Source organism: Phascolarctos cinereus, unplaced genomic scaffold (assembly GCF_003287225.1).
Source record: "Phascolarctos cinereus isolate Bilbo 61053 unplaced genomic scaffold, phaCin_HiC Scaffold_726;HRSCAF=1367, whole genome shotgun sequence".
Taxonomy (NCBI): domain Eukaryota; kingdom Metazoa; phylum Chordata; class Mammalia; order Diprotodontia; family Phascolarctidae; genus Phascolarctos; species Phascolarctos cinereus.
This window is the reverse complement of record NW_027556098.1, coordinates 64,818,130-64,931,132: the sequence shown is the minus strand read 5'-3', so window position 1 is coordinate 64,931,132 and position 113,003 is coordinate 64,818,130. Positions and strand designations below refer to the sequence as shown.

The following is a 113,003-nucleotide window of genomic DNA, read 5'->3' as shown; positions in this document are numbered from 1 at the left end:
ACATAACATGTACTACACAGGTAAGTAAATAGAAAGTATATAGAAAATAACACAAGTCACTTTGAGAGGAAAAGAACATAAGCATTCCAGGGGGAATCAGGAAAGACCTTCTGTAAGACATCGCATCTGAACCATGCCCTGAAGAAAGCTAGGGTTTCCAAAATGCAGAGGTGAAGAGGTAAGGGCATTTCAAACAGGGGAGATCATCTAGGCAAGGTCTCAGAGGTGAGAGAGAGAAGGTTGGGATACAGGGAATAGGTAGCAGAGCAATCTTAAGGGAATAGCGAGTGCATGAAGGTGAGTAATATGAAATGAGACTGGAAAAGGAGGTAGTAGGACCTTATTTTAGAAGTCCTTACATGCTACGCGGAGGATTTTGTATGTTATTGTGTAAGCACTTGGGAGCTGTTGAGGACGTTTTAGCAGCATCAGTTTGGCAGTTCTAAGTGTGATGTAGATTCCGCATTGATAATATCTTGCCTACCTTGCTGCATAGTTTGGTGATTTGCTAGTCTTCATAGAAACATATTAGTAAACTAGTAAACAGCAGGGCCTCATACCTGAGCTCTTGACTCTACCGAACTCCAGAACTTCATAGACCTATTGGGTCAGCCCACATGTGGCCTAAGAAAAATAAATTTAATTATCTCCTTTGTGCCCCCTTTATTGGTTCCCAATAAAACTCTCATCTTATATCTGTTTTGGATCATTTAGAAAAAAAAAGAAAATGACCAGAATTCTTAAGCTGATCTTGTAATCAAGAAAGGGGGCTCTTGAAATAAAAGGATAAATCTTTACTGGTTACACAAAGGGAATCATTCTTCAGGCTGGCACACAGGAACAATTATCAGGATGGTTATGCTCTTGTGAGAATGGCATTTCCTTATGGCTCTTTAAATGTTATTGCCCTTCATACTGTGACTATTAGTCATTGTGAGCTGATATGGCTAGAACCTATAGACTTTCTTGTGAGGCTGCTATGCATTAGCTGATTGATTCAGATCACTCAAAGAAATGTTATAAGATAAAACCGCTGTGTTTGAAAGGGGAAATGAGATGGCTGTAGTGTAAAGGAAATCATGAGACACTCTTGAAAATGAAAACATTTCCATCCTTGTGGTTGGTTGCTTGGTAACTAACATTCTAGCCATGTGTAAAATGTTGTTGCAATTAGATTTCATTAAGCCCAGAGGCTCTGGGATGACAGTCAATTACATTGCATTTGCCAGAAAACATTTCTTAAGGGACAAGGTAAACAGAGGTTAAATGACTTGCCTGGAATCATACAGCTAATAGGTATCTGAGGCAAGATTTGAACTTGGGTCTTTCTGACAGAAAGTCCAGTTGTCCACTATGCCACCTGACTGCCCTTTATACAAACAAAAATAAGTACCACCTAGTAATGAACACAAAAACCAAATCTACAAATTGGCCATATATAAAAATGTATATTTCGGATTCAATGCCTCTGGTATGTCATTTCTCCTGCTTCAAGATGAGAAGTATGGTCCATTATCAGACTTCCAGAGTTCTAATTGGTCATTATGTTTATCATAGTTCTTAAACTTTCACAGTTGCTTTTCTTTATGATGTTAGAGTCATTGTATAATCATCCTCCTAGTTCTGCTCTCTTCATTTTGCATCATTTTATACAAATCCTCCAAGGTTTCTCTGAGCTGGTCCCTGTTGTCATTTCTTTTGGTATAATAATATTCCATTACATTTGTATACCATAATTGTTCAACAGTTCCCCAAATGATAGGCACTCACTTTGCCTCAATTTCTTTACCATAACAAGTGATGCTATACATATCTTTTGTGCATATGATTCTTTCCCTCTGTCTTTGATTTCTTTGCAATATGTGCATAGTAGTGTCACTGAATAAAGGCGTATTCAGTTTTAGTGACATTTTAGGTATAATTCCATATTGACCTCAGGATGGTTATATGACTTCACAATTGCACCAACAGTACATTAATGTGTCTCTACTCACACTAATATTATTAATGGAACTAGGAACTGGTCCAACCATTCTGGAAAGCCATTTGGAACTACACTAAGAAAATGACTGAAATGTCCATACCCTTGATCTTAATATGTCATGCTAGGCATATACCTCAAGTAGACCAAAGAAAGAAAACAAAGTTTTGTGTACACCAAAATATAGCAGCATTTTTTGTAGTATCAAATAAGTGGATGCTCATTAAAAAGGGAACGACTGGACAAATTGTAGTAAGTTAATGAAATAAAATATTACTATTCTATAAGAGATGATGAATACAAAGAGTACAAAGAAATATGGAAAGACTTATGTGAACTGAGACAGAGCTAAGTAAGCAGAACCAGGAAAATTGACAACGACTTCAACAATATAAATGGAAAGAATGACCATAAGATGGAAACTGAATACTTTGTAATTATGAAGAACAAACATGACTGTGAAAAAGAGTTGGGAGAATGTACCTTTCTTCCTTCTTTGCAGAGATGGGAGACTATGGAAGTAGTCCACTGTACATAATGTCAGAATTGGTTGATACGTTGGTGAGTTTTGCTGAACTGTTTTTCCTCCTCTTCTCTTTTTCTTTGTTTTCCCTGGTTTGGGGAGAGGGAAAAGATATATTGAGAAATGAAACTGGAATAAAAACAAAGGACCAATAACATTTTAAAAAATAATTCAGTAGACAAAAAGGGAAAGGAGACACTGAAAATGAATTGATCAGACACCAATTTAAGAAAACTTAGAAGGCTGGGAAGAAGATGGAATGGGGAAGAAGAGTAGTCCATTTTATAGATGGAGAGTAATTTAAGACTAGAAAGGTAGGTTATTGCTAAATTGCGGGCAGCCTTGAATATCAGGCAGAGGAGTTTTAGTATTACTCTGTGGACAACATGAAGACACTGGAGAGTTGACATTGTGGAAACAAGCAAAAGTGTTAATGGGTCATCAGTACCCGTGGAACATAATTGAAGGACTCTCCAAACAGTTGCCAGCAACTAGTGGGGTGAGGGACGACAGATAAATGCCCTCGAATAGCCACAAATATCTTCAAAGTAGTAGAACCTAGACACACAGCCTTAAGCACTAGCACCCTCTTCAATCCCACCTCCTCTTCTGGCTTCTTTCTTAATTACCTTGACTTCTCCCTGAAATTGATGTTGTGGGGAAGCTTTTCAAATCATACTTTGAGGTTGCTCTGGTTGACCTGGCAAAGGCCTCATGGATGGGCAGTTCCTGGTCTATGTACCAGCAAAAAGAGATGGATCTGATGGTTGCCCAGGGCAACCAGTAACACCTCCTTGAGAAAGTTCTTCTTGCCCTGTTCCTTCTTCCTTCTTGGTGTCACTCTGGATGGCTGTCTGTACAAAGGAACTGTCTACTAGGGAAAGTCTTTACTAGAAATGCCAGGTGCCAATCTGGGAGCTGAAAGATTCCCATGGTCCCACTTTCTCTTATTGGCATACACCAGTGGGTAAGCTCTGCTCTGTATGGGAGAGGGCCCCAGTCAGTAGGTGGGAGATTGCTCCTTCCAACCTCTTCTTTGCAGAGGCTGAACAGGGAACTAGAGTCTCCATAAATATCATCTTCATCTTCCACTATGGGGCTGGTCTCAGGTCCAAGACCTTCAGCCTCCAGACCTCCTAGTTCTCCCCAGGGGCCCAGCTGAACATCCCACTTGATACCCCAGTACACAAAGAGTGCAATCACCTTTGACTGGTGATGCAAAGGGGGTTTGTGAAGAGCCTGGCAATGGTTCTTGCCCCAGTAGGAATTACTTTTCAGATGGAATATAGTCACATGACCCTCAGCACTCAAGATGACCACATAAGGATCATTGATGGCACATTGCACCTTGGGAGAGCCTAGGTCCACAGGAATTAATTTCAGCTAGTTCAGCTAGCAAATGAATGCTGAGGGGTGACACCTTGACAACATAGTGATTGCCACGAATGTTACCAGCACAGACAATGGGCAAAGCCACTTGTATCCAACTCCATGATCTCCTAACTTGTCTATAGGATCATGGTAGAGTCCTCCCAACTGAGAATGAGAAAGCCATGTTTCTTCCCATATTCTGTTTCTGGGAGCTCCTCCTTGGTAGTCTCATCCTCTTCCTTGCACAAGGGTGTGATGACTGTCCATGTGCCATAACAGCTGTGCAGCTCAAGGATTGTCACCACCTAGGGCCAAACGCTCTTTTGAAGCACAGACAATGCTCCATTCCAAACAAGATGAGGAGAATGGGCTTAACAGTACTCGTGAACATAGAACTGCAGATCAGTGATGCTCAGGAGCTTCTCACTCAAGGTCTGAACATCAATAATGTAGCTTGGCAGGGAACTTGACTTCTGCCCTTCCCCTACAGCCCCTCATGCTCCTCTGCCAGGCTCCCCCAGGCAGCACTGCAAGCCATATTCCATAGATCAGCACGACTGACAGCACCCATCAGGGTCTATTTACACCTAAGGTGTGTGTGCAGTCTGGCCGATGCCATCCCACAGCTCAGGCTCCTCAAAGTAATGTAGTGAGAGTGTCTTTAGGTCCTGGGTCCTGGGGTCATACACTATCACTGACAGCTTGGCATCTTTGAAACTGAGAAACAGTGCATCTCTTTTGGTTCAGGAAAGGTACATATTGGCCATTAAAAAAAAAAAGGGAAGCCATCAGTTTCAGCTTTTCTTTGTGTAACTTTCCTTCTGAGTTCCATCGCTCTTGGCTGAAGTCTCAGCATCATGGCTGAGCCGTTCATTATACTATACCTGAGAGGTCACAGCCACCATAAGCTTGCGTTCAACATTGCTGAAGAAATTGCAATACGTTGAAAACTCCAGCCCCCTCGGGGGTAGGGGTGGGGGAGGGTCAGCCTGCTTTTACACAGCAAACATGGTGGTGCCAGGCGGAGGGAGCCTCACAGCCTGTGCCGCGCACCGCCTGCGCTGCCTGCTCACAGGGCCTCCCTCCCCGAGGGCTTCAATAAGGAACTCTAGGACCCAGGGGATGAACTGTTGTATTTATTTGACCAGCGCTGGCATGACTATTTAAGGACTCTCAGAGCAGGCTGGTCAGAGGCTGTGGAGGGAAATAAAGTTCACAATCCCCGTGCTTCCTCTTGGTCCAGCTAAATCCTGGAAGGGTTTCTGATGCCTAGAGTTGGAGGTGAGCCCAGAGGTGCGAATGTGAACCTTTAAAAAAAAAAAAAAAGAAGCATGGGGAACACCACCAGGAGGGGGACACCTGAATCCCCGCCCCCTGCATTCCCTCACCCCCCTTCCTCTCAAGGCTGCCACCTGTCAGCAGCTCTCAGATCTTCCTCAGCAGCGCTAGGTCAGGCTCACAACAAACCAACTAACACTTTCTTGGAAATGAGCCCAAGCAGGTCTGAGTAGGGGCCAAGGCCGGCGCGCCGCAGCTGCCCTCTCTCCCCGCCCACTTCTTCCACCCGAGGGACTGGGCAGCCAAGCTGCGGCAAACAGGCCGGGTGGCCAAGGCCGGGGTGTCTGCCTCCACCAGGCAGGCGGCAGCTGTTCTCACCCCGGGCAGCCTTTTCTCTCGGGCTCCGCTGCAGGGGTGGGATCGGCGTCGCGGCGGCCGGGGCTGGCAGGGAGCAGGAGCCCGCAGAGGGGGAGCAGCACGGAAGGAGCGATGGCCCTATCGGGCATTTGTCATCCGCCTCTCCCGCCCGCGGCTGGCGCACACAGATAACCAGCGCAGGCTGGCGGGCGGGCCCGGGGGTGGCAGCCGTGGTGGCCCGGAGATGAAATTCCCCGGCTCCGTCCTGGTGTCCGTGTTCCTCTTCGTGGCCGAGACCGTGACCGCTCTGTACCTGAGCAGCACCTACAACTCGGCCGGGGACCGCATCTGGCTGTCCCTGACCCTGCTCTTCTCGCTGCTGCCCTGCGCGCTCGTGCAGTTCACGCTCATCTTCATCCACCGAGACCTGAAAAGGGACCGGCCGCTGGTGCTGCTGCTGCACATGCTGCAGCTGGGCCCCCTGATCAGGTGGGTGGTAGCCTGGGGCACGGGGCGCGGGCGGGCAGGGGGCCAGTCTCGGCCTTGGTTTACTCTCCTCTGCCCAAACTCGGAGCACTTTCGTTTTTTTTTTTCATCCTCTCCTCCTGGCGCTCTTCCCTTCCAGCCATATCTATTGCTTCAAGCCGACACAGGGGAGGTGGCCCCCCCGCGGCCTACTGGAGATGGAGGCCGCCCTCCATGGGGGTGGGAAAGAGAGGGACGGAGCTCCCGATGTATTGATATTGGATCTAGATGCATGGACTACAATGTAAGGTTATTGGCGGTGGAAAAGATCCCCATCTGCCTGTCACTCTCTATTCCCATCTTGCTGTTGTCGCCAAGAATGTAGACAGATTGTAGGATTTGAGCTACCAAATAAGTAGACTCGATTTTATTCTACAGTAATATCATTCGTTGTCAGGATTTTAATTGTGCCATGTATGCAAACTCTTGGAAAAGAAGGCATGCCACACCCTTCCCAAGTCTGTGTAAATAGAAAACTAAATATATACATCATTCTTACAGGTTGTGTTTTTTCCCCCAATATTTTGCATCTTGAGTTCCCATGCAAAGGACTGTATTTGTAAGTAGTGTGTTGTTGGAATGACTTTCCTGTCTTTCTTGGACTTGTGGGCATGTACAATTAAAGCTCCTGTACCAATAACAAAACAAAAGCACCTGCTATTCGGTATTCTTTTGGAGCATTTGTTCAGATTGTTATCAAAACCGTCCCTTGTTTATCTATCACTGTCAAACCCAAACACTTAATATTCTATAAATGAGGGGAAATTTCACTTTATTTTTACTTGAAAGGCTTGGAGAAGAATAATGTTTATGGATAGCGAAACAAAAAGTGCCCACCTGTGTCATAACCATGGAAAGTATAAAACAAAACTCAGAATGTTAACAGACCAAGAGTTCTTAGCATTGGATCTGTAAACTTTTAAAAAATTGTTAACTTATTTTCCTTTATGATCCTATTAATTGTATTTTATGCATTTAAAACATTATTTTAGTAAGGAATCTATAGGCTTCACCAGGCTTCCAAAGGGGTCCATGACAAAAAAAAAAGCACATGAACCCTTGTAATAGACAAATAATTTTAAAAAGAAAAGAAAGAGGGGGAAACTCCAGGCCAGAAGTGGGGAATCTGAGGCTTGGAGGCCACATGTGGCCCTCTAGGCTCTCAACTTCAGCTGTTTGAATCCAAACTTCACAAAATAAATCCCCTTAATAAAAGCATTTGTTCTGTAAAACTTGGACTAGATCAAAAGGCTGCACCCAAGAACCTAGAAGGCCACATGTGGCCTCGAGGCCACTGATTCCCCACCCCTGCTCTAAGCAAATGTCTCATCAATCCATATTCAGCCAGAATCAGCCATCTCCATGGCTTTGTAGAAAGAGTCTGGGACCAGAATCTGATGACCTGCTCCTCTATTATACTGCCTGTGAGGCTCTGACACAGTTTGTGCCATAGTTTTTTTATGTAGAAAATGAAGGGGTTCAACTTGGTCTTTATCTCTAAGGTCCTACACTAATCCCGAACCGGCAGCAGTTTTACTCATCTAACATGAAGTTGAGGAGCTGGAAGAAAGCAAAAAACAAAACAAAACAAAACAACACCCCAAAACAAAACAAAAATAAACAAACCTCTTGGCAACTAAAATAGAATACAGGAGCATAGATTTAGACACAGAAGAGAAGTTGGAGTTCATTGAGTCCGAATCTCTCACTTTACAGATGAAGAAATTGAGTCCCAGAGAGGTTAAGTGAATTGACATGGTCCCACAGGTAGCAAGTGACAGGACTGGAATCCAGAACCTACGACTCTAAATCTATTGGTCTATTCCTTGGATCACAGTCTTTCTCAGCTTCTCAGCCATTGTATTTTACTGAAAGGGGAGTGCAACTTGGTACATGCTTCAAGCCTTTTGCTTTCACTCTACAGATAATTATAACAAATTTGAATTCCAAGCTCACAACATATTAGAAAAACCAAATAAGAAGTGGGAAGAGGAGCTAGTGTGAGTGAGGACTGCTGCCACAACTAATAAACAACTTCCTGAGAATGGAGTGGAAGACAAACAAACAGCAAACATTAAACATAGACAAGCAGTAGTAAAACCAAAAAGCAACCAGAGGGCTGTAGCCATGTAGTAGTGAGATATACACTCCTGCATACCTCAAAAGCAAGTACAATAAACAGCATTCGTGTATATATGCCACTAGGCATCAAGGAAAGTTTAGATTATTTTCAGTATCCTTTGTTTCAGAAGACAGGGAAGTGTAGTGTTGACTGGAGTGGTCAGTGACTTGAGGCAGGGATGCTAGTATAATCGTTCTGAAACTTTTTGAGGTAGTGGGGGAAGTTTGAAAATGTCTAATTAATAATATTCTACTACTGGCTGGTACACAAACACACACAAAACACACAATATACAGGTACAAATACACACGTACATTTAGATTTCGCATGTACAGAGTGTCCCTAAAACTTTGCCGAGACTTTTGGATACCCTGTATTGTGCTTTAAACTTTAAAAATAATGCAGGTGATTAAAAAAAAATTATGTCAGTTTTAACTCAAATCTAACAATATTATAAATAGGTTACTTAGAAAAAAGAGTGTATATTTATCATCAGTAAGGGCTTTTTAGTAACAATATTAGACACTGCAGCTCACTTTGTAAAGAGCTTCAAAGTTATGTTCCTTCTGTCCTTTATGTGAGCCAGTATTTTGAGGAATTTTTTCAGTTAATGATATTTTTGTTTGAAAATTCTAAAATTGTTTTAAAGCTTTCTCTTCTATTTCTTTTTATTGGCTGATTCATTTGTTTATAACATTCTTTCAAAAAATTGAGTTCTGACTTTTGTTTTTCCTTCCTACTCCTCTACCACCCATTGCAAAGGCAAGGTATGTGATATCAATTATATATGTGAAATCATGCAAAACATATTTCCATATTAGCCATGTAGCAAGAAAGCAGGAAAAATAAAGAAAGTTTAAAAAATTATGTTTCAATTTGCATTCATGCTCCATCAGTTCTTTCTCTGGAAGAGGATAGCATTTTTGATCATATCATACAGAATTGTCTTGCATCATTGTATTGCTCAGAATAGCTAAGTCATTCATAGTTGATTCAGTATTGCTGTTACTGTGTACAATGTTCTCCTGGTTTTGCTCACTTCACTTTGTATCAGTTCTTATAAGTGATCCCAGGTATTTCTGAGACCATCCTGTTTGTCATTTTTTGTAGCACAATAGTGTTCCATCACAGGGGCAGCTAGATGGTACAGTGGATAGAGTTCAGGGCCTGAAGTCAGGAAGACCTATCTTCCTGGCCCTATACAAGTCCCTTAACTGGGTTTGCCCAGGTCCTCATCTATAAAATGAGCTGGAGAAGGAAATGACAAACCACTCCAGTATCTTTGTCAAGAAAACTCCAAATGGGGTCACAAAGAGTCAGATACGACTGAAATGACTGAACAACAACAAAAATTCCATCACAATCATATACCACAATTTGCTCATCCATTCTCCAACTGATGGGCATCCCCTCAATTTCCAATTCTTTGCCACCACAAAAAGTGCTGCTATAAATATTTTTATGCATATAGGTCCTTTTCCTTTTTCTTTGATCTCTGTGGGATACAGACCTAGCAGTGGTATTGCTGAATCAAGGGGTATGCATGGTTTTATAGTTCTTTGGGTATAGTTCCAAATATGCTCCAGGATGATTGTACCATTTATATCACCAACAGTGCATTAGTGTCCCAATTTTTCCACCTCTCCTCCAACATTTGCTATTTTCCTTTTCTGTTATATTGGTCAATCTGATAGATGTGACCCCAGAGTCATTTTAATTTGCATTTCTCTAATCAATAGTGATTTAGAGCATTTTTATATGTGTATAGATAGATTTGAATCCTTCATCTGAAAACTGCCTGTTCATATACTTTGGTCATTTATCAGTTGTAGAATGACTCATATTCTTATAAATTTGACTCACTTCTTTATATATTTGAGCAATGAGGCCTTTATCAGACAAACTTGCTATAAAATCCCCCCCCTTTTCTATTTTTCTTCTAATCTTAGCTGCATTGGTTTTGTTTGTGCAAAAGCTTTTTCAATTTGATGTAATAAAAATTATCCCTTTTACATCCTGTAATGCCCTCTATTTCTTGTTTGGTCATAAATTCTTCCCTTATCCATAGAAACTATCCTATGCTCCCCTACTTAGCTTATGCTGTCACTCTTTATGGCTAAATCATGTACCTATTTTGATCATATTTTGGTATGTGGTGTGAGTGTTGGTCTATACCTAGTTTCTGCCAGACTGCTTTCCAGAGGGCAGCTAGGTGGCACACTGGCTAGAGCACCAGCCCTGGATTCAGGAGGACCTGAGTTCAAATGCGACCTCAGACACAGAACACTGACTGGCAGTGTGACCCTGGGCAAGTCACTTAACCCCCATTTCCCAACCAAAAAACAAAACAAAAAAAACAAACTGCTTTCCAGTTACCCCAGAAATATTTATCAAATAGTGATTCTTGTATCAAAAGCTTGGATTTTGAGGTTTATCAAATACTAGATTACTGTAGTCATATACTACTGTATATTATATACCTAATCTGTTCCACTGATCTACCATTCTGTTTCTTAGCTAGTGCCAGACTGTTTTGATGATTATTGCTTTGAAATACAGTTTGAGATCTGGTACTCCTAGGCCACTTTCCTTCACATTTTGTTTTCATTGATTCACTTGATATTTTTAACTTTTTGTTATTCCAGATGAATTTTGTTATTATTTTCCTAGCTCTATAAAATTATTTTTTTGGTAGTTTGATTGATATGGAACTGAATAAGTAAATTAATTCGGGTAGAATTGTCATTTTAATTGTATTGGCTCAATCTACCCATGAGCAATTAATATTTCTTTAATTGTTTAGATCTGACTTTATTTGTGTGAAAAGTGTTTTGTAATTATGTCATATAGTCCTTAGGTTTGCCTTGGCAAGTAGACTCACAAGATTTTTATAATGTCTGTAGTTATTTTAAATATAATTTCTCTTTCTATCTCTTCCTACTCGACTTTGTTGGTTATATATAGAAATACTGATAATTTGTGTGGGTTTATTTTATATCCTGAAGCTTTGTTGAAGTTATTGTTTCAACTAGTTTTTTAGTTGATTCTCTAAGATTCTCTAAGTATAACATTATACTGTCCACAAAAAGTGATAGTTTTGTTTTCTCATTGCCTATTCTAATTCCTTCAATTTCTTTTTCTTCTTTTGTTTTTATACTTAGCATTTCTGGTACCATATTGAATAATAGTGGTAATAATAATGATCATCTTTACTTCACTGCTGATCTTACTGGGAAGGCTTCTAGCTTAGCCTCATTACAGATAATGCTTGATGATGGTTTTGAGTAGATGGTACTTGTCATTTAAAGGAAAGCTCCATTTATTCCTATGCTTTCTAGTATTTTTTTTATAGGAATTATATTTTGTCAAAAACTTTTTCTGATCTATTGACATAATCATATGGGGTTTTTTTTTGTTGTTTTTGTTGCTGATGTTGTCAGTTAGTTTTAAAGCTTGCTACTCCCTGTTTAAGGTTGAATGGTGTAATGGCTACAGTGCTGGACTTGGAGTCAGGAAGAACTATGTTCCATTCATGCTTCTTGACATTTACAAGCCTCCTAAGTTTTCCCAGCCCTAAATTGGAGTAATAATACCTGTCATACTACACATGTTTGTGAGATTCAAGTATGATAAACAAATGTAAAGCACTTTGCCAACTTTTAAATTCCATATAAATACCAATTATGGTAAATGCTTTTGGAATGTTGCTGGAATCATAGGACTGTTTGAAAAAATGTGTAACATAGTATCTATAGACCATCATCATCACTAGAAATAAACCTCAATTATAATTGTCCACCATCATATTTATTTCTTCTGTATTTGGGATTTGGTACTAGCACTAGTTCATGGATCATCAGTCATGGTTTGGAAATCAATGGTTTCAATTGTAAATATGTTAGGAATTATAAATAAAGCTGGTTTAGTTAAGTCAGCACTTTCAAGTGAAAGAGAAATTGGGACTGCTAGTCTTAGCCCATTGTCTTACTTATTTACAAGCTGGTTCTGTTTTTGTTTTTTTACAAACTGACATTTTTCAATTTAATTCAACAGACAATTTATTAAACATCTACTGAGCAGGATTAGGAAGTCGAGAATGAAAACAACTCAGTTTCTGTCTTTAAAGAGCTTAGAGTCTAATAGAGGAATATAACATACATTAGTACATTGTGTGATACAAGATGGAATTTGATAGAGGCAAAGCAGAGACCAGGACAAAATGCCTTCAGAAAATTTGAAAGAAGAGAGATGACTGTTAACTGGAGGAACAAGAAAGTCATCATGGAATAGATGGCTCATGAAATGGACTTTGAAGGAAGACACAGATTTCAATAGATGAGAGATAAGGAGGCATCAAATTCCAAACATGAGGGAAGATCTTTGTGAATGCACGGGTGTAGGAGGGTATAAAATGAGCCTGATGGACTACTGATGGTGTAAGCTGACTAGAATGTAGCATGAGTAAAGGACAGTAGCATGAAATATAACTGAAACGGTAAATTGAAACCATATGGTGGAGAACAAAGACTAGAGAGTTTGTATTTTGTCTTCCAGGGATTCACTGTAGGTATTTGAGCAGAGGAGTGATGGGGTGAGACCTGTGCATTAATTAGGGAAAGGGAAGAAATCAGTATTTATACAGTGCCTAGTATGGGCCAGGCACTGTGCTAAGTGCTCTTTTACAAATATTATTTCATTTGGTCCTCACAATAATCATGGGAGGTACGTGCTATTACTACCCCTATTTTACAGTTGAGGAAACTGAGACAAACAAAATTTAAATGACTTGCCCAGTGGGGTCATGCAATTAGTAAGTGTCTGAGGCCAGACTTAAACTTAGATCTTCTGATTCCAGTCCTTATCCATTGAGACACTAGCTAGCTGCCTTGTTAGGAAGATTCTTTTGGTAATTCTGTGAAGAGTGGAATAAGGGGAGACTGGAAAAGCATTTGAAGAGGGTATTACAATGGTTCAGGCAAGATGAGAGCTGGATCTTGGGTAGTGACAGGGCAAATTCAATGGGAGAAGGGTCATTGTCACTGCAGAATTGACAAGGCATTTTTGCATTCTTGTCTCTTGAGACTTTTCAATTTTATAATTATTCTTCATGATATTTTAAAAAAAATTTAAAAGGCTGCTATGCTGTATCTTTGCCCCTGCAAAGTTTCCTCTTCATGAACCTGTTGCTCCCGCTTCATGGGAATCTTAGGGCTCTGCAGAACAGAGTTTGGAAAGTGTTGCTTTAATGAAATGACTAAGTGACATTAGTTTTAGCTGCTTAAAGTCCTTTTATGTTTACTCTCACCAGTTCTCTATTGTATTCCAGATAGGTGAGATGGGTACTTGGACTTTTTTTCTTTATATTTCCAGTGTTGTTTTCTTATACATGAAAGTTTAGAAAGATTTCTTTGCAAAATATAAAGACCCAGAAAAGCAGTATAGATAGCCAAGATCTCATTGTCATGAATAGTTTATCCTTCTGAATAAATGAGAATCTTATATGATTGATGCACCTGGAAAAAGTAAGGTATTATTCATAGACATGTGCCTCACAGATATACTATTAATATATAATACTATACCCATAATACACAAGTATATAAATTATTTCATTCTTCCTGCTGACTTTTTTAACTCTACTCATCTGCCCAAACAGGTCAAAATTATTTCTTCTGAATGAAATAAGGAATGTTGCACCATGATATATTTAGTGATTTTGATATTTTAAGATTATTTTGGAGTTTTGCCTTTTTTTCAAGTGGAAGAAAGCCAATTTACTGTGGACACAAAACCTGTCAGTTATTTGGACCTGGACTATATTTCCCATAGGAGCAATCCTATAAAAAAAATCCTTTAAAAGTGCTTTAGACCAGTCCACAGCTGCTTCCTATTTTGTTCACAACATATCTGAAGGAGAGCGTGGTTCCAGTACTGCTAGAAAATCTAACCATACTGATTAATATAGTTTTCCCAGGAAAACGTATATGGAGTTCTTGGGATACTAGAAATACATTTTTCCTAATCCCAGTAGAACCAAGAGGACCTTCTTCTCCTTTTTGCAGGAGATAGGGTAAGGAGTAGGAGAAGGGGTGGGGGAGAGACATTGGGTAGGTAGGTGGGGTCTTCTGCCAGTGGAAATCCAACAAAAAAGCTTCTTCAACCTTGTCTGGTTCCCAATTGTCACTTTCTTTTTCTTATCTAGGTTCATAGCTTTCCTTTTTCTTTTTCTTTCTTTTTTTTTTTAACACACATTGAATCACATATTTGCACATCCTCTTTGTTCTCTTTGGTTTCATAAGAAAAATCCACATAGGAGCTCTATGTATAGTACATATGTATACACACACACACACACACACACACACACACACGAAGTACAGGAAGTGGGGATTCAGAGACAGAACAGGGCTTCTGAGGCATTTTGGTGTAGGAAATAAGGAAATAGTTTAGGATTTGGGGCTACTTTGGCAGGATCACAGGACTTGGAGCTGTTGTTGTTCAATCAATGGTTTCAGTCATGTCCAACTCTTCATGACCCTATTTGGAGTCTTCTTGGCAAAGACACTACAGTGGTTTGTGCTTTCCTTCTCCAGTTCATTTTGCAGATGAGAAAACTGAGGCAAACAGGTTTAAGTGACTTGCCCAGGGTCACACAGCTAGTGTCCAAGGCTGAATTTGAACTCAGGAATATGAATCTCCCTGATATTAGGACCATCACTGTGCCACCAGAGATTATCTAGTCCAAATCCTTCATTCTACAAGTGAGGGTCAGAGAGAGAACATCACTAGTCCAAAACCGTACATATAGTAACTAGCAGATCTGGACATTCAAGAACTCTGATTCCAAACCCAGTGCTCTTATAAATCAGGACAGAAGTAGCACTGAGCCTAGAAAAACAACAATGGACAAGAAGAGGAAAAGAAAGAGGAAGGAAACAATATTAGTGTTTACCATCCCACTTTCCTCATGACTACAAGTTGTGCCTCTTGGATTATCCCACTGTGGACAATCCCACTCCAGTTTGTCCCGTGGTTGAGGTGATAGTGGGTTTGAGGGGCAATCTCAAGCAACGACTTGGCAGAGATTCTGAGGAAGAAAGGACAGAAGGAAGGGAAGAGAGAGAGAATCCTAAATTGTGCCATAGGGAAAGGAAAGGGAGCTTCCGTGGCCACCATCTGGTGGTCATTCATATGTAAGATTTATGCAGAGCTGAGTGGGTTGAAGTTGGCAACTGCTTGTATATTCCTTTAAGTAAAATTTCCCTTTTGAAATAATTCTGAAAAATTACCCAGTTAAAAAAAAGCTCTGTCTAATGTTGTCTAGATGGGTATGTGAAAACCACATCACTGATCACTTTTTTCCCATTGTATCTACTTACTAGCTGAATAATCATGAGCAAGTCAATCTCTCATTGCCCCAGCTGACTCATCTTTAAGATGGACAAAATAATTCTGAGACTACTTACTTCATAAGAATCTTACTTTGTAAACCTTAGAGTACAGGTCATTAATATCGTGTAAGGAAATGTATAGTTATATCAAGGGTGTTTGTAGGTATGCTGGGTGTCATTTCTTCTGAAAATTGCTATAATGAAATAACACTGAATTTAGAATCAGAAGACCTGGGTGTGAATTCATGCTCTGCTAGTTACTAGGTGCATGATGACTATGACCTATTCACTTAAACTCTTAGTTTCCATTTTTTAAAACTATAAAATGGAGAGAGTAATATGTGCATTACGTGCTTTACAGCATTGTTGTGAAGAAAGTGCTTTGTGAATCTTAAAATCATATACCAATGTGAATTATTAAATTTCTTTAGATGTCTCTGCTCTTTATTCTCCATGAATTAGTCAGTGAAAAAGCATTTATTAGGTGCTCACTCTGCTCACTCTGTGTAAAGCATTGTACTAAGGATATGAATAGAAAAGCAAGACAGTCCCTGTTCCCAACGAACTCACATTCTAATGGGGAGTCATCATATACTAGGTTTCAGCAGCAAGTCAAATGAAAAGGCTCCATGGTGGCTTTGGTTACAGCAGCAAAACATATGACAATGTATCATCTTTAATGTCATTTTCACTGGCTCATAATACCACGTTCATTTCTGTCATTGAACCATTTAATGGTGCCAAGGAGTTCTGCTAGGATGCTGTTTGCATAGAAGCTGTTGTGATGATATGGAATAAACATCTTAGACTCATCTTCATGATGCCACAACTGAATGAAAAGTAAACAATTCAACTAATCGTTTCTTCTGTGTGGTTCCAAACAACTGACCTTAGTAATCATTATGATTAGTTAGGAGTTAGGCACAAGGAGCAAAATCTAGGGACCAAAGAAGGGACCTTAGTGGTAGGTCATCCTTCCTTTTATACATAAGAATTTGTTTATCAGATTGGGAAAATGATTTGCTAAGGTTCAAATCCTGATCCCCTGATTTGAAGTCTGCTGGTCTTTCTACTCCCCCACAGCTGTTCAGCAAAAGATCTGGTGCTTGGTCTTGAGGTATCCATATAGTTTAGCACAATACAGTAGTAACTCAAGATATCCACTGCTTGTTTGAAAGATGTCACTGCTGAGCCATCTTAAAAAAAAATACTATAACATGGCATAAATGAGAAACCAAAAAAAAGAGACTATAACATGACATGAATGGGAAGCCAAATGATTTTGTGATTTAAAAAAAAATTTTTTTGGATAGGCAATGGGGTTAAGTGACTTGCCCAGGGCCACATAGCTAGTAAGTGTTATGGGTCTGAGGCTGGATTTGAACTTAGGTCCTCCTGAATCCAGGGCCGGTGCTCTATCTACTGTGCCACCTACCTGCCCCCCAAATTTTTCTCTTTTGAGATAGCTGGTGGCACAGTGGATAGAGCAGTGGACCTGGAGTCAAGAAGATCTGAGTTCAAATCCAGATTCTGTCACTTACTAGCTGTGTGACCTTGGGCAAGCCACTTAGCATACTGCCTGGCACATAGCAGGTGCTCAATAAGTGTTTATTGATCAGTTGGTTTAACTTCTGTTGGTCTCAGTTTCTGAAAAATGGAGGTAATAATAGCACCTATCTCTGAGGGTTGTTGTGAAGATGAGTAAATATTTGTAAATCACTTCACAAAATTTGACGAGCAGTAAAAATATGTTATTGTCATTATTGTTGTTGTTATTCTTATATACCATCTCGAGCTGCAAAATACTAACCATTCAGTAGCCTTTACCAATTAGTAAGTCCTGAACAGTTCAGGTCAGTTTAGCAAATATATAGTAGGTAACTGTTTGTTTAATTCACGGCACGAGGCATTAGGAATAGGGGCTAGAGCTTTGATTTCCTTACCACAAGGAACTATCTATGTTGTATTACATTTTTATTCATTTTGTTGAATGTTTCCCAATTCAATTTTAATCTTGTATGGCAGCAGGGAGTTTTGTGGGCTGTGAGTTTGACACTTCTGGGCTTAAGCATTGAGAGATTAAGTGACCTAACTAGGGTCACACAGATAGAATGGATCAGAGACGGGACTTTTGAACCCAGATATTCCTGGTTCTGAGGCTAGCTCTCTATTCACTATACCACACTGCTGGTATTGGGGATAAAAAGATGAAAAATAACACAATCTTGCCTTTAAACAACTTAAACACAATAGGGAGGAGATGACATAGATGAATATATATGATACAAGGTAAAATTCAATAACACTGAAGAAGAGATCCAGGAAAACACCGCAGGGAATTTTAAGGAGAGAAAGACTTATACTCTGAATTATTTCTTTAGGCATAGGAATGGTTTTGTATTTAATTAATATCCTTTCCTCAAGTTTCTAGTTAATTCTATAGAATACTCTCTGATTAATTTTCCCTAAACCCCTTAACTTGAACTTTTGACCACGTGTACAGGGATAATGAATTTAAATCTAGCCTCACACATTACAAAAAGTCAAAAACCTCTATTTGACTCAGTTTCCTCACCTCTAAAATGGGGATAATAGTGGTGCCTACCTCCTATGGTTGTTGGGAGGATGAAATGAGGTTATATTTGCAAAGTGCTTAGCTCAGTGCCTGGCACATAGGAGACACCATATAAATGCTAGTTATTATCATTATTATTTTATTATTATCTCCCCAGTCCTAAAATCTCTGCATATATTTTGCATATGCCTACATGTGTACATAACCAATTCCCACTAGAATGTAAGTTCCTTGTTGCTAGGACTGTTCAGTTTTGTCTTTGTATCTTCACTAGCACAGTGTCTGACCATGTGATGCTGTTGAGTTGTTTCTGTAGTGTCTGACTCTGTTCCCACTTGGGGTTTTCTTGGCAGAGATACTGGAGTGGTTTGCCGTTTCCTTCTGCAGCTCATTTTACAGGTGAGGAAATTGGGGCAAACAGAGTTAAGTGCCTTGACAAGGTTCACACAGTAAGTGTATGAGGACAAATTTGAACTCAGGTCTTCTTGACTCCTGGCCCAAAGCTCTATCCACTGAAATGACAGGAAGTGAGAGTGACAGTCATTTGGGGATCAGTGCATTCTTTTCCCACTAACAAACATAGTCAGTAGATCAACTAGCATTTATTAAGTTCCTATGTGCCAGGCTCTATATTAAGCACTGGGGTAACAAAGAAAGGAAAAAGACCATTCCTGCTCTTGAGGAGTTCACAGTCTAATGAGGGGGAACAGTGTGGAAACAACAATGTACAAACAAGATATGAGAGGATAAATTGGAGATGATCACACTAAGGAAGGCACTAGTATTATCCAGGTTCATGTGATACCTCCAAACCTAAATTTCCTTAGAACTGAGGCCTGGCTGGATCTGCTAGGATAAGTCTGAAACCTTGGCTCCATTCCAGGGCACTCACTTTCGAGGTTTTTAACACAATATTCAGCAGCTCAGATGTAAATTTATTGACATCTTGTTTTACTTCAGGTGGTAAGGCTTTGCCGTATGGTATTCTCAGTATTTAATATGATTGCTTGAAGAAGCAGGGACACCAAACTATTGTCATAACTCATTGCCCAATTCATAGGAATGAAAAATTTCTGATCCTGGGCAGTGCCACATGTCCCCTTACTCCAAACTATATCAAAACAGAAACACTTGTCTTGCAAAACTATGTTAGGGAAAAAAAAATCAATCCAGAGATTTCAGTGCTGTGTAAGGTAGACCCCACCCTCTTCCTTGTTATTTCCGGTGCACTACTTAAAATGGTGCTAGAATTCAAAGGATAACAGCAATGGCTTCCAAACCCTAAGGTGGCCTGAGAACCATAGTTTATAAAGCTACTTCAATATGTGTACAATTTATCAGTCACTTAAGGTAAAAAGTAAACTTCTAGGAATCATGCTGAGGTATTTCTATAGAAATGTCTCATACAAAGTTTTAAAATTTTTCCTTCAAACAATCGTGTGAAGGAATCTTCATAAACTCTTCTTCCATATGTTCACTTGCTCACTAATGCATTATGAATCAGGCCAGAGCCATACTTTTCTGGCAGAGCATTGCATTTATTTCCTACTAAGACATCCTCCTATCATTGCATTAAGGAACTATTTAATAATAATGAAGCAGTGATTCTGCTTCCCAAAGTAATAGTTTGGTACTTAGGAAGTAATATGGTATGTAAATGAAAACATGCATTAATTATACCTGGAAAGTTGTAGTTCACATCTACCTCTCTTTGGGACCAAACAAAACAAGTTTGAGCTCTCTTCCACATGAAACCCCACAAAATATTTGACAACACCTACCACGTCTTCCTGAAATCTTCTGAATTAGATTACAAAATTATTTTAATTAAGAATTTTTAATGTAAAATGAGACTAATTTTGAGTGGGATTAGAATAAAGGTATATAGTCTATGAGGGGGCAATTAGGTGGGTCAATGGATAGAGTACCATGCCTGGAGACCGTAAGATCTGAGTTCAAATTCAGCCTCAGAGACTTAGTAGCTGAGTGACCCCGGGCAATTCACTTAACCCCTTTTTACCTCAGTTCCTCATGTGTAAAATGGGGACACACTGGAGAAGAAAATGGCAAATGACTTCAGTATCTTTGCCAAGAAAACCCCTTGGAAAAAAGCTATTTAAATGTGAATCATCATTAGCATAGAAAATGTATCAATGTCCTTCATGTGCCTTTGTTCTAGGTATCAAATGAACATTGGTGACCTTTATTTCTTGTTTGTCTTAGAATGCTGTGTATGGGGCACACTGGAGGCCTAGCCCAAATCAAGGCCCATTTCTCTTAGGTTTTAAGTCAAATCATTTTGTAATCTCTTTGGAGTGACTTACCGTTAAGATGAAAAGTTGCCAAGGAGCACAGTTCTCTACGATGATCTAAAAATAACACTAGATTGTATGATGACCAAGAAATCCAAAGAGAAACATCAGCAAAGTCCCTCAATCTGGTATAAAAAGATAACCAGAGCTGTGGACCTGGAAGAGGGGTCTTCCTAGAGAGACCAGCATGAGAACACACAAATAGGCTTGAAGCCCTCAACAGCAAGCTGGGGAAACCTCAAGGAAATGGAAGACCTCAACAGGGCCCCAAATGGGTAAGATCCAGAGAGGATGAAAAAGAATAACATCATTCTTCCTGGGGAAAGCCCCAAATGGAATGGAAGGCACTGATAGCACCCAGGCCCAGGCATCTCTGGGGTATATATGCATATAGTGTGTATATATGTATATGTGTATGTATGAACACGCATATATAGAGTGTATGTGTATATATGTGCAGTACACACATGTATATATTTACACACACGTATAATATGTGTATGTGTGTTCATATATGAATATATATTATATATATATATATATATATGCACACATGTAGAACACTATTGTGGCAAATGAAGAGAATCAAGCTGCTTGTCTTGGTGTTCCAATAATTTTGTTAAATAGTAAATATTTGGGATTTTAGGGCTTTTTGAACATTATGCTATATGTTTAATTATTTCTAGATCAACTTTTCTATTTTAAAAACAGTATAATATAGTCTTTGATGATTATTGCTTTGCAGTATAGTTGAAATCTGATAGTGATAAGCCCCTTTCCCTTTTTTTCTCACTTTTCTTTTGAGATTCTTGAATTTTTAATTTTTTTTCTAACTCTACAAGGCAATCCTTGGGAAGTTGATTGGTATGGTACTGACTAAATTTATATCTGTCTATCTATTTATCTATCTATCTATCAAATGCTTGAGAGCATAAGGAAGATGCATTTCCACTATTATGCGTAATAGTGAGTGAATGAGTGAAAAACATTTATTAAGTGTACTATGTGCCAGGCATTGTGCTATGTGGTCAGGATACAGATACAAAAATGAAACAGTTCTTGCCCTCAAGGATCTTACATTCTAATAGGTGGAGACTACACATGTAGGGGAGTGGTGGCTAGGGAAGTGTGTTTTGGTTTGAGAAAGCACTGGGCCAAAGCTGGTTAGTAGCCTGACAGAAATGAAGTTTGGAAAAACATCTAATAGCATATACTACATTAAATACCAAATAGATATATAACATAGAAATATAAGTTCACATCATAAATAAATTAGAAGAGTAAGGAAGAAGATATCTTTTGTAATTATGGATAAAAGAAGAGTTCATGACCTGGAGATAAAATAGATAATTTTGACTACAGATATTCGAAAAGATTTTGCATAAGCAAAATCAATGCAGCTAACACTAGGCGAGAAATAATTAACTGGAGAAAATCTTTGCAGCAAATTTCTTTTATAAAAGTCTAATATCTAAGATAGGGAGCTGATTTAAAAATAAGAGAACAAGAGTAACTCTCTAACACATAAATGGTCAAAGGATAGGAACAGATAGTCTTTAAAAGCAGAAAAACAAACTACCAATAACCAAATTTTAAAATGTTCCAAATGACTAACCCTTTTAATCCAGCAAGCGAAGTGCAAATTAAAACAATTCTGAGGTTCTGAAGTGTGTTTTTTAGTCATTGGAGGAAATATAGAGATAGGTGTTTTGAAACTCTACCCCCAAAGTCTTTAAACTGTGCATATCCTTTGATCCAGAGTTGCTAGTATGAGGAATACATGCCAAAGAGATTTAAAAAAAAAAAGAGGGAAAGGATCGATATGTACAAAAATATTAAAGCGAGCACTTTTTGTTATACTGGATAATAAGGGAACAGGGGTGCCAATCAGTTGGAAAATAGCTGAACAGTATATCAATGTAATTGACTATTGCCTCATAAGAGATGATGGATGAATTCAGACAAACTTGGAGAGACTTGTATTAATGGCCACAGAATAAAGTGAGCAGAACAAAGAAAACAATTTGTATAATGACTACAACATTGTAAAGAACTTTGAAAGACTTAAGCATTCTAATCAATGACCAACAGTGACTCCAGAGCATGGATAAAACATGCTTCTTACTTTTTATATTAGAGATGCAGAATAAAACACACATTTTTGGACATGGGCAACATGTAGATTTACTTTGTTTCACCCTGCTTATTTGTTGTAAGGGAGGGTTTAAAAGTTATTTTGGAAGAAGAAAAGGGACAAAAGATATCTATGCAAAGGAAACAAAAGTATAGAAAAAGTTAGAAAAGTGAAGGAAGTATTATTTTTAATGCACAGAAGAGAACAAAAGGGTATTCAGAGGCAAACAAAGTAAAACAAGACAGCTTTGGGATTAATGATTTGAACTGATACTTAAACCCTTAAAAGTACACAGAAAAAATTTGTAGTTTCATATACAATCTCTTTTCCTATTCTTTGCATATGGAAATGCTCATTTGTTGGAATTTGTCAAACTTAGAATAATTTTTTAAAAATCTATGTGGTATAAGTATTTCAATACCACATAGTGTGATGGTCTATGGACCATTCTCATATATATATATATATTGTGTGTGTTTGTTGTATGTTATATATTTATTATATTTATATATGTTTATATACTATATATGTAATATAAATGTGTAGAAAATATAAAGAATGACTATAGGTTAATCAATATTTTAAAACTTTGAGAAAACTATACAATGAAGAACTATAAAAGAAAAATAAAAAGAGAAGCCTTCTTATACACAAAGATCAATTATTTACAATTATGGAATAAATATGTTAGAGGTGAGAGGTAGCATGGGAATGAGAAACAGTATAAACTCAAATAGAAATTCTAAGAGTGAATAATAAATACTAGCTGGAAATGACAGAGATTTGGGATGGAGTTATATATGGATGACTCTTACAACTTCTACTCCACTGTGATCAGGGAGTTACAAGGGTGCTGACTTAAGGGAGATAGCTGACCAGCTTGTGGCTGTCAGCAGGGATAAACTGATATTTGATATTAGAATTTCTGCATGAAAAATCTAGGAGAGAAAGCTCATATGACTTAACCCTTCACCTAGCAAATATATGTCAAAGACCACAAAGTTACAGATTCCTAGGTTTAGAAATAGAAGGGACTGCAGAGGTCATGTAGTCTTAACCGTTTAATTTATAGATGAAAAAATGGAGGCCCAGAGGGGTTAGGTGACACAGGTAATACAGAGAATATGTGATAGAAGCAGGATATCGACACAGGATCTCTGACTTAAAAACAGCATTCTTTCCATAGGCTTCATCATTTACAACTTTTTATGATGAAAACCTGTTCTTAGGAAAGTGGTTATTTTGTTTGTTGCCTGCATCTGTTCCATCTTAGAGCCTGATACCATCCGTCAATCAATTAGTCAACTAAGTATTTAATTGCTATTGTATGTCTTGGATCTCTTCTTAAAAATATTTTTGATGTATTTTATGTCAGTCACTTCTTAATTTAATGCCCCCATGCCCCTCACTCCATATGAAACCCATATTTGTAACAAATAAAAATAATTAAGCCGAAATAACCAATACGGTGACAGCCTTTGACAGCACTTGTAACATTCTACACTCATAGTCCTGTACCTCTCTAAGGAAAGATGAAAGTTGTGGTTCATTATCTGTCCTTCAGGAGCAAGACTGGTCCTCAAAATATATTATTCAGAATGCTCTTTTCTTTTAGTGTCCTTTTTGTTTACATCTTTGTAGTTTTGTTCTTTTTGTGTACATCTTGTTATTATGTAGTCTTTTTTTCCTGGTTCTGCTTACCTCACTTTGCATATACTCATAAAACTTTCCTATGCTTCTTTGAATTCTTCGTATTTGTTATTTCTTACAGAACCAAAAAATTTCATTGCTATAGTTTATTCAGCCATTCCTCAGTTGAGCACTCACTTTATTTCTAGTTCTTGAAATAGTTTGACATATATAGAACATTTCTTTCTGTCATTGGCCTCTTTGAAATATGTGTCTAATAATGAGATCACTGGATCAAATAGTGTAAATAGTTTAGTGACTTTTTCTTTAAAAAAATTGTTTTCCAGTTACATGTAAAATTTTTAATATTTGTTTTTTAAAATTCTGAGCTCCAAATTCTCTTCCTCACCTCCACCGTCATTGAGAAGGCAAGTAATTTGTTATAGATTATACATGTGTAGTCATGCAAAACATATTTCCGTATTTATCTTGTTGTTAAAGAAAACACAGTCCAAAAAAAAAACTCCAAGAAAAATAAAGTTTTAAAAAATGTGCTTCAATCTGCATTCAGACTCCATCAGTTATTTTTTTCTATAGAGATGGATAGAATTTTTCATCATGAGCCCTTCAGAATTATCTTAGATCATTGTATTGCTCAGAATAGCTAAGTCATTCACAATTGATCATGATATAATATTGCTGTTACTGTGTGTACAATGTTCTCCTGGATCTGCTCACTTCTCTTTGCATCAGATCAGGTAGGTTTTTCCAGGTTTTTCTGAAAGCATCTTGCTTGTTATTTCTCATATCGCAATAGTATCCCATCACAATCACAACTTGATCGGCCATTCCCACTCTGATAGACATCCCCATAATTTCCAATTCTTTGCCACTGCAAAAAGAGCTGCTATACATGTTTTTGTACATATAGGTCCTTTTTCCCTTTTAAAAAAACATCTCTTTGGGATACAGACTTACTGGTGATATTGCTTCATCAAAGGGTATACACAGTTTTGTAGACCTTTGGGCATAGTTCCAAATTGGTCTGTAGAATGATTGGATCAGTTCACAACTCTATGAACAGTGCATTAGTATGCCAGTTTTCCCACCTCCCCTCCAACATTTGTCATTTTCCTTTTCTGTCATATTAGGGCAATCCAATAGGTGAGGAGTGGTACCTCAGAGTTGTTTTAATTTGTACTTCACCAAGCAATAGTGAGATAGAGCATTTTTTCATGTGACTGTAGATAGCTTTGATTTCTTCATTGGAAAACTGCCTGTTCATATCCTTTGACCATTTATCATTTGGGGAATGACTTGTGTTCTTATAAATTTGACTCAGTTCTCTACATGTTTGAGAAATGAGGCCTTTATCAGAGAATCTTACTGTAAAATTTTACCCAAGTTTTCTGCTCCCCTAATTTGTTTATGGTATCACCCTTTATGTCTAAATCATGTATCCATGTTGACCATATCTCAGTTTATGATGTGAGATACTGGTCTATATCTAATTTCTGTCAAACTGCTATCCAGTTTTCCCAGCAGTTTTTGTCAGATAGTGAGTTCTTATCCCAAAAGCTTGAGATCTTTGCATTTTTACTACACTAGATTACTATGGTTATTTACTACTGTATATTGTGTACTTAATCTGTTCCACTGATCCACTACTCTATTTCTTAGTCAGTACCAGATTGTTTTGATGATTACTGCTTTGCAATACAATTTGAGATATGGGACAGGTAGGCCACCTTCCTTCACTTTTTTTTTTCATTAATCCCTTGATAGTCTTGACCTTGACTTTTCTTATCTCAATATAAATTGTATTTCTGGAGGAAAATGCTTCACTAAAATATTTTTGGGCTCTTGTCTTCCCACTTTTTTCTAGCTTTGACCATTTTCATTTTTTAAATTATCTTTGCCAATTTGATGGCTACAAAGTTAAATTTCAGCATTTTTAAAATTTGCATTTCTGTTATTATTAAATTTTGATCAATTTTGAACAATATTGTTGTTGATTATTGTAATTAATTATAAAATGGTTCATATCCTTTAACTACTTATCTATTGGGGAATGGTTCTTGGTTTCCTCAGAGTTATTTGATGAAAGGTTTTATTTCTCTATTTAACAATTGCTCTTACTTTAGAATGAATTAATTTTGTTTGTGCAAATGATTTTTTTATTTTATGTAATCAAAATAATCTATTATCCTTTGTGTTTGACTTTATTCCTTATTTGTTTAGGAATTACTCCTAGTCCTAATTGTGAAAAGTACTCCTCTGTTCTCCACTATTTTGGGGTGTGTGTGTGTGTGTGTGTGTGTGTGTGTGTGTGTGTGTGTGTGTGTGTTTAATCATGTGACCTTTTCTGTTTAAGGCATATTTATGTTATACTTCTTGTGGTAGGTGATATAAGATGTGGATCTAAATCTACTTTATTCCAAATTGTTTTCCATTTTTCCTAGAAGTTCTTGTCAAATAGAGGGTCCTTCTCCTTAAAGTTTGGATTCTTCAATTTGTTGAACACTGGGCTTTATTGTTTCTGGGACCTGTTTTTCTTCTCTGTTTCATTTGTCTATTTTTCAAATTTTTTACCAGCACAAAAAAGTTTTGATGATCATAATTTTATATTATAGTTTGCAGTCTGGCAATGATAACGCTTCTTTCATTCTTCCTTTTTTCATGATTTCCCAGAATTTTTTTCTTTTCCAAAACTTATTATTATTAATTTGTCTAATTCTATAATGTAACTTTTCCATGGTTTGATTGACATGGCATTGAATCTGTATTCTAATTTGGGTAACGTTGTCATTTTTATTGTATAGCACAGGTCAACCACAAGCAGCAAGTATCTTTTTAATTACTCAAGTATTCCCTTATTTCTGCAAAGGCAGATAGGTGGCACAGTGAATGGAGCACTGGACCTGGAGTCAAGAAGACCTGATTTTAAATCCAGCCTCATATATCTACTAACTTTGTGATCCTGGGCAAATCATTTAACCCCTATCTGCCTGTTTCCTTGTCTGTAAAATTGGGGATAATAGCAGCTACCTCCCAGGGTTTGAGGATCAAATGAGTAAATATTTGTAAAGCATTTTGCAAACAATAAAGTAGTAGTAGTAAAGTAGTAGTAGTAGTAGTAGTAGTAGTAGTAGTAGTAGTAGTAGTAGTAGTAGCAGCAGCAGCAATAGTAGGAGTAGGAGTAGGAATAGTAGTTGTAGTAGTGGTGATGGTGGTAGTGATGGTATCAATCCTGAATGTGACTTAACAGATTACCTTCTATGGCTTTTTTGTTTGAGCTTTTCATATTCTCTTTGCAGTGTGGTAGACATGGAAAGAGGAGACCAGGATTCAAATCATGCCTCTGACATTTACCAACTCTGTGACCATAAACAGGTCACTAAAGCTCTCTGAGCCTGAATTTCCTCATCTGTATAATGAAAATAATAGTACTTGTACCACCCACTCACAGGACTGTTATGAAGAAAGTGGCCACAGTTAAAGCACTGAGTTTTTATTATCTTCCTTACTAGATTTTAAGTTCCTTAAAGTTAAGCATCATGTCTTAACAGGGTCTTGCATGTGATTAATAAATATTTACTAAATTTAAAATGTCAGATTATACATGGCCAGCGAAGAATTATAAGTCCCTGCCCTCAGGGAGTTTATAGTCTAGCTGGGAAGAAACATGCATGCATTTCCTCATCTAATCTGCTCTTCCCTTCCTTTATCCCTCTCTCCTTTCCCCATTTCCTGGCCTCCTTTGAGCCATGCATTTTGCCCATTTTCCTTACCTTGCTCCAGCTTCAGGAGACCCTGGACACATCAGGACCCAAACCACAAGGCTGGAGCCAGGACCAATCAGATGTTTTCATTGATAATCTTGCTTTTCCTTGCTTTACCCTCCTTACATTTTTCCTTCCTTTTCCTTTTAGTTTCTCCTCCTCATCTCCTTTTGTTTTTCAGTTCTGAGTGCTCTGCCTGGCCTTAGGGAGATTAGATGACATCAAAGTAAAAGGTAAAGTTGGGTATATGGACTGGGCTCTAGAAGGGGTGTAAGCTCTCTGAAAAAAAGTGTACATATGACATACTTTAAGTTTAATTTGCATTATTAACGTTTCCTCCATTACTTTCTTAGGGCTAAATAATCAGCAAAATAATAAATCAAGTCTTAATTTGTAGCATTTGCTAATATCCAAAATGTAAATGCTCACACTGAGAATTTAACAATCAGCTTTCACTAGCCTGTTGAAGCTGGACCCAGCATACTCTTGAACTAATGATGGATACGAGGTATCATTTCTCACATTTGCTTCACATGTTCATATTCGTTCTCATCTGATCCTCACAACAACCCTGTATTATGGAGAGTGCAAGTATTATTATCCCCATATTACAGGTGGTGAAACTAAGACCCAGAAAGGTTAAGGCACAAAATGGTGGAAGTAGGACTGAAATACAGGTCTTATCTAGTCCTTGTACTGTGACACATTGGTAAATCTGGGAATACTAGATACAAGTGAAATGTGGGTAGAATGTCTAAAAAACAAAAAAACCTGGGAATTTCTAGTCATCTAACAAAAATCTTGACTCCATTTCCAGGTGTGTGGAAGTCTTTTGCATATATTTTCAAGCCAGCAGAGTTGAAGAGCCTTATGTCAGTATTACCAAGAAGAGGCAGATCCCTAAAAATGGACTCACGGAAGAAATTGAGAAAGAAGTGGGCAGGGCAGAAGGCAAGTTGTTCACGCACAGGTCGGCGTTCAGCAGGGCATCGGTGATACAGGCTTTCTTGGGCTCAGCACCTCAGCTGACCCTCCAGCTGTACATCAGCGTCTTGCAACAGGAAATCACCATAGGGAGAAGTATGTATATCCTAAATTTTGGCCTTGGTCTTCTGGGGAAAAGTGGGGGTCATGCCAAAGAGCTGCATTTACCATTGAAGGAACTTATTCATTCATACTTCACAAGGTTAACTGGTCGCATCTCTTGTTTGTTAGGTCACATTGCATCAAAACCAGCCTAGATAGGTGATTTTCTAATCCTGTCTTGGTGGTAAATTTTATTTTGTGGGACACTTAAATAAATGTCTATTACATACCAGGTACTTAGTCAACCCAGAAGGCAGTTTCTTTATTAAGAACTGCCTTTAAAATGAGTAATCAGTTACTAGCTTCTAAGTCATATTTTCTGACCCAGTTAGGACAGAGTAAATCTCTTGATTATTGTAATATCAGTAGATTTACCAAGAGCAGCTTCTACTTGGTTGTTTAATTTCAGAAAACCCATATTCATGTGAGACATGGAGAGAGAAAAGGAGGTGAAGAGGGAGAAGATATTTGAAATTACTAGATAAGTGAATAAATACCAATACTCAATCAGCTTATAGATTTTATTCAAAAGTTAGTGAACATGCTTGTAGAAACAAGCAAATAAAATTACTCCTATTAAATTTGCCCTCTGAATTTTCTTGTCCTTTCAAGTAGTGTGCAATAGGAAAATTGATGATGAGAAAGCATTATTCACATTGCTAACTAGCTTCATGTCCAGAGCAAGACCCCCATATTCCAGTTTCTGCTTGGGGAAGAGTGGGTGCAGGCTCCAGCCGTAAGCCACATGGGCAACATCAGAATCCTCCCTCCCAGGGCCATAGTGTTACAATGACTAGGTTCTCCTGCTTCACCTTTCTGTACCATGAACCAACTGGCTGCTACGAGGGATGCTGGTGGAAAGAGGACTTTTCTTGAGAAAATGCCCATTCAGTCATTACATTCAACAACAAACATTTTCAAATTCTTCACAAGATCCAGTCCTCTGATTCCTTTCAAAACTCCTCTAAGCTTTAGTAGATGAATTCATTTTTAATTCATGAGAGTTTTAAGAGCTTCTATGACCCTCCAGCTCTACATAATTACCCTGCAACAAGAATTCACCCTAGAGAGGAGAATGTATGGCTTCCATTTTAGCTTTACTCTGCTGAGAGCAAAGTGGGAGTCATATCAGAGAGTAGCATTTGTCACTGCAGGAGTTCATTGAAACACAGAATCTTGGAGGCAAACATTCTGTTGTTTGATAGCCAGCTTTCTGGTAAGGAGCGTCACCCCCTCAATTCAGATAAGTTAATCCTTTAAAATCAATCTTATAGCCCATTTCCAAGTCCATACTGGAAGTCTTTCCAAGTTGGGAGAGCTTTCACTCTAACCTTTGAGAATCTGGGTTGCTTTAGTGTTCTGATGAGTCATTAGGATGGGATATGCGAACCATAATTGCCAAGGCAATGTATTAGATGTCAGAAGGGATACTAGGATAAGTACCACATATTCACTGCTTTCAAAAAACTAAGTCTAAAATATCAGTCTCATGTGCAGCTGTAGTTCAATAGTTATTTTAGAAAGTAGCTAAAATTCCTTTGTGATTCCAACGTGTTTTTTTTTTAACACCTCTCAATAGAACCTTGTGTTTAGATACTCATCTGGGATATCCTCAGCTGCTTGGGGAATGTCATACTGTGATCAGGACCAGAGCAAAGCACATAAGTACCCTACCCAGATTTTAAAAATCACATTTCTCAGGTGTTAATTTGACCCTCATTGGAACATGTGTGATTTGACATTTTTTGCAACAATTCCTACCTTTACAATTTTCTTAAACTACACTCCACCACATACTGTGCAATCCAGTGACACTGACCTCCTTACTGTTCTTTGAATAAGATACCCTATCTCCATCTGGACTTTTTCACTAGCATCACTGTGCATAGAATACTCTTCCTTCCTCCCCACCTCCTCCCAGTTTTCCTGGCTTCCTTTCAATCCCAGGTAAAAATCCCATCTTCTATAGGAAGATTTTCCTCATCCCTTTTAGGTCTAATGTCTTTCCTCTGTTGATTATTTACAACTTATTTTGTATATAACTTGCTTATATATAGTTATTTGCATATTGTCTCCCCCATTGGATTGTGGACCCCTTCAGGATAGGAACTGCCGTTTATCTTTCTTTGCATTCCCAGAACTTAGCATAGTACTTACCATAAGCACTACATAGTTAGGTGCTTAATAAATATTTTAGTGAATGACTGACTGACTGACTGGGTAAATGATTTTCTATCTTTACTAGAAAATGACACTATCACAACATTAAATCATGGTTGTAAAGTGTGTAGTGGATATAACCAATTCTCACGTTAACAATTGGTCAGGTAGTATATATGCTAGTCTTCCAAGGGAGAATTTTCATTTTAATTTCAGAAATAATAATACTTTATACTGACTTTGAGTTTCAAAAGGATTTAAAGGTTCAATTTGATCCTATGAATTCAAAGAGGTTTTTTTTTAATTTAATACCAACCATATACCTAATAATTTAATTCAATTGAATTCAACAAGCATTTATTAAGCCCCTATGTGCCAGGTACTGCGCTGGACAATGGGCACACAAAGACAAAAATTAAACTCTTCTTGCCCTCAAGGAGCTTACATATCAATATTGTTTTTAAACTACAGAGAGAGAGAAAGTGTATAACAAGTAATGCCCTAAAGAAGTGGGATGTTTTAGGGTTGTTGTTTGCTTGTTTGTTTTTGTCAGGGAGACAAAATGTAGGCTACAAGATGTAGGATTATTCAAGAAGTGCAAAATTGACTCACATTTTGGTTATGCTCACAATGTTCCTCTGATGTCATTAGGAGACAGTGTTAAACTGTTCCTTTTAGAAATGGAAAACTTCAGATACTAAGTCACATAGCCAGTGTTAGGAAGATCCGACCTTTAGTTCTGTGATTTAAGCAGGAAGTAACTGTACAGTTGGGAAGTAGGACAAAGCAGATTAAAAAAAAGAATGCTTCCTTTGCAGGCATTTTTACATGTGTATTTCACTAACATGGTTAGTGTACACATTTTTATATTTGCTGAAATGTAGGAAGCTTATTGCTTTGTTGTTTGAAACATATCAAATAATGAGTATGAAAGAAAGAGGTTAGAAGCAAGCCTGTATTCATTACACCTTTTCCCCCCTCTTTTTTCCTGTCCCTTCATTACCCATTGCCTCAGCTGGGGAATCTGAAATTTGGCCCTGTAACCTATAAACTGTCCTCTACTCTGATAATAAAAATGAAGAGAGTCAGAAAATAAGCTTGGGACTTTTCACGTTGGCCTGGCTTCATGGTATTAGAAGGTATTTATTATTACTGGAGTAGACCATAACATTTTGATCTGTTCTGTAGACACCAGTAAAATAAATAGAATGATTATACCCAACTTGTTCTGACTACCTATTCCTATAATCACATGCAACAGAGGAAGATTGGCCCAGAAGGAATGAAATTACTGGGTCAGGATTATGAAAATTGGGTTCATGTCTAGGAGCAGATTAGTGAGCATGTGTTGCCTGCAACCAGATTATACACCAAACAGAGAGGCGTGAAATAAACTTGAGACATGGGCCAGGTGGAGCAGCAGAACTGACTCAGTTTATTCATCTGAGGGTACAGGATATATAGAGAAAATTTAGCCTAACTTCAAAGAGTCCTGCCTGTGAGATACTCCCCAGAACATCTGCTGAGGACATGACAACATAAATTTCCTCGTTATCAGGGTTCCTAGATTGGGTGGTAAATTCCAAGGTTTTCCCAGGTACCTTGGTGCCACCTGCATAGAGGAGTGAATGTGTAAATCTAAGGTTCAAAGAGTGAGAAGGAATGTCTCAGGAACCTCCTAATCAGGAAGGGATTGGAGAGCCATACCTCTTAATCATTGAGCCCTTTCAGGTAAAAGCCTGGGCAGAGGCCTGCCTTGGATCTTAAACCCTTATCAGACTCTTAAGATCGGCCCTCAACAAGCATGAGAAAACCAGTTCATAGGATCATAAACCTAGAGGCCATCTAGGGCAACCCCTTCATTTTACTGATGGGGAAATTGAGTCTAGGGAAGCTAAAGTGAGGTACTCATGGCTCTCCAGATAGCATCAAAGGTAGGATTTGAACTTCCATGAGTCTATAGCCAGTCCTCCTTGCAATATACTGCAGTTACTCATTTGCTTGTTACCTCTGCTTCTTCCCTTCATTCATCAAAGGAGAACTAGCATACGTGGTCCTCTTGCTTCACTGAACTACCATAAGACTAAACAGCATTTTTTCTGTTTATAGAAAAATAAGAAAACATCATATTCACAAGGTCATCTTCATTTATCACAGTGCATTTGCTGGCCCCATGAACTTAGGATTCATTAAAATTTTGTTTTTGGTGTTTTTTGGTAACTAAACCTGGTCTTTCTCTGCTGTTCATTATTATTGGCAAGTGGCACTTTCCTCATTACTTAGCAAATGGAATTCAGAATAGGCTTGACAACATGGCAGTTTTGTCTTTCTTCTTCCTTCTCCTTCCCGGTCTCTGTAGCCATTTGTCCAAAGAGCTTTTTGTTGTTTTTTTGTTGTTTTGTTTTGTTTTTTCTATCACAAGGTTCTTTTGCCTTCACTGAAATCTTCCAGATAAATAATGATGCTGGGAATTATCATCATATCAGTATCTCAATAAATCAGTTAAATGACTATAAGAATCTCTTTTTTAAAGGCCCTCACAAAGGCATTTTATTTAGTCTCAGTCTCTTGTTGGAAGCAATTTCTCTTTGTACCCAACAGCTTCAATGAATTCACTGGTGGCAGTGGTAGAGGACCTCCATATAGTTCACTTAGCCTGTAGTGCTAACATTGATAATATTGGTTATAAAAGTTCAGGATAACTTAAAAATATAGAGTTTTCCATTTTTTGTGTAAATGCTGCTGCCTATGGATTAGAAAGAATTACTGGACCAGAGGTTCAGGGACCCAAGTTCCAGACTGGGCTTTATCTCTAATTTTCTATATTTTTGACCCTAAATTTCCTCATTTACATAATGAGATGATGGACTAGCTGATCTTCAAGATTCCTTCAACTTCTCATAATTCAATTCAAGCATTTATTAACTTCCTACTATGTGATTCTGGACAAGTCTTTTCATCTCTGTTTGCCTCAGTTTCCTCATCTGTAAAATGGGGATAATAATAGCACCTACCTTCCAGAGTTGTTGTGAGAATCAAATGAAATAGTAATTATAAAGTGCTTAGCCCAGTACCTGGTACATGGCAAACAATGCATCAATATTGGCCATTATTATTGTTATTATTAGTATTATTCTTCTTACAAGCATACCTTGTTTTATTGCACTTTGCAGATATTGCATTTTTTACAAATTGAAGGTTTGTGGCAACCCTGCATTGAGCAAGTCTATCTATCAGCACCATTTTTCCAACAGCATGTGTTCACATTGTGTCTCTGTGTCATGTTTGGGTAATTCTCACAATATTTCAAACTTTTTCATTGTTATTATATCTGTTATGGTGATCTGTGATCAGTGATCTTTGACGTCACTATTGTAATCATTTGAGGTCCCATGAACTGCCCGCATAAGATGGCAAACTTAAAAATGTCTGTGTTCTGACTGCTCCATTTACTGACCAGCCATTCAGTCTCTCTCCCTGTCCTCAGGCTTCCCTATTCTCTGAGACACAATATTGAAATCAGGCCAGTTAATAACCCTACAATAGCTTCTAAATGTTCAATGAAAAGCAGAGTCAATTTATGTCGCAGACTTCATTGTCTTATTTTAAGAAATGACCACAGCCACCCCATCCTCAGCAACCACCACCCTGATCAGTCAGCAGCTATCAATATCAGGGCAAGATGCTCCACCAGCAAAAAGATTATTATTCACTGAAGGTTCAGATGATGGTTAGCATTTTTTTTTAGCAATAAAGTATTTTTAGTTAAGGTACATAAAATTTTTTTCAGACATAATACTATTGCTCACTTAATAGACTACAGTATAATATAAACATAACTTTTATATGTACAAGGGAACCAAAAAATTCATGTGACTTGCTTTTTGCAATATTCTCTTTACTGTGGTGGTCTGGAACCAAACCATAATATCTCCAACGTATGCCTGTGTTACTATGTTCCAGGCACTATGCTAAGTGCTTAACAAATAATATCTCATTTGATCTTCACCACCATCCTTCAAGGTAGGTATTATTTTCGAGCCCATTTTACACTTGAGAGAGGCAGAAATTAAGTGATTTTTCCAGGGTCAGACAATGGATAAGTGTCTGAGGTCACATTTGAAGTCAGGTTCAAGAATGAAAAGTCTCCTGCCCTCAAAAAGTTTACATTCTGAGAAGACACCTTTTTATACTTCAGCCACGAGGAAGTTACATCAATAGTTTGGCCTTAGTCCCCTGAACTGAATAAGTCTTAACAATTTAATACCTTTTAAAAATTTATTTTTAATTGATGGAATAAAACAAGCATTTCTATAACATAGTACAATACAAAAAGGTGATTGTACATGAAACTGCAAGTCTACTATGTACAACTTGTTATTACATTCAAATATACAATAAAGTTATCATGTAAATTCTTTTTTTTCTTCCCACCCCCTGATGGCTACCATTAGTCACAATAAGTATGTGTGTCACACATGCACACACACACATATAAAATTATTCTATTGCATACTTTTATTTGTCAGTTCTTTCTCTGGATGTAGATAGTGTCTTTCTTTATATATCCTTTATAGTTTTGTTTTTCCATAACATAGTATAATAAAAGATGATTGCACATGAAACTGCAAATCTACTATGCCCAACTTGCTATTCCTTTCAAATATACAACAAAATTATCCTGTAAATTTCTCCCTCCTGCCCCCACCCTGGGAGGGGGCACCATTAGACACAAGTGTATACACACACACACACACACACACACACACACACACACACACGTAAAATTATTCTATACATACTTCTATTTATCAGTTCTTTCTCTGGATATAGATAGTGTCTTTCTTCATATGTCCTTTATAGTTAATTTGAGTATTTATAATAGTCACTTATTTGTCCAAAATCATTCTTCAAACAATATTGCTGTTACTATATGCAATATTCTCTTGATTCTGCTCATTTTATTCTTCATTATTTCATGTAAATTTTTCCATGTTTTTCTAAAATCATTGAGCTCATCATTTCTTATAGCCCAATAGTATTCCATCAGTCATATACCACAGCTTGTTCAGCCATTCCCCAATTGATGGACATCCTTTCAATTTCCAGTTCTTTGCCACCATAAAGAGAGCTGCTATAAATATTTTAGAACATATAGGTCTTTTTCCTTTTTCCCTAATCATCTTTGGAAATAAATATAGTAGTGGCATTGTTGGACCAAAGAATATAGACATTTTAATAACTCTTTGGGTGTAATTCCAGGTTGCTCTCCAAATGATTGAATCAGTTCCCAATTCCACCTACAATGAATTAGTGTCCCAATTTTTCCACATTCCCTCCAACATTTGTCACTTTACCCTTCTATCATTTTAGCTAATCTGGTAGATGCAAAATGATATCTCAAGATTGTTTTAAGTTATATTTCTCTAATCAATAATGATTTAGAGTATTTTTTCATATTACTATAAATTGTTTTGATTTCTTCATTGGAAAACTGCCTGTTCATATCCTTTGACCATTTATCAATTGGGGAATGACTCATATTCTTATACATTTATCAAAGTTCTTTATATATTTTAGATGTGAGACCTTTATCTGATAAACTGCCTATAAACCCCCCCCCCAATTTTCTGCTTTCCTTCTGATTTTGGCTACATTTGTTTTATTTGTACAAAACCTTTTTAATTTACTGTAATCAAAAGGATCCATTTTACATCTAACTTTACTCTTTATCCCTTGTTTATTCTTAAATTATTTGACTATCCATAAACTTGATAAGTAATATGTTCTGTGTTCTTCTAATTGTAAAATCTCCCTTTATATCTAGGTCATGTATCTATTTTGACTTATCTTGCTAATGGTGTAAGATATTGGTTTATGCCTAGTTTCTGCCACACTACATTCCAGTTTACTACTACATGCTACATACATACAGTTCAGTTTTCCCAACAATTTTTTTTTACCAAATAATGAATTCTTATTGTTTTTCCAAATGAATTTTGTTATTATTTTTTCTAATTCAGTAAAGAAAACTGTTTTGGTAATTTAATTGGGATGGCATTGAATATATAAATCAGTTTGGGTAAAATTGTCATTTTTATAATATTGGCCTTGCTTACCCATGAACAATTAATATTTCTCCAGTTATTTAAACTGATTTCATTTGTGTGTGTATATATATATAAATTTTTTTTTATAATTTTGCTTATACAGTTCCTGGGTTTGTTTTGGCAGGTGTATTCCCAGGTACTCTATACTGTCTAGAGTTATTTTAAATGAGATGTTTTTTACTATCTCTTCTTGCAGAGTTTTGTTTGTGACATATAGGAATACTGATGATTTGTGTGGATTTCCTTTATATCCTGCTACTTTGCTAAAATTATTAATGATTTCAACTAACTTTTTAGTTGAGTTTTTGGGATTTTCTAAGTATATCATAATATTATCTGCAAAAAGAGATAGCTTTATTACCTCATTCCCTATTCTGATTCCTTCTATTTCTTTTTCTTCTCTTATTACTGTTGTTAGAGTTTCCAATACAATATTGAATAATATTGGTGATGGTGGGCATAATACCTTTTAAGGAAAAACTAGCCCAGCTTACATGGCAAATATTGCTTTTATCATACAGTCCATCCCAATTCTGACATTTATATAGTTTTTTTCCTAACACTGAGCTGAAATCTCCTTCCCTACAATTTCCACAAGATAATAAATATTCTATCCATTTGAATAAAAGAGCATATCTACTCTCTTCCATGTGACAACTTTGAAAATATTTGAAGACAACCATTATGGTTCCCTGAAGCCTTCTTTTTTTGAGAAGTTCTTTCAAATTCTCCCCTTAGGATAAAGTTTCTGGATCCCTCATCATTCTGGTTCATCTCCCATTTCCTATTCCCTCCACCACGTTCCCTGTGCCTTAATTGCATTCCCTCCTCACCTCCACCTCATAGAATCCCTGTCTTCTGGAAGATATAGCTTAAGTGATATATTTTCCATCCTCTCAACTGCTAGTGCCTCCCTCTCAAATTACATTTACAGTAATTATGCTGTTTCAAATGGTTTCAGCCCAGTTATAGCTTATTAGTATAATTTTGAACCCTGATTCTATCATCTTGCATATACTTATACATGTACTTGTGTTTCTCCCATCCCCTCCCCAAAGGATGACCTTTGAAGGAAACTGAGGATTCTAAGGGACATAGGTGAGGAAGGAGGGCATTCTGGCCATCAGGGATACTACCAGTGCAAAACTGTGGGTATGGTAGATGGAGTGTCATGTGTGAGAAATAGCAAGAAGACCATTTTGGCTGGACCACGGAATGCTAGATTGAGAGTAATGTGTTATTAGGCTGACAAAGTAGGTTAAATACAGATTATAAAGGGCTTTAAATCCCTAAGAGAAGAATTTATATTTGATCCTAGAGGAAATAGGTAACGAGCGGAGTTTATTAACCAAGGGAATGAAATGTTAGATGTGAACTTTAGGAATATTAATTTAGCCACTTAGTGGAAGAAGGCTATAACACAACTGAACACAGTATTCTTTTTAAAATAGATAATATTTTATTTTTTCACTAAGTACATGTAACAGCAATTTTTACATGCATTTAAAAATAAAATTCTGAGTTCCAAATTCTCTCTCTCCCTGAGACAGTAAGTTATACATGTAAAATCATGTAAAACATTTCCATATTAGTCATTGTGTGGAAGAAAGCTCAAAAGAAAGAAAAGAAGGAAGGAAGGAAGGAAGAAAGGAAGGAAGGAAGGAAGGAAGAAGGAAGGAAGGAAGGAAGGAAGGAAGGAAGGATGCTTTGGTCTGTATTCAGAACCATCAGTTCTTTCTCTGGAGGCAGATAACATTTTTCATCATAAGTCCTTTGGGATTGTCTTGGATCATTGTATTACTGAGAACAGTTAAGTCTTCTGAAGTATTCTAATATTTTCTGACCAGGGAAGTCAGAACAGACTAATACCACAGAAAATTCTTTCTTCAACAAAACCCTTTTCTGATAGCTCATTTTTGTGTGGAGATGCTGCTGGGTTCTCAAAGGCAATGTCTGTGACAAAAGCTGTGACAAGTCCTAACAACCTGGAAAGGGTTTGATTATATATGTAGTGATGGGCTGTGTCTGTTGTCTGGGGACCGACCTGAGTCCACAGAGACTTGTTAATAGGTTGGTCACAAGATAATGCATTTTTCATTCTCGGCAATTCCTGAAGACCATCTACCAAATAACAGGAGACTTGTGACCTGCATTGGTGAGAAATAGTATACAGTGTTGAAGTATAGTCATGTTTCTTTTGTTAGCTGCCTGATATCACTGATATCTCCCATTAATAGAGATGTCAACTTAAATTTCTGGACCATCTTCACATAAACTTCCAGGTCTCCCCCAAACTGTATTTATACAATTGATTTTTTAAAAAATCTTAATTTGAGTCTTTACATTTACAGTAATTATGCTGTTTCAAATGGTTTCAGCCCAGTTATAGCTTATTAGTATAATTTTGAACCCTGATTCTATCATCTTGTTTTCTTTTAAGTATCAGGATATTATAATATTATTATAATATATTATATTATATATATTTTAATTTTAACTTAATTTAGTTTTAGTTTTCAACAATCACTTCCATAAGCTTTTTAGTTTTAAATTTTCTCCCCCTCCTTCTTCACCTCCCTCCCTAAGACAGCGTGCAGTCTGTCTATCATCTGTTATATTAGCTCTCATCCCATTCATGACTTCTATAAATTTGCCATCCATGTCTTCAAGTCATTGTTAAAAGTTTTGAAAGGGCTAGCCAAAGATAGAGCCCTTTGGCACTTCATGCAAAAGGTCTCTCAGGCTGATAATCCATTGATCAAAAGCAGGGATGGAGTGGGAAAAAGGAAGAAAAGGGAGTAAACATTATAAGTAACCTGCTGACAGAAATGTTATAGACTCAAGGTGCAGAAAGTCAGACATTTTTGGACGTGACCACTGTGTGGATTCTTTTTACTTGACTATGCTTATTTGTTCCAAACTTTTTTTTTCCTCTAAATTTTTTGTTGATGGGGCTTTGGAGGGAAGGGAGGGATTAGCAACAGAGATGCCTGAAAAAGAGAGACATCAAAACATTTTTTAACGTGCAGAAAAGAAGAAAATTCGTTAGGAAGCAAAACAAGCGGGACAGTTTTGAAAGTAATATATGGAAATTATTAAATACTTTTTAAAAAGGTAGTATGAAATATTCACAGTTCTCTATGTGATCCCCTTTTTGCATTCTGATATCGTGGTCCCCTTTGAGAATGGACAAACCACAACCTGTAAGCAGTCCGAGCTGCCTGAATGGGGACCAGCTGGCCAGTTCCAGTTGGGCATCTCAGCCTCTCCACCTCCCCTCCCCTTCCCTTCCCTTCTCTCCTCTCTTCTCTTCTTCTCTCCTCTTCTCTTACCTGAGGGTGTTCTGCCCAAGGAAGGTAAATTTTGATGGCCAAAAGCTACCTATTAAACTGGGGTTTACTGGCTAGATTTATTTCTCAAAGACCATGCCTTAAACCCAATTCTCTCTGTATCTTATTGACGGGACAATAGGTTCCTGCCCAAGCACACTTAATGGTTATTTTTGGGTGCTCCTGGCTCAGAGTGAATGTAAATAGTACCTGTTTCTCTTTTCACCAGCAACCCTGAGGGTCTTCCCCTCCCAGTTTGATTTTTTTTTTTTAATTAAAGGGGCCATCCCTTGACTCACTTCTTAAAGAGGCCTATTCAGTGAATGGGTGTTACCTCACTCAAAGTGAGAACCTGAAAAGACCTTAACATAAAAGGCCAGGGTCTCCCATTGCATCCTGGGCCATCTTCAGTCATCCTGCCCAATATATTAGACCACTGGACCCAGATGGCTCTGGAGAAGAAAGTGAGTTTAGTGACTTTGCACAGCCCTCCCTCATTCAAATCAAAGTCAATTGCAAGTCATGTCATCATCTCCCTGATGTTATGGTCCTCTTCAAGAATGAAGGACAAACCATAACCATAATCTGCTGTGTATGTAAAAACACTCCCTTTTTTGATATTTAATTTCAGAATACAACATTAAATAAAATAAAATAAAAACTTTTTGGGAAGGGTTATCTAGTCAGCTGAATAATGTACCGGATCTAATCTAAATCATAATGTAGTGGGCTATAAATTATGTCAGGTAAATACGACTAGTGGACTCTCATCTCACCCATACGTACTTGCCTTGTCCACAAGAATATCATGAAAGATTCTGTCAAAACAGTTTACTGAAACCATGATTCATTTTGTCTATGACAATTTTCTGACCTATGAACCATGAAACCCTATATTTCCCTGTTGGTAAAAGAAAAAGAAAAAGAAAGTGAAATTCTCTCAACTTACCTCCACAAACTGCAGGAAAGAATGTAATTAGTGAAATAGATGATGTGCTTGAAATGCTAGAGAATATGTATTCAAAGATGACAGATGGACCAACTCTTTAAAAACTCCTCTGCTGACATCAGGCTATATCCATGTTTCTTGTTTGTCCACCTGCGTGTTACTACTACCTGACTAGGTATAATTTACTCATCTGATGTGATTCTTAATGAATTAGGACTGAGGACTAGCCAAACCTGGAAAAAAAATCTCCTGCTGTTCCTACTCATTTTGGCTTGTTAAATGCCTCTGAAAAGATCCTCTCTGATCATGGAACAGTGCCTTCTACCAGCAAACCTTGGAACACAAAGCACTGATCCTGCAGGGCTGATGCTGTGATACATGGTTGGAGTTCTCTGAGTAGCTACAGTGCTGCAACATGGGTCAGACCTTTGGAGAGTCTCATCGAGGAATCTCATTACCCAAGCTTCAAAGGGTCAGGACTGGAGATGAGCCCAGGTGAGGTCAATACAGAAGGAAGCACATTAAAGAAAGTTTCTGTAGGAGATGTCCCTGGATGATTTGGTCCTCCAAAGGTGGGTCATTTTTTGCCTTAGCAGTACAGGGAGAGATCAAGGCTGGACGAGAAAGGCTCCAGAATTATTTGGCTGAGCTGACTGTTTCCTCTCTATTACATTCTCCAGTGAGCCAATTGGTGTCTAAGACCAAATTAAACAATTCTAGGGCCAAGAAGGTTTCAGGAATTTTAGAACTCCTTGTTATCTGCAGTGGATAATGAATACCCATGTGCAATCATAAATTAATGCAATGTTGTATAGAATTTAATCTAAATTATAATAGATTGTAAATTATGTCAGGTCTGTGAAAGATCCATCTTTTCTTGAACCCCAAGTCCTGTATTTCTTGATTAATAATGTCCCCCACCCCCACCCCCACACACATTTGTGAGGTAAGATTTGTTTAGGGGTTAGGAGACTTTGATTCTAGTCCTAACTTTGGAGCTAAATTATTCTGTAACCACAGGCAAATTATTAAAATCGCTGTGTGCTTTGGTTTTCTAATTTATATAAAGGGGATTGTTTTAATTGCTTATAATTCCTTACAGAGTTTTGTGGAAAATAAAATGAGATCATTCATTAGGGTCTAAGTGTATGTTGCATTGAATTTCTAGTTAAATGAAAATTAGAGATCATTGAGAACTCCAGAATGCCCAGTGGTCATGGATGACTGAATTTGTGCCTGAGTCATAAAGTATAAATCTTGATTGATATCCAGTCCCAAATAAACTATTATTTCAATGAGCATATGGCAGACTAATCTTCTAATTGCCTTTGCTGTCACTACAGATTAATTGATCAAATCATCAATAATATTTAGAGAACTCTCTTTTAAGAATCATTATGGGCAGATAAGTGGCACAATGGAGAAAGCACCTGTCCTGGAGTCAAGGAGACCTAACCTCAGACATTTACTAGCTGTGTGACTTTGGGCAAGTCGTTTAAACTTTGTTTGCCCCAGTTTCCCCATCTGTAAAATTTGCTGGAGAAGGAAATGGCAAACCACCTGTCCTGGAGTCAAAGAGACCTAACCTCAGACATTTACTAGCTGTGTGACTTTGGGCAACTCGTTTAAACTTTGTTTGCCCCAGTTTCCCCATCTGTAAAATTTGCTGGAGAAGGAAATGGCAAACCATTCCATTATCTCTGCCAAGAAAACCTCAAGGGGGTCACAAAGAGTCAGACATGACTGAACAATAAGAGATTCTGTCCTAGGCACTGAAGTGTGTAAGAAAAATTTATCTGTTTGGAATTTCCACAATTTTTGAGTTAAAAAGCTCTGAACATTAGGACCAATAACTTGTCCATGCCCACAAAACACAGATTCTTGTTCTACTTCATAACCATGACTACATCAGACAAGTTTCCTGGGAACTTTCAGTTCCTAGTCATAACATCCTTAATTTGTCTATCCTCACCTGGCACAGGTATTCCATGATGCCAGGAGACAACTGGAGATATATAAATGAGCATATATGGAGGATGAGTCTGGAGGAAAAGCTGCTGCCATTTCTATATTAACGTAGCATTTGTTTGTTGATTTTTCCCTTCCTTTTTTTGTCCAGGATGATCAGGCAGATTTTCTGCACATAGAAATATCAGAGAGAAAGTTTAGAGAATGGAATTGGCTTATCCAGAGAAAAGCTTATTCTTATTATTTTAGAATACTTATTTTAAAATTGGAAGTTATTTATAGCATTTCTAGTTATGCCACAAGAGACCTATTGCTTATTTGGAGGCAGTGGGCAGGGTGAGATTGAATACGCTCCAAGGAAAATGTTAAAAGCAAATTCAAAGCATTTTTAAAGGGTGAGTTTGGCCCTTGTGCTGCTGGGAAAAGGGAAATTGGAAATTTTTTCATGTACACTCTTAGCCTCCTGGGTTTCAGGTCATTGAATTTCAGCCTACTTTCACTTTGGGCCTGCAGATATCTTCATCACTTTAACTGTACACCAGTGTGACTGTTACACTATCTAGGGCTTGAATATCAAAGTTAAAGAAGGAAAATATTGACTTGTGATCAGGAAGAGAATGGGAAAGGAACTATTTCCTCATACTTAAAAGTTTTTTTAAGTGATTTTAAATTTTTAAAAAGTGGAATTATGATTATTCTAGTTGGTAGTTATTGTTGGGCTTGGGAGTAAGCCTTAAATCTTAAACTACTCTGTTTAGAGAACTTTGTTCAGGTCTCAGTGATACTACTTAGTGAAATGATTTTTTTCTTACTGAGTGGTTCTTTGGAGCACCAAAAAACCACTGTGAGAAATTAGGTCAAATGTATACAAACTTCAATGTAGGTCATACAAGGGTTTTGTTTGTTTGAATGACTATCTCTTATTAGACTGTTTTCTCATTCACATCTTTTTTTTAGAAGAAAACTCCACTTTTCTGGAACAGGGCTACTGGATGGTTTCTGGCTATTTGGGTTCAGATTAATCAAAGTATTACTCTAGCTTCATTCTTGTTTTCATCTTTAACCATCACAGACATTTTTATTCCTTGGGAGAATTTTGTTTTGTTATTTTTCAATCATTCAGTGATATCTGACTCTTTATAACCCATGGACCACAATGCACCAGGCCTTTCTGTCTTCTATGGTTTCTCAAAGTCTGTCCAAGTTCATGTTTACTTTTTTAATGACACTATCTATTCCTCTCATCCTCTGCTGTCCCCCTTTCCTTTTGCTTTCAATCTTTCTCAACAAGAGGGTCTTTTCCAATGAGTCTCATCTTCTCATTATATGACCAAAGTATTTATGCTTTAGCTTCAGTATTTGTCCTTCCAGTTAATAGCCTGAATTGATATCTTTAAGTATTGACTGATTTGACCTCCTTGCTGTCCAAGGGACTCCCAAAAGTCTTCTCCAGCACCGCAATCTGAAAGTGTCGATTCTGTGGCAGCTTTCCTTATAGTCCAACTCTCACAGCCATGCATTGCTACTGGAAGAACCATGGCTTTGATTATAGAGATCTTTGTAGGCAAGGTGATATTTCTGCCTTTTTTTGTCTCTGATTTTTAGTGTACTGTCCAGATTTGCCATAGCTTTCCTTCCAAGGAGTAAGCATCTTTTAATTTCATGGTTATACAGTCACTGTCTGAAGTGATCTTTGAGCTCAAGAATATAAAATTTGACATTGCTACCATTTCTTCCCCCTTTTTGCCAGGAAATGATGGAACTGCCGAGATCTTAGGTTTTTGATGTCAAGCTATTACACTCTTCTCTTTCATCCTCATCAAAAGGCTTTCTTAAACCAGTTGGTTGCCGTTCGATTCTAACTGTTGCTTCTAGACCTACATACAGATTCCTCAAGAGACAAGAAAGATGATCTGGTACTCCCCTCTCTTTGACGACTTGCCACATTGTGTTGTAATCCATTCAGTCAAAGGCTTGAGTGTAGTCAATGAGGCAGAAGCAGATATTTTTTCTGGAATTCCTTGCTTTCTGTATAATCCAAAGAATGTTGGTAAATTGGTCTCTAGCTCCTCTGACGCTTTGAAAACCAACCTGCTCTTCTGGCAATTCTCCATTCAAGTAGCACTGAAACCTAGCTTGCCGAATCTTAAGTATAACCTTGCTGGCATGTGAAATGGGCACAATGGTTTGGTAATTTGAACATTCCTTGGCATTGCCCTTCTTTAGAACTAGGAAATAAGCAGTTCTTTTCCAATTCAGTGGCCACTATTGAGCTTTCCAAATTTCCTGGCCTATTGAGTGCAGCACTTTTACAGCATCATCTTTTAGATTTTTAAGCACCTCAGCTGGAATTCCATCACCTCCACTAGGAGTGGTTTCCCATTTCCTTCTCTAGCTTATTTTACAGATGAGGAAACTGAGGCAAACAGGGTTAAGTGACTTGCCCAGGGTCACACAACTAGTGTCTGAGGCCAAATTTGAACTTACAAAGATGAGTCCACCTGACTCCAGGCCCAGTGTTCTTTCCACTGTGCCACCTAGTCAAGAATTTTGTTATCCTAACCCTAATTAGAGGCTGCTAGGTGGCATAGTTAGGAAAACTTGAATTTGAATTCTGCCTCAGCTTACTAGTGAGATGAAAGAAAAGTCCACAAGAGAGAGAGAATTTCTGGGTGATTAGTAATCGGTTTATTAATTAGGCTAGCAAATAATCAATAAATTGAGGTTAGTGGTTCTCTTGGTAACCAAAGAACCCACATGGAGGTTTCTCAATGTTTAAAAGCCTTTGGAAAAGGGGTTGTCCTTGAGGGTGAAAATTAACTTTGATTGGTTAGCAATTAATAAGAGAATGAATATTATAATAAGAGATGACCTTTTTCTAATGAAGGGCTGGGGTATGTGACTTTGATTATGTTAGCCCTCTCCCAGATCATTCCACCTTTAGAAATCTATACAAAAGAATCTATTACCCATCTAGTCCTGAGTTGAACAATGGTGGGGTTACAGTAAAAATTCCACCTAGATAAGATGGTCTGGGTGGGGTGAATTTTGGGGTAAGATCAGAAATGTCCTTGAGAGACTGGGCTTTGAATGAGAAAGTAAGAAGAAAGGAACTTTGGATTGTATATGTCTGTGTGTATAAATTGGTTATTAATATAACGAGAAAATAATTTTTCTCTTTAGCTGTGTGACTCTGAGCAAGTCAGCCTACATTTTCTCAGCTGTAAAGTGGGAGTATTATTTCACAAGGTTGGTTGCAAGGATCAAATAAGAAAACATTTGTGAAGCAAATCTTAAAGCACTAGCTATTCCTGAATACCAGTCGATTGGCTTTCTATGAAATAAGGAATGTGTCTGGTACTGTTTGGAACGGAAGGATTCAGAGGACTCTTTCCATGTCATTGATATGAATCTCCTAGGGAGTGTAACCTTGGACTAGTCACTTAACCATTATGAGCCTCAGGTTTCTCATTTATAAAATGAAGTCATTGTAGCTCTAAGATTCCTTCCAGCTAAAAAGCCAGTTATTGTATTTCCAGATTGTCTCTAAGGTTTCTCCTGACCTTAAAATTTTACTTGTGATTCATACTCTATTAGCTAACATCCAGCATAAAAGACTATAGACAAAGGCATTTTCAGTGTTAACTCTAACAGTATCATGGACTAATTTAGCATCTTTTATGGCAAGAATTCAATGCATGTTGATGTATATTCTCCTCAGAAAAACTTACCATTTTTTCACCCTACACACCCTGTAGGAACATTCTTTAATCCCTTCCACTATCACCCCAGTCCCAGACATTTCTCTCTATTGATCCATCCCTATTTTCTCATGATTGCCCCCAACTTGTTGAGAGAGTTAATAAATTATTCTTTCTTCTTTGCTTATATCCATACTGGGTAAAGGTGCATCCCCATCTTCCTTCTATCTCTTGCACTGCTTTTTCCTCAGTGTCTCTTCACTATCCCCCTCCCTCCAACCATGAAAAGGATTGATGTATAGAGGAGTGTGGGACTCATTCAGTGAAACATTAATCCAGCTCTTTCTACTTCCTTTCACAATGATTTTTTGTTTGTTTGTTTTGGGGGAGGCATTTGGGGTTAAGTGACTTGCCCAGGGTCACACAGTTCGTAAGTGTCAAGTGTCTGGTCTGAGGACAGTTTTGAACTCAGGTCCTCCTGACTCCAGTCCCAGTACTCTATCCACTTGCGCCACCTAGCTGCTCCACCTTTGCAATCTTTTAAGATCCCTTAAAATGTTTACCACCTTAGATACTTTTTAAATCCCTCTTTGCTCTTTCTTTGTTCTTTCTTGTTTTTTCTTTCACCCTTTGATACAATTTTTTAAAAAATAGTCTAGAATTTGGAAAGAATTAATTTAATTACTTAGTCTTGATAATTGCACTTATCATTCTTGTATTTCTGGTTTGAGGTATTCGTAAGTTGAATGCTGAGCTTGCTTTTTTTTGCGTTTTTTGCGGCTGGACATAGGAATGTTTCAGATTTTATGACAGGTCTGTCTTCTTCCTCCCCACCCTTGGTGATTAGGGTTAACTTTTCAAGCTTGATTTGGCATTGCATCTTGAACTTCTTGGTTTTTTAGAATAGAATATTCCATTTTTTTCTATGATTTTTTTTTTTAGTCTATGGAGTGACTCTGGGTTACTAAAATTGGTGTTCTTTCATAGCAAAAGGTCACTGCTTGCAAAAATTTATTGTTTTATATTGAAATTCTGAAATGTAGCACTATTTACTTTGGAGTTCCAAGTGTGGGGTTTTGATTTTTCCTTTTGTCTTTTAATCTCATTGTTGGTATTTTTGGTTATAGACTGAGACCCAGCCTTTCTCTCTTGAACTTCCCAGTAGCTTGTCTCTGGTTTCTCTCTACACCAGGTGTTCTTAACCTTTTTCATGCCATGGATCCCTTTGACAGTCTGATGAAGACTGTCTGCCATTTCTCAGAATTATTTTTAAATGCATAAAATAAAATATAAAGGATTGCAAATGAAATAAATTATATTGAAATTTTATATTGAAATTGAAATTTTGTACTGAAATTGCCAAAATATTTTTTAAAAAACAAGTTCATGGACCAATGTAAAGAATCAGCTTTATAGTTTTTCACTCAGTTTTCTTCCCCTGCTAATAATAATAATAATAATAATAATATCAACAATAATAGCTGGCATTTGAATTTCACTAAGCACTTTACAAATATTATCTCATTTTATCTTCATTTTATCATTATCACCTACCCTGGGATGCAGGTGATATCTACCTTCTTATTTTACAAATGAGTGAATTGAATTAGACACTAGTTAAGTGACTTGAATATTTAGAGACCAGATATGAACTCATGTCTTCCTGACTCTAGGTCCAACACTTTTATCTACTCTGCCACTTAAATACCTTTATTTTCCACCTGACACTTGAGACTACTTGAGCTGAGAAGTGTCATGGCTGGGTCTGGCTGAGTTCCTTCTCACGAGGAGTAGACTGACTCTGCCTAGTCTTTTTTTTATCATGTTTCCCTAAGGCATGGAAGCCTCTTTCCTTACAGCCATCTCCACGTTGCATAATCTCTATCCAACTTCTGTATACCTTCTTACACTGCCTTTATTTCATGTGGATGGAAAGAATAATTTTTTCCCCCAACACCTATAGGGTTTGGCAGTATTCGGACTGAGTCACTGACTTGAGTAAACCGGGCAGGGGCCACCTCAGGTGGACTCTGAAGTACAAGCTTATGAGGCTGCTTACAACTGGCCTAAGGAGGACTAGGGGTAGGGAGGATGGTTGGAGCATTGCATATTCAAGTTTTCCAGTATTATTTCATGAGGTTTTAACCTTGTGCAATGAGTCCCTGTCTTCTTATTTTGTGAAATCATCTTTAACTACTATAAATTTCCTTCCTTTGCTGTATATTTTCTTCATCTGGAATTTTTAGATAAGAAAGTTAGGTGGAAAACGACTACTCTGCTGTCTTGCCAGTCGTGAACGTCTGTTATACCAAGTAGATGTCTTGATGTAGCTTGAGTGAGGTTTGGGATTCCAGGGAATGTGTGGCAATGGAAGAATATGGAAGGTATGGAAATACTCTCTCAGGTACCACTTATATTTCAGGGGGTGGCAGAGGGGTGAGAATCACTCCAAGGCAGAACACAACAGGAGGCAAGAACTTACAGAGACAAATTAAAATAGCCAAATTTTATTGAGGGGAAATAGTCACAATACCAGTAGCAGTCAGGGAGAATAGGTACAGGTCAGGTTCTTTGGCACCCAAACCAGTAAAGTCAGTTTTTTAAAAAATAGAATTCTTCTCTAGATCAAGCAGGGTCAAGCATTAAGTAAAGGAAGTCAGGATCCAGGAGCCTGTACCTGCAGTGCGGACCATGATTTGGGAACTGGTGCTGACTTACGGTGGGGAGAATGCATGGGAAATTGGCAACTGGTTCATAATCAAACTCCCCACTGATGGAAAAGGGGACATTCAGACATTAGAGCACGTTCCTGACTTAAGATAGTGGGCATCCCAGGCTTCTTTTGATTCATGAGGTGAGAATACTATATAAGTCCTCACAGTGGGATTGGCAGGTACTTTATTGTAGAAGCCAATCTAGTATGTACAGTTGCCTTTCTTCACCAACATCGCTCCTATCTGAAAACATATACAAAACAATACTCTCTCTGCATTGTCTGGCCTTTTCATTCAGCATGGATTTTTACTACAGCACCATACTTTTCATTACATTGAGTTCATGACCAGTGGTACAATCCCTAAGTGTATTCACAATCCATTTACAAAACCATCTAACTATATGTACTCCCACTCTGCCGCACCTCCAAAGAGGGCTCTGGAGCTAATACCTGGGTCTGAGTTTTCCCTTGCATAGTAGTACTTTGGTATAACTAAGTTTAATAGAGCTCTGGACCTAACATCAAGGAGACCTGAGTTCAGATTTGACTTCAGATAGTAGTTTGGGACCCCAGGCAAGTAACTTAATCACCATCTGCCTCAGTGTCCTCATCTCTAAAATGGAGGTGATAATGGCACCTGCCTTCTAAGGCTATTGTGAGAATAAAATGAAATATTTATGAAGTACATTGTAAACCTTAAGGTGCAATGTAAATGTCAGCAGCTTCTCCTCCTCCTCCTCCTCCTCCTGCTCCTCCTCCTCCTCTTCAGATTTACTCCTGACTCATCATTGAACAATCTGGCATACACTCCCATCTTTCTTTGCCAAGATTCTTCAGAATCAGTAGGACCAGGTGAAACATTTTATAATTACAGAAACCAAGCGGTTAAGTCCAGTAGTGGAGCCAGAAAGACCCTTCCTAGGTTAGGACTAGGAGTTCTTGAGCCTGTGTTAAGACTATATTATTATTATTTAATCCTACACCTGAGTCATCCTGCCACTCCTTACTACTTCTCTCTTCCTTTATGCTGATATAGCCTTCAGAGCTAGACCCTAGTAGTATTGTCTTACAGTTTGGTTTTTTTAAATTAGAGCCTCTCACCTCATTACTAAGATTTCTAGTCTGAAAGTCCTTCACCATTGTACAACTCCCCAGGGAATCTGTGATGAAGTCTTCCTTTAACAAGAGAGTTGTCTAGTATTTAACACAGAAAACAGTTTGCTTCTAACTGATTGCCATTTAAACATCGGAAAGGTGTCCCAAAAGTCTTAGTGAAGTTCTAAGTTATTGAGTACATATATACATAGTATGTTGTGTATTATTTATACATATAGACAAAAATGTATATACTATTCATTGGCTTCATTCTTCATTTGTCTAATATACTAAATTAGTTAAACAAGAATAGGTTTTAAGGAAACGTATTTTTATTGATTATTTTAAGTATGTGTTTGTATGTGTGGTGTGGGTGAAAGGGTGTTGCTTTAGGTAGCCAAGGCATTTCTGTGATCAAGCATTGATGCCTGTTTGCTTCATCAGCTTATCTTTCCTGAGTGGTTCATTGCATCTGATCTTTTATCAGCATCACCCTCCCCAGGCACTGCATGGCTCAGAGCAGGGATTCTTAACCTGGAGTCTACAGAGGGGCTTTTGGATAGATTACAGGAGACTATGAACTTGGAGGGTAAAAAAAAAAATACGTCTTTATTTTTATTAACTTCTAAATGAAATTTATCATTTCCTACAATTGTAAATGTTATCAACAAATATTCTGATAAGGGGTCCATGGGTTTTCCCAGCCTTCCAAAGGCATCCATTGCACAAAAAAGGTAAAGAACCTTGGGGTAGAGGGATGAATCTAGGGGGCCCAAACCTGAGTTTGGGTGCTAAATTCCCCAGTAGCTCTCTGTGAGTTATTGATTCCTTTGAGGGAAATCTGATAACATTGGATGGAATTTTCGGTTCCTGCTAGCCCCCCTTTCTGGTTTATCAAGTTTATTAGTCACATCTTCTGTACTTCAGCACTCTGGAGTCCCTCAGAGCAGTCTGCCTGCCACCTTCCTTATGGTAAGGATGGAGAGGATTAACCTGTTAGGGTAAATGGAGGGAGGAGGGTGTCAACTCATCCTGGTGATTACCTTTCTTCGTTTTAACTACTCTTAACTCCCCAAAGCCAAATAGACACTGAGAATCCTGAAAGGTCAGTCATAGGTACCAAAGGTGGCCAGATGATTACAATGTATTTTCTTTTTAAATGAGCCACATAAGAAATCACAATTTAAAAAAAAAGTGAACCCCAAGATAGTTCATTGGAACTGGGAGCAAGGTAGGGTTGGTACTTGGCACTTGGCAATTTCCTGATTATTTCTCACATCTACTATGTAAAGGGCAAAAAATGAAGGTACTTCACAGTATAGGATCCGGGGCCAAACTGCTGCATAGTCTTGCCTCTGTAAAACATGGGACTAATTGTTATTTTGTCATGAAATTGTAAAGATATAGGCTCAAGGAATTTTTGAGTTGAAAAAACAGCCTTAGAAATGATTCTTCCTACAGTAAAACAGAACATATCTGGTACAGGAGAAGATGCCTTTAGAGAGCAGAGTGCCTTGGTGCCTAATAACCATTAAGTCGATGCAATGACAATGATAGCTTGAGGTAGGCACTGTGGTGCCTGGCAAAGGGCACTGGGTTTTAGCAGAACATCTGGGTTTAAATCCTGTCTCTGTCACTCAACCACTGGTATAACCCTGGGCATGCAAGATCATACACTCCCAGAACCCCAGTTATTTCACTTGTAAAATGAGCAGTGTTATGGGCCAGGATTGTAGTGGAACTGGGGAGGCTTGAGTTAGCTCCTCACAATCCCACAGCACAGCCAGGATTGTTGTTAAGGACCAGACCTGGAGCAGATTGAATGAGTTTTTCTCCCAGGTAGATTGATGGGGATCTGGCACAAGTCCCTTTGGGCAATCTTAAATCTGCAGCAGACAGCTCTTGAGGCCCCAGAGAACTTCTTGCTCATTGCTTTTAATTTCCTTACCTTTGGCTTTTACCTGCTTTTAATCTTCTTGTGAAATGTTTTTTCATTTCCTTAGAGAGTTGCTTTCTGTTTTTAACCTGGGGGCATTTGAATTTTTTTTTTATTAAATGGATTTTCATATTGAACCCTTGGGAAATCCATCTCACCAAATATTGACCCAGTACTTGGACAAGGGGTTGGACTGGGTGGTCTTTAAGTTTCCTTTCAGCACTAAATTTTGGATCCTCTGTTAAGCACAGAGCCATAGTATCTGAGTCAGGGGCCAGCTAGGTGGTGCAGTGGATAGATGGTTAGGCCTAGAGTCAGGAAGATCTGGATTCAATTTTGGCCTCAGACACTTATCAGCTGTGTGACCCCTGGGCAAGTCACTTAATCTTATTTGCCTCAGTTTCCTTATCTGTAAAATGAGCTGGAGAAGGAAATGGCAAACCACTCCATTTTCTTTGCCAAGAACACCCCAAATTGGCTCACAAAGAGTTGGACATTATCGACCGATAACAGCAAATTAGTTCATCTAGACCAGTGGTTCTAAAATTTTTTGAACTTATGACCTCTTTACACTCTTAAAAACTATTGAGAACCCTGAAGATATTTTGTTTATGTGTATCTATGTGTGCAATTTTACCACATTAGAAACTGAAACATCTTAGCATTATTATGAAAATAATTGACTTCATGGACCTCCTGAAAGGATCAGGCATCCTTGGACCATACTTTGATAACTACTAACCTATAACAAACCCTTCTTTGGCAGATGAGGAAACTTGGGCCCAGAGAAATAGAGCTTCCTAAGTTCACACTTTAAAAGCCAGACTTAGGATTTGAATCCAGCTCTTTGACTTCAGATCCAGCACTTTTCCCCACTATACCACACTGCATCCTGGGGAAAGGGAGGAGGAAAGGAAGTGAGGATGAGAAGGAGATATTTACTGCAGTGCTATAAATTCTTTGATAGGCTTCCTGACGTTTAAAATGGTTTTCTGCAATTAGAAGATTTCTGTTATTCAGACTTTGAAAAATAACATATTATTGAATAATTGGATATGATCTTGGTGTAAATATTTCTTCCTGACTACCTTTATGGAAAATTAATTTTAGCTGAGATTTCCAGAAGCACTGAGCTCTTGCTATATTAAATTATTATTTGGCATTTGGTCAATATGGGGCAATAAAAGTGTTTCCAAAACAAATTCAATTATATGGGTGAAAGGACATAACTTTTTTGCCTTCCTGTGATGAGATTTGATTAGTTCATTTCTCAAGGGAAACTCAGGAAGCAAGTGTGGGGAGATATAATCATGTGGTGTTAGTTTAGTATTCTTTCATAACAAATTCTATTCATTCAGCAAACATTGATTGAGCTCCTCTTGTATAGAAGGCACTCTTCTAGGCACTGAGGGGAATACAAAGCAAAGGAGAAGATCAAGAGAGGAGGCTTAGTCAAGGCAGTGTCATGTCAGGTAGCAAAAAAGAGGAAGAACCCAAGTCAATGCAATGACAATGATAGCTTCTATGAAAGTTCTATGAACTTTAAGCTTCATACCTTATGCTATTGTTATTCTTTCCCTTAATTCTTCAATAAAGTTTCTTAACCCTGATTTTGTCCCAGTTGAACTAATGGTCAGTCAGTCAACAAGTATTTATTAAGCACCTACTATATTCCTAGCACTAAGACAAGGTCAGCGGATAGGGGCCCTAGGCAGGATACTAGAAATAGTGAGAGAAGAAAGGAGAAATCTTTGTCATTCAAAGACTTCTACAATCTTTAATTACCTTCCTCTTCTGCTTTATCTCACACTATTCCACTAGGTGGTACTTTGGATAGAGTGCTAGGTGGGCAGTCAGGAAAACCTGAGTTCAAATCCAACTTTAGACACTTACTGGCCATGTAAGCTGGGGAAGTCACTTAACCTCCATTTTCTCAACTGTAAAATGAGGATAATAATTGCACCTACCTCTCAGGATTGTTGTGAGGATAAATGATATGACAATTATAATACACTTAGCATAACTGCCTGATATGTATATAGTAGGTGCTTAATAAATGCTCATTCTGTGTATGCTGTGCTCCAGGCAAAGTGAATTATTCATTGACCCTCATACATTCCCATATCGCTTCACATCTATATCATTGTTCGCAATGTTCTCTAAGCCTGGAATGCCATCTCTGTTTTCCATCTGCATGGCAAATAATCATGGTTTACTTTTTATTAACAGTAGAAAAAAACACACTAAAAATACTTCATCGAAAAGCATAGTAGATTACCTGCAGACAAATATAAAATAATTTTGCTAATGCTGTAGCATATGAAATAGCTACCCCAGTCTAATTCACAGAGAAAAATGTTGATAATTTTAAATTTACAGTTTGAGAGAGCTATTTATTTAAAGTAAGGCTCCTATTGTGATTGTGTTTAAAACTTCTGAATATTATGACCATTCCTCCCCTTTTATATAATAACTCACTTAATAGCACTTTACAAAGCACTTTTCTTATAAATAATATAAAATAGGCAGTATGAGTTTTATTCTCCCAATTTTATGGATGAGGACACTGTGGCTCAAAGAAGTTGACTTGACATGATCACACAGCTAGTTTCAAAGCAAGATTTTGAACTGAGACCTCCTGATTGTGAGACCTTTCTACTATGCCATATTGTCTCTTTTTCTACTGCTAAATGCTGTTTACATTGAAATAATTTTAAAAAAATGTTAGCAGTAGTTGCTGCTTGTACCTAATAAAACATAAAATTTAGATTTTCACTTTTTTTCAGTAACTAAAATTGTTGGAGTTTTGTGTCCCTATAATGAAGATTCTGTGTCAGGGAAGGGAGTTTTCCAAGCAGGAGTTACCTACATCGATCTAATCACAAGTTTTGAAACCTGTTCCCCATACCCCCAAATGAAGATTCTCTTATAACTTCTGAATGTATAAAAGCAACTATAGCTTCACGTGTGTTCTAAAATGATGGCAAGTTGGATGGCTGTATCATATGGCTTTTAAAATGTGACAAGAACAGGTGTTAAAAATCAGCATTTTTATAGATGATGAAATTACAGGCTAAAAGCCAGGCACTGTGGCTAAGGGCAGGGGATTCAAATACAAAAAAGAAAGGCAGTCCCTGCCCTCAAGGAGCTTACGATCTAATGGGGGGAAGAAAAGAAAGGGGGAGGGAGGGGAGCTCGCAATGTTGTTATTGTTCAATGTATCTGACTCTTTGTGACCCATTTGGCTTGTGGGGTTTTTTGTTTGTTTGTTTGGCAAAGATACTGGAGTAGTTTGCTATTTCCTTCTCCTGCTCATTTTACAGATAAGGAAAGTGACAGGGTTAAGTGACTTGCCCAGGTGCTTGAGGCCAGATTTGAACTCTGGAAGATGAACTTCTGACTCTAGGACAGACACTCTATCCACTGTGCCACCAAGTTGCTGTTAAGGAATGCAGCTGGGTGGAAAATGAGATGCCTGGGCTGGGCACCCTCCTTAAATGGAGGTTCTGGGAAGAGCTCTCCACTCCGCCTTCCAATCAGGAGGGTCCCAGGGGCAGAAGGTACTTTTGGGGTGTAAGTACCAAGGCTGATGTGATCTTGCTGGATGTTGAGCCAGCTTCCTGGGGCCATAATGGTGAGGTCAAAAGGACCAAAGTCAAACGAATGAGTTAGTGGTACAACCGAATTCTAGGTTCCTGTCTTGATTTGTAGCTAAAAGTTCTTTCTTCCCCCAAATTCTGTTTTCTGCTTCCACATCAAGTGTGCTATTAGCATTTGAGGCAAAACCCATAACTGAAGAACATTTAATTGCACTGACTGTTTTACTCTGGTAGTAAATACCTCTATGACTCTCATTGATTAGGGAGCTAACAGAAATAAGAGTCAAGTGAAGGAGGCAAGCCATGGGTATTTCAAACGGTTATACTACATAACAATGCTAGGCAGCGTCCAAGTGTTATGAAAGAGACAATGAGTGTGCTAGGAAGGAGTTCATAGAAGAGGTATAATGTTTCACAAGGTCAATGATGACTGCCTGTGGTCAATACCATCTACTTCATTTGAGGGAGGGATTGGAGTAAATTCTCTCTCTCTCTCTCTCTCTCTCTCTCTCTCTCTCTCTCTCTCTCTCTCTTTTTCTGTCTCCCACCCTCCATCCCTTTCTCTTTCTCTCTCCCTTTCTCTGTCTTTCTCCTTCTCTCTTCTTCTCTCCCCACCTCTCCCATCCCTCCCTTCCCCCTCTCCTTCCCTTCCCTGTCTCTCTCTCTCTCTCTCTCTCTCTCTCTCTCTCTCTCTCTCTCTCTCTCTCTGTCTCCCACCCTCCATCCCTTTCTCTTTCTCTCTCCCTTTCTCTCTATTTCTCCTTCTCTCTTCTTCTCTCCCCACCTCTCCCATCCCTCCCTTCCCCCTCTCCTTCCCTTCCCTGTCTTTCTCTGTCTTCTCTCTCTCTCTCTCTCCCTCTCTCTCTCTCTCTCTCTCTCTCTCTCTCTCTCTCTCTCTTTCTCTCCTCCCCCTCTTTTCTCATCACCGCTACCCATCTCTCTTTGTTGCAGCTTGTGTGTTGGGAGGATGCCACTGCAGCCATTGCTGCCACATCCAAACCTAGAGGGGAAAAAGAACCCATCTTCCTTAGACCCTGGTCTTCCTTAGCTTAGTGCTCACAACAAACAGTCTCCTTCCCTTCCAGGCAGGACTTTTCAGTCTCAACTAGAGTGGAGGAAAAAATAATCTGTCCCTTTAAGACTCTATTCATGGAACATAACAAAGGAGGCTGAGCTGACCTGGCAGATTCTTCCAATTTCTCCTTGGCAAGGGACAAGGACACCGTTCCATCTCCTGTCCACATGCCTTTGTACAAACTGTCTTTCATGCCTGGGATGCACTCACTTCTACAACTCTTCCTCTTAGAATTGCTACCTCCCTTCAAAACTCTACTCAACTGCCATCTCCTATATGAGACTGATCCACTCTGCCCCTCAACTGCCAGTGCCTCCCCAAAATACTTTATGACTTATTGTATGGGTATGTGCTATCCCCCCCAAAAGAGTATAAGCCCCCGAAGGCAGGGACTGTTTCGTTTCTGTTTCCGTGTCTGTAGGGCCTAGCCTAACACCTGACAGCAGCAGGTACTTAGTTAATACTTGTGGGTTGATTGATCAGTCTTCTAAAAATCCTTTGATCCCATCCTCCTCATGTAGGCTCCTTTGTGCATGAGCTTGAGACCACTTCACCTTTTCTCTTACAGGTATCTTCATGACACTGTCCCTTCTGTCCATCGTGTACGGGGCCTTGCGTTGCAACATCCTGGCCATCAAGATCAAGTATGACGAGTATGAGGTCAACGTGAGGCCTGCAGCCTATCTCTGCATCTTCCTCTGGCGGAGCTTTGAGATCGCCACACGGGTCGTGGTCTTGGTCCTTTTCAGCTCCGTCCTCCAGATCTGGGTCCTCCCGGTGGTGCTCCTCAATTTCTTTGGCTTTTTTTTTTACCCTTGGATTCTCTTCTGGAGGAGCGGCTCCCCCTTTCCAGAGAATATCAAGGCCATGAGCAGAATGGGCACCACCATAGTGCTGTGCTTCCTTACCTTCCTGTATGCAGGCATCAACATGTTCTGTTGGTCGGCCGTACAGCTGAAGATCAGCAGTCCCGACTTGATTAATAAGTCTCAGAACTGGTACAGGTTGACGGTCTATTACATGCTGAGATTCATTGAGAATGCCTTCCTCCTCCTCATGTGGTACGTCTATAAGACAGACATTTACATGTATGTGTGTGCCCCCTTGCTCATCCTGAAGCTGCTGATTGCATATTGCACAGCCATCCTCTTCATGCTACTGTTTTACCAGTTTTTCCACCCTTGCAAAAAGCTCTTCTCATTTAGTCTTACTCAAGGCCTATTGTCATGCTTCAGGTATCTTTGCTTTCCATGTAAAAGGCAGAGACGCAGTGACCCAGCAGAAAGGGTAGACTTGAAATCATCGGATGACTCTGAAAGCCCCAGCCAGCAGCAAAAAAGTGATCCACAGAACAGAAACCCAAACCTGAATGTCCCTTCCAGTTCTTAATGGGACCAGTAGTTTGATGGTGTTTCTCCCAATAGCCATTGCTTATGTCTACAAGTCCTCTGGTCTTGTTTTCTGGGTCTGGTTGATGCTTGTTCAGACCACCTGCAACAACACCACACATGTCTTTGAATGGACAGAAAGTTATCCCTACAAATGCATGCCCTTCTCCCTGCAAGCTAGCTTGCTCTATGTGCCATTAGAGTATGGAATATGTGTGTGAAAGTGTATGTTTGTGCAGAGACTGGCAAGGAGAGCAGCAGGTTATCAGTCCAGTGTGGTCCCATGCATGACACCCTGTTCGACAAAGGTTGTGCGTGTGAATATGAATAATTGTGTTCTCCCAGTTGGCATTGTCCTCTTTAGTTTAAAAACTACAACAGCAACTACAAACGAGACAAGATGCTTTTGTCACATTGCAGGTCAGAACTTCGTGGAATTTTGTCTCAGCTTTTGGAAGTAGGGAAACCTGAAATTGGGTTGGTTAGGTAGAATGAGGAAAAGGTCCCTTTTTTTCTTGGGTTTCCTGAGTATCCTGTTCAGACACCCAGATTGTTCACCAGTCCTAAGGATGGTCCTCGTGTAAGAGTTGGCTCAGTGATTGGGAGTTACTGCTTTGCTCATACCATGAGACCATGCCTTCACTCTCTGCATTTCTTAAGAGGGGAGCTATTAAAGTCCAACCCTGAACACTGGCTTTTCTGCTTGTGCTTAGCCTAAAAGGCTTCTGCTTAAATGCAGAAAGAATCTGGTCTTTTCTCCAGACTGGCTGGTGGAACGAATTGCCTGTGCATGCTGAAAACAGACAGAAGGTAAAGCCTATGAGCTTGATTTTCAAATCCTTGAATGTGCTGTTTTCACACTTTGATGATCTCTCAACTTTCCCAACTCAACCCCTCAGATCATATGTATTTAAGTATTTGGATCTGGAGACTTTAGGTTCCAGGTGCCCCTAAGAACAAACGTGCATTTAATTCTAGAAGCTCTGGAATTTTGGAAAGCATTAATAGGCATTTGATATATGGGAGAATTAAAATGACTAACTGAGGGAGTTATGGAGTCTTCTTCTCTGAGAGCCTCTACAAACAGGATACCATTCTTTTTGGGATGATTAGATTTGGGTCACCTTGAAGGCGGTCTTCTATCCTTTCAAAGTCCTCTCTCGCCTCAGGATTCTGTGAAGTCACAGAAAACCCTGAGATTTATTCAAAAAAATTTAGAAAATATCATTTCTCCCAAAAAACTCAGCCAAGACCAATATAAATTTTATAAGAAAATTATTTGGAAATTCCAGGCCAGTGTTATCCAGGTAAGATATTTTGGTTTTCGTTACTTAAAGAAAAAACTCATTTTTCAGAAAAACAGACTAATCACGATGTGAATCTTAGTGCTACCACCCTTCTCCACTGCCCCAAAGAAATGAAGTAACCAAGAATCCAATGACTATTTAGAATCCCTCTCTTTTTTTTTTATGCATTCTGAGTGTGTAGTGATGATGACAAACTGAAGAAGGTTTCTGATTCAACCATTCCTCCCTTATTCACCTCTTCAGTTTGGTACTCTGTGTGTGGGTATGTGTAGATGTGTGTTGACATGAGGCTGGTAACATTTATTCGATTGTCTAGGGAAAACTATGATCCAATACCTTTATTTTTAACATGAAAAAAATTTCCCCCGTAACACCTGGAACCAGGTTGAAACAAAGACACCATCTAACATCATTAAAAATGAAACAATGGGATTTTGGAATATAAGATAAGTTTAGACCAAGAACATTAAACGAACCATATCGTGTCAGGGATTTAATCTTTTTGCTAGGCTATCCTGTCTAGTAAGATGTATTTGTTAAAGTTCTCATTTTTATTTGTAATTCACATTGGTTTCAATTTCATATAGAAAACATAAAATGTACATACACACAGACATACAACTTGATGTGCTCTTTTTGTTATATCCAGGGAAAATGAGACAATATAATGTTTTTCACCCCTAAAGGGCATTCTCATGTGATGTACTATTTTTAGTTAAAAATTGTTTGCATGTAAAGTCAGCAAATGCTCTTTTTCATTCAAGTAAGAGCAAAATATCTTGTGTTATGCACCATCTTGCTGCCTCTTAGCCCACATCAACCATCCTTGCTACTGTTTTTTAGGCCTAGAGCAAATCATTATGTGTGTGTATGTGTGTTTGTGTGTGTGTGTGTGTGTGTGTGTGTGTACCTGCATACATGTGTACATGCTGATACATCCTTGTGTATATACATACAGAAGTACATACTGTGCATCTAGACAGATAAGTATATTTAAATGTACATAGACATTAAGTATATTTAAATGTACATAGACATTAAGTATATTTAAATGTACATAGACATGTACATATGACCATATAAAATATTTTTTCAAAAATAAAAGATTAGAAATAAAATAAGACTAAGATTTAAAACCACTCCTTTTCTGTAGTTACTTAGTAGAGAAAAAGTTTCTATTAGGATTGTGTCTCTATGCATGGCAGCAAAATCATTCCTGGCTCCCAGTTTTGCCCCTGTTATGCATCTTTAAGCAGTTTGGTCACCTCTCTGTCCCTCCATCCTCTCATCTAACAAATGTAGTAATAGCTGACCTGCCTACCACACAGGGGTGCTGTCAGCATCAAAGTAGATAATGATCATCACAGTGTTTGCAGAAAGTACTATGCAACTATAAAGTGGCATTAGTTTCTCTCACCAAGCTCATAAGGGAAATCTGTTGCAATAAGAAAGGCTGTTTCGAACTGGTACCAGTTTTCCAGCTTACATCCAGCTTCTGAATGAATCCTTGGTTGTTTGACCTTGTGGAAACAGGTTTCATTGAATAACATCTACTTTGGAAAGGGGAGGTGGGGAGGTACAAAACACCTGGTCCAGCTGATGCTACTGTTCTTACTGCCTGTGTTCATAAAAACTTACATTTGTGGATATGGGACTGGGTGGGGAATAAAAATAACCACAAACTACTCCCCCCCTTCTTTCAGAGGGTCCTAAATATGTATCTGCTACTGGGAAATCTGTCTTTTTTTGCCTCATGCTTCCACAAAATGCACAGGAGGCTCTTTCAGTAGTCACATTGACAACTTGGAGGTCTGATACTACCAGGTTTGAATTTAACATGTTTGGAAAACATCTTTTTGTCTTAAAGCCAATTCTCAAACATAGGACATTTCCTTGGAAATCACCTTTATCGTCAAAAAGTTGTCATGGCTCTGTATATGTATATATGAGTATTATACTTCTTGTGAACAGATTATGAGTTTTATATTCTGAATCATGCCCATCCCAATAACTGTACTAAATATATCATGGACATGTGATTTTATTGGCTGCCTCTCTGCAGTCATTGCCTCTAATAAATAGTGTTTATGCTTCTTTTGATGGTACATCATTCTCTGTGTGTATTCCTGTTCATTGCTTTTAGGATCCAAAGACCACTCTTCAAATAGGAGTTTTTAAAAAGTTATGCCACTGGGATTGATGATGGATTTAGAACCTCAGTTGGAGAATACCAGATATTACCAGTAACAGAGAGTTGGGTGGGATTATGTTTAGTCACTAAGCCACGAATGCCTACAACCTCTCTTTTATCCAGTGAGTTATTTCATTGTGTGTATTGTTGTTCAATTGTTTTTCAGTTTTGTCCAACTCTTTGAACCCATTTGGGGTTTTCTTGAAAGAGATACTGGGGTAGTTTGTCATTTCCTTTTCCAGCTTATTTTACAATTGAAGAAACTGAGGCAAACAGGATTAAGTAACTTGCCCAAGATAGTAAGTATTTGAGGCCAGATTTGCACTCAGGAAGTTGAGTCTTCCTGACTTCATGCCCAGCACACTATCCACTTTGCAACTTAATTATCCCCTCCCCACACTGCATGCACATGTATAATCAAATACTATCACCGTGGCTCAGTAAGTAGCAGATTGGGGCCGATAGACTGGACAGTCTTTCTAGAGAAAGGCAGACAAGTACAGGATAGGTCTTACCAGGAAATCCAAGGAAGAGCTAAGTATAAGGAGCAGGACAGCAGGCAATAGACAGCAGTCCAAGCAGGGTTGAGCACATTGTTAGGGAAATCTCATCAGCAGCTAGTGGAAACCCAATCATGGAGACTTAGATTCAGATCTAGGACTCTAGTATCTGGGAGGACTTGAATACTGGACAGTGATAAATTGCAAGATAGTTGATGCGATATGGTTATTAAGACAAATGAAATAATCAGATACAAATGACTCAATATTTCAGTTCAGATGTTGACTGTCAAAATGAATGAGGAAAACCATGAACTAGTCATCCATCTGGACCATTTTGGTAAAGGAAATGTGGCGTGTATTGGTGATGCTTCCTCTTCTAAAGGTCACACTGTATTTTTTTAAAGAGTTTATTGAATTCTGGATTTGATGTCAGAAGACCTGGATATAAATCTAAGCTCAACCACTTACTGTGTGTGATCTTGTACAAATTACTTAACTTTTTTGGGTCTTGGTTTCCTGATTTGTAAAATAGACTGTTAGAATAGTTTGCCCTTTATATAGCACTTTCAGATTTGAAAAAACTTTATAAATAGTACTTCATTTTAATTTCACTGCAACCCTAGGAGACATTATTATTTCCATTATATAGATGAGGAAACTAAGAGGTTCAGCTTAAGGGACTTGTCCATGGTCCCAGATCAAGTGAGTATATGAGACTGGATTTGAACTCAGGTCTCCTGGGTTCCAGAACCAGTGCTCTATCTCCTGTGACGCTAAATTACCTTATAACTACATGACTACCATTGTCCTTTATGGTTCTAAAAAATCTGATGTTTTTGTTTTTATTTTACATGACAGATATTTTCCAACATAATTCCCCATTGAACCTTGCTGAGTATCAAAGAAAAAGTTAAGCAACTTGACCCATAAAACCAATGCATCTGATAATGTCTACAGTATTCCATCCTCCTGGGTTCTTGCCTCTCTACTGAGAGGAGTAAAGTATTTCATTGTCTGTTCTCCAAAACCAGAATCTCCAGAAGATTTTTCATTACAAATAATAACATTTCAATGTAATTTCATTACAAGTAAAGTCTCTGCCTTTGTGTGTTCTTTTCATTTATGCATGTTATTGTCACCTTTGCAAATATAGTTCTCCTGATTCTGCTTTCTTCATTTTGTGTTCGTACAAGGACACATACAAGACCCCTCTCTTAAACATTCATGCTGTTCATCCCATGTTTCTCTGAATTCCTCATTTCTTATAGTACATTAATATGGCAAAATTTTTTCATTTGTTCAGCCCCTCTCCAATCAGTAAGCTCCCATTTTGCTTCCAGTTTTTTGCCACCACAAGAAAAGGTGTCATACCACAATGGGCAGTGACCTTGAGTTTGAAAAGTCAGCATTAGAAAGTCTCTTAGAATGAGCTCACTTGATGTTAAATCGTCCCCTTGAGAGAACTGGTTGTCAACAACTGCAGTGTGCGAAGAGGCCCTTCTGGGACTACTTCATTTGACAGTCTGGATCTATCCGGCTCTTGGCTACTGGCTCAGACAGAGTACCAGGGATTTTGTCTTTTGATGGAGATAGGAGTTGACAGAATAACCTTGACTTTGTACAAACTCAAGAAAAACTGCTACAAATTCTGAACAAAAATTATTTGAGGAACACACACATGTGCAACATTTGCTGATAAGATTGATTCTAGTTTCCTATCTTCCTAGAATAAAATCTTGTTTTATAAATGTTAAGAATTTATAGTTAAATTTGTATTTGCTTAAATGAGCATATTATAGCTCTTTCCCCTCCCTAGTGGAATCAAAACTCCTTAAGGACAAGAACTATTTTGTTTTTGTTAACTCCAGCTCCCAGGATAGTCCTTTATTTTGTGATTTTTTAGTCTGGACTGTGATTTTGTCAGGCTGTGAACTCCCTACCCCGATGCAGACCAGCAACTCCTCTATAACTTGGAGTCATAGAAAGCTCTCTGGGGCACTAAAAAATAACTTGCACATGGCAGCTACTATTTATCAGGAGTAAAACTTGTAACCCAGTCTTCCTGACTTCCTGATTTCTCAGGTTTTTTTTAGCTGCTACACCATGTTCTCTCTCTCTCTCTCTCTCTCTCTCTCTCTCTCTCTCTCTCTCTCTCTCTCTCTCTCTCTCTCTGTCTCTGTCTCTGCTTCTCTCTGCCTCTCATTGATATAGTGAACTCCCTGTTAGGAAACTCCCTCTACCAATGAAGAGTGGCAACGTATCTGCAAGTTGTTGTCTTACTGAGTAGTCCTCGGCATTGAGTTAGGTGTTGCCTGGCATCACAGCCATTGTGTGTCAGAGGCAGGACTCAGACCCAGGTCTTGTGACTCTATTCACTATACCTAACTTCCTTTCTCTTTATACACAGTAGGTGCTTAATAAAAGTTTGTTGAATTAAAAGTCCATGTAACCTAGGGACTCATAAAATGAAGGGCATGGATTTACTTTTGGCAGTTTCTCATTTCTCCAGCTTCTACCACTTGACCTCAGCTTACCTGGTGACAATGATTCACTTTGGAAGCAAAGCAGTTCGCAAAAATAAAAAAGGTAAGTTTTATGAAAACCTGGAAGAAAAACAAAAAGAAACCCCAAACAGAACCCTTAGCAAATGTTTGCTTTATCCTAATGGAAATCCCCTCCATGGATGCATGGATTCTCAGTTACTTATACTCCTGATAGACAAGTCCCTCTGCCTGCTGTCCCCAGCAGGTGGAGCTGGCCAGCTCTCTAGAAGTTCCTCTGTCTCGCTTTCTGGCATGGCTCAGCCTGAATTTCTTGATGTCTCCTCTTCCAGCTAGCTCCACGTAGCTCCCAGAAATCATGCCACACATCACTGTCAGGCAAATCCCAAACCCTCTGGGTGGGAACATCTTTATTAATGGATTGAATCATTGTTGGGGGCAGTCTTTGTCATCACAAAGAAAAGAGATCGCCAACCACAAGAGCCTCTGCCGTTGATTCCAGATTCAAATATGGGAACTACAGAATTTGATGTGCTTTCCCATCTGATAACTAGGAAATCTGTCAGAGGGAAACTAACATTTGGCTCCTCAGTTCGGCTTTTAAAGCCGTTAATAACCTGGCCCTTTTCTGTCTTTCTAGTCTTCTTAGACTTCATTTCAATTTACATATTTTCCAAACCAGTGACAACAAGTCTCCTTGCGGACTATGCTTTTCCCATAATACATTGCACTTCCCAGTTCCAAGCATTTTCACTGACTGTTCCTCATGCCTGGAACTCTCTCTCTCCTCATCCTGGTCTCCTGTCTTCCCCGGTTTTCTTCAAGTCTCAGCTAAAATCCCACCTTCTTCATGAAGCCTTTCCTTGTCTTCTCAATCATAGTTCTTCCTTCTGAGACTTTCTCCAAGATGTATAAACATATATACACATATATGCACATATATATGTATATGCACACATATAAGTATATATACATAAACACGCACTCATATGTATACACACATATAGGTGCTAGGTGGCACAATGAATAGAGCTCCAAGTCTGGAGTCAGAAAGATTTATCTTTCTTTGTTCAAATCCAGCCTCAGATACTAGCTGTGTGACCCTGGGCAAGTCACTTTACACTGTTTGCCTCATCTATAAAAGGAGCTGGAGAAGGAAATGGCAAAACATTCCAGTCTCTTTGCCAAGAAAACCCCAAATGGGGTGACAGAGTCAGACATGACTGAACTAGAGAAAAGGAGAGCAACGCATAAAGAGAAAAGGGATGAAGGTTAGAGAGGGAAGGTACATGGCAGGAACATGACGAAGTCCTATATCCAGGTATGAAATGATGAAGTGTTTGCCACGGACCCCCTTTTTAAAGAGAGAATTAGGGAGGAGCTCTCTGATGTCCATTCTCCATCCTCTCCAAATCAGAGAAAGTGATAGGTCCACCATTCAGGAGGTACTGAAGAGGTGTGATTTTCAGAGCTGATTTGTTGTTCGTCCTTCATTTGGAAGAGGACCAATGACATCATGAACGATGTCTTGACTGGAGCATGAATTAGGTCTAAGTGAAACAGCCTCACTCTCCCTTCCAGAGTTGTTGAAGTCCAGTGGCAAGATAAAAGTCAAGATTATTGGCCATTCAGAGCTGATATCAGTTTGAAGAAGGATGAGTTTCTAGAGACTGACAAAATCCAAGCTAGCAGCTGGATGGGAAATACAGGCACTGTATTGTCAGGTTGTACATATTTGAGGAAAGGAGTTGTCAGACTTTTCCATATCCATCCACTAACACTGGGTAAGAGCCACCTTCTCAGCCTGTGAGTTGGCTGGCCTGTAATTTAAGAATGTCAAGTCGAATGTCAGCATTTATTAAGTGACTTCTCTGTGCCAGACACTATGCTAAGTGCTGAGGATGACAAAGAAAGCCTAAAACAGACCCTGCTCGTAAGGAGCTTACAGTCTAATGGGGGAGATGACATGCATTTAATATCTACAGACAAGATACAGACAGAAAAAGTGACTTGCCCAGGGTCACACAGCTAGTAAGTAATCTCAGAGGGAGGCTAGCCATAAGAAGAACAGGAAAAAGCTTCTTACAAAAGGTAGAATTTTGATTGGTTGCTGTCCTTCATCGTCAAAGAAAGCCAAAATGATATATCGCTCTGCTAGAGTCAAGTTTTAGTGTGGCCACATGATCAGAGCCATTCAAGCTCAGAATATTCGGCCACAGGTCAGGCACAAATTGTCCATGTGATCATTTGGAGTGGATTCTCCGAATTTGCACATCTTGTGCATAGAGCATAGCTCCCTCTCTGAGGTGGGCACGCCATGCTGGGTGGTCCTGTGCCAGTGTCTCCCATGTCACACAATCTCTTACTGATTATGTGACGTGGGAGACACTGACACAGCACCACTCAGCACGGCGTCTCCTCATCAGAGAAAGTGGAATTTTAGCTGAGGCTTGTAGGAAGTCAGAGAAGCCAGGAGGAAGAGATGGGAGGGACGGCCACCTAGGCCAACTGCTAACTCCAATAATGGAGTTAGGAAAAGGAATGTCTTATGCAGCATCATCTCTGAGGGATGGTATAGATGAAGTCTGGCCAGTAAGTAGATGTTTCCTCTGCCAGTACAGCTTGTGGTCTGCCCAGGATCACAAAGGTAGTGTGTGTCAGAGGTGAGCCTTGGACCTATGTTCCTAGGCCAGCTTTCTATTTCCTCTGCTATGTTTTCAGTGTATATTTTTTCTCTTTTTGGGGGGAAGGCAGGCGATTGGGGTTAACTGACTTGCTTTGGGTCATACAATTAGTAATTTTTGAGGTCAAATTTGAACGCAGGTCCTCCTGACTCCCAGGCTGGTGCTCTATTCATTGTACTACCTAGCTGCCCCTGTCTCCATATAATTCACAATAAATAAATAATTTAAATACATTGGTGGTATGTGATAAAAAAAAAAATTAACTGAGAGGAATTAATAATCTAATCTAGTCCAACTTCCATATTTTACACAAAGGGAAATTGATGCCCAAGGTCATATAGTAAGCAGCAGGATTGGGATTTAAAACCAGGCCCTCTTAACTTCAAATCCAGAATTCTTTCCACTGGACTAGGCCACATATTGCTAAGTCAACCTTACTTTAAATGATTGCAGGATCCATGACTTCTTTTAGAAAAAGAACAGTCATCAGTCCCTCCATATGATTTGGTTTAGAAAATTGTGCCATTGCAGTGTCTTCAAGTCTATGTCTTGGTGTGGTAGGGACAAGGGAGGTCTGTGATGGGTCTGGATTGAGCTTTCTCTTGTCCTTTTACTATACCATCCCTCCCAACTGTTTTCTTCTAACTAAATCAATTATTACTCTATCTGAATTAGAATATACTGATTGAAAACTTATTCACCTATTTCCTGATGTCTAGAAACTACTATCTCACTTAGACATCTGTATTATGTATTCCTTATCAGTATTCCTCCAATGTAAAGAACTGAGGTCCCACAATTAGATTCCCTGCTTTCTCCAGTGCTGAGAAAGAGGAGGAGGGAAGGAGGAGGAGGCAGACAGAGGAGGAGGAAAAGGGAGATGGGGAGGGAGTGGAGGAAAGGATAAGGAACAATAGGCTGGATCTGGGGTCCCTGCTACCAAACACAATTGTCTCTGCAGCACTACTGGGAAAGAAATTCACTTTTTTTTCCCTCTCATGATGGTTATTATATACTTCTTATAGGGTTTCTCATTTAACAATGAGTATGATTTACATTCCAAAGCACTTGGCTCTTTTCATTTTCATTTAGATTCATGAGGCTGACTGGATAACATTTGAGAGCTCTCCTTAGGTTTTTTTTTTAATTTATTTTATTTCTAATTCATGAAATAACACAAGCCTTTCTATAACACCATATAATAAAAAAATGATTGCACATGCCACAATTTATTATGTGTACTACAACTTGCTATTCTTTTTAAATGTATAATAAAGTTATCATGTAGATTTTTCTTCTTTTTTCCTTTTTTTCTTCCCTCTCCCCTTCTCCCTGCCCTAGAGATGGCTACCATTAGACACAAATATGTATATATGTAAAATTATTCTGTACATACTTCTATTTATCAGTTCTTTCTCTAAATGCAGGTAGTATCTTTCTTTGTATGTCTTTTCTAGTTAATTTGGGTATTTATAATAGTCAAAATGACATACCACTACTAGGTCTATTTCCAAAGATGATTAGAAAAAAAGGAAAAGAACTTATATGTTCTAAAATGTTTATGGTAGCTCTCTTTATGGTGACAAAGAACTGGAAATTGCACCTGTTGTGGTACATGATTATGATGGAGTACTACTGTGCTGTAAGAAGTGATGAGCTCAATGACCTTAGATCTCTTTAGCTTTGAAAGAATTCTATGAACCCCACCCTTATCATCCCCCTGCACCCCAATACTGCAACTAAAAAGGTAAAATGAAAAGGTTTTTTAATCATACAAATAAAAGTTTTTGTCATGGCTCCAAACCTGATGATAATGTGAAAATCATTTAAACTCACTGAGTTATCAGCATCATTATCATCATGTAGAATAATAATATGCTTGTAAGTGCCTGAGGTAGGATTTGAACTCAGGTCTTCCTAACTCCAGGCCCAGAATTCCATCCGCAGTACCACCATCTGCTTCTGGCCTGACTTAGGCTATAATGTTATTGACTGATGAGCAGGTAGGTGGTACAGTGAATAGAGCACTGGGCCTGGAGTCAGGAAAATTTGTGTTTGAATCCTGCCTATGCTAGCTATGTGACCCTGGGCAAGTTATTTAACCCTGTTGGCCTTAGTTTCCTTATTTGTAAAAGGAGCTGGAGAAGGAAATGGTAAATCACTTCATTATCTTTGCCAAGAAAACCCTAAATGGGGTCACAAAGAGTCAGGCACAATTGAACAAATATAAATGCTAGTAATTATGACTAATTATTATTGCTTCGTCAGGATCCCAAAACAGCTTGACATGACAGATCAGGATGTTTCTAATGAGATGAATTTCCTCTAATTTCGTGAAATTTAATAGAGATAAGTACAATTGCTGAATAATGAATTATTGGGCTCCCAAATTTAATGTTACAAGTACAAGATAAAGGAGACATGGCTAAAAAGAAGTTAATCTGAAAGAGATCTGGGGTTTTAGTGGGGGTTTAGTGGGGCTTTAGTGGACTACAGGTTCAATGAATGAACATCTAATGTTTGTTTAGGTTTGTCCAAAGAGACAATGTTGGGACTCCAAAGACAATAGTACTTCTGAACTCAGGACCACAACTGCAGTATTGTGTTGGGTTTGGGGAGGGCCTTGATAAACTGAGTGACAGCAAAAGGAGGCTAATGAGGACAGTGAAGAGCCTTGAATTCATGACATATAAAGATTGGTTGAAAAAAGAGATGCTCTTCAGCTTGGAGAAGACAGAAGAAAAAAGAAAAAGAGTATCTGATAGCTACTAAATTAATAAACATTTATTAAGTGCCTGCTATGTGCCAGGCAACGTGCTGCGCTGGTTCTCTGGTACTTGAAAGATGGCTGTCATGTTGATGGTACTTGCTGTGCGTGGCCTTAGAGGGAAAAACTGAGAACAAGAGGAAGAATTTGCAGAGACAGATTTAGGCCTAACGTTAAGGGCAAAAACTTCTAAATCATCAGAGATATCCAAAAGTGGAACAGTGGTTTCCTTCTCTCTAGAAGTCTTCAGACATCAGCTGGATGTTGTAGAGAGGACTGTTGTTCAGTTGCAGGTGAGCGTTCATGACTTCTGAGGTCCCTTTGAATCAAGGGTATGCAGGGAAATGGTTAATAACAGGTTCCCCAGAAGAAGAAGAAAAGCACACAGGACACACTTTCAAGTTTAATCTGAATTGACATTTATTTTTATTGTCTAGACAGTCAACGAACAATAAATCAAGCCCCAATTTATTTGCCAATTTCTGACATGTAAATGCTTACGCTGAAAATTTACAGGTACAAGCTGGCTACAGCTTTGAACTTGCTTTGAACTCTAATATTGTATGATTTAGATTTTCCATATTCTTTCCTTCCTTTTCTTTCTTTTTTCTCTCTTTTTTCTCCCTTCTTTCTTTCTCTCTCTTCCTTCCTTCCTTCCTTTTTTTCTCTCTCTCTTCCTTCCTTCCTTTTTTTCTCTCTCTCTTCCTTCCTTTCTTTCTTCCTTCCTTCCTTCCTTCCTTCCTTCCTTCCTTCTTCTTCCTTCCTTCCTTCCTTCCTTCCTTCCTTCCTTCCTTCCTTCCTCCCTTTCTTTCTTTCTTTCTCTTCAGGTGGAAGATTGGACTAGATGATCTTTGAGGTACCTCCTAACTCCAATATTCTGTTCCTATGAGACGTTCTCCTTCTTCAGTCTCCTCTTATGTTATAGGGAAAACTAATCATGATTCACCTCAGCCAGTGTTGACTTCATTCTCTGGGTCTCATAAATCTTTCAGATTGATTTGAATTCCATTTTCTACTTCTCTGCTCCCCTCAGGAGCGCCAGTGCTGAAGGAGAGAGATAAGCTACAGTTTCACTACCCAACACAACATTATTCAGATGAAGCAGGAGTATTTTCAGATTTGGCAATGGTGACTGGCAGGAAATAGGAGAAATGAAGGTGCTGCATGCTCAGAACACTACTGTTTTCATGCCCTCCCTAGGGAAAATAAATGTTGTGACTTAGATAACCCTCTGATTCTCTGAGTAAGACTAATCAATGTTTGTACTGGCTTGAGAGATAACTTGGTAGAGCTTAATGTCCCATTGACAGTCCTAATTGAACCATGAAAATATTAAATCAGTCAGCCAGATAAGAGCACTTCTGCTACCTAGGATGACATTTTCCAATTGACTAGGACCAAGCCCAGTTTTAGAGTAAGACCAGTGAAAAGGCATGGAGCTAGCTAGCCACAGAAATGTGAGAACTGTCATTACTGATTGGGATACTACAATGCCCCAATCAGAAGATTCTGCCTGGATGTCTGTGACATTGCACAATTCCACTTTGATAGGAAATATATATATTATATCTAAGTGTGGTAAGGAAGTGAGTCTTACATCCAATACACATGCTTCCTGTATACAAATATCTATCTATTGCTTTACTATCTGGGAACTTTGATGAGAATAGAGATGCAGAACTGAAAAAAAAAATCATATATTTTTGGTATGTCAGTTTTATATAGGAGTATAAAGGAGTAAGGAATTGCTCATTTTTTTCCTTTATTAATTTTGAGTCATTGAAACTCAGTTTGTTGAATTAGATTCAGTATTAGTCCTTTGCCTAAAATCCTTTGAAGCCTTGGAAACTTATCAGCCTACAGTTGGATTTAAAATAAAATGCCCTCCCCCATTATCCCTTAGCTTTCTCCTTCATAATACTTCACATTAACTGCTAACAGTCCACATCAATGGACCACACTTCATATTGGCCCTGAAGTCAGGAGGACCTGAGTTCAAATCTGGCCTCAGACCAAACACCCTGGGCAAGTCAATTAACCCCAATTGCCGAAAAAAAAGCTTATTTTGAGTGATTTCACATGTGTAGTTAATATATTGCTTGACTCCTCAGTGGATGTGGATGTGCTAGGTGGTGGGAAAGAAAAGGAGAATTTAGAACTCAAAGTTTAAAAAGAAAAGATGTTAAAAATAAATAGGAAATTCAAATGTTAAAAAAAATTACCAGTGAGTAGGTCCTGTCTTGTCCTTTATATCCAAAGCCTGCTATATACCACCCCACATTATCTAGCAAAGGGCTAAATGTGCAGCAAAGCCCAATAAATGCTCGAATGGTTGATCCAAATGGGAGAAGATTATTGTTTTCGGTTAGCTTCTTTTGTGCCCCTCAACCTACCAACATTTGTAATGGGAACATTCAGAAGAGATTCAGGAGCCTCTACTAACAGCTGCTTCATCAAATTCTCTGGTCTCTTTGGTCCCACAACTACAAAGAATGTGTTCTTCTGTCTACTTAAAAGCTCACTTTTATTCATTTCAAGTTGTGGGAACTCCTAGTACTGGTGTCCAGGTAGATGAAAGGTAGTAATTTCCACTAGCCTTGTACCCTCCCACATTTTTCAAAGAAACTTGCATAGAAAACACTCCCTACCTCATTGTGCTTTTTAAATGAATTCCAATCATGCAACATAGTCTCACTTGTCATGGCCATCAGGTGGCAGTGTTTATCCAGGGCACAGTCCACAGAATTGATCATCATTCAGGCATCCCCTATATTTATGATCATATTTATGGCTTCATTCTCTTTATCCTTTCCTTCATCTCTCCATTTTTAACCGTTGCTCCTTCTCTTTCTGTCTCTGTGTGTCTTTCTTTCTGTCTCCTTTGTTTGTCTTTCTCATTACTTCTCCCTTTTTGTTGTTTCTTTTTCTCTCTTGTCTCTCTATTTTGTTTCTATCTGTCTCTAGCTCTGTCTTTCTGTCTCTGCCTTTCTGCTTTACTTCCTTATCTCTGTTTTTTGTTTGTTTGTTTGTTTTTTGCCTTTTTGTATTTCCGTCATTCTCTCTCTAGGTCTCTAACTGGATCTCCATCTCTCCGTCCCTCTCTGTGTCTCTGTTCTCTGTCTCCGTTCTCTTTCTTTTTCAGTCTGTTTCTCTCATTAGTAACTGTAGCATAATGCAGAGGGATCTGATAATAGGAGTAAAGTGGAAGCAATATAAGAATGTGGTGGCCTTATCAAAATGATCAGTGAAAATTTAAGGCTTAAGCCATATCTGGGAAACACTGTTTAGAAATAGCAGAGAGTAATCTTGAGATGCCTCCAGACCTGAAAGATTAAAGATAAAATCATTAACAACAAAAACTCCAAGGATTTATTAAGTGCTTGCTGTGCACCAAGCGCTGTGCTAACCACTGGAGATATGAGAAAAGGAAAAAACAGTGCAAATCACCAAATATCTAGAGTTTTAGGGTGGATCACTGCCATTCCCTTCTACTTTCCAGAACTGGCACTTAGTCATTATCCAATTTAAACTTATTCTTTGCTCAAAAATGTGCAGTGTCATCATCTCTCCTTGAGGGCAGGGACTGTTTCATTTTTGTCTTTGTATCCCCTGTGTCTGTGACAGTGCCTTGTACCTGCTAAGCACCTACCAGGTGTTTGTGGAATTAAAATGAAGTAGGTTGGCATTTTGACATGCTGTTTGTGAAAGCCTGCTTAGCACTAGGAAATTCCGTATCATGTGAAGGATATATTTTATAGCACTCAGAAAATCAGTAATATAGTTTAGTTCATTAGTAGTAAAGAGCAAGAAGGGCAGGTAGGTGGCACATTAAATAGAGCACTGGGCTTTGTCAACAGGCAATCACAATGACACAGAAACTTATGGGAAAACCAGGTTTATTACAAGAGAAATGAATGTGCACGTGGAACCCCAAAGGTTCCCAGTCTTTACAGAAGTTTACATTTTTTATAACAGCGGGAGAAAGGCATACTGGAAAAAGAGTGACATGGGAGGGGGAACAGTGCAGCAAAGGTGGGAAAAGACAGGATCGCCCCTACAGGGAGGAGCTAGGTGATGTCAAAAGCCTCATTCTTTTTCCTTGGGAACTGCTAGACTATAAAGATAGGAGGATTCGCTTATCTGCAAAGGAACCCAGCTGCACAAGCATTATCCCAGCCAGGCACAGACTCCCAAGGACACATCGGGAGTCCAGCTTGGGGTGCAACAACAAATTATGTCAGCTCAGGGGGAGCTTCATCCTTGACATGTTCAGAGTCCAGTGTTTCTGGAAGATACAGCAACTCAAAAAGACAAGTCCTGAGGACCCCATAACAACCGATAACGGCCTGGAGTCAGGACGACCTGAGTTCAAATCTGATCCCAGAAACTTTCTAGCTGTGTGACTCTGGGCAAGTCACTTTATCCTGTTTGCCTCAGTTTCCTCATCTGTAAAAATGAACTGGAGAAGGAATTGGCAAACCACTTTATTATCTTTGCAAAAGTATACCCCAAATAGAGTCCCAGAGTCAGACACATCTGAAAAACCACTGAACAGATGCAAAGTGAAGAGCAGAACATAGGGGAGGTGAAAAAGCAGGAACTTTGTTTAAATCCACTATTTAATTAATGCAGCAGTTTCCTTTGCCAGTAGAGATCTTAATAAAGGATCTCCCCAATGTGCCGGAGACTTCTTTTGTTCTCTTTTTAATCCATGTGCAAGTCCTGGCATGACTTTGCCTGATGCCGCAGTCCTCTTTGAGAACGAAGGACAAACAATAATGCCTTAGCAGACCTAGTGAAGTACTCAGACTGAAATAATCATCCGTGATTTCATTCTTATTGCATGACCAGTTCACTTGTCCTTCCGATTAAATATGCCCGAATGATGTCTTTTACACCCATTCTCTCATCATTAATTATTGATAAAGTACCAGGGGCAGCTAGGTAGCATAGTGGATGGAGTGCTGGACTCGGAGTCAGGAAGACCCAAGTTCAAAACTGATCTCCGTCATTTACTGTATGACCCTAGGTAGGTCACTGTCTGCCTCAGTTTCTTCATCTGTAAAAGGAGGACAATAATAGCACCTACCTCCTAAGGTCTTATGAGGGTTAAATAAGATAATATTTGTAAAGTGTTTTGTAAACCTTAAAGAGCTATGTAAATGCTGGGTGTTGTTACTACTGCTGCTGCTGCTGCTATTATAACTGGCAAATACATTTGTCACGCATCTTTGCACTGCCCTTTTGGGTTAGTTATAATTTAGATTCTCTAGTTCATAGAATCCCTCACTTCCATCAAAATTTACCTCAAGATCCACCTCCTACACAAGACCTATGCTGATCATCCTAGTTATTAATACCCTTCCCTTGATATTACTTTGTATTTACTTTACCCTGTTACCATTGTCCTCCCTCCATCCCCCACCTCCACCAAGAGAATGTAATTTTCTGGAGCAGGAACTATATATATATATATATATATATATATATATATATATATGTATTTTTTTTTCTCCAGCACACAGTGCAGTATCTGTGTACTATTAAGCACATAGTAGATGCTTAATAAATACTTGTTAGAGGAACAAGTGGATGATACTAATAATTTTATTCTTTATGGTCTAGGCCTGTAATTTTACTTGGTATGGGGAAGTCCCACTGTGAAAAACTCCCTCTACCAACATAGGTCAGCAACTGGTCTGTAATAGAATCCTGGACCCGTTGCCTGAGAGTGTATGTAGCTGGTTTGTGGTCACACAGCTGGTACATGTCATAGAATGGAATTAAAACCAGTCCTCTTGACTTCAAGACTGTCTCTCTAGTGTGTCATGCTGTCTCTGAAAACCAATGACAAGCAGAGCCAGTGTCTTCACTTTTGTCCATTGCTAGGTTTTCAGAACCATCTATTAAAGCAGGTCTGGTTGGAGTTGTTATAATCATATGCAATGTCTGTTTCTCATTTTTATTCTTTCTTTTCACTGATTTTTTTTAATTTGTTTTTTTCTGTACTCACTCAATGATTTGACTGCATACAACAGGTTGACAGTTCTAGAATCAGTAAATCTGTAGCTTCCTGTCTACTACAGTAGTTGTAGTGGGCAGAGAAGATGACTATTCCTCTCACTGAGATGAGGAAGGATCATGATATTATTCCATGCTTGCCACAACTTTTCCTGAAGAAAGTATTTATGATACAAAAGTGTGAGGATCCCCAGTAGACCACTAGTCTTTGGATTCTTTCTTTTTTTTTTTTTAATACCAAACTCTATTTTTCAATATTTTTAGCTGCCTACTCCCATGCCCATGTTTACAAGATCACTGGCTCAAGATACACGTAGGCAATTTGGAAGACCATGTAAAATATTCCAAAGAAATCCTCTGTGGCTCCATCTTCTGCAATAAATATCTATCAAGATGCCCAAACTATGTGTATCTTGTTGTTCTGTTTTCTTGTGCTCTTTATGAGCACTACCAAGTATCCCATAAAATTACATTTCTTGTGGTTGGGAGCCCAACTAAAACAAAACATTACTAACTCCTTTATTTACACTTTAAAAGAGAACCTGTGAGGGGCAGTTAGGTGGCACAGTGGATAGAGCTCTGGCCTTGGAGTCAGAAGGACCTGAGTTCAAATCCAGTCCCAGACACATAACACTTACTAGCTGTGTGACCCTGGACAAATCACTTAACCCCAATTGCCTCACAAAAAAGCAAAAAAAAAAAAAAAAAGAGAGAGAGAGAGAGAAAACCTGTGAGCCATACTTTGAAGCATTTAGTTACAGTGGCTGGATTCATTTGTAGTAAGAATGTCAATGTTAATGGGTTTTTTTTTCCTGACCTATCAAGAATCTCAATTTATTGATCACTGGACTAAAGATTACACATTAAGGGTATCCTTTGATACTTTCGTGAATTTGTGATCTCAGAAATATTGTTATTCCCTCCAACAGTGAGGATCCCCACTTTCTCATCCTATGTGATTCTTCTCTCAGTCTTCCTGTGATTCTTCACAGGATGTTCACCCTAAATGTAGGAGACCTCCCACTAGACCTTTTGAAATGGTGTGAATACCAAAGAAGCACATGGGTCATCTATCTACCCATTATCCTGAGCTCTTGCTAATGACCAACTCACTTCCTTTCCTGGTCAGATATTTCTCTGATGATAGCCTTTCTTGGGGAAATCTTTGTGGATAGTAGGTTGCAACCTATTCAGGCCTACCATGTTCCTCTTCATTACCCTTTGTAAATGTCAAGATTGAAATGATTCAGTTCCTCCTGTCCACTTGTTAGTCACTGGACAAGGATCTTACTTTAGATACTTAGATCCAACAACTTAATGTTTATAAATCATCTGAAAAGGGTACTTTCCATCTTTCTCTTTTTTATCTAATTTCTTTTTTTTCTTTTTTTTTAATCTCATTTATTGAAGAAGCAGAAAGAAGCCATATAGGGCTGAGGGCTGTTTGTGGGGGGTTTTGTCCCCTCTGTTTCATCATGTCCTGGGAAGGAATTCATTCTGATCTGGTGGGAATGGAATACTCATGGGGCCATAGTATTCATATTAGGGGTTGCTTTTACTTCAGATATCTTGAGGTTTACAGGCTAGACCTCTTTCTTAAGGACCATGCTTTAAACCCAATTCACTCTGGCTCTCATCTATTGGCCAACAATAGGTCCCAGCCCAAGCCTCACTTAGTGGTCATTATTTGGAGTCTGATGGCTCAGAGTCAATGTAAACAGCATTCTTTCTGTTTTGGCCAGAAACCCTGAGGGTCTTCCCTTCTCAGATTGATTTTTTTTTTTGACTAAGTAAAAGAGACCATTCTCTGCCTCATTTCTTACCTAGCCTTAATCACTGAATGGGTGTTGCCTCCATCAGACTGAGAACTGTTAAAGACCTTAGCTTATAAAGGTCAAGGTCTCCCACTGCATCCAGGGTCTTCTCAAGTTGTCCTGATCTACCTTGCCACTGGACCCCAATGGCTCCGGAGGAGAAAGTGAGGCTGGTGACTTTGCGTAGTCTTCCCTCACTTAAATCCAATTCACTTGCATGTTATGACATCATCTCTCTGATGTTCTCCTCAAAAATGAAGGACAAACAACAACCTTTGTGAGTAGTAGTAGGAGCTGCCCTACTGGGGACCCAGCTGGAACTGCCCAATTGGTCAACATAGCTCCATCTTTCTTTCTTTCTTTCTTTCTTTCTTTCTTTCTTTCTTTCTTTCTTTCTTTCTTTCTTTCTTTCTTTCTTTCTTTCTTTCTTTCTTTCTTCCTTCCTTCCTTCCTTCCTTCCTTCCTTCCTTCCTTCCTTCCTTCTTCCTTCCTTCCTTCCTTCCTTCTTTCTTCTTCTTTCTTTCTTTCTTTTTTTCTTTCTTTTTTCTTTCTTTTTTCTTTCTTTCTTTCTTTCTTTCTTTCTTTCTTTCTTTCTTTCTTTCTTTCTTTCTTTCTTTCTTTCTTTCCTTCTTCCTTTCTCTGTCTGTCTGTCTGTCTGTCTCTCTCCCTTCCCTTTCCTCTGTCCACATAGGGCAGCCCAGTATCATTTTAAGAGAGGCTGCTCTTTTCCAGCTTTCTGTCCATCTAAAGGGCCCATATTTGTACCCCCTCACCCACTTGGAGCAGCTTTATATCAACTGAGCCAGCTGTGCTAGGCTGCCTATTCAACTATGCCTATGGTCCAGTTCCACTCCTGGCCTACCACACATGGGATGCCAAAGACAAAGAATTTATCACCAAATGACTAGTTTAGTGGAGACTGACATTTTCAAGTATGTTAGTTCTTGGAAAGTAGAGGTAGACAGTCACCAGAACTATCCTTAAAGTCTTTCCAGCAAAGTTGAGCCTTCTAAAGCTTACCCTCCATTGATACCATTTTGAAGAACTCAAGGTCATCTCCATATCAAGATGAGAAATCAGAAAATCATTTTTGTGAGCAATGAAGACATGAAGTTCTTAATAGTGGTGAGGTATTTGGGTAGAGCTATGATTCTTCGACAATGACTTGAGGGGTATATGTATGTGTGTATGTGTGTATGCATATGAATACATGTGCATATGTGTATACATACAAATACATACATGCATACATACATACATACATACATACATACATATGTATATATTACATGTCAGTGAAAACAATTCAGTTTGCCTAGGCTACCAGGAATTTTCTCAAATCTTGTAGTTGCATGTAAGTATTTATTTCACCTATCAACAGGTCGGGAATCTCATAAATCTTACTGTTGGAGTGTAGTCTCATCTGAGCTTACTCTTCCCCATTCTGCAATTTTATTTACAAAAAAAATTTCACTTTTGGTGGGTAAGTCACTTTAGTGCTCTGGACTTCTGTTTTCTTGTTTGTAGAATGAAGGAGTTGCACTGAATAATAATAGATAATAACATTTATATAATCTTTTAGGGTTTACAATGCACTTTATAAACATTATTGCACTTTATCCTACACTGTGAAGTAGGTGCTATTATTATCACCATTTTACAGATGAAAAAAATTGAGGCAGGTAGAGGCTAAGTGACTTACATAGGATCACAACTAGTAGGTATCTGAAAGTAGATTTGAACTCAGGTTTTCCTAACTCAAGGCCCAGTGATTTATCTACTATAGCACTAAAGCAGCCTTAATATCTACATCTTTATAGTTGACTATAACTGTAATGTTCTATTTATTAATAACCTGTAAAACTAAGCCCTAAATATGATGGTACTTCTTAGATTTTGACTGATTTCTTTGAAGTTAAATTCCCAACCAAGTCATGGCTAATCTCTGATTGAAAATTCTGACTCTACTTTCCCATTATCCCTCTTTTGTAAACAGGCTGTGCTGAAATAAGTAGAAAGAAAAGCAGAGATGTTTGAGTTTTTGACTTGTTGAATTGGTTTTTTTTTTGGCATTAAGGAAAGTGTAACCATAGAAACCACAGACCATCAGGACTAGAAGAGACCATAGAGATTTTATAGTCTAAAACCCTTGTGATTCCCAACAATGCTAATGAAGCATCTCTCAGGAGAAATAGGGCAGGAATAAAAGAATATCATAAGCTTCCCCACTCCCTTGGAGATGTGGGCCAGCCTAAACCATCTCTACAAACACATGACATGAGTCATAGTGGAACTGAAACTTTCAGAAAAATAGAAGAGTATAAAAAAATGACTAATGAACGCACATTTTAAATAAACACAATTACTAAAAGTAAAAACAACCCCAAACTCTATAATCAAAATATATGCAATTTTTTTTTTCATTTTCCAACTTTTCTCTGTTTCTGCTACGTGCTGCTAAATTACCCAGACCACTACTAGGCCTATTCCCCCAAAGAAATCAAAGAGAGAAGAAAAGGACCCGTGAAAGTGCAAAAGGATTCAAACGGAATGAGGGGAAAGAAGCCTAGGCTTCCTTCATGCTACATGGTTAAAGGACTAATCCATGCTGGGGTGAGGTAGCTTGGCTGAGCTACCTAAAACCGTTCTGTTCTGTGACCTGAACCCAGCCATCCAGGCAACTTTTTATTTATTTTTTGAGAAAGTGTGTTACTAGTCACAGAGGATTGGGCACAGATTGGATTGGGGTGAATCCTGTCACAAAGATTACAAGAGCATCTCCAGTCACGTGGCTTACTGATGTGGGTCAATTGCAGCATCTCTGTATGGGTCAGTAAGACTTCTGTAGCTACAGCTCCAAAAGAAAGCTGAGGTTCTCCTAAAGAAGACACACTGTACCAAACAGCTCCCTAGCCGCAAACGCAGACATGTTCATTCGACCTTTGTCGTGTCTCTTTCATAAGAGTTGCTTCTTAGAATCCAGAAGTTCAAATGTTTTTTGTCTCTAGAAGCCAGGGCCTTATTTTTCCAGTAAACAGATAAATTTTCATTGCTAAAAGAATACACTACTCTTCATTATGTTTTATTGGAATTGAGTTTATTCTGCCTTGTGTTTTTGTTTCTTTCTTGATAATGTCTAGTGTGCGCTAAAACAAGATAAGATTGCTGGTGTGTGAAGAAATGGAGTTGCCCTAACTCAATGGAGTTATTATTCCCTGTACGTACCTAGTCATTCTGGAAAAATTGAGTCAGCTCAATCTTTTTATCTGAATCTGGCCAGGCTAGACAATTTTGGCTCCTAACTGTCAATGCCCAACTTAAACACAAACTTCACCAAGCTAGGGATCAGGCTTTATTATTTTTTAATGATATGTGAAAGCTCTTTACAAACAAAAAACCATTATACAATGTGGTAACTGTTTATATGATAAAGATCTGGTGGTTCTAGTAGAACACAAGCTTGACTCAAGCCAAGAGTTAATGTGGATGTGGGGGTGGGGACGGAGGGAAGGAAACTAACAGAGTCCTAGACTGTATTAAGTAAAAATATGAGGACATTTACTACAATCTCACATAGTTTAACTACATCTAAATGTGTTCAATTTGAAGCTCAACATAATCTGTTCAAAATGTTGTTGAGTCATTTCAGTTGTGTACAGCTTAAAGGGCTCAGAATCGTATAATATTAGAAATGTTTAAAGGAATTGTGAATGTTTGGCCTGGGGAAGAAGACAAGCCTTGGGGCCATCTATAAGCTTCTTTTAAAAGTGTAATTAGGTTTGCTCTGCATGGTCCCATAAGGGCGAAAATAAGACAAATAATTGTTTGATCTGGATCAGTGATTTCTTTGGTGTAGGGACTCCCATTGACTGAACTCCCTCTACTAGTACAATTTAGCAACTGCTGGGCAACCTTCAGTCTTGGGGAGCTCTGGGGTACTGAGAGGTTAAATGATTTTCAGAGTCTCCTCTGGCCATGCTGGGCATCTGCGCAAGGCTGATCTTGAACCCTGTCTTCCTGAGTCTAAGGACAGCCCTGGATCTACTATGCCATTTTTACCTTTTAGGTAAAGGTTGCTGAAAGAACTTTTTAACTATTATATGAGTGACTGATAATCAGCTTATTTCTTGACCACGGTTTTCTAATGAGAGGAAGGAGAGAAAACTAGCACTCCCTTCTGTGACAATTAAGGACACGAAAATTAGGTATCAAGTGTTTTGAAAACAAACCTCACCTGTCAGAATTTTCCTGAGGTATTCAATAAATGCTTGGCCATGAAGACTGTGGAGTTCTTTCAGACTGTTTATAATGTCTCCAAAGGGTGATCCCCCCTGCCATCCCCATGCCGTTTCCTATCCCAGTGGATCAGACTTTTTTATTTCTTCTTGTGATTTCTCCTTCACTTTACTTCTTGCCAGAGGGGTGTTGGTAAATGTTTTAACAACCAGCTCTCTAAGGAAAAAATGTAGACAAGGTATACTTTTAAGTTTAATCTACATTATCTGATCCTTTTCTCCATCATTTTCTTAAGCAGACAATCAAAAAATGATAAATTGCAGTTTATATCATTTGAAAATTTCCAAGGTGTAACTGCTCTCATTGAAAATTAAACAAATGGTGGATAAAGCACCAGCCCTGAACTCAGGAGGACCTGAGTTCAAATCCAGCCTCAGGCCAAACACTTGACACTTACTAGCTGTGTGATCCTGGACAAGTCACTTAACCCCAATTGCTTTAAAAAAAAAGAAAAAAGAAAGTTAAACAATCGGTTCTCAAGAGATAGTTTGAGCTAGCCCTAACATACTCCTGCCTACCACAAAATTTCTTTTTTGGGGGGTCCCTGGTCAGAACTTGGCTGGCCAAGATTTGGGTACCACTGCTGTCTTCAATCATCCTTTTCCCCTTGTTTCCTAAGCCCTTTAACAGGTTTGCTGTCGTCGTTGTCTTCTTCTTCTTCTTCTTCTTCTTCTTCTTCTTCTTCTTCTTCTTCTTCTTCTTCCTCTTCCTCTTCTTCTTCTTCTTCTTCTTCTTCTTCTTCTTCTCCTCCTCCTCCTCCTCCTCCTCTTCTTCTTCTTCTTCTTCTTCTTCTTCTTCTTCTTCTTCTTCTTCTTCTTCTTCTTCTCTTCTCTTCTCCTTCTTCTTCTCCTTCTCCTCCTCCTCCTTTTTCTAAAATTAAACTTATATTAGAATGAAAGTATTTCCACACTTCAAGACTTCTCCACCAATTGTTTTATTTTTGAGATTTGCTTTTGAGCATCACTTCCATCTTTATTCTCCTTAAATTCTTTTGAAGATTGCCTGTTATTTCATGTTCTCTATTTGTCAGTGTACCTCCTATGGGGCAGCTATTGCTGATATTTGTCCATCCATCTGAGTCCCATGGGTGTAAAGAAAGACAAATGCTTTATTTCTGTGGGATGCAAACAAACCCAAAAGTCATTGGACAGGAAGGATTATAATACCTTCCCAACATTTACCGAAAATGTGCCTTGGGGTCAGCATGGTGATCTCCCTAGGGGCCCTTCATTTGTCTCACTACACTTATGCTTGACTGCCACAAAAAGGCCTCAGATTTTACATAGCTACATCTATGCCTACATGTCTCTATCTCTATATTTATCTATATGATACATATTTCATGAATCTATGAAATTGGAGGCCTGTTTCTGGAGAGCAGATGTGAGGGTAAAGAGGCAGGTGAAGGCCACTCTACTGTTGACAGTGAAGACTGAAACCTATACTTCTGGAAGATGCCAGAAGGGTGTGTCACATACATATATATGCATAGGTATATAAATTATATAAATAATTTTGCAGTTTTGAAGGAATCTCGCCTTTAGGATAAGGTGGGCTATTGTTTTTCTTTTCTTTCTTTTTTTTTATGCTATTGGGGTTAAGTGACTTGCCCAGGGTCACACAGCTAGTGTCAAGTGTTTGGTCTGTGTCCAGATTTGAACTCAGGTCTTTCTGACTTCAGGGCTGGTACTCTATCCACTATGCCACCTAGCTACCCCTAGGCAGGCTATTCTTCCAAACCCCAGAGGTGGGATAGGGTGCCATGAACCTAGAATAAAAAATAATTAACGAGAGGACAACTGTATATTTTTAGGAAAAAAGGAAAAATGTCTTTTGAAACTTGAACTTAACCATTCGGCATCAGTTATAGCTCAAACACTGCCCCAATGTTCTTTCTTTCTCAAGAAGAAAGACTAGTTTTATTGTTGTTTCATCTATTTTTTTGTTGTTCAGAATGAATGTTTGCTATCCACAGTGAACACATTCTATGGGGAGAATCAGTTCTTCCAGCTGTTTGTTTTATGATTAGAGAAAGTTAGACTTTTTAAATCTAAAGTTTCTAAGTTTTCAAAGGCTACCTTCTCTCTCCATTCTAACTGGTACTCCTGGAATGAAGAGCGAGGCAGAAAAGGGAGAGAATTTTTTCATCTCCAAAGATTTAAGGCACAGGAAACTACAAGGAGACTAAATTCATGTCTCAGGTATACTTTTATTTTTTGAGTGTGGATGTCCAAATTACGACAGGGGTGTTTAGATATTTTGTGGAAAATGTATACACAAACACTCAAACTCCTCCCTCAGTGTTCTTCTCAGAGAGATGAATGCTTACTATTTTGTTGTGTTAGGGGAGAGGGATAATTTAAAATTGGGAAGATTGTTTCTGAGCCCAGAGCGTCCAATTCCACTGAAATAACTCTTCTCCCCATATCCTGACCCATAACACTGCTGGGGTAGTGGTGCTTATAGGTATAATATGTATACCACATTACTTTAAAGAGTTAGCTTAGTTTCAGCAAACCAGCAGCGTAGGACACCTTGCATGTTTATAAGACAGGTCTGTGAAAGTATGCCATTTTTTGAGCTTTCTGAAAAAAACAAAAACTCAACCATCAACTTCTACAGGAATGCCTATATGGGGAAAATAAGCTTTTATAATTAAAAAATACATTGTTATTGATATCTTTTGTTTTATATCACCTATGTTTCCCATTGAATCCCTTCCTCACCCCTCCCAGAGAACTATCTTTGTAATAGAGAACAGGAAAAAGAGGACAAAAGAAGACAAAGAAATCCACAAAATTAAACAATATTTCAAAAAAAGTTTGATGTAATATGCAGCATTTCACACCCACAGTATCCCATCTCTGGAAAGAAACAGAAAAGGGGTGGCTTCACATATGCCTTCTTTGAGGCCAACCTGGGTCATTATAATTTTTCAGCATTCAGTTTCTATTATTTTGCTATTATTGTTATTTGCATTGTTATAGTCACTGTGTATATCGTTTTCCTCATTCCACTTACTTTACTGTCATTAGTTCATATAAGTCTTTCTCTGTTTCTGTGTATTGATCACATTCAGTATTTCTTTTTTTGTATTTATTAATTTATTTATTTTTAGTTTTTAACATTCATATCTACAAGATTTTGAGTTCCAAATTTTCTCCCCATCTCATCCCTCTTCCCACTCCAAGATGGCGTGCACTCTGAATACCCCTTCCCCTAATCTGCTGTCACTTCTGTCTCCCTTCCCCTTCTTTTATCCCCTTCCCCTTCTATTTTCTTGTAGGGCAGGATAGATTTCTATACCCCATTGCCTGTATATCTTATTTCCCAGTTGCATGTGAAAACAATTTTCAACATTCATTTTTAAAACTTTGGGTTCCAAATTTTCTCCCTTCCTCCCTCCCCACCCACCCTCATTGAGAAGGCAAAGCAATTCCATACAGGTTATACATGTGTAGTCATGCAAAACACTTCTTTTGACCCTGTCCCTTTTCAGAAGTGTTTGCTTCTGATCACCCCCTCCCCAATCTGCCCTCCTCTTTACCATCCCCTCTGTTCTCTTATCCTCTTTCCCCCTAATTTCTTGTAGGGTAAGATAGATTTTCATACCCTCCTTAAGCCAAATCCGATAAGAGTAAGATTGACTCATTCCCTTTCACCTTCCCTGACTTCCCCTCCACTATAAGAGCCTTTTCTTGTCTGTTTTATGTGAGATAATTTACCCCATTCCACCTCTCCCTTTCTTCTTCTCCCAGTATAATTCTCTCTCACCCCTTAATTTTATTCTACAGATATCACTCCTTCATCTTCAACTCACCTTGTGTCATCTATCTGTCTATCTATCTATCTATCTATCTATCTATCTATCTATCTATCTATCTATCTATCTATCTATCCATATAGTTTTCCCTTCAACTACCCTAATACACATTCAATATTTCTTATAGCACAATAATATTCCATTATGTTAATGTGTCTCTATTTTGTCTAGATATTTCCCAATCCATGGCCATCTATTTTGCTTCCAGTTCTTTGCTCCCAAGAAAATGGATGCTATAAATAATTTGGTGAATATGCCACCTTTTATTTTATCATCAACATCCTTGGGGTGAATGCCAAGTAATGTAATCTCTGGGTAAGAGGGTATGGATACTTTACTTTATTTGCAGAACTATAAAGTACTTTTCGTGATGATTGTACCAAATTCATAGCTGGGAGCTAGAAAGGCATTTGGGAGGGGAAAGGGTAACATGGACATAGAGATGAGATGAAATTTGAAGAATGATCATGGGGAGGGCAGAGGGTAGAATCAGACCAAATTATTTGGGACATAGAGTAATTTCTACCATCAGACATGGCTTTTATGCACATTAAATCCTTCATGACATGATATACCTCTAAGAGCAAAACACAAGAGAATAAGAGACAGGATCTATAAAGGAAATAACATAAACATAGGTTGGGGAGAAAGTTTAGCCTTGGTACCTCAAAAGCTTTTACTCCATGTTGAAAACAAGGTGATTAAGGAAGGAATAAATATGGATATAGACAATGAATCAGAGAATGAAAGTTCAGAATTCATGGGAAAGGAAGAAAATTAGTAAATGGAAAAAAGCAAATAATTTTTTTTCTAGAAGGAGGTGCAGAAAAACTAACAAAGGAGGGGAGCTTTCAACTAACTAATTAACTGAGAGGGGGAAAAGAAAGGGGAAAGAGAAGGAGAAATAGATAAAGAAAAGAAAGAAAAAGAAATCATTTATTTAAAGAAACCCCCTAAGCTAGGGAAAGCGTTGACAAATGGGAATAGAGGATGAAGCAAAACTAATTGTAGGGACAAAATATTGACTTAACAGAGGAAGTAGGGAAAAACACTTTAAAAAAACAAGTAATACTAGAGACAAATACAGGAAAACACCAACCCATCTCATCTTTAAATGTGAATGGTTAAAAATCCAATAAAATGAAGGATTAATAGAACAGATAAGAAAGCAAAACTCTACAACCCAGTGTTTACCAGGGGCACATCTGAAGAGGGAAGAGAGAGAGAGATAATTAGGATAAAAGGAAAGTTCATAAAAATGGAGATAAAGAAAGTATATTATGTTTAAAGAACCATAGGCAACAATCCAACATATCAACCTTTGTGCACCAAATAGCATAGCATTTAGCTTAATAAAAAGAAAAAAATGATTGAATCCAAAAAGACATGAATAGTAGCATAATAATAGTGAAAGATTTCAGTGTTCCTTTCAATGACAAAAAAAAAAATCTGACAGAGAGATAAACAAAAAGATTTTTTTAAAAATTGGACAAATTGTAGAGAAATTTAGAGTTAGAAAGACGTGATACCTTCTGAATGGGACTGCTAAGGAATATACTTTTTTATATGCCTCCTTTTACAGACATAGACCATTTATTAGAGTGTACAAAAATTGAAGATCAATCTAAAAAAGTAGAAATACTAACACATCCTTTACTGACCATAATGTAATAAAAACAGTAGTCCTTACAGGCAACACAATCAAAAGATATAGATATAAATGAATACTTAATAATGAAGCCCTAAATGGGCTTGAGTGGGTCAATGAGCTAATTACAGAAACAATTAGTAACTATGCGAAAGACAATGATGATAACGAGACAACATACTAAAATTTCTGAGATACAATCAGTGGAGTCCTCAGGAGGAAAATTATATTTCTAAAAACTTACATTCACAAAAAACAAAAAGGAAAGATTAATGAACTGAATATCTATCTTTTCGTTAGAAAACCAACCAACAAACCTAGAATAAGCATAAAAGAGGAAATTTTAAAAATTAGAGAAGTAAATAAATCGAAACAAAAAAGAATGTGGAACTGATAGATGAAACTAAAAACTGTCTCTTTGAAAAATCTCTCATATAATGCATGTTCTGGGGCTTACTCTTTCAACCCTCCCTCACACTGGTAGGCTGGATGCCCAGAGGGTAGATACTACTTTTCTTTTCTTTGTTCTAGGTTACCATTTGGGACTGAGGAGTGGTTTTCTAGCCCTCCCATTGATAACCACTCAGTCAGACTTAATTTACTTTTAGACATAAGTGTTTACTAAGGTGGTATGGTGTGAATAGTTGGCACAAAACATCCATAGACCCTACCTATACCCCTATCTAAAGGGCATATTTTCCCATAAATACAAACAAAGTCCAGGACAACATGGGCTCAAAGTTATACCACGTATGTCCAAAAGAGGGTAACACAGTTCTTGGAAGTCTTGGTGGACATCTTTTTTTCCCCTTTCATGGGGTCTTCATGAAATTCCCCTAGAGTTCTGACATTGCCCTTTTTTCAGTGTGTCTAGTTTACCATTGGCATCCAAAGCAGATGTTGCCAACATTGCCATTAGCCATTATCCTTCCAGGAATACTAGTAGGACACCAGTGAAAAGTCTAAATCCTCCAGCCTTTCAAAGATGGACAAGGGGGTTGGAAGGTAAATAGAGACAGAGGCTTGACTCTCTCTTACCTATTGGCCAGACTACTGAAATGCTTGGGGTCCAAACTAACTTGCTATTTTATAAAAGCACCCCAAGAGACACCTTGGCATATAATAGTTTAATGAAATGATTAGTTGATTCAATAGAAATATTCTCACCTGCTGAAAGTGTCAGGACTAGGGTATTTTGTTAGTTACTTTAAGTGAAGTGAGTTGATTGATCACTGATTGATTGATCCATTTGATCAATCCCTACCCTAACATCAATAACACTGATAAACCATTAGCTAATCTAAATAAAAAGATAATGGAAAATCAAATTAACAAAATAAAAATAAGCAAAATGAAATCACAGCCCATCCATAAGAAATAAAAAGAATTATGAAAACCTACTATCCAAGATTTTCTTTCCAAATGCCCAGGTTTCTGGGTTAAAGGAAAGAATATGCTAAGTTACACAGCATCAAAAGATAAATAGAACTGACCTCCTCGGCCCAGAATCTTGCAGTATGAAAGCTCTTTCCTTTTAAGAGCAATTGATCCATCGGTTAGACATTCCTCTCTGTAGCTTTCAGGGCTATATGGGGAATTTGAGAGAAAAAAGAATTTGTCATGTTGTGATTGTTTTCTTTCCTAGGATGATATATAACACATTCCCTGTCATTTTGGAATATAGACAGAACATCACAGACAGACAGACATATGTATGCATAAATGTATGTAGGTAAGTAGATAGATAGATAGATTTGAACTTGAGTTCAAATCTTTCCTTAGATACTACTTAGCCATGTGATCCTGGGCAAGTCACTCAACCTCTGTCTGCCTCAGTTTCCTCATCTGTAAAAAAAATAGGAATAATAATAGCACCTCCCCCCTGGGGTATTGTGAGGATCAAATGAGATAATATTTGTGAAGCACTTTGTAAAACTTAAAATGCTATATAAATACTAGTTATATTGTTATCATTAGTTACTATATATAGTCAGTTTTGTGGGAGGACATAGGATGGTTGTTTGATTTTTTTTAAAAAAAAGTTGTTGGTCATAACTTGGAAGAGGAAAATATACTGCTTCTTACAGACATCATTTTCACATCTAAATAGTAGGGAATAATCCGTATATTGGGCAAATTTTGGGGGGAATCATTGCATATTTGAGTTTCTAAAAGATTCACACTCCCAGGTGCAAGGAAGAAGAAGGTAGTCTGTGACTTCCTCAGTTCCTTCTCACTTTCTCTGACTCTTCAGGACAGCTTGGTGCAGCCTTTTCTAGCTCTTGAGTCTGTCTCTAACCTTTCTGAGGTCCCCTAAAACTTAAGAATCTGCTTCTTTCAGTCTCCAATAATCCCTTTGTCCTGACACAGTGTCCTGCTTTAAGTTTTTCTGGTCTGGCATCATATCTGTTACTAAGTCTTTGCTTCAATTGTTTTCTTTGGATCCTATATTGTCCTCTCTTCTCTTGTAAGAGGAACTTCCAGCTTGGACCCTATTTACCCAAAATAGGATCTTACTGGCAGCTCTGCCTGTTAGTAGGGCCTAGGAGAATAGTACCTGTCCATTTATATCACTGCAGGGACTGTATGAACCAGCCAATGAGTTCCACCCGTTAACATCATGGTACAGACAGTTTCATCAGCCAACTCAACCTATCCACTGTATTGCAGTGTGATGATCTGCCTGCCCTAGGGGATCTGGTACACCTACCACTCTTATGGCTTTTATAACTTGTCCTTGTATAGAGACATGCAGAAACCCCATTCTAGGCTGTTTCTGGCTGCATCTGCACAGAAAGAGGCCAGGAATGTAATACAAGCACATAGCAGAAATAATGCTATCCTTGCCCCCTAGGTTTAGCTTGTCCCTATGCCTTTTCCCTATGTATTTACCTAAATGGAAGAATGGCAAACACTTTGTTTTGAAAACTAGGTGAATCTAAACCCCAGAGCCATTTGGGACTTATTGGGCAAATCTAACAATAACTTCCTTTTTCTGGGCACAGAGGCCTGTGGTACTACCCTCTCTCCCTCTTACTAAAGAGCCTCTTTTAGCTCTGGTCCCATGCATGTGGGTGGCCCAGTTGCAGTCCTGAAGGGAAGCTTGGCCTCTAATAGGAGTGAGGCATATTTTCCACTTTCTTTCCTTCCTTCCTCCCTACTCTGGAGTCCTAAGTTTATGTATGGCTCAAGTCTAGGGTCTTTCCAAATGAAGAAAGTAGGAAGGTATTGAATGTGCAATGAGTCAGACATAATAATTTGTTCACTCCATCCAAAAGAAATGCCAAACACCAAAACTCACAAGCAAACTCACGTTTGCTCAACTACTATATTCTTATCCAAGAAGGTCCATATTTCAAATCATCAAGATATTAGTTTGCAGAACTGTTAAATCAAAATTTCACCTTGGCTCTGCACTGTCCAACCAACTCCATCCAGGTCCATTTCTTTTGGCAAGCCAGGTCAAGGATCTTGCTCCCCATTCACTGGTAGTCATCCTTTCCAATGCAGAAACTTCCTTCATCACCCAGTTCTGACTCAGCTCCAGGATTTTGTTCATAAAGAATTCACAAGATTCCCTCTAAGACTGAATTAGGCCATTTTAATATTTCTGTTGATCACGCATGCTCAGAGAAGAAAATATAAACTAGAAAATGCAGTTAAAGATTCTAAGATCCAGCCTCAGTCTTGTCTTAATCCACATATGTGCCTTAGCTGTTGTGTACAAGTCACATTTCTGCTGGGGTTGGGGAGAGGGTGAGCAACCCATTCCCCACATCTCATGGGAAACCCAAAGAGAAAGAACAATTTGTCACATGTTCCAGAGGCAGAAAGTAAGAGAATTAAAACTGTCTCTCCTTTTTAAACTGATGCAACTCCTTCCTGACACCATTATCACCAATCTCAGTAATAATGAAATTGCTCTATCATTTCAAACTGCCTGAGTCCTTCAGCACTAAGCCAGCATGTCAATTAGTCAGTCAAAAACATTTATTAATAACCTAGTATGAGTTAAGCACTGGGAAAGCAAAGAAGAGAAAAAAACAAAACAAAACATGGTTTCTGCCCTCAACGAATTCACATGCTATTGGAGGAGACACAAAAATTGTACATACAAGAACGTGGAATATAATCCATAGATGGGACTGAAAATCTACTGCTGAGGAGATGACAAGCATTAGTAGCCAAGACTACAAGGGAGCAAGCCAGGTAAACCCAAGAGAAGGCTTTTTGCTTATTCCCAGGCAAGAGGTTTTGTCTTTTTAAAAAGAGTTAGATAAAACCTTGTGGGTTAAAAGAATATAGCAGCATTTGTTCTTCCCTGGAAGACATAGCCAAGAATTTTATCTGAGCAAAAAGCTCGAGACTATGTGCCCAGCAGATCATCATCTGGTAGAGATATTCCTTGTTCCCTTAAAGTCTTGGCTACTGAGGTTTCTTATCTCCTTAGCAGGAGACTTTCAGTCCTCTCTACGGATTATTTTCCATTTTCTTGTATGTACCATTTTTGCACATTGTCTTCATTAACACATGAGCCCTTTGAGAGCAGAAACCATGGTTTTTCTCTTTGTATTCCCAGTGCTTAGCACATATGAAGTTCTTAATAAATGCTTTTTGACTGACTGACATGCTGGCTTAGTGTTGAATGTTCAGCTGAGCAGTATCTGGACAAGTGTTGGAAGTAGACTGAAACAGAGAAATAGCTAGGGAAGACTGCATGTTTGACCAAGCAGCATTCAACAGAGACCACGAGACTAACAGGAGTTAACACAGTGACATCCCTGGACTATATCTGTAACCTTGCAGCATCTGAGGCATGGAATTGCCCTTCTCTGAATGTCTGCTGGTCAGTGCTTTATTTGGCTTCATGGCTTGGGTTAGCGCAAAGACCTGGGTCTGAGGATTTACAGAAAATTAGTACTGGGGGAAGCTAATATAAAAAAGAGCTTTATTATTATGTAGCATAGCAAACAGGCAAAAAAAAAAAGACACACATACTATGTGGCAATATAGACAGTGCTTTATCTCCATGGATGCAAGAAACTCACCCACTGTGAGATGAAAGGAGATGTATCAGGGCAAGAAGATGCTCAAAGTTGGGGTTCAGGAATGGAAGTTATATACCCTAAAAATGGGCTTGGTGAAGAGTAATTGATGCCAAATTGTGGGGGGAGAAAGGATTCCTAATCAGACCCAGATGTGGTTGAGAAGCTCAGAGCATCACTTATCAATATTTTTCTTTGGCAAGGCTCTCAAGTTACTTTATCGGAACCAGAAGCCAGGAGAGGGTCTGAGTTGACTATTCCCCTAACAGGACTAGGGGATGAAAAGGGGGATGACTTCTGCAGATGGTCAGGATTTTAATGCAATCAGAAGCTGTGAGCATTAACTACGTGACACAAGGTTAGCATAGGCCAGAATGACAGAAAAGTGCAGCCTTATCTTTCTTTGCCTATACACTATATGGGCATTAGGATCATTTAGCCTAAATGACTCCATATTAGAGCCCTTTCATTACAACTGCAACATCAAACAATATAAAAATCACAATTATCACAGTCACACGTGTTCCTCCCATGTATTGTATCCATATTCATTTACCTACCACGTGTGTTCCCTGACCATGTATGCTCATATATGTCTCTCAATGTGGACTCCCTGTATAAGTCTATTCTTCTAACTGATCCTATGTGCATTTTTTGGGAGAACAAATCCCAGTTTTTTGATGAAAATATTATATTGTGCTTCTCTTATTATACTATTTCATTAAGTTCTTTGCTTTTTATATTCAGATGATTATCAAAGTCAACCAAAAGCAGATCCACATAATTTTTTGAACCAGGGGTAGCTGTACATGGTGGGGGAGGGACACACATAGCCCAAAAGGAGCTCTGTGGAGTTGTCCCCTGTTGCTACAGTTTCTTCTATATGTAAAATTATGTACCCTGCTCAAGGTCATGGGCTTCAGTCATTAGGTCAGGACAAAATAGTCTGATCATTTGTATTTCCTGGCAGGTGAGAGTCTACTGTGGGTGTTTCACCAACAGAGCACTTTGAGCTCTACTCTTACTTGAAATTGGGAGGGAATAGAACAGGAGAGCTAACCTACCATGAAACAAAGAAACTGAGGGAGGCAAATAATAAGCACTGTACCTACATTGTAGAGAAGGGGAAAAAGTGGTTAAGAGAGTTTCGGTTACAAACCATGAGTACAATTCTGTACCTATGTGGTATACTAAATATAGCGTGAGAGAAGAAGAATGTTATTCAAGTCATTGGTTAAAAATAATAGTTAAAGTACCCATAAAATCCAACAGCCTTACATTTTGAAAATTAATGGTATCTCAGCTGGCTATGAGCACCCAAAAGGCAATCCTTGCCCAGAAATGTGCCTGAAGGGGTAGATGCATCACAACTGAGGAAGGCAAGACTTTGAAACAATCTGTATCAGATTAAGATAAAAGGAAGCTGGGTGCCCATCGATTGGCGAGTGCCTGAACAAATTATGATATGTGAATGTAATGGAATATTATTATGTCATAAAAATGATGAAAGTGATGGTTTCAAAAATCTGGGAAGACTTGTGTGAAATGAATGGGGTTCAGGAGAATAATTTATACAGCAATAACATTGTAAAGGAAAACAGCTTTGAAATATTTAAGAACTCTGAGAGATGCAACCACTTACCCCAATTCCAGAAGACCAGTGATAAAGCATGCCACCTACTTCCTGTTAGAGATGTGAAGGACCCAAGGTACAAAATGAGACATACATTTATGGACATGGCAAATGGGTAAAAACGGTTCTTTGTATTTTTTTTGACTCTGCATATTTATTAAGAAGGTAGTATTTTTTCTTTTAATTGGGGATGATTTGGAGGAGGGAGAAAGAAGCTAGTGATAGTGTTGCCAAAAAAGGAAAGAAAGAAAGGGAGAAAGAGAGAAAGAAAGGATGGAGGGAGGGAGGGAAGGAGAGTAGAAATAAGGAAGGAAGGAAAGCAAAAGAAAGAAAAAAGAAGGAAGGAAGGAAGGAAAGAAGGACAGAAGAAGAGAGGCATTGAAGTATTTTTTCAAATGCCCAGAAGACAGAAGGATTTTCCGAAGGAATCAAAAAAAGAAATAAGCATGTATTAGGTACTTCCTATTTACAGAGCACAGTACTAAGCACTGGAAACAAAAATACAAGCAAAAAAGAACACAATCCTTGCCCTCAAGGAGCTTAGATTCTAAAGAAACACCGCCAAGCAAGGCAGCTTTGAAATTAACAGTTGAATTTTATATATGACATATACATGTACATATGCATACACATACACATAAATGCATACATAGCTAGATATTAAAAGCAAGCTATACGAAATAGAGATTCATAATTTCCACATATACTCCTGGTTTTTTGTCCCACATGTTCTAATACGGAGAATTAATGTGTTTGTGTTAAGTTCAGTATACAAAATAAAATTTAAAAAAATATGGCAATTAGCCATGGGGAACAAGAATGGGAAGAGAAGGAGAAGGGGAAAAAAAGCACAGTGTTGAAGAGAGAATAATGTGGAGAGAAGTGTTTTGCTTGACCATTGGAGACAGAAGTCTCGCTGACATTGAAGCTGAAGGCACCAGGGGAACTGAGTTTGAAAACTAGGGCAGGAACAGGGGCAAGTACTATGCTCACAGAGGCTCTGGGCAGCCTTCTTGAGGACATTTTCTCTTCCCAGTTTGAGGAGCAGGTGCTACTTTAGCAAGCACACTGGTGTTAACCCTCCTGGGGTCATGTTATCCTGAGTTAAGTTGGGTGACGTCCCCCACTTTCCACTGATACTTTCTATCTGAAAAGGGAGGGAGCAGCTGGACCAAGATCCACCACCTTCCTCATTGGCTTTCCTGTAACTTTGAGATTGTCCCCCTGTAGGAACAGAGAGCTGCTCAACAGCCAGCAGGGCAAAATTCATGGTCTTCATACTTTGCCCTTCCTTTAACAATTCCTCATATTCCTACAAAGTGTCATTTAGAGGCTTAAAACTGCTTCTGGGGTGGGGTGGAGCCAAGATGGCAGAGTTAAAGCAGTGACTTGCTTAAGCTCTAAACAAATTCTAGAGCAGGAGAACCCATAAAAAGACAGAGTGAAACAAATTTGCAGGGACAGAAAGTAATAGGATTCCCAGGTAATGTTATTATCCTTCCATGCCTCCTATTTTTCCTTCTCCCCCTCTCCCCAGCATTTGTTTTCCCATCATCTTCCCCACTTCGTTCTTCTTTATAACCATCCATTTAACAGTTAGGGTCAATTTTGAGCATTTAGTGGACAGCTAACACAATACAAGTTAAGCAGCATGATGTAGCGGGTAGGGAACTATACTTAGATCTGGGAGCAACTGGGTTCAGATCCTGCCTCTGACTAGTTGTGTGACCCTGAGCAGATCACTCTTCCTCATCTGTCAAATGAAGAAGTTGGACCAGATGACCACCAAGGTCCCATCCGATCTATCATCCTCTGATCTCAGGGTGCCCTAAGAGAGATAGAATGAGCAGAGTTAGACTGGGAAGATAATAGTGCCACATTAAGAGAACTGTGTTCAGAATCACACATCAGGAAGGATAGGGATAAACTGCAGAGCATTCAGAGGATGGCAGCTAGGATGGGGAAGGACCTTCCGATCATGCCATACAATGACCAGTTGGCTTGAAGAAGATTAAATCTAAGTAGAACATGATAATTATGTTCAAATATTTGAAGGGCTGTTGTATGTTATAGGGACAGCTAGGTGGCACCATAGTGCTTAGAGCACTGGGCTTAGAGTTGGAAAGACTGATACTGATGAGTTCAAATCCAGCCTCAGACACTTACTAGCTGTGTGACCCCATTTAACCCCATTTGCCTCAGTTTCTTTATCTGTAAAATGAGCCAGAGAAGGAAATGGCAAGCCACTCCAGTACCTTTGCCAAGAAAACCCCAAATGGGATCACAGAGTTGGACATGATTAAAACAAATAAAGAAAGTACTAAACTTACTCTGCTTGATGTCAGAGAGCAGAACCAATGCAAGGAAAATTCAAAGAAGCAAATTTTGGCTTTGATATTACGAAAAACTTCCTAAGTCAAAGCTACGCAAAAGTAGAATGAGCTACCTTGGGAAGGTAATGGGTACCCACCTTGTCCCTTGAAGTCTTCCATCAAAGGCCTGTTCCTTAGAAATGTTGTAGAAGTGATTCTTGCTCCGGGATAGGTTTGGCCTAACTGAAGGCTCTATAACAGAGGCCTGGCTTCTGGAGTCTGCTGAGATTTGGAAAGCCTTTGATTTTGTGATATTCCTCTCCTCTGATCCCTCTTAACATTTACATACTAAGCCTAAATGAGAAAATTATGATCTTTAGCCCAGCAACTTGTCAAACACCCTTCCCAAGTGTAGTTTCCTTCCTCTCAGCACTTTTAAGAGTTAAGGCAACAGTTACTTTTATCTGTTTAATGTGTGTTTTGCTGGGCCTATAGAAAGGATGGGCATTCTTGAACACTTTGCAAATGCTAGTTAAGAATCAGTTAATAAAAAAGATCTTGGTGCACAAAATGCCCATGAATGCCAGTAGTAGTCACATTTAAAAATTCAAACACTGCTTCTCAATTGAAGAAAATGATCCTATTATGTCCTTTTTAAGATTGCACCATTTTAAAAAATCCATGCTTTAAAAAGTCTCTATGGTTTAAACATTTAAAGTAAGCAGGGAAATAATTCTTCTTTATTGACCAATGGTTACTTAACTTCTGATAGTAAAAAGGAAATAGATTTCTCACTGGGGTTACTGTTTTCACTTCCTCATGGGAAAAGGGGACATAGTATAGAAGAAAGGGTGTACATTCATCTCAAGCAGTCATGGGTAACTGGGCAGAGAACGAGGGGCTCTCCATCTTTGTTGTTGTGAGTACAAAATGAAATATTAATTCTTACTTGTTTCTGTTCTTTCTGGAAATGGAAAATAGCCAAGGGTCCTACCCCTTCTCCTCACCCTCAACATGTTCATTCGAACTCCTTTGATTTGCTTTTTCAGTACATGTCTGTTCAAATACCATTTCCATCATTGACATCTTTTCAAGGAAATGTATTTGGGGAACAGTAATTTTTGCCTATTTTAGAAAATGTCTTTAAGTCACTTGAGTGGTTAAATTAATGGACATTTCAGGCTAATGAACCCAGCTTCCAGGTTCTCATGCTTTTTCAAATAGTGTCGCTGTTGCTATTCATGATTTGTTTATTGTCTTGTATAAAATGTAATAGCTAATTAAAATGTTCATATGATCTTCCAAAGTAGTATGGAACTCTCACTAATGAGAATTTTGTTTCTCATGTGAATCACTACTAAAATGTTGAAAGTGCCTAGCTTCTTTACCCTCCCACCCTTCCCCCCCTTTTTTTTTTGCTTACTTTGTCTAAGTTTTAAACAGAGGTAATTATGATAACCTAAGCCAAATAAATTAGCCAGGTTGAAAAATTTTTCTTACTTTCTGAATACATGACTAATAACAGCTGAAATTTTTATAGGCTTGCAAAGCATGTGGGAAGTGAGATTTGAACCCAAATCTTTCTGATTCTGCATCCAATATGCAAGTCACCATGCCAGGCTGCCAAAGGGAGCATCTATAAACCAAATATTTTCTGTGCTACTGTTTTGTTCATTTTTAAATAGGAAGCAATCTTTCCTGCCTTATATAAAAATCTGAAAATAATCAACCGTACCCTTCAAGTGAAATTCATGATGCCAATAAATTACAAAAGAAAGAAAGAAAGAAAAAAAAAAGGTAGCTCTGTAGAAAAAGTGGAGGCTAGCATTTTTGTTCTTCCTTTTGGATGTTTTGGAATTACAAACCAATTAGACAAAAGAGAATCTGTAATGGATAAAAGCAGGTAAAACAGGTTTGCTGAGACCTTGGACCTACACCTTTGATTCCTCATGGCTACCGAGTAACCTTGACTGTGAATCATTTTCATAGTGGCTGGGTTCAGAAGAACCCGGGGCTTCCCCCTAAGCATACTCCCCAAAATGTTATCCATCCAAGTGACTTAAAGACCTGAGACAGGTACAGTCACAGTGACGAATATAAAAAAATAAAATAAATGTTTTTTAAAAAAAGATTGACATGGGAAAAAGAGAAGTAGCTTTTGTTTTTGTTTTATTTTTAAATGTAAAGAAAGACAAGTTTTTATAGTCTTTTGGCTTTTATGGCCTTTTAGTCTTTTATGTTTTTTTATAGTCTTGACAGCTTAAAGGCAGAGCAGAGCAGGTCTGTGGCAACCACAGCTGAGTGTGAACAGCTGAGGGAATCAGAAGTAAAGGACCCCCGCAGGCTGGATGAGTTCTGGGCTGACCCTTATCCTGACCCAAAAGAGCTTTTCATATCTTTATCCCAAGACTGGTCACCATTCCCTTTCTCACTGAGAACCCTGGGCACTGTCCATGTTCTCTACTTCTCCTCTTCAAAAAGTAAATGCAGCATGTGGGAAAAACCAGTGGGACCTTGAGAGAGAAGGCAAAACAGCTACTCTTTCTTTTCTCTCTTTTCTTCATGAACTTCTTGGGCCAAACCCCGATCTGCCCCCTGGACAAGACAACAGCAGTAGAGTGGCATCTTTTTAAAAAAAAATTAGCTCATCTTAAAAGTTTTCTTTTAAATACTTATCTAAAGTCAGTGCCTGGAAGAAAGAAGCAAAGGGGAATGAATTATTTAAAAAAAGATATATATTATATTTTATATTATTTTTATTTATATTTTTATAATTACATTTTTCTGTATGTTTAATAGGAATGTATATGTATAGCCTATATCAGATTGCATGATGTCTTGGGGAGGGAAGTAGGGAGGGAGGGGGAGAAAAATTTTAAACTCAAAAGCTTATGGAAGTGATTGTTGATAAAGCAAAATAAATTAATAAAAAATTATATTTTCTAAATCTATATTTGTATTATTTTATCTATTTCAGTAATAAAGAAAATTGGATAAGCACAATTAAAATGACAGTAGGTGATAAGGAAGAGTGACATAGGAGTAGAATAGGAAAGTGGGTGAGCAAAATGGGTGTCCTTGGTAGAAGGAAGAGAAAGATAAGGAGAAAGAGAACAAGGAGAAGGAAGAGAGGATTTACCTTCACATAGTGCTTTTATTGTTGTTGTTCAGTCATTTTTCAGTTGTGTCCAACTCTTTGTAACCCCATTTGGGATTTTCTTGGCAAAGATACTGGAATGGTTTTTCATTTTACAGATGAGGATATTGAGGCAAACAGGGTTAAATGACTTGCCTAGGGTCACACAGCTAGTAAGTGTCTGAGACCAGATTTGAACTCAGAGACATGGATCTTCCTGATTCCAGGCCTGGTGCTCCATTCTTTGATCCATCTAGCTGCCCCCTAGGTAGTGCTTTACAATTTACAAAACGCTTTGCATTTTATTTTTGCCTTCAGAACAGCCCTATGAAGTAGGTGGCACAAGTGTGAGTAATCCTATTTTATAAATGAGAAAGAAGGAAAGAAACAGGTATTGTGCTAAGCATTTTACAAATATTATCTCATTTGATCCTCGTAACAACTCCATGAAGTAGGTACTATTATTATCCCCATTTACAGTTGAGGAAACTGAGGCAAATAGAAGTTAAGTGGCTTTCCCATGGTCACACAGCTAGTGTCTGAGATGGGATTTGAACCTGAGGCAGGTTTTCCTCACCCTAGGTCCTCTATCCACTGTACCATCAACTGAGGAAATTAAGGCTGAAAGAGACCAAAGGGTTTGCCTAGGGATGTACTGTGTTTTAGTAATCTTGGTGCAGTTCCAGGAGAGAGTTTGTGCTACTTTAGCTGCCCGTTCCCTGGGGATCCTGATCAGAAGTTGACAGGCAATGGTCATGGGGGAAATGAAATTCTTCATGGTATCTACCTACTGTAATACATGTGAATAAATTGTTTCACAAGATTTTCTGTTCTGTGCAGTTTGTGTGGCTGGGCTTAAATGCCTTCCTCTTTGGGTGGTACTACCACGTTTATGAAGGTGACAAATATTTTTATACACGCAAGCTTCTTGGGGTAAGTATGAAGTCTTCCTGCCTTCAAAATTCCTGTGTTATATTCATTGTTCAATATCCCTTTTGATTTTTACTTAACCATCTTCTTCTACTCTGGGAAATGAAATTTTTTAATATAGGGGTTCTTAGCATTTTTTGTATCACCGTTCCTTTTAGCAATCTCACAAAGCCTATAGACCCCTCTTCAACATAATGCTTTTAAATGCATAACAAAATTCAAAAGAATAAAAAATTAAACCAATTATATTTAAATTCAATTATCAAAAAATGTTTTAAGGATCTCAGGTCAAGAATCTCTGCATTAATATAACATACAGGAGTTATAATAATTATATAGAGCGTGGTGCTTTGGGCATTTTTAAAAAAATGAGCCTCAGCAGATATATTTCCTCTTGGGAAGACTTTTCTGTGTGCTGAAAGTAACCTTTATATGACTTAGCAAATAGTAATAGCCAAGTGTTTGAATAATAATGATGAATTTAATAATGATATAAAAACAAGAATAATAAACCTTATATACTATTGACATATTAATAGATCCCTTTGGGTCTTGGGCGTGGCTGGGCCAGGGCAAAAGTCAGGTCGATGAGTTTGTCTTCAGTATTCCCCTTATTGCTGTCACCTTCTGCTTCAGTCCCTCCCTTTCCTTTTCTCTCACAAATAAATAAATAAATAAAATTCTTACTTTCAAGGGTCTGCCTTTCCTGGTTCAGAAGCACACAAAATCTTTCCTTTCTTCCCATGACCAAGACCCAGAACTTCTCACTGTCATGTTCCATGACTCTCTATAACCTTCTAAAGTTACAATTTGTTACTGTGACAGATTAGCAATGGCAGATGAGGAAGTCAAGCCGCCAATGCCTTCCCCAGAAACACAAGGGCAGTTTAACAGTGGTCTTCCATAGACATGGGCCTGCCTTCATTGCTCAATTAAAACCTCAGGTCATGTAGAAGGGTAGATCTTTGCCATGGAAGTCCAATAGAAGATTCATTTTGAGGGAGGTGGGCTTTTGGAAGTTCATCAAATCCCATCCTGTAAATGATTGCACATGATTTTTATGTATGGAAGACCTGCTCCCAGGCATCATTTTTTTTTCCAAAATAAATGGTTTTCCCCTTTCTCCTCATGAAGACTTTGGGGAACTATGACTATACCCAAAAAAACAGGCTAAGATGGAGTTTAGGAACTGGGAAAAAGGGAAACACAGTTCAGAATTACATTTTAATTTCTAGGTCTTTTCTTCATTAGAAATAGAAATGATTCCTCTTGTCTTGAAGAAGGTGGTCGTGAACTGCCGACAGAATTTCCTGTTGTACAAAATGGTGATTCAGGGAAGACTATTGTACTCAGGGAGACCTTCTTTCCGGTCCTGCTTCTCCCTGCCCTCTCTCTCCCAGGTCCTGTGGTTCTTTCAGTGGCTGCAAAGCCCAGAAGACTCTGGGCAACTCCAAGGAAAGGTTCCTAGCCTGATTAATAAGAATTTAGTCTGAGTTAGCCTAAACAAGCATACGGTCTTTAAAAAGGCACCACTTCACATTCAAAAGACCAATCCTGAACTAAATTGCCATCAGTTCAAGACCTTTGGATACCCGTTCTCAAAACTCAACATTTATGCTTTAAAAAAGAAAAAAAAAATGACTACTTCTAGAATTCACCCCACCCCTCTCCCATTGCATTCTAGCCTGCCCTGGCCTTAGCAAGAGCCCCTGCTGCTTGCCTGAATTTCAACTGCCTACTGATCCTGTTGCCTGTCTGCCGAAACCTGCTCTCCTACCTCAGAGGGTCTAGTGCGGTAAGATAAAGAAAAGCCATTTGTTGTATCTGAGCTGTTCTTGTGCCAGGAAGGAATCCGTTGAATTCTTCACATTTTCACATTTTAATGGCCCATTGGTCTTTCCCAGGAGCAAGCCAAACAAGTTTCCTCAGTGAGTCAGTCAATGAGCAAAAATCGTGGTTCCTGCCCTCAAGGGGCTGACATTCTAATGGGTAAAAATTAGACTAGCTGGCTAACTAGCTATACATATAGATAGCTATTCATATATACACTCACATATTCATAGACATATTATGCAAATGTATACATCTCATATGTATGTACATACATAACTGCATATACACGGAGAGATAGAATATGGTATAAAACTGAAGTTACTCTCAGAGTGAAGGCACTAGCAGACTGGGGCCCTGGGGCAGGCTTCCCAAAGAAGCCAGGATTTGAGCTGTCTTTTTTTTTTTTTGGCAATTGGGGTTAAGTGACTTGCCCAGGGTCACACAGCTAGTAAGTGTCAAGTGTTTGGTCTGAGGCCAGATTTGAACTCAGGTCCTCCTGACTTCAGGTCCGGTGCTCTATCCACTGCACCACCTAGCTGCCCCATAATGGGTTTTGTTTTTTTGTTGGGTTTTTTTTGGCTAGGCAATGGGGTTATGTGACTTGTCCAGAGTCACACAGCTAGTAAGTGTTAATGTGTCCGAGGCCAGATTTGAACTCAGGTCCTCCTGAATCCAGGGCTGGTACTCTATCACTGCGCCACCTAGCTGCCCTTGAGCTCAGTCGTGAAGGAAGTCAGTGGAGGCGAAACGTGGGGACGGCCCCTGAAAAGGCTCAGAGTCTAGGGTTGGGGTGAAATAGAACGTAAGGAACGTTATGAACATCTAGTGTCGCTGGATCATAGAGTATATGGAGAGAAATGGGGGATTAGAAGAGTAGGAAGGTAGGAGGGAGCCAGATTGTGTAGGGATTTAAATAATAAATGTTTAAATACTAAAACCAAATTTTATATTTGATCCTGGAGGCCATAGGGAAGCTCTGAAGTTTATTGGAAGTGGGGGAGGGGTAGAAAGTTGACCAGGCCTGAGCTTTGCAGAGACCACAGCGGCAGCTGAGTAGAGGACAGATTGCAATAGGGTTGACTTGAGGCTAGGGGTGGGTCAACGGCTATCTATCGCAACAGCCCAGGCATGAGGTGATGAGACTGTATCAGGGTGGTGGAAGTGTGAGAATAGAGAATACACATCTGCTCATCTACACACATACATAGATGCAAACACACATATTGTGTGTATATTTATTTATTTATTTTCCCCCGAAGTAGAAAGACTTGAGAAAGGCCTGGTTTTTTTTAAGGCCTATAGGATTCCTTGTTTTAACTTTTTCATCTTTATGAGGGCACAATTCAGTTTCCATATTATAGGATGCAATACCTAGCAGAGATTCTTGTCTTAATTTGGGTTGTTTGCCAGGCAGTTTTTATAAACTATAAAGTAGAGGAGGAAATAACCATGTTACTCATTTCCTTCACCATCCATCAGACCCTCCTCTTCAACTACCCCCAGAAGGAAGAATGTTGAGGAATTTGAGATGCTTTAAGAAAATTTATGAAGTTTTTCTTGATGTTGTGATCAATTTCTTGGTTGTGATGAGTAAGCCACACATTAGTAAGTATGGCTTTTTAAACTCAGGATCAATCACTTGCTCCAGGCCCAGCAGTTTGAACAAAGGAGGAACTTAATACACCCTTATTATATAACTGGGTGCAGTTTACATATGACCAATGATATAAGTATCTGCGAGGTTTCATCTCAGCCTGAGGAAAAGTCATGGAATCACCATGGATTGGTTGAAAATTGAACTGACGAGGGGCCTAATAATGGAGGACTCAACAGATTTTTTTTTTAACAGCAAAGACCTCGAGTTACTCTGGGGTGTGTGTGTGTGTGTGTGTGTGTGTGTGTGTGTGTGTGTGTGTGTGTGTGTGTGTGTGTGTGTGCTGGTAAATGCTTAACGACTGTTTCAAAAAATAATGTGAAAGACACACTTTTAAGTTTAATTGGATTATTAACATTTTTCTCTACTGTTACTCAAATCTAAACCAGAGGGGTCAAACATGCAACTGTTGCAACTGAAATTTAACAAGGTAAACTGAAGCAATTCTTTGGGCAAGATAACATTTATTAACAGGGGCGTGCTGCTTGCTAATGAACAGGTCAATGGCTTGCCTTCCTTTATGCCAAAGACTCCAAGCAGATGGACAAACACCCCTTTTTTAGGTTTTGGGGAAAACAGAACAAAGAACAGAACAAGGTAAACAACATTATGAAACTGGGGACATGATTGGTTACCAAGCTGAAATGCAGGGTGCTACTTAATTGGTTGGAAGTTTGGTAGTGGAGGCTAGCAACAACCCTCCTTCTTCTCCCAGGAGACTAAGAAATGGTTATTGTCTGAGTCCAGGTGCTAGATAATGGGCTAGACATTTGGACAGCAGACCAGACATCCTTGAAGAATAGCTTGGTAGTGTAAAGGTATCAGGTCCTATTCCCTTATGTTCACTCACATCCCCCAAGGTCAGTTAAATTCCTTGAGGCAAGAATAGGTGAGCTGGATTGCTAATTAGAAGTGATTAGCAGGAGAGCCCATTACAGGCCAGTTGAATTTTCCAACTAAATTCAGAGACAAAGAACCATGACTCTTAAGGAGTTACAGGACAAAACTGATTACAGGACAAAATCAATTACTTATAAATAGGATCAATAAGAAAATGATACAGAATTGATCACAATCTTCTCACAACTCATAGCCCACAAGACTCCTGAATGTGGTCAAAACTAGAATAAAATAGAATTGCGAAACATTTAACAAGATAAGTAAAAATGCAATAAAACATAGCTAATACTGCATTTTAAAACTAAGTCAATATGTGTATCGGGCACAGATTCTTATGGATGGGTTAGTGGCCCCCCTTTTTTATTTCAGCTTGATGCAATTGGTCTAGACAATCAACAAAACAATAAAGCAAGCCCTAATTTGTAGGTTTGTTGATTTATGAGATATAAATGTTCACACTGAAAACTGAGCAATTGACTTTCCAAAACCCATTGGAGCACACCCCTGCTCCAGCTCCTCTTTGAAGATGCGTTCTCCTTCCTGGTATTCCCCCACCCCCCGACCCCCAACACCTCCCCCCTTATTTTCTCTCTCTTCTGATAATCTATGCTAGAGGAAGTGAATAATGAGAAACAGACAACGTTTTCATCAGGGTAGTCCGTGAAGAAATCTCTATTACCCCATGGAACTAATTTGCAATCCCAGTGCATTCCTCATTGTAATCAAGAGTGAGGAAGGGAGAGAGTAGCATAGAGAGAGGAAGAGAGACAGAGACAGAGATAGAAACAGCAAGAGAGCTCCGGACCTGTGAAATTCCCAAGTAAGGAAACTCTATCAATATAGGGTGGCATCTTTCCAACAATTAATAGTCCAGTTGTCCAGAGCACTGAGAATCACGGTGTGTCCAGGATCACACAGCCAGTATGTGTCAGTGGCTGCCTTTGAACCCAGGTCTTCCTGGCTTTGAGGCTGCCTCTACATCGACTACGACGATAATAGGAGCATGGTGTCATGGAGTGAACATTAGCCTAGGAGTCTGAACTCTGTCCTAGGCCTGGCTCTGCTGATAAGTAGATGTATAGCCCTTGGCAAAGTACTATAATCTACCTGAGTCTCAGTTTCCCCCTTTGTAAGATGGGGTAACAATAATTGCATTAAATGAAGGAGGCTGGACTGCTGGATCACTCTAAGTCCTTCCCAATTCCAAGATCCTATAATTGGGGGCTCAAAGACAACCTTACCTCAGGATAAAGAGGGGCAGTGCTCTGGGCACTGTGCTTTGGAGCAGGGTGAAAGAGGGAGAATTGGAGGCCAGCTGTTCTGACTCAGTAGGAGAAGTTGACCTGAACTCAAGATTTCTGACTTTTCATCTAGTTATCTCCCTAGCACTCCAGGCAGAAATGGTGCTGGTATGGAGCCCTGCCATGAGCAGTGTGAAGACATATTTCCCTCATTAAACTTTGAACTCCTTGAGAGTAGAGATTTTTTTTTTTGCCTTTCTTTGTTTCCTTAGAACTTAGCACAGGGCCTGGCACATAGTAAGTGCTTAATAAATGCTTGTTGACTGACTGACTTACAAAAAGTTCTGTTACTCCCTCCTTAGTGATGGAGGGGAAGAAGCTATGTGCCCGGGGGAATGTGTTTCTGACAACCAGTATATCCAGTAGCCTTTCTTTGGGCACAGAGAATACATGAGTGCCAGGCCAGTTGCTCTGACTTATTAGTGAATATTGGTTATTTTTTTCATAAATCTAATGTATTATCTATTTCCAGTTTATTTTTCAACATCTTGAATCCATATAGACCCAGGTGAGATAATATTTATAAAGCACTTAGCATAGTGCCTGGCACATAGTAGGTACTATACAAATAGTAGTTATTATTATTGTTGATGTTGTTGTTATGTATTGCCTTTACACAACAGAAGGCTTCAAAAGATCTCTTATTTTATAACTGTATCCTCCATCCACCAATGCACATTAAACCTCTGCCACACTATTCAGTATTCACTACTCAGGAAATTTCATGAGTTTTAGGGGGGAAAGAAATAAATAATCTAGTGGCCAACCTTTGGTTAACAAGGTCATCCCTGCTCAGTATGACTGTTTTTACACTCACCCTTTTCCAGGCCCATCCTCAGAGACTTTTCCACTTTGTAGGACCTTCCTGGGTTTCTGTCCTACTTGTATATCCCTCAGAAAACCCAGGGTCATCTTTTTAAAAAGTTTACCAGAGTAGGACTTCAAATGGAATTTCCCATCTACGTCGCTTAAATGTCCAGACATGTCATTTAGTATTTTAAACCAGACCTTGGAAGCAACCCTCTGATGACTTTCAACACCACATGTGCTTTAAACTCCCCACCAAACCTAAGGATTTTTTTCTTCAATGAAAGACTGGGGGGTTCATTATCATGGAAAGCCCAAAGATCATAAAACCTACAAATTTGCTTGGTGTATGTTTCTGTTATTTCAGCTGGGTTTTTCATAACTTATTTTTGAGGTGTCAGGAGTCAAGATCTTTGATGAGTAATTTAAATTTTATTTATTCTACATTATATGTAATAAGCATTTAACAAACCTTGCATGATGAATTACATTTAGAAATGTTGTGTTTACTCAACTGTCCTGTTTATGTAAATGCAGAAGTGCAGCATAGTATAAATAGTATATATATATATATATATATATATATATATATATATATAGTATAAATGTAGAATAAATATTTTAATGAACTTTATTAGTTTTTTCATTTAAAAATTTTGAACATTATCAATATTCCTTGAAATTTATCCTGATGTCATTAAATAATGAGAAAAACCATTTGGTTCTCATTCTTCCCTATGTGGATATTTTAGCTTATGCATTCTATATCTTAAATTGATTCCTTTCCATGAACAGTCTCATAACTTTGATCATGGAAGACATATGGCATATAATTAATTTGTACCAAATTATAATTTCCTCCAAATAAACCATCTCTCACCAGAAAAAAATGATGAGGACAATGATATTTGCCAATGATGATGGTAGTAGAGTGGGTAAGACAATAGAAATACTACAGATCCATGATAGAACGTAATTATTTTTCTTTAAATTCAGCAAGGAGATATCAACATTTTTTAAAACTCTTCAGTTAGGTAAGAAATTGACCTGAAGATAGAAGAGGAAAGAGGTGGTGGCTGTTAGCTAGGGAACGATAGATAGATAGATAGATAGATAGATAGATAGATAGATAGATAGATAGATAGAGATAGAGAGATATACATATATACATATGCATATACATATATGCGTATATGTATGCATGTGTATGATATTGATACATTGAGATATCATTATATATTATATTGATGTCTGCAAATGTGCTTTATATATGTTTTATATGTGTAATGTTAGGGAAAACATTTACTCACTTTTTTTTAACCATATCTATTATTATTTCATTCATATGGGAATTCCTGGTGAGGAAACTCCCCTGTATCATAGTATATCAGCAACTGCTGTACAATTTATAGCCCAGAAAGTTGCCCACGGGCATTGAGAAGTTACATGAATTGCCCAGGGCTATACAACCAGGTGGCTGAGGAGTAGGACTTAAACCCAGGGCTTCCTGACTCTGAAGCAGGCTCTCTATCTGCTACAGTGCACTGCCCTTCATATCTTTTGATCACGTCCGAATGAAAATTCAGTTCCATTCAACAAACCTATAACGACATAAATAGCACAATCTCAACTTGAGGAACTTGCATTCTGCCAAGATGAAACCAGGGGAGGGGAGGAAGTGATTGTGCTGTGTGTGCAAGTGTGTGCGCAAGAATCATGAGATATTTAATAATAATAGCTCTCATGTACATATTGCTTTAAGGTTTGCAAAGCACTTGACATATTTTCTCTTTTGTTCCTTCACAACTGTTCAAAGTAAATCCTATTTCCCCATTTTAGAGAGGAAGAAACAGAGGTTTAGTGACTTGTCCAGGGTCACACAGCTAGTCAATATGAGAGGCAGGAGTAAAAGTCAGGTCCTTCTGACTCCAAGTCCAGTGCTCTATGCACTGTCTCAACCTACCTCCTCAGTGAGCTAAGGAGAGGTCCAGATGAGATGCTCTAAAAACATTTCTGGAGGGAAAGATAACTTTCAGCTGGGAAGATGAGGGATGACTGCAGAAGTCATAACCTAAGAGCTGTATCTTGAAGGAAGGCAAGGAGGATAAAGGAATAAGCATTTATTAAGCACTTACTATGTGGCAGGCACTGTGCCACATGTTTTACAAATATGATCTCAAATATGGTCTGAAAGGCAGAGTTGAGTCATCTATGGGGTATAGCTTGCAAAAAATATAGAGAGAGAGGTAGGGCTTGCTTTGTCAAGTTCAGGGAAGAGTTAACAAATCCTTTTGGCTAGAATGCAGACTATATGAAGAGGAGTCACATGAAATGAAGTTGGAATTTTAGGTTGGTGCTCAATTGTGAAGGACCTTACATTCTGGGTTGACAAGACTGTATTTTGTCCAAGGAGTAATATGAGTCACCATCCTTCAACCTCCTTTAATAAGGAGTTACCACTTTCCAAACTCTTTACCCCCTCCACCTACTGAAAGCCTTTAGACTGGGCAATAGTACTGCTTGCTTCTTCCTTAGCAAGGTTTTTTTTTGTCTCAAATTGTTTTCTTTATTTTTACAAGCATTTATTATCTCTCCATCCATTCTATGTACCCTCTCTAATTGAACAATAGTAATAAAAACTCATAACAAATATGCATTTCCTAGGAAAACAAATTCCCACATTGGCCATGTCCAAAAATATTTGTCTCATTATATAGTTTAAGATCATTGCCTCATTGGCAGGAGGTAGGTGGCATGATTCATCTTGAGGCCTCTGGACTAATGGTTTGTCATTGCATTAGTCTGAGTTCTGAAGTCTTTCAAAATTGTTTTTCTCCATTATGTTTGTCAGGTAAATTGTTCTCCTATCTCTGCTCACTTTGCTGCCTCAATTTGTAGAGGTCTTCCCAGTTTCTTCCGAAACTGTCCATTTTATCATTTCTTGTAGCATTGTGGTATACCATGGTTCAATTAGTCATTTCCCAATAGGTAGATACCTCTTAGTTTCCAGTTTAGGACTCCTGAAATAGCTTAGAAAGATAGTTTGAATGATATGTGGATGGAGAGAAGGGGACAAACTTAATAGATGTTGGGGGAAGAAGAGAATTGACAGAATTTGGCAACTTGAAGGAATAACAGAAACAGTAAAGTCTAAAGTGACTCTAAAGTTTTGAATATAAATGACTAAGAAGATGCTGGTACCATCAACAGAAATGGGTAAGTTTTGAAGAGGGATCATTTTGAGAAGACTATGATTTCAATTGGGAACATACTGAGTTTGAGATTACAATGGGACAGTCAGGTGGAGATGACCTGTGTGAGTCACAGAGGAGGGATAAAGGTGGGCACCATAAGTGGTGTCTTAGGGCCTCACAGGACGAAGACCAGCTTCTGCTAGGCCTCTGGTGCTATGCTGTTGAATTGAATCAAATAATTGACTCAAGGACAAGTTGTCAAGCCTTCTGTTGAAAACCTACAGAGAAAGGGAACTCATGACCTCCAAAGGCAGGCATTCTATGTTTTAATTGCTTTAATTGAAAGGAAATGCTTCCTTACATCAAGCCTAAATCTGCTTCTCTCCTAATTCTGCCCTTTGGGGCCAGCCAAATGGAACAAGTTGAATCTCCCTTTCACATGACAGCTCTTACAATACCTGAACATAGTCATCACAATCCCACTCCCTTCCCCCTGCCCCAAGTCACTTCTTCTTCAGAATAAATATTCTTGTAGCCCTAGATCACAGCCTCCAGCTCCTTTAACACTCTGGTGGAACTGCTCTAGATCAGGGCTTCTTAAACTTTTTTTTCACTCTAGACCCCTTTTCAAGTTTTGGCATCATTGCTGGTGTTTCGTGGCCTGAGGGCATTCGCAGTGCAAAGTGTCCATGCTTTGTGTTCAGAACCAAGGCTACAGTGAAGTTGTTCACTGTAATACAGGCAAGCACTGCCAGAAATACCTCGGATTCATTATGTGTTTGATTTTTAGTTAATTTTTGGTCTTTGCACATTCAGAAACCTTTTACTGTTACCAGACTTTTCATGACCCCACATGGGGTTGCAACTCACAGTTTAAGAAGTGCCACTAGATATACTCCAGTTTGTCAGATTCCTTCCTCATATGTGATATCTACAACTGGACACTTTACTACTCACAACGCTGCCTAAACTTTCTATAGCTGTTTTTGCCTATCTTGACATACTTGACATGTTGACTCATACTAAGTTTACTGCCTACTAAAGCCTCTAGAATTTTTTTTTCAGCACAGATTTGTCTAGCCACATCTAGAAGCAGCTGGTAGATCAGTAAATAGCACACTGGGCCTAGAATCAGGAAGACCTAAGTTCAAATCCAGCCTCAGATATTTATTAGCTACATGCTTCTAAACAAGTCACTTAACCTCTGTCTTAAGCCTCAGTTTCCTCAACTGTAAAATGAGGGTAATGATAGCACTTACTTCCCAAGGTTGTTGTGAGGATCAAATGACAATATTTGCAAAGTTCTTAGCCCAATGAATGCTTGCTTCCTTCCTTCTTCATCTTCCCCAACCATTTTTCCCATCCCATGTGCTCCAGTCACTTACTTATTGCTCGCTTCTTTCTTATAGAAATCTGAATTATAACAGAGAAGGAAAGCAGAAACAAAAAGATGATGGTATATCACAGAAATAGCACCCTTATCCTATGGTGTAGCATCCTGGCCCAGACCATACTTGGGCAGGTTCTGCTGTTATTTCTTGGTCCTAGAGAGTTGAGCAATTTTGTTTCTGGTGGTGGGTTTCACAAGTTCTGGTCTACACTTCTCCCTTT

General features: G+C 38.6%; 2 protein-coding genes and 2 pseudogenes across 2 annotated transcripts in view; 2 read left to right on the top strand and 2 right to left on the bottom strand.

Moving 5' to 3' along the window:
• Positions 1-3,129: 3,129 nt before the first annotated feature.
• Positions 3,130-4,225, bottom strand: LOC110203384 (cleavage and polyadenylation specificity factor subunit 1 pseudogene; annotated as a pseudogene).
• On the bottom strand, positions 4,153-5,007 carry LOC144454475 (cleavage and polyadenylation specificity factor subunit 1 pseudogene; annotated as a pseudogene).
• Positions 5,008-5,305: 298 nt separating this feature from the next.
• Positions 5,306-62,504, top strand: XK (X-linked Kx blood group antigen, Kell and VPS13A binding protein). Its single transcript, XM_020979881.2, has 3 exons — positions 5,306-5,999; positions 28,798-29,060; positions 58,273-62,504. Exons 1-3 carry the CDS (start codon positions 5,755-5,757, stop codon positions 59,091-59,093), a joined length of 1,329 nt encoding a protein of 442 aa, XP_020835540.1. The 5' UTR covers positions 5,306-5,754; the 3' UTR covers positions 59,094-62,504.
• Positions 62,505-98,455: 35,951 nt separating this feature from the next.
• The window catches only part of CYBB (cytochrome b-245 beta chain), a 47,881-nt gene continuing 33,333 nt past the window's right edge, over positions 98,456-113,003 (top strand). Inside the window, exons 1-3 of the mRNA XM_078146585.1 lie at positions 98,456-98,556; positions 101,614-101,706; positions 103,388-103,498. Of these exons, the coding sequence (XP_078002711.1) occupies positions 98,512-98,556; positions 101,614-101,706; positions 103,388-103,498 (249 nt within the window). The 5' untranslated portion in view covers positions 98,456-98,511. The remainder of the gene's footprint in view (positions 98,557-101,613; positions 101,707-103,387; positions 103,499-113,003) is intronic.

What these genes read in the sequence shown, in the direction of transcription:
- XK (XM_020979881.2), top strand. Translation starts at nt 5,755, where the DNA reads ATGAAATTCCCCGGCTCCGTCCTGGTGTCCGTGTTCCTCTTCGTGGCC. An exon ending in CAGCTGGGCCCCCTGATCAG is followed by an intron (nt 6,000 to 28,797) that starts GTGGGTGGTAGC and finishes CTCCATTTCCAG; the next exon opens with GTGTGTGGAAGTCTTTTGCA. An exon ending in GGAAATCACCATAGGGAGAA is followed by an intron (nt 29,061 to 58,272) that starts GTATGTATATCC and finishes TTTCTCTTACAG; the next exon opens with GTATCTTCATGACACTGTCC.